At 41.8% G+C, this 144,179-nt stretch overlaps 4 protein-coding genes, 1 long non-coding RNA gene and 1 other non-coding gene across 13 annotated transcripts in view; 2 read left to right on the top strand and 4 right to left on the bottom strand.

Moving 5' to 3' along the window:
* Positions 1 to 32,632, bottom strand: part of LOC140685552 (uncharacterized) — a 40,286-nt gene extending 7,654 nt beyond the window's left edge. Inside the window, exons 1-4 of the long non-coding RNA XR_012058812.1 lie at positions 32,340 to 32,632; positions 25,595 to 25,681; positions 23,868 to 23,955; positions 1,369 to 1,516 (exon numbers count right to left, since the gene is read on the bottom strand). This is a non-coding gene — a long non-coding RNA (uncharacterized lncRNA). The remainder of the gene's footprint in view (positions 1 to 1,368; positions 1,517 to 23,867; positions 23,956 to 25,594; positions 25,682 to 32,339) is intronic.
* A 7,258-nt stretch (positions 32,633 to 39,890) lies between these two features.
* LOC102529767 (protein-lysine methyltransferase METTL21E-like) lies at positions 39,891 to 43,460 on the bottom strand. Its single transcript, XM_031684395.2, is given in 3 exon segments — positions 39,891 to 40,404; positions 42,554 to 42,671; positions 43,428 to 43,460. Coding segments are annotated over 3 exon segments (633 nt in total). The 3' UTR covers positions 39,891 to 39,922.
* A 17,072-nt stretch (positions 43,461 to 60,532) lies between these two features.
* On the bottom strand, positions 60,533 to 115,852 carry BIVM (basic, immunoglobulin-like variable motif containing). 5 transcript variants are annotated; one of them, XM_072976514.1, is made up of 24 exons: positions 114,607 to 114,919; positions 109,778 to 110,378; positions 106,676 to 106,802; positions 104,420 to 104,515; positions 104,022 to 104,126; positions 103,709 to 103,803; positions 96,541 to 96,673; positions 94,586 to 94,672; positions 93,069 to 93,165; positions 91,978 to 92,209; positions 82,044 to 82,219; positions 80,377 to 80,492; positions 79,811 to 79,897; positions 78,835 to 78,895; positions 76,562 to 76,705; positions 74,378 to 74,585; positions 72,948 to 74,042; positions 70,806 to 71,053; positions 70,329 to 70,448; positions 69,955 to 70,168; positions 68,184 to 68,328; positions 63,902 to 64,102; positions 62,879 to 62,963; positions 60,533 to 61,199 (listed from the first exon to the last, which is right to left on the bottom strand). In XM_072976514.1, the coding sequence occupies exons 2-24, from the start codon at positions 110,253 to 110,255 to the stop codon at positions 60,624 to 60,626; spliced, it is 4,926 nt and encodes a 1,641-aa protein (XP_072832615.1). In that variant the 5' UTR covers positions 110,256 to 110,378; positions 114,607 to 114,919; the 3' UTR covers positions 60,533 to 60,623. The 5 variants fall into 5 exon arrangements, with proteins under 5 accessions (XP_072832615.1, XP_072832611.1, XP_072832612.1 ...); XM_072976510.1 differs by lacking the exons at positions 91,978 to 92,209; positions 93,069 to 93,165; positions 94,586 to 94,672; ... (5 more) ...; positions 109,778 to 110,378; positions 114,607 to 114,919 and adding an exon at positions 87,143 to 87,694; XM_072976511.1 differs by lacking the exons at positions 91,978 to 92,209; positions 93,069 to 93,165; positions 94,586 to 94,672; ... (5 more) ...; positions 109,778 to 110,378; positions 114,607 to 114,919 and adding an exon at positions 87,139 to 87,693.
* Positions 98,539 to 98,610, bottom strand: TRNAT-CGU (transfer RNA threonine (anticodon CGU)). The gene has a single exon. It is a non-coding gene; the product is annotated as a tRNA-Thr (tRNA).
* Positions 115,853 to 116,222: 370 nt separating the features above from the next.
* On the top strand, positions 116,223 to 126,119 carry POGLUT2 (protein O-glucosyltransferase 2). Of its 3 annotated transcripts, none has more exons than XM_006208302.3 (10): positions 116,223 to 116,722; positions 118,193 to 118,398; positions 119,742 to 119,947; positions 120,129 to 120,206; positions 120,765 to 120,937; positions 121,060 to 121,297; positions 122,250 to 122,459; positions 123,134 to 123,223; positions 124,387 to 124,494; positions 125,880 to 126,119. In XM_006208302.3, the coding sequence occupies exons 1-10, from the start codon at positions 116,541 to 116,543 to the stop codon at positions 125,895 to 125,897; spliced, it is 1,509 nt and encodes a 502-aa protein (XP_006208364.1). In that variant the 5' UTR covers positions 116,223 to 116,540; the 3' UTR covers positions 125,898 to 126,119. The 3 variants fall into 3 exon arrangements, with proteins under 3 accessions (XP_006208364.1, XP_015098180.1, XP_031540254.1); XM_015242694.3 differs by having other exon boundaries at positions 116,235 to 116,722; positions 124,387 to 124,527; XM_031684394.2 differs by lacking the exon at positions 118,193 to 118,398 and having other exon boundaries at positions 116,589 to 116,722; positions 124,387 to 124,527.
* A 9,887-nt stretch (positions 126,120 to 136,006) lies between these two features.
* On the top strand, positions 136,007 to 142,723 carry TEX30 (testis expressed 30). 2 transcript variants are annotated; one of them, XM_072976509.1, is made up of 5 exons: positions 136,007 to 136,116; positions 139,849 to 140,079; positions 140,864 to 140,915; positions 141,388 to 141,593; positions 142,260 to 142,723. In XM_072976509.1, exons 2-5 carry the CDS (start codon positions 139,957 to 139,959, stop codon positions 142,431 to 142,433), a joined length of 555 nt encoding a protein of 184 aa, XP_072832610.1. In that variant the 5' UTR covers positions 136,007 to 136,116; positions 139,849 to 139,956; the 3' UTR covers positions 142,434 to 142,723. The 2 variants fall into 2 exon arrangements, with proteins under 2 accessions (XP_072832610.1, XP_006208365.1); XM_006208303.4 differs by lacking the exon at positions 136,007 to 136,116 and adding an exon at positions 139,289 to 139,366.
* Positions 142,724 to 144,179: the final 1,456 nt, after the last annotated feature.

Below are 144,179 nucleotides of genomic sequence, written 5' to 3'. Positions count from 1 at the left end.
TGCCAACCCTAATACCTTGGCCAAATTTCACCTTTGAGAAGGTACCTTGGTTAATTATTTAGTTGTTTTACTTTGAAAGTAGTATTCTTGCTTTAGGCTCAGATCATTTCCTCACAGCACTGTGAATAAATGTCCCCAGATTCCAGAAGATTTGGGTAGAGTTTCTATAAACAAAAAAATCTAAAAAATGATGACATCGGTTGAAGTTGCATTCAGATTTCACTATGAAAGCATGATAACAAGTTTTCCAGAAGGACACGGTTACCTTCTGGAACACTGCAAAACAGAACACGTTAACTAATGATTCAGAGTCCAAGTTCAATGCCCTCTGGGGACTCAACCCCTGGTCTGAGCATTCAGACAAAGGAAGAACAAGGGTTATTATATGAATACAGTGGTCCAGGCAACGTGGCCTGGGTTTGTCTTTCAGCCTCCTCTCTGAGTTTTGGTATAAAAATATAGGACTAAATAATCTGATCTCTCCACAAATTGAACACCCAGTATAAATTTCAACTGGAAAACCACTTGGAGCAATAAGCAGAGAGCATAGATTTTATATATCACTTATTATGCTAGATACTTTTCTAGATGTTTTATAAAAATTATCATTTTTAATCCCCATAGCAAGCCTTTTTTATCTTTGCATGAGAAAGTTGAGTTTCTGAGAATTTAAGTGACTTTGTCAAGGTCACCCAGAGAGGAAGTAATATAACTGAACATCTGTCTCCAGAGCCCATGGTCTTTCTACCAAGGCATTGCTACCTTCATGAATTTTAAGTTCAAAATGCTGATTTTATGTTTCTTAACCTCTAAACCTTACTCTCCTTTGTCTGTAAAATTGTAACATTCCCAAGGTCACACATGGCTGATGACTGGCCACGGCGGGATTTGAACACTGGGTTTATGTCTCTTTCCAATGTACCACCTTCAAAAGAAACCAAACAATTGGTCTTCCTCTGCCAATTCTTTTCCTCCTTCAGTGTCCTCCTTCTCAAAACTTGGGGACCATGTTGAAGACACATGTCTTCTCAGTGGTACACCTCCTGCACATCAAAAAGACCTGGCAATTCTACCCTGGAAATAAAACCCATCACTCCTCTCCACCTCCATCCCCAACCCTAGGACTAGTTGCTGTCATCTCCAGCTGAGACTAGGTGACTTCCCTCATCCACCCGATCCCTCCAGTAGAGTCAGAAGGACCTTCTGGAAATAGAAATCAGGCCGTTTTACCACAGTACGTAAAGCCCTTGGGCTACTTCCGATTTCAAGATGACCCCATCACTTCTCACATACTCTCCTCCACATGCTTCACTCACTCATTCTGTTCTTCAAGGGTGTGGAGTCCTTTTACACTCTGGGACTTCATACCTGCTACTCCTTCTGCCTGGAGCGCTCTCACTCTTCCATCATTCCACCTGTAGACTTGCCTCGCTGGAGATGGTTGCCTTGCTCGTCCACTCCCAGTTAAACTGGGTTCCCCCTCTCAGCTCCCTGTGTTAGTTAGGGCTGGGCAAAGCTGCAATAACAAAGAGATCCAAAGAAATGATGGCTAAAACAAGGTAGAAGTTCGCTTTCTCTGTCACTTAGCCCAACTCCATAAGGGAGATTCTGTCCTCCTCAAAGTGTGCTTCCCTCTTGGGCTCCGAGGCCACCATTTCCGGTCTCATCATCTTCCAGCAGGAAGGGGGAAAAGGGCCAAGGGAGTGGTTCCTTTTCAGGGCACTCCCCAGAAGAGGTAAAATTCAGTTCTGTTCAGATACTGTTGAGCAGAACTTAGGAATTTGGACAAGCTATAAGAGATAATAAATCTTTGGTTGTGTTCCCCTGAAGACTCAGGCATTCTATTATGAAAGGCAGGCAGAATGGACATTGGTGGGGGAAAAAAAGCAGCTTCTATACTTCCTTTTCACAAGACTTATTTCAATTAAGAATTACATATTTATTCGATTCATGATTTGTTCAATGTCTGTCTTCTCTTGGACCATAAGCTTGATAAGAGAGAAACATTCTAGCTGTTGGGAAATAACACAGTTCCTAGAATATATAAGATAAACCATAAATATTTCATAATTGACTGAGTAGACAAGAGTTCTTTAAGAATTGTGTCAACTATATGTCTATCTCCCTCTAAATATATATTTCTCTAAGTATATATTCCTAAATATATACTCTAAATATATATAGTTAGCATTCTGTAACCACAGGTCCAACCAACCACAGATTGAAAATATTCAAAAAGAAAAATAGTTCCAGAAAGTTCCAAAAAAGCAAAACTTGCTCTCCCAGCAATTATTAAGGTATTATTTACACTGTATATACAACTATTTGCATATCGTTTACATTGTATTAGGTATTATAAGTAATCTAGAAATGATTTAAAGGACACAAGAGGTTATATGCAAATACTATGCCACTTTATGTAAGGGACTTGAGCATCCGTGGATTTTGATATCCATAGGGGTCCTGGAACCAGTCTCCAGATTGGTCCCCAGTTATCAAGGGATGACTGTACCCTAAATATATATATACTCTCAATATGTATTCCCTGTAAGATAAAATACATACTCTGCATGTATGGATATGTGTGTGTCCATTGGCACTGCCAACTCCTGTGCTGTCTCTGGTTTTCAAGACCCATTTCTTCCTTAAACATCTTATCCGGAGCTTATAACCCTCCACCAACAGTGTTTTCTTCATTTAGTATTGCAGTTGTCACTGCTAATCCACTGCCCTTTGTTCTTAAAATTCTTCCTGCTTTGGTTTCCCCCTGTTAACCAATGTTACTTCTGACCTCCTAACCAAATAGGCTAGTCATCCTTCTTTCCATTCCTTGACCACAGTGAGGCTCTTCTCATTGATCCCAATTCCTTCTTTCATTCCACAACTACTTGAATATCTACTCTGTTTACTCTGCTGGTCACCAAAAATACAAAAATATATAACGTTATCTCATTTCCCTAAGAAATCTCAAAGTCTATTTGAGAGACAGACAAGAAGAATAATTCACATGCAATGGAACACGTGTTATCAAATAGATATGCTTAGAAAACTACGAGAACACATTTATTGAGCACCTGCTGTTATCTCATTGCATCTGATATTATCATCATCAGATCAGCTGAACTTTAAAGATAAGGAAACTGAGGCTTAGAGAGTTCTTACTTGCAAAGTAATTTGCCCGAAGTCACATTTTGGAAGTGAGAAAGTAGAACTGCCAATTCAAAATTACCTGATAAGGCCCTCACCCTTTTTCCCTTTGACAAGCTCTAAGGCAATTCTACTCTATACTCTGTTCTAATGCAAGTTCTTCTTGTATGATGGTTCCCAGTTCTGCCTCTTCTCCTTGTCCACAAGTGCCCAGCTCCAGCCAGGCCCCGAAAGCGTCCTCGATACTTGAGCGTAATGGCCTCCCAAATTCTCTGCCTCAGCGGAGGAACCTTGTCAGAACAGGAGGCCCTACTGGAGGGGAGGCAGAACAGAGAAAGAACGCCTGTGTTTGCAGGTGTGCCAGTTATATATTGCTGCAAACCACCCCATAACTTTATGGGTTAAAACAACAATGTATTATCATCTGTTGTGGTTCTGAGGGTTGACTGGCCTCAGCCGGGTGGTTCCTGCTGCATTCTAAGAGGCTAGGGAGAAAGTTTTAGGCTTCTTTTGATCTAGCCTTGTAATCCCCAGAATGTCACTTCTGCTCAATTCAGATAAATCCAAGTCAAAAACATCAGTCCAGATTCCAGGGGAGGCAAATTAGATTCTAGAAAACAAATGATGGTTACCAAAGGGGAAAGGGTGGAGAGGGACAAATTAGTGGCTGGGGATTAACAGACACACATTACTATATATAAAATAGATAAACAGCAAGGACCTACTGTATAGCACAGGGAACTATATTCAATTTCTTGTAATAACATATAATGGAAAATAACATGAAAAGAAAAATATATATATGTATATATGTATGAAAAGAATATGAAAAGAAAAATATATATATGTATGTATATGTATAACTGAATCACTTTTCTGTACACCTGAAACTAACATTGTAAATCAACTACACTTTAGTTTAAAAGAAATTAAAATTTAAAAAAAATAGACTCTACTTTTCCATGAAAGAAGTAGCAAAAACTCGGTGACCTTCTTAACCAGTCTCATGGGAAATAAGACTTGGGTCCAAATCCCAGCTTTGCCACCTACTAGCTGTGTGGCCTTAAGCCAGTAACTTAACCTCTCTGCAATAGTGTTCTTACCTGTAAAATATTGGAAAGAGTATCTCCCTGGGTTGCTGTGAGAGGCAAATGAAATCCAATGTGTGAAGTGCCATGTACCAGGCAAGTAGGTGCTCAGTACATGTCAGTATTCATTCCCCATCATGATCCACCCTCACTCCCAAGCAGGTGGCAAAATCATATCCAGAAACATTTGTTAAATGAATGATTGAAACTGTGCAATTCATAGAGCTTCCAAAGGAAACTTCCAGCACACTGTTCATCTTGTCACTCTCATGCTTAGGAATGCAGACAACCTTTCAATTGCTACACGGAGTAACCCAAAGTTCCTGGCTCGGCATTCAGGACTCTGGGACCTCCCACCCTCTGCCACCCTGTGACAGACCTCACAGCCCTCCTGCTAACGCAGAGCAACCCGACACATAGCAAGTGCTTACAGATACCCCTTGCTGGAACAGGAACCGACTGCAGGAGCCCCCAGTGGACAAAGTTACAGCAATCCGAGCAACTGAATGAATAAAGTAGTATTGGATTATAACCCAAGGTATAAAATAAATACTCATGCATCCATACAGACATAAATAAATAACTGAATAAATCAGTAAATGGGGGAGAAGAGACAAGTGCAAATATCTTGTGCAGAAGAATTTCAAATAATTTTTATAAATACTCCTCCCTCAAGAGGTAACTCCCCATTCTTTAACCCTGGGCTGCACCTAGTGACTTCCTTCCAAAGAATACAGTGCAGAGCTGGAGAAACCTGACAGTCACTGCCTCAGCCGGGCAACCAAGGCCAACATCAGTAGGCTGATGCTGTGGACTCTTGGTGTGATGTGGTGCTAACAGGACTTCACTTCTGTGCTCTTCCTCCCCAAATCCATCACCCCAGTCTAACCACGAGAGAAACATCACAACATCCTAACTGAGGAATGAGCACTTGACCACTACTCCTTAAAATTCTCAAGGTCATCAATAGCAAGGACAGCCTAAGAAACTGTCACAACCAAGAGGAGCCTAAAGACACATGACAACTAAATAGATGTGGCATCCTAGTGAGATCCTGGCCCAGGAAAAGGACATTAGGTTAAAAACTAAGGAAATCTGAATAAACTATGGCCTTGAGTCATAATAATGTATTAATATTGGCTCACTAATTGTAATTGCAACAAATGCATCATAGTGATTTCAGATGTTAACAACAGGAGAAACTGGGTGAAGAGTCAGGCTGTCCTCGACTTACCATGGGGTTATGTCCCAATAAACCCATCCTAAGTTGAAAATATTGTAAGTCAAAAATGTATTGAACACATCTAACTTACCAAACATCATAGCTTAGTCTAGCCCACCCTAAATGTGCTCAGAATACTTACATTAATGTAGAGGTGGGCATAACCAACCAACACAAAGCCTATTTCATAATAACGTGTTGAGTATCTCATATAATGTATTGAATACTGTACTGAAAGTGAAAAGCAGAATGGTTGCCTGGGCCCAGAGTGGCTGTAAGTGTATTGGTTGCTGACCCTTGTGATCGCGTGGCTGACTGGGAGCTGCGGCTCACTGTCTCCACCCAGCATCACAAGAGAGGATGCGACCACATGTCCCTAACCTGGAAAGACATCAAGATTCAAAATTCGAAGTACAATTTCTGCTGAATGCATATTGCTTTTGCACCATCGTAAAGTTGAAACATCGTTAAGTCAAGCCATTGTTGGATGGGGCTAATCTGTATAGTGAAAATCGCTATATTGTCTTTCCAATTTTGTATAAATCTAAAATTGTCCTAAAATCTAAGTTTCTATTGGGAGAAAAAAAAAAACTAGCCTTTGCTAAACACTGTCCTCCTTTCCACTGCACAGAAAAGACCGATGCCTTCTGCAGCCCTATCATAGTGGTCAAGGCAGGGGAGGCTCAGATCCTGGAAGTTCCTGTGTCTGAGCTGAGTTGGAGTGTGGGCTCCACAATCCAGAATCACATCTCCATCCTAATCCAGCCCACTTCCCCCCTGCATACCTTTTGTTCATGGCACAACCGTCTCCCAGTTCCCTAAGTTCAAGACTTCGGGGTCAGCCACTCACTTTTTTATCCCGTTTTCTAAGCCCCATTGCTTCTAACTCATAATTTTATCTCAAATCCAGGTGGTCAACTCAACACCATGGTCTTAGTTCAGGTCCTCAACACCCATCATCCACACCCCTTTATAATTCTCCCTACTCCCAGCCTCTCTCCAGTTTCAATCTGTCCTCCAAGGTCACCAGAGCTAGCTTCTCCAAACATATTTTTGACCATGCTAACCCTGCTTTAAAGTTTCCCACTCCTTTCAGACAGAATGCACACTTACTAGCACCTATAGATGGTTCTTTACCATCTGACCTCGGACCCCAACTCACATTTCCACTTTCCTTCCCCACCGCTCCCTCTGACACCCCTTACGCTGAAGTCACACCAGCTTGCCACTGCACTTCACGAATACATCCTGGACTGTCAGGGCTTCACGCCTCGGCAGGTCCCTGGAGCCTTGACAGGGGTGCTCATGTCATCCCCTCCCTACGATCCTTCACTCAGTGACCCCTCATTCCTCAAACCCCATGGCAGAGGTTACCTCTTCTCAAAGCTTTCTCTCACTCCCGCAGACAGTCCCCCTTCCAGCACAACCCATGTGTGATTAACCTGATTTCCACAAGAAGAATCTCGCATATGTGAGGACCACCTGCCACCACCTATGTCCTCCATGCCTCCTTTCCATGCTGGGTACCCAGTGAATGTGCACTGCATGCTTCCACTTGTCAACTCCCCACATCCCCTCTGGGCCACACGCCCAAGTCCTCTTGCCCCCACACCACCTCCGCCTCCCACCCCCATCAGAACCTTCTTTCCCAGGTGACCACGTCCCTGTTCGCTCAGCTGAGGGTCAGCCAGGACTGCCAACAGCAGGACTAGGAAAGAATTGGCACCTTGAGATTAGCCACAGACAGAAGCCCGGGAGGCAATCCAGCTGGTGACTGTCTCTCTTCTCCTGGTAAGGTAATTTCCCCACACCCCTGTTACATCCGGCCAGCTCAAGGTGGAGCAGCTGCAGCCCTCACGGGGACAGGGGAAACCATTTGCTTTTCCTAATAACTAGAGTATCCCAGCGCTTCCTCCCCGACTAGTCAGAGTTACAGATTCCAACAGAGAGCACAGGAGTGCCCCTGCCCAGTCCGGAGCCCACGAGCTCGTGTCCCACTAGCCTGCCTGACATGTCACAGTCTCTTCCTGGCCCTCGGAGTCGATGAAACACTCCCTCAAAGCAGGTCTGAAAAAGGAGTTATGAATGCCTAGAAACCAAATCCATAAGAGAGGAAATCATCAAATAAATTTCCTCAATCACACGGAAACTCAAACATGTTCACAAACATTGGTGCTCAAAAGTAAGTAAGCTTAAAAATTGGACCCCTGACCACTGACTACCAAGTGACTGTCAAAGCCTGCATGCACAGATTATTCCCCAAAGCTGTTTTTAGAGAAATCTATCTGTGATGACAGGAAAGCCTTTTCTTTGTTTTTATACAATTGGTCTAATAATTTGAATTATAAAGCACATGAGTTTTTTCCCTCTTGTTTTCTGTTGGTTTTACATATATATTATCTCTTCTCCTAAATAGCAATTCTTCTTATTCTTCAAAGCACATAAGGCCAACAACGGGGGATGGAGGGGTGGAGTTTGGCACGAAATTACCAGAGACCAGTACTTCCACTTGGGCCCCAGCTCTGCTGCATATCAGTAAAGTCCCTCCCTTGCTGAAAGGCGCTCAGTTTTTTCCACTGGGACCTAGACCTGTTCTCCGTGACCCTGATAACACTCATATAGTTCTGTCCCCAAAGTTGAAATTCAGTGAATGTTAAACGTTAGCATTGTTTTATGCTACAAGTTTCTTAAAGGTTTTAAATCAACTTTTATAATTAAGTATGCCAATGTCAAAGAGCATCATCTATATATCAATCAGGATCAAAATCAGAAATACTACAGCTGTTTATTTCAACAGGTTCTACATTGGATCATTAGGCAGCAGGAATGTAAAAAGTCGCCCTTTTTTTTTTTTTTTTTTGCTGTCATTCTCCAAACTGATATTTGCATCCGAGTTAGCAGCTGATAACAGAGAGATTATGAAAATTCTGGCTAAAATTAAAATGCCAAAACTGGGTCTTCTGGATAATGAGAAAGTGATTGCCTCTATTGCCGAAGAGGAAATGAAAACAACAATAGAGAAATTTGCAAGTAGCCAGCCTCCTGCGGTGATGAACCAATTGGAACAGGATAACGCTTTTGAGGGAGAATCAAGAGATCTGTTATGCAGGATTTATGAGGACTGTCCACTTAGGAGACCCATGAAAACCCCAATGCAGAGCCTTTGTTCCTGTAATCTGTCAAATTTACCAACATTGGTCCTGTTTGCTTAATTAACTGCACTAGAAGAAAAAGGGGAAAAAAAAGCCCTCCAGGTAGGAACTGAGCGAAATAATTCAGCTTGAGATGGGTAGTGGTTTCTTACCTGGCTGCTCTGACTGTACGTGCAAAATTTCTAATTTGCAAGTGGCAGCAAATAGATCTAGACCAACTTAGGAATGTGCACAGAAGCCTTTATCATGCGGAAGGGAGATATTTACAAAGGCTTTTAAACAGATTTCGTTTTCAAGAACTTTAGTAAACGAAATACAAAACCTGAGCCCCTTCGTGAGCGCATCAGTTAGTTACCAGGAAGCGTGCTTCGTTCTCCGTGGGAAGAAACGAGGGGTGTATAGGTGCCTCCTTGCTTCAGTTCAACTGTTGACAAAAGAAGTTTACGTTCAATTCAGTTGTGAAGTGATTCAAGGTAAAAGTTAAGTCATCCATCCTCGGTTCACAGTTACATGTTCATTCCACTTTTCAGATTACTTGTAAAACCTGGCCTCACCAAAGCCCCCGGCATCTGCAAGTAAACACTTAGAGAAAAGAAAAGCAAAGACAAAGAGCAACTTTCCTTAACAGCACTTTGCCAGCGGTAAAGAATAAAATCCAAATCTCTTCAGCTAGAGGGAACTTTCTTTGACAGATAGTATTCAGATAACCCTTAAAACCTCTGCAGTTGATCAGTTATCCATTCTCTTTGGTTGTTCTCAGACGACGGCCCCACACTCCCTCTGAGTGAAGGGAAAGAGAATATTTCGTGTTCTTTCAGTTGCTTCTGAAATTATTCTAGGAGACAACGCAGGCACACTGCCCGGCGTTCCCCTGAGAGGGACCTGGCTGTGGTGCCACCAGCGTCCCCCATTCCTCAGCACCTTGTGCTCTGCTTGACCTGAAAAGTCCTTGATGCCAGTGAATGACTCAGAGTGCAGGTTCTACTTAAGGCAAGATTTTCCAGACTGGAGAGCTTATTTGACTCAAAACATTTATTTCCTTTCCTGTTTGTACAATTACTAAGCCATGTTACTTCCCAATGAAGTAAAACGTAACAATAGCGTGTTAGACAGTCAGGAATTGGAACCCCCTGTGTTGACTGCAGCATTCGTTACAACAGCTAAGACACAGTAGCGACCTAAGTGTCCACTGATGGGTGAATGGATAAAGAAGATGTGGCATATATACGTATGTGCATATATTCCTATATAAGGGACGTGGAGGTACCGTAAGGGCATTATGCTAAATGAAGTAAGTCAGACAAAGACAAATACCATGTGATCTCACTTACATGTGGAATCTAAAAACAAACAAACCAGAGCTCACAGATACAGAGAACAGATTGGCAGTTGCCAGGGAATAGCGGCTGAGTGAAATGAGTAAACAGAGTCAAAAGTACAAACTTCTAGTTATAAAATAAATAAACATGATGACTATAGTTAATAATGTATATTTGGAAGTTGCTGAGAGTAGATCTTAAAAGTTCTCATCACAAGAAAAACAATTTATAATCATATGCAGTGACGGATGTTAACTAGACTTGTTGTGGTGAGCATTTTGCAATATACACATACATCAAATCATTGTGCTACGTGCCTGAAACGAATATGATGTGATGTGTCAATTATACCTCAATTTAAAAAGAGTCAGGAATTAGTAACCCTAGGTATACTGAAGGGAACTCATTGAAAGAATCTTTTAAAACATTAACAACTTTGTTATAATATGTATTTGATTTATAAACTGTTATTTAAAATTTTCTTATCCTCTCTTTGTGTGTGAAATTAATATCTCTACTTTTCAAATAGCAAAACCAGGCTAACAAAAGAAATATTGTAGATGTTTATGATTACAGGAATATATGGTTATTGCACTTTGCCAAAACTGTTGCACATTGCTGGAGAAGTCATAACAAGAAGCGAATTGCTGAGGAAGGTATTAACTATTTAGTATTTCCAGCCCATAAGGAAATACTAATATTACATATTCATGAGGGTATGATAGGTACATTTAGTATAAAATTAATATTCTCTCGGTGGAATGGTTGGGGTTTTTGTTTTCGCTTGTTTTTAGCATTTTGGCCAAGTTCCCATAAACACCGATGTCTTTCAAAGTTAGCACAGTTAGGTCCTTCTTGTGACATATCGGTGTTTGGAAGACTGCATTCCAGAACAATTTATTAGAGTTATGAGAGCTTTTTCAGTAGATTGGTTGGCCCATCTAAGATAGAGGATGCCAAGCACAGAATGGTAAGGAGGCATTGCTCAAGGGATGGCCAGCCTTCAGAAATTCTCTAGGGTTTCATTAGGGGAAGGGGCGAGACCTGGGCCCCACACTTACCACCCAGAATTATCAGACTCCAGGGCCTGTTGAGCCAATCCTCAAACCTAGATTCAGCCTAAAAGAACTCCAGTCAGGCTGCAAGTAGACACATGAGGGCCATGACGGAATGGGAAGCGTTTGGGGAGCGGGGGTGTGTGTGTGTATACACAGCATCCGTGCCTACACCCGCCAGAAGGTGGAAAGGGTCAGAAGAGGTGATGAGTGAGCTACATCTTGACAAGTGGCTCCGAGGAGATGTTATGAACAAGGAGGGACATGCACCCCATAAAGGGAAGCGAGTAGCTCGTAAAGGCACAGAGGTCTGAGGAAGCCGCTGAGTTAAGGGACAGGGAGATGTTCGCCGTGGCTGGATTGTAAGAGGAGGGGAGGTGTGGTGTCACATCAGTTTCTCCTGGGAGAGCGGGTGATTCTGGAGCAGGCCCTCCAGGACTGGCTCCAAGACACCAGCCAGGGCACATGACTGTTTAGCTTCCGGAAGGATAGCCCAGCAGGGGCAGAACAGCATAAAGTCAGCAGAGACTGTGGCCAAGGTTCCGGAGCAGACGGCCTGCCTCTCCCCCTTTCCAGCTTTGTGACCTGAAGCATTTTACTTACTCATCTGTAAAATGGGAATGGTCATAGTATCTACCTTAGGGTTACTATGAGGATTAAACGACTTAATTATTTGTAAGGCATTCTGCAAGCATCTGGCAAAGACTAAGCGTGACCCAAGTGCTTGGTAAACAAAACAGCGGTCGCAGCAGTGAGCGCATCAGCCCTTTATCAAGAGAACTCGCTCTGGATTCCAGGCTAGAAGAGAGTCGTGTTTTACAAAAGGACCCTGAAAGGACCCCTGAGGTCCCTTGAGTCCAGACTCTTAACTGAATAACTTGCTCAAGGAAGAATTCCAGTCTTGACCTGAGTACTAATTGAACGGAGCCTTGTGTAAGAAGTTATGGGGTCCAACTGAAAGGTGGGAAGTCCTGGGCTCCCCAGCAGAAACTGAATATGAGCCTCCCGGTTTGCTGTGGGAGACAGGCGAGGAGAAAGGCAGCAGATGGATGAGTCCCAGCAAAGCCAAGAGAAGAGCTTTTTCCCTCAGGGCTCCCTGATTATCCGTCTCCTCTCTGAAAAGCCATCATTCCTTTTTAAAGTTTCTTCAGAAAGAAATACAAGGTTATTGAGAACATTTCTAAATTCACAGAGCCCAGGTATTTTGGGGTAACTGTGTCATAATGACTGAGTTATGTGTCCAGATTGTATATAAAATCAATCGCTGTATATATATGAGCAAATGAAAAATGAATTACAATATTTCCTATAATTGCAGTGCCAATCTCCTAAAAGAATCATTACAAGTTTTAAAGGGACACTCCAGGTGCCACTTCATCTGCAACTTAAACCTGTATGGCAGGAAGGGCATTAGACATATAAAAGTGAGAGTTTATTTGCTAAATTCTTTATAGATTTATACTGCCAACTACCGTCCTCTACTCAAAATAATGAAAAGACAGTATACCAATGTCATCCTAATAAAACAGATGCCTATATATATGTATGTGACACAAAACATTGACTTGTAAATTCAATCTACTAATGAATAACTTGCCAGGACCAGCATCTATTAAAAATTAATTATTGTAGTTAACGATTTTAATATAAACTTGCTTTCAAATGTTTACAACTAAGAGACTTGCCATTGCTTTAAAATGCAAATTAATTTGAACGTCTCAGCATAGGCCTCCCCCACCACACCATCACCCTTCCCTAAATAAAATTTTACCTATAAAAAGAATAGGGGAGGAAAACCTGGATCAAAGATACCGTCTCTGCAACTTGGGCAGGATGGAAACCACGGCAGGCTACTACCTTTCTTTGTGATTTCCGGAAAAGAAACAAACGCATCCCCAAATGCTCCATTTAAGTCAATAATAAAGTTTCTTTTGGAAAAAAAAAAAGTAGAAGTTAGGAAAATTTTAAAAAGAATGCTTTCTGAAAGAGACTAACAAAAGCCTTCCGATGTCACGAACTATACTACCTCTCAACACAACTGCGTCCCTAGTGGGGACTTCTAAAAGGTTGAGTTTAAATTTTTTAGAAGTGTGTTTCATGTAAGCATCACCACATATGCCAAATGATCCATTAAGGACGCTCCATTATAGCTTAAAGAGTTTTGAGTTAAACACACAGGCTATCGTGGCCTAAGATGCTAAGAAAATACATGGCTCCATTTCCATTCAATGTAACTCTGCGGGAAAGCGTTATCCACAGAACATTTGCTGCGTTAAGGCAAGCACAGTGCCTTCAGAACGATGTTGAAGCTTCTGACCTCGCTAGACCAAAGGCCATCTGTCTTCAGGTTTTGGAAAATTAGTCAGTTCTCATGAGGGATCTGTGTACATAGACCGTGCATGCAATCATGCCTGGAGGTCCAAGTTAGACATTCGGGTTTTCTCGAGGACTTCCTACCACCAAGCCAAGCCACCCTCCCGACCCGCACCCACAAGGCCTACCCTCTTGCCTTGGGTCTTTCCCAGGCTGGCAATTTCGGAGTTTAAAGCATGGACTGTTTGGACTTATGTCCCAGTTCTCCTGCTCTCGTATGTGCCTCCCATGAGAGTCACGTGTCCTGAAAACACCTTTGAGACTGGATTACATAAGAAGTGTCTGACTATTTGGAGAGAAAACTGATAGAAGCGAGTCACTGAGAATGTCCTAGACCCAAGCTTGGCTGAGAATGTCCCGCCACCTGAGCCCCTGCAGCCCATTCAAAGTCAATGGTGCAAAAATATCCTCACTGGATCTTGAACAGATGCCGTGCTGAGGGAGGGGGACATTTGATACTTCAGAGGGCAAAGCAAAGGATGCGTGTCTTAAAGGTATTAGTTTCCTGGAGGCAGTTTAGATGGCTTATTTCTGGAAAGCAGGGTTCTCCCACATCATCCTTTATATTTCACTTTCTTCCCACTCATTCACTCTGGCCATCAGTCACCAAACTCAGTTAGGCATCATGAAAAAAGAGCCCAGCTGGGCAGGGAGAGGGCAGGGGAGGTGAGAGAGGCTGTAAGGGACAGATAGGACGGGAGCCTTGTCTTTAGCATCTTGCCTGACGGAGGCGTGAAGAAGGCATTCTACAGGATGAATACATCATAAAGATGGGAATTGCTGCGAGGCATCCAAGGAACAGTGAGCATGCCTCTCCCCTCGTGGAAGATCTGGGCTGGGGATCATGCAGGCGCTTGGAGCCAGAGAGTCAAGGTTCTTGAATGTCAGCCTCAGGCGGTAGGATTTATCACACAAGAATGAGAAGTCACTAAAGGCTTCTGAGATAATGAAAACCACATCTCAGGAAGGCTTATCTGATGATGTGCAGAAGAGATTCGGAAGGACAGGCTGGGTTGAGGAACACTAGACAACAGGAAGTATCAACAGGCCCTCAGCCAAACCTCTGCTTTAGCTCCATATGGTGACTAGGTCTCAGAGGGAGAAACCCAAGCAGGGGAGAAATGGAGAACTTCCCTCATCCAGTCTCACCCTCTCCCCACTCCCCAGGGCTACCCCACCCCATCCCCTAGAACAAGTGCCCTGGGAGAACCCCAAGTCCAGCTCTGAACATCCCCTCGCTTATTCACTGAGGATGCACAGCCAGATAAGCAGAAGCTTCCCTTTCAAGGGAACTGGACTCTGCTTAGCTGATAAGGACCCTTTAAGACCAGTAAGTCTCCACCTGGGATATAGCCAACTAAACATATCTGAACTGTCCTGGATAAAAGGCTCCTTATCAAAGCCACTAATCTCTCTGCATATTCTTCATGCTATGCCCAGCCAGACTGAAGTTTCTCCCACCTGCTTGTCAAGTTTTAGGGTCAGAAGGCCACCTAATGCCAGATCTCATTCCAAGCAGAGCTCACCTGACTCTCTTTCCAGCAAGACCAGCGCCGACCTCAGTTTGCTTGAACTGAACTTGTCTCTCAAGCACTGCCGGTCTCCAAGGGCCATGACAGCTCTGACTCACTTTCCCATAGGGACACCGTCAGCTAAGAAGGGTGCAGCCTTCCAGTCATAAGGCGAGAAGGTCTGACACATATTGGAAGGAAAAAGGCAGCATCAAACAAAGCACCCGGATTTCTCCTATCACATCATAGTGAACGGGCTGCGGTCAGATCACTCTAGAAGATACAACGTACAGATCATTCCCATGGGGTCTTGCCGAAGTCAGAATCGTGTCAACGGAGTTCAGTCCTAAAAGATCTCTGTAGCACTGGTGTTAGGTATAAGCCCCGGAAGCTCATAGTAATTGTGTGCACAGCACACAGAATGAGAAAGAGACTTCTTCGCCTTCCTTCTTTCAGAGAAGTAAATTGGGTCATTGAAGAAAAGCTCAGAACGCTGGCTCTCAAGAATCCTTCATCACAAAATTCTGGTTGACTCATTTCTTTCCTGTAATACAAATTCGGAATGTGAAATATTTACACTCTAAATGAAGATGAGAGAAGGCAAAAACCAGAAAAAGAATTGTAAGTGGAATGTAATAGATGGTAACTTAGGTACTGAGAGAATTTGTTCTGTTCAGGCACCTACATAAACTATTACAACATAAAAATAAGATTTCTGAGCAAACCCAACCAAAGTCCTGAAAATGCAGATGTGTCTGACAGTGAGACACAAGGATGCGTGAATGGACAGTCTGAGTTTGTTCTTTCACTAAACAGTATACCAGGAACTTATTAAAGTGTAAAGATATTGAGGGGATTTTTTTGAAACTTTTTTTCCAACAATAATGACAACATTTCTTGTGATAAGTGCAATACATGCAAAATGCTAAAGAGACATGCAAGACGAGTTCTTAATTCAGAAAACGGAGTCAGGTCAGTCTTCCAAGAGGTGGTGACTCCCAGGCTGCGATGCTGAGGATGAGTAGGAATTGATCAGGCACGTCAATGTCAAGTCAAGGTGAACGGGGCAGCAGGTGCAAAGGGCTCAGCACCGTGACCAGACATGGACCACATGGGGAACTGGAAATCGTTCCATGGGACCGAAGCGTAGTGGTCGAGGAAGGAAGTGGTAAGGGCTGGGTAGAGAACAAAGTGGGCAGGGGCCAGACCACCAAAGACTTTATGTGCCAGTGTTAAGGATCTTGGATTTTATCAGGAAGGCAGTGGGAAGCCTGGGCCCCTGGTTAAGTGAAGGCTGATCAAAGCATTCACAACCCTGGGATTGCACAGTAGGTGAAGGGTGAAGCAATTCTCCAAGATAAGGGGCATGTTGGCAGGAAAAAGTGAGCTTGAATTTGAAGTTTTTCTGTCAGTTATCCAAGCAGAAACTTCTTGGACTTTCTTAATGCTCAACTTCAAAAGCTTACATCCAAACATCTCGACAACTTTTGTGTCCAATTATGAAGTTATCATTCACAAAAATAATTTATTTGACTCTAAGGTATATAGTATTTCCCATGGATACCAACTTTGGGGAGACTGAGTCCTGTCGCCATATGACCTGTGGGAAGAGTACTTCCCATTGTTTCTGGGACATGTCCCTGGCCATATACACTTCTGGAATTTACTGAGAATCTCACTGTTTAGATTCCTCAACCCAGAAAAAAATCATTAATCCTACTGGTTTTCTGTTTTTTAAACAACTTCCTACCCAAGATACTTCTTTAATAGCCTTTAGTACAAAACATTGTCCAGAACTTTTGGAAAAGTCTGTTATTGTCCTCTCGCACCTAACCTCTCTCAAAATTCTCGAATAAATTATTCAAGATGCTTCTTGATGAAATCCAGGAAGGACAGTTTCCACAGAGCTTATGAAATACAGCCAAAATGGCTCTAAGTTTCCAGGACGGATGGTGACTCAATAGTAGTTTTGGCAGGGGGGTAGGAGGGAGAAGGCTTATATAAAACAAAGCAAGGTTTTAATCTAAGTGGAGCGTATAAATTGTCATTCTCCAAAAACCTTGCAGTAGTGACCCATGTTAATACTTTCAGAGAAGCCTTTCAAAACATTCCTGAGTCTTAAGCTCAAGGTCATGTTTGACCAGGATTAGCAAAGTGCCGTTCACCACGCACCTCTGTGCAAGTCGGGGGCGATGTGTGTGTCGGGCCACTTTCCCTCTCCAGGGCTGCCCCCTGACCTCGCACGTTAATGCAGCATCTTCCCTCCTTGTCCACCACTGCTCACCCCTCCTCGGCTCTCAACACAGCCTCCAGAGGGTCCTTTGAAATCACTGAGCCAAGTTAAATCCCTCCTCTGCTCAGAACCTCCAGTGACTCCTTCTGGAAGAAAACGCCTAAGTCCTCACTGTGGTCCGCAAGGCTCTACTGATCCGCCCCACGTAACCCCTCCACCTGCCCGCCAAGACTTTCCTCCCACCAGCTCACTTGGCTCCAGTTCCACTGTCTGCAATTCCAGTTCCTTCAAAACTCCCAGAACAGTCCTTCCCTAGGCCCGTCGCCCAGACTGTTCCCTCTGCCAGGAATGCTCTCGCCCCAGAACCCCCCTTGGCTCACTCACCCCACATCTCCCCTCAATGGTCACAGTCTCAGGGGGGCCTCTCCCAACCACTCCATTGAGAAGCATGCACCCCACTCCCACCCAGAACTCCCAGAGCCCCGACGGCGCTCCAGGCCTTTTATACACCTGCCATTTCAAACATGTATCATTCACGTACTGACTGTATTCACTGTTCACTATTGGTCTCCTAACACTGGAATGTAAACACAATGGGATGGCAGGGTTTTCTTCTAAAACAGAAGTTCTTCAGTTCTAATGCCTGGAACCAGGTCTGGCGCCTGACAGGCACTTACTAAATATTTGCTGAGAGAATGTGAATGAATAGTAAGTGAATCCTTTATTGCCCATAGTTTTCCTTTTGGATCTTACCCAGAAAGGAAAATATGAGGCCGGAGGAAGAACTGGTAGGGAGACTATGGGACTGTTTTCCAAAACTGAACAGAGAGAGCATATTGAGATTCCCGACCGAGCTGCATCAGGACCAGATCCCCGGGACCCCAAATCGTTCATTCTTCCTTGCAACCATGTTCAGAAATCTGTGTGTGAAGAGACTTTTAAGGATTACACACTTTACTGTTGATATTTACTCACACACACCTTGAAAAATTAAAACATGTATTAATTCCTTTGTGTGCTAAACACTCTGCTAGGAGCTGCAGGGGACATTTTTAAAGATAAAAAGACAGGGCTCTTGGCTTGAGGAGAACAAAATCTAGGTGGGAAGGCCGGAAAGTGATTACATCTGACTAGGGATGAGTTAAGAGTCATCCTTCCAGAGGAGAGATATTTGAGGCCAGTCTTGAGGACAAGAATGATTTTGGCAAGTGGAAAAAGAGAAGAGAACATTTCAAATAGAGAGAAGAGAAAGAATCAGGGCCGAGAAGCATAAAGGGGCAGGAAGGCACTTCAAAGTCGGCTCAGCCACCTGTCCGTGTTAGTTCCGACGGAGGTAAGTGACTTTGGAAAAGTACAGAGAAACGAACAAACGTAAGAGGTCCTATAAAGACTTCTACCTTTGGAACTTGAGTTTGTACAATCTGTGTTTCATTCTAGAGATATCAAAAATAGCATAGTATACAAGCGAGACAAGTCAGAGACAAATACTGCATGATACCACTTACATGTGAAACCTAAAAAGTAATACAAACGAATGCATATGCAAAACAGAAACTAATTCACAGACAGAGAAAACAACCTAGTGGTTACCAAGGGGAGATGGGATGGAGGGGGTCAAATTAGGGATGTGGGATTAAGAGATCCAAACTACTATGTATAAAATAGATAAGTGACAAGGAAATACTGTGCAGCACAGGGAATCAGAGCCATTATCTTGTAATAACTTGTGATGGAGTATAAGCTGCAAAAATACTGAATCACTGTGCTGCACCCCTGAAACTAAAATAACATTATAAATCAACTCTAATTTTTTTTTAATTAGGAATATTAGGGGCATTTTCTTTTTGGTTGGCTGTAGGAAAACTTAGTACCTGGGTGTCATTTGTTCCTAAACAAAAAGAATAAAATATTGGAAACTTCTCCTCCTTCTGCTATTTTGCCAAGTTACATATAACTCCTTAACTGACCTCATTGTCTCTACAGAGAAAAAGGGAGAACCACAAAGGAAGAGGAAATGAAGAAGAGAAATCTATTCATCGCTTGAAACACTTTTTCTACTACCCTCCCCTTCTCGCTCTACAGTGGTTCTTAATTTTTCTAGATTCTGGACTCTTTTGAGAACCAATGAAAGTTGTGGATCCTCTCCCCAGAAAATCACACACGTAGACTGTGGATCGAGGTTCAACCCAAAGAACAGAATCCTCGGGAATTGTAGTTTGTATTGTTCACCCATTACAGTATGGGAAGGCTCACCAGAAGGAGGAAAGGAGGTTAAAAAAAAATAGAAAAAGGGTGAATGGAAAACAGGCAGAAAAATGTCTGTGCACGTGTAAGACTATCCCACGGGCTCCCGGATCAAAACTTCCCTAAAACAACAAGCCCAGAGCAAGAGGTAAGACAGGGAACAGGGCACTCTGCATCAAGCACCAAAGTAAAACAGAACATAGCTTTTCTTTCATGTGACAAGCCGCCCTGCAAAGGCTGAACTGCAAAACCAACAGGAGACTTCAGGGCTGGGGGATACAATCATGTGACTTGATCTTCAATTTCCTCATCTGCAAAATGGGTATAAACTCCTGCCCTATCTACCTCCTGGCATGGCTGTGCAAGTCACAGAAGACAGCATATGTGGAAGAATCCATAAGCTGTCGCGTGCATACAAACGATGGCTAGTACTGTGATGTCTGGTCCAGGGTGTAGATCACCTTTAGGGAATCAACAGCTGCTTCTATCGCCCACTTGAAAGGAAAGGCTCTTAACTACTGAAGTGCTCCAATCAATTAATAGTTAGTCGTGTGTACTAAAATTAGCTGCTTCAACCTAAGTCTGCTAATAGTATCGGATTGATCAAGCAGCATTTCCACTAACAAATATCTATTAAACACAGGTGGATCAGCGATGCTATTATTGAACGAGTATACACGGAATGCCAGGTGCTCCAGAATATTTTTCAAAGGAACCAAACACAGGGAGCTGAAGTTCACTTTCCTACTAGAAATGCTCTTAAAACTCAAGAGGTCCCGCGGGAACAGACCACCTTCCCCTCTGCCCAGACTTCCTCCTCTCTCCTTTTCATTCTCACCATTCACAGCATCACTGACCCCAGGCTGGCTCTCATCACCTTCCACTCCGCGTACCCCGTCCTCCACATCCCGTATTCAGGAAAGCAGCAATTCCCATCACTCTAACGACCGGTTTCATCCTCTTGGTCCATCGATGCTGTTTTTGTCCAGACCGACTTCATCTCTTGAAGAAATACTGGCAGAATCATCCTAAATGTGAGCTCTTCATATCGGGAGCAGGTAAATGAGATCAAGTGTTTTAGCTGTGTTGGTCAAATCCACTCTAACCTCACCAGCTTTTCTTTTTGAATGATCTACCTGTTACCAACAGGAGTGTGCTACAAATCTCCCATCGTGATGGTGGGGTTTGTGCCTTTTGCCTTGTGATTTTTGTCAGTTTTTGCTTTTTAAATATAACCTGCTTTATTGCGTAATTTAAAAGTTTAGAGTTGTTGTATTCTTCTATTTCTTCCTGAATTAGTCCTTTTATCAAAATGTAATACAGTCATCCCTTGGTGTCCAGTATCTGAGGGAAATGGGTCCCAGGACCCCCGTGGATACCCAAATCCACTGATGCTCAAGTCTTTTACACAAAATGGTGCTGTATTTTCATATCACCTGGGCACCTCCTCCTGTATACTGTAAATCATCTCTAGATTACTTATAATACCCAATATAATGCAAATACTATGTAAATAGTCGCCAGTGTGCAGCAAACTCAAGCTTGACTTTATGGAACTTTCTGGAATTTTTTCCAAATATTTTCAATCGGAGGTTGGTTGAATCCACAGACGGCAAAGTGCACAGATACAGAGGGCCAGCTGTAACCCTCTCTAACCTTGACAGTGTTTTTTGCCTTAAGGCCCCTGTGGCTAGACTGGCTTTCTTTTGGTTAGTGCTTAGCTAGTATATCTTTCTCTACCGTGTAATTTCCAAATATTATGTCCTTATATTTCAGATATTTCTCTTGTAAATTACATACAGCTGGCTTGGTGTTTTTATTTTTGCCTTTCGATTGTAAGGGATTTTTGATCTATTCTGATCATCTCTGGACAAAAAGTGGGAAATTTAATGTAATTTTTGTGCTTATTTCTGCCATCTTACTGTATGCCTCCTTTTCATCTTTTTTCCTACGATTTTTTCTCCTTCCCTGCTTTCTTTTGGTTTCATCAAGGTGTATTTATTCCTTTTCTCTCCTCTATTTATTTGCAGGTTCTGTTTCTGTTCTTTGAATGCTTAGTGTTTTAGTATTTTGACAAGCTGTCCCTGCTTCTTGTTACACAAAATAGGGCAGTTAAGTTGGGATGATGGGAATGGTAGCTAGGAAAGTAAGAGGGTGGAGGTGAGGTACCCCACGTCCAAGCCTGGCCACTCACCCATGTGATGCTCCACTCTCCTCCCCTGTAGCGGTGTGGGCAGAAGCCACATGCTGAAGACAGGGGTGTCCCCAAACGGAAAAGGCCTGGGTTACTGAGTCATCACTTCAAAGACAATCACTTGAAGTCACAAGCAAGTCCAGGCAAATGGGACAATGACAGTAAAGGCCCTTAGGGAGCAGGCTTTGCTCTTTCAAAAAGCACAGAGGCTAGTGTGTCTCGAATGCAGCCAGATTAGGGGACGATGGTCTGGAACAAGGTCAGGGAAGTAGACATGGGCCATATCATGTAGGGTTTTGTAAACCAGGGAAAGGAATCTGGAGTTTACTCTACCCATGCTGGGAAGCCATTGGAGGGTTCTGAGCAAGAAAATGTCATCATCTAAGTTCCATATCCAGAAAAATCGCTCCGGCTGATCAATGCGTGGGATGGAGAACTGTTTGAGGAGATGCAGTGAAAACAAACGCTGGGCAGTCGCATCCTTTCTGCCTGATCTCCGGTCCGCCCTGTAAGTCCTGAGGCTCCACCACCACCTACCACCACCATCAGTGTCCACACACAAAGCTCTGGTCTCATATAGACATCTGGTGGCTAGCGTTGGAACTGAGAGATCCTGTAGCCTCTGAAAACACCCAGATCTTCACAGAAAATCCCCACCTCGCCAAAGTCTCCTAACTTCTCAAATCAAACTCTTTCCAGTCCTACATTTAAAAGCATCTGTTATTCAGTTTAGCTATTTTCTTTGCAAATATGAGAGCAGTAACATCTTTTACTATTTGTAAATAAAACAAAGTCTGGACTAGACTCTAATGTTATAATCTTATAAAGTTATCATCTTATTATTAAAATTTATTATTAATCATAATAGGTGTCATGGAAAAAATGAGTTATCAAGTTATTCCCTCCCCTGACAAATCACTGACGGACACTTCTAGAACATAACTAAGGGGTAAACAAGGTAATTTATGATGTTACTTTGCTAAAGAGGTTGGAAGACAATCTCCTGTATGTATTTTTAGTTCAGAATGTGGTCCTTGATGTGTAATCATAACATCTGGAACAGCTGGTATGTGCTGAAAGAAGTTCATGATATTTTTTTTCTTCGCTTAAGAAAGTAGCAATTTGAAAGATGAGGCTTTGTCTCAAATGGGAACACTATTTATAACTGGCAGTTGGCAATTGTTAAATCTAGCTCTGGCTAAAATATATATACATATATATGAAAAGAACTGCCTTTTCCAGCAGTGTAATGGTCAAATCAGAAAGCTCTCAACTTTCTCTTGGCTGATACAAAGCAGCTCCTTTTATGTTAATTTAAAAATAGGGCACCAAGGCCACCAATCCCCTTTGAGAGGGTTTTTCCACTTCCAGTAATATGGCTAATTGCAATGCTATAAGGAGACCTACTTCACCACGCTGATACTTTCTTGTCCATCACATTGAAAGATCTTAAAAGCAATGCTTACTCACTCAACTTTATTCAGGAAACTTTGACACATAATAGCAAGTCTGTTAAAAATTTATTTCCCTGGGCAGAAAGATCTGCTGCTCTGCTAGGCGGAGCTGAAGCAGTGAATTTTTACCCCAGACGTAATTAGATTGACTCTTACTTTGGGAATCCTGTTGGGTCTTCCCACATCAAAGTAAGATCTGGAAAAAGAAGTAGCAAAATTCCTTTCTGGGAAAATTAATTAAAGTGTGATTTTCAGTGTCTGTTCGTGGATTCTAATGAGACAGGTCTGTTGAAAACCACTGTGCTCTTGGTAATGATCTTCTTTCCCAGCCCAGCCTTACTGCTGCATTATCCCCAAGCACCTCCCCTCGTGGGCACGCTCGACATGAAGTGACTTAGGGGTCTCAGCCCTCTTCTTAGTGGAGACTTGCCATGGAATCCTTCACCACCATCGGCAGCAATTAGCGCTAATTGGTACCCTGGACGGCAGTCGGACGGAGAGGTCGGTGATGGAGAGTGCAGACAGCACGGATGACCCTTTCGCCTCTGGAAGGGAACTTACTGGTTCTGTGTGGAGCTGCCCTGTTCCTGCTACCTCTGCTGGGCCTGCGAGGCGGTGCAGGAGGAATTTATTCTCTGAGGCTGTCCAGCAGGAGGACTGGGGAAGGTCAGCTCACCGAGTGGGCAAAACAAAGCTGCTGAATTATGGCCACGAAATGGCCATAAATAGGTCTCCCCGTCTGCAGCCCGTATTACCTCACCTCTTCCTGCCTCTCGCTCTCACTGTAAGTTTCTTCCCATTATATTATAAATCCAGTCACAGCAAGTGCTCTGTCAGCACTTTTCTCTCCTCACCACAGAGCCCACATGGCTTACACTCAGGACTGTACATCCAGGTCACCCGGTGGCTGGGACGATGTGTCATCTGTCTTAGCTTTGCCTCTTCAGATATTCATCCTCCCTCCTACAGGAGACATGAGGGGGGATGGTGTGAAAATGAGGAAAATCAGCCCCATGCAAAACTTTCCCTTTGTAGAATATTAATTCTCCTAAGTGCCCTTGTGTTTGTCATCTTAACATCTTTACCATAGCTCCTTGAAGTCAGCAGTTTGAGAAATCCTTGAGAGAATTGTCAGGGAATAATTAATAATCCTCTCCTCTGCAACAAGGAGCCACCAGATGACTTGGCATCACTCACAAGACAACAGAAGGCAAAGGAATGTTGGCATCCTGCCACCTTATAAAACTTGCTCCTCCTTTTCACTTAACTCAAATGCCAGCACTTTCCTGAAGGCTGAGCAGAGGGGAATAGAGAAGGGAGTGGGCGTCTGATGAACAAAATCACAACAAATAAACTAGAGGACCAGCACGTGAGCCAGGGCCCTTCTGTCTCCCCCAAAAGAACAGTGCGTTTGAAACTCAACAAAAAAGATCCACTTTCCACTTTGTGGTGCCTAGAAAAGACTTCTTGTCTGAGTTTCTGAGCATTCGCTTGGAGAAAAGAACCAAGAAGTGATTGACCTGGAAATAATTCAGCCTTGCAGAGTTGCCTGAGCCCAGACGTTAGCCAAAGCCAAGAGGGACCTTTCAGAACCATTTATAACTAGATCAATATGTCAACCGGTCCTGCCCTCAGCTCTCTCAAGCTTTTGTTGGAATTGAAAGATTAGCCCAGAAACGAAACTGCCAGAAGAAACATGTAGGAGGCAGATTTGTTCTGCTTAGCTTCATTTCCCTCCCTCCAAGGACTCCAGGATGAAGTTAATGAGGTATCTGGCCGGACATCTTTTTATTCTCATTGACCGACAAAACACCTGACAATAGAAAGTGTTCAGCACCATTCATGATATGAAGGAACCGGTAAATACTGGATGGTCATTTGAAGGCCAATGAAGGAATAAACTTCACAGCCACTAACTGAGCTCATTCCATTCAGCCATACTGCTGCTCTTGGCTAAAGTCCAGAATTAAAGTGCCTAGAGCAAAATGAAAAATGTGTAACACTAGCTAGAGAGTAATTTTTTTATTTTATTCAGTCAACAAACATTTATCTTGACATTTAAGATGTGTCAGACGCTGTGCTAGGCACTCGGGCACAAAGATGAAAGGCGCAGAATCTGCCTCACTTAGAGTTCAGTTTCGTTGAGAGGGTAGAGAGAAGAAGGAAGAATGACAACGCAGTGTGAGAGAGCCTTCCCCGGCTACATCGGGAGGGGCCCAGGGAAGGGGGCTGCCAGCCCTGGGGAGTTGATAGGGAAGGGACATTTGCTGGGTCTTTGGAGAGTGAGCAGGAAGCCAAGATGAGAAAGGGGATGGGGTTCCAGGCTTAGAGGGTGGGCAGAAGAGCAAGGACTGGGCCGGGAGAGAGGACCACTGGGGAGGAGCAAGGGGTTGAGTGTCAAGTTCATAAGGGACACAAACAGGGTGGAGAGGGAAAGAGGCAGAAAAGGTGGAAAGGGGGGGGGAAGAAGAGTGATGGAGACTAAGAAAGCAAGGGCCCATGTGCTACCAAGAAACAAGCCGGGCTTGGTCCACAGGCACAAGGTACCACAAAGGAGAGACGTCGGGATCTACCTAAGCAGATCAGCTGGAGGACCACTTACCTGGCGAGTCAGTGCTTCCTCGTTCCCCGTTCACTTCCTGAGTGTCTTTCCGGGAGCTCTGAATGAATGAACGTTCGCAGAGATAGTCTGTTTATTTAAAAACAACACAGAAAGGAAAACAGGTTGAAGTAGAAAAAGTCAGGAAGGCAGTTTGTGGCTATTTTAAGGGCAACACTAAGGGGGTAAAACTGATAAGCCCTGATGACTGAACAATCCCCGAATTAAGAGCGACAACTGACTTGATGGTAACTACGCGGCTTCTAACACAGCAACACGATGCTGAAAACGCTTCTCGGAAGAAGGCTGGAACGTCTATATTTCAATCTAAAAACGAGGGACTTGGCTCTCAATACAGACTCAGAATTTTCATCACCATGTTGAACTATAACGTGCTTAAAAGCAGAGGCCAATGTCAGGCTTCCTGTTGGTGCCAGAAAATAGCAAGAAATACTTTAATCCTGACAAGTCTTACAGAGACCGACAAAAGTATTACCTCAAAACATTACAGTTTAGCAAAGATACTGGTTTTGTTTTCTGTGCCTGTGGTACGTGAAAAAGTAAAGGTGACATTTAGAAGTAAGGACGAGAATGCATTTCAGTGATAAAGCCCCATGTTCATTCATTCCTAACTTTCTGATGTTAAGAGCAGTCTCAATTTTGTCTCACCTGAGAAGGGCGTGCATTAGTAAAGTTAGAGTTCAAAAGCCTGTGAGACCACTCAAGGCCCAGAAACGGTGAACAGTGATGGAGAGGTGAACCAGCTCGGACGAATATGAGACAGACCATGGAAGGGGCTTGTCTGGGTCAGTGGCGGCCCCTCCCACGGCCTTGCAGATGTTTGCCTCCTTCAGCCCAAGCCTTCCTTCGGGGACCCAGCCCTGTGCATTATTCATTTTGCCTTCGGCACCCAGAGCACACACTTCCAAATACGCGGACAGATGGATGGACATAGCTATGCAAATAGCCCTTCCCCGTTGCGAAATGTACCTGAAAATCACATTTTCCCAAGCTTGCCCTCAGGCATTTTAAATACTCAAAACCAGGTAGTTTTTTCTATTTACACCGAAGTTAGCACGTACTCCGCTGTGTAGGAGTTTCACTCAACTCCAACAGGAGAAGGTTTTTGGTTTTTTTTTTTTTAAGTTATAAGCAACTTAAGTATTGTTTTGCACAATAAGGTATTTCATTTGGTTTTTAATCTGTATCAAAATGACACAATAAAATTATTACTACTTCCCATCTGGTTCTAGCTGAGGTTTTATTTTTTGCTCTTACCCTTTTATTTCTCTCACAATCCCAGGAAATTAAGGATGAAATGTGTATTAACAATGTTTATGTTACAGATAGAAGCACAGAGAAGTCAGAAAATATTTTAATAAGGTTCCCTAAGTCATTATCATTCATCCACGCTGTTCTTATGCAAAATCCTATATTCTTGTCTTGTTTTCCATGTAGTTTACTGAGGAACAGATACGTGTGGCTAAATCCCTGTTTGCAAAGAGAATCCTCACGTTTACTTTTGTTGACTCACATTCGTAACCCAAGTAAACTGAATTACTGAATTGTTTTACTAATACTCACAGGGAAGACTTCATTTTTCTTACTGTGTTTCTTGCTAATACCTGTCAGAATAACTAATCGAATTGACTTTTCATAATCTATTCTGCCTCTGCAAAGCCATGTTCTTTCTCCTCTTTGATTTACTATCTGAAACATACCAAAGATGACCTGAAGCTTTAGTGAATTTAAATCCCATATGAACTGTGTCAGCATGTGTATTTTGCCTTTACGCACAAGAAGAGCTTTTTCTGACGGCTTCTTTCATAGGAGGGGATGCGGCAAACCAAGCAGCCTGCAGAGCGCCCTCTAGTGAAAGGCCACGGCTGCAGTCTTCCGACTCGGTTATGCTCCGACGGGTTTAGGGATAAACAGCCTCCTCTTCCTGAATCCTGCACAAAACATCTTAAGACTAACTCCCAATGCAACAGATTTCTTGACAACTAATCACAGCGACCTGGTTGCATTGCTGATACTCTATTAAAATTCCAAGTCAGCTTATTAGTGTATGCATTTCTTCAGTGAATAAAAACAAGAAATTCGCATTAAAGCAGCAACAAAGCTGGAAACCAGCAAGATGATGAGGCGCTGAGACCTGGAAAACTCACCTTTAAGTTGCTATCAGAGGAACGAAAACCCCCAAATCTGGAGGTCATTCGAGGTAGCAACAACCTCTCTCCAATAAAAGACGAAAATGCCACATTTGCAGATATTGACCAAGACAAAAGAGTGAAGTTATGTTTTTTAAACATGTTCCATCTAAGAGGCCATTTTCATATGACAATTCCTTAGCATCATGAGAAATTTAAGTAAATGTAAGGTTTCACTCTGTGTGTGCCTGTTTCCATGAAAGACTGGAGAATACCAATGAGTATTTTTTTAAGTGAGAAGTATAATATTTCCTTTTTTTTTTTTGAGAAGTATAATATTTCTTACACCAATATTGTGGTTCATGTCTGTTTCCATAGGAAAAGGTAAACAGACCTAGGAAATTCAATGCAAATATAAAGAGGACTAAACGTGCCAACCCTAGTGATCAATATGGCTGTCTTTGGCTCTGTGCTGTTTTGAAATGATCAGGCTGCATTGAATGGTAAGTAGGATTTCTTTTCAAAGGGAAAGTTCCAAAGTAGATTTATTATCATGACTTCACTTGAGCGTCCTGAAGAAAACAGAAATAGTTTAAAGAAAATATTGAATGTGGCTTTCAAATTCCCTAAATGAATCAACATGTGGAGGAAAAATGTCTGATGTTGAATATGAAGGTCATATTCCTTCTTGACCCTTCAGCTAGGAGCCAAGTTCAGGCAGGTACTTATAATTTCCCAGCTCCTCCAGGTGGATGACCACTCCCTCTTACCTATTACTCAACCTAGCATAAGTTTAAGTAATTTCATAAGTTACTGAAAGGGAAACATTGGACTCTGACCTTGCAAAGTAAATAATTCTTCGAGTTTATAGAGCATAGGAATTTCCAGAGGAAATCCTCAGCCCCTCCCCCTGGGTGGACCCAGACATGCACAGCAATGCATTTCAGTCCTGTGTTTCCTACAGACCAACCAAAGTCAGATACCTAGAAGTAAGACACTTCTTGGTTCCTTCCATATCTATGAACTACGGCCACTGCCTGCATTCTGTTGTTACAGTGTCAAGTATGTTTAGAAAAAGTGTTCTGCATCTGGGTCAGACCAACTCTGCAGCACTGCCTCAAGTCTGAAGGCCACAACTTAAGAAGAGATACTGAGTAACTGGCGTACATCCAAGGAATGTGGTCAAGATTCTCAAAGTAATGTCAAATAGCGAAAGATTGAAAAAGAACCGGAGATGTCTAGTTTGAAAAACACAGACTGTCTTATATTTCTCTCATTGCCATTTTATAAAAAAAAGACTTATTTTGTGTATGTAAGGCTTATTTTTTTTTTGGATATAAAAGGCAAGTAGATTTCAGTTCCATATAAGAAAGTACTTTCTCATAATTAGAATATACTGCCTTGTCAGAGATACGGGTCCCTTCCCTGAAAGAATTCCCAGCCACCATCTGTTAGCAATACTTTAGAAGATGATTTCTGACTGAAATAAAAGCTTGGACTCCTAACCTCAAAGGCAGCTTGAAATTCCAGGTTCCTAATAGTCATTATATTTTGTTAGTTCTTTTTTAAAAATTTGCATGAGAATTCCGAATCATTTCTGGAGTCAATAATTTCTTCTAAAGCAGCTCAGTAAGACAAAGACACTTGATTTGATCCCAGTGAGTATGATTCCCATTACCCTCCAGATGGAGTAATAGATAAAATCCAGAAAGCATGGACATCAATGTTTGACTTAAGTTCAAATCTCTACTCCACATACAGAGGAAAGTGGGTGGGGAAAGGGAAGGACAAAAAGTTCAGTGTGTGCCATCTGTATACAAGTAAAGACACCTGACACATCTCTTTTTAAAATCTTTTTATTTTAATATAACTGTGGATTCATGTTCAGTCATAAGAAATAATATAAAGACATCTCTTGTAGCCTTTACACATTGCATACCTTTTTGTATAATGTTATTTTCTTATAATGTTAGGCATTGTTGGCAGATTTTTTTTCCCTCCATCCAATGTACTGATGCCAAAAGAGGAAATGGTAAATGTTGCTGAAACCACTGAGAACTTGGATCCCTTAAGACCTGTGAAGTCACCCTTGGTTTTTCCCTTTAGCCTGACACATCTCAGTCCCTGGTGAGTCTTCCTGTCTAGATAATGCCTGCCTTCTGCTTTGTGAAAAGCAGAGCCCTGTGTGCAGAGGCTGAACCTCTTGAATTCTTGGGAAATGGCAGTGTTGTGGCTCATTGAAAAAGAACACGGTTTTGTTGAATGTGGTAATATTCCAATTTCTGTTGATTAGATCAATTGATATTCCGGTGCAGAGGTGATGTAGTATGTTTTCTTTCCTCCAAAAACAATTAATCTGTATTGACTGAGTTCCGGGGGAAATATATCCTACGATATATCTGAGATTGGTCTCATCACAGTTGGAGGCTTTTGTGTGGAAAATTCTCTATTTAGCAATTACATGCAATGAGAAAACTTGGAATACATCAGTGATTCAGTAACTCAGAAGCCATGAAGAGTGCGATAAAAGCCAGAGTGTCAACCCCGGCCAGGATTTGTCATATACACCAAACCAGTACTTCCCCCCCAAATGGCTACTCAACAAAATCTTGTGAGAAGCTTTAAAAAATACAGATTTCTGCACCAAATGCACCCCGACCAACCCCTGAGGGTCAAGGCAGGGCCAGGGAAACAGTACTTTCTCTAAAGCTTCACAGGGGTTTGATGGACAGCCAGGGCTGAGGACTGCTGCTCTGAGTCAGCAGACTTCATGATGAGTGTGCACCCCTGTTAGGAAAGAGAAAATGAACATGTTCCCTCCACCCACATGTTCAGCATTTTCCAATTACTCTTATTTTTAAATCATTTTTTACAATGATAATGAGGAATTCCAGTTTTTCAAATTACTTCCTGGAAATTGTCTAGTTGGAAGTATCAGTATGCCAATTTCATGGACGACGGTGACTCTAACTCATCACAAATGTGAAAAAAGAAAAAATGCTATACCCCACTGCCGGAATAATTCAGTTGTGTTAAAAACTCTTATCAATGTCAACATCTTCTAGCGTATCTGGCAGGTGGTGAAGGTGGCTGGCAAGCGGGGTGCCTGCCCAGATACACATCTGCAGTGATGAAACCAAGAACTCGCTCACCCCAGGCCTGACAAACTCCTTTGCACCAGCACAAATCCCACCCCAAACGCTATCACTCTTTTTGTATATCAGGACTTTCCCTTTAAAGCCAATGTAAGGTTTAGGAGTCAAATCTCTGGTACTAAGAGCATCAACACATTTTTTAATTGAGCCCTTTCTAATATGGAGCTATTTCACACTGTAGCAGTAAAATTAAACACTGTCACTGTCTGTTCTTTAATAGCTTACAAGTATTTTATAGTCAAGCTAGGATTTCAAGAAATATCCCTTTAGTCTTTGACTGTGAAACAATCTGCATACAATTTTTTTTTACTCCCTCTTCACTTCATGGACTATTTATAACTATGCCTAAAGAGACAGACTCAAAATGAACATAAATTGTGCATAAACTTAAAAGAACATTAAGCTCAGGCAAAAAGGTTAGTCTGTATCATGCCACGCTGAATAAAATGGTTTTCTCAACAACTCAGAAAGGATGGAGCCTACAGGAATGTGTGTAGGGGGTTCATGGAAGGTCCCCTGGGGAGGAGTGTCCATTCAAGGAAGAGGGTGCACTTTAAGATGTGACTCATCAGATACAGAATAGAGGACATGGTGGAACAATCAGTAGGGGCCATACCTGTCACATGCCCAAAGGCCCTAGCCTCAAATTGATTAACCCCGAGGGTGAAGTGTGATGTATGACAGCCGCTGTGCTCAAAGTGCATCCGGGGCCAGGAGCATCAGCATCACCTGGAAAACCATTAGAAATGCAAATTCCCAGGCCCCACTTCAGATCTTCTGAATCAGAAGCTCTGGGTTTGAGGCCAAGCTGCTTGCGTTTAACAAGCTCTCCAGGTGATTCTGACGCGCACCCAGGTTTGAGGGCCGCTGTATTACAGGAGAAGATATGGGCAGATATTGTCTGTCCTCCGGCTGTTACGAATCAAAACCTCTCCCACCCACGCCCCCGCCTTGCGTGCTTTTCTCTCCTCGAGACCCCTCTCCCTTCTCTTACATCCTCTTCTCCCCTCCCCGCCCCCCGTACACAAACGTGCGCACGCGCCCCGCCGTGCCCCACTGCACACCTGTAGAGTAGTCAAAGAACTGGAAACCAGCCCTCATCTTCTGTTTTCGTGGAGAGTTTATTTCATTACGTGTGCACGGCGCTGAGGCAGGGGCGGAATTTCAACAATCCCCAGTGAAGGAGGACAGCACCACATATTTATCACATTATACTGTTGTGTATTTACCCCTTACCGCTTTTGAGGCATTTGCATATAATCTTTCATAATTCAGTTCACTTGTTTAAATCTTTTCTTTTCTTTTCACTTATTTACTCTGATGGGAAAGCTCATTTCACAGATCACTGGGGCCTCCCAGTGGCGATCTTTGGTAATCTCAGACTCGGGGTTTATTCCAGGAGCTTTGAGGGACCGGTATCCAAAGCCTTACTTAGCTCTTCACCTCGTTGGTGGAAGCGTAAGACAGAATCGGAGCAGGCTTTTCGTTTGGGCTGAAGTTTCCTCAGATGCTGACTTCGGCTTCCTGCGTTCTCAGGCTCCGCGTTGCGTCCGCTGCCCAGAGGGATGTCAGCCAGCGGGCTGGGTCTCTGCTGGTCCGTGTGAACACCAACCAGGAGTATGTGCGGTAAATAAAGGGCCTCTGGGGAGAAACTTACCCTGCCATTCCTTTTCCTCAGTAACCTTGAGGTTTTCCCCCTAGAGTTTCCACTCCCAGCATCCTGCCTTTGAAGTTGTGCCCCCCACCCCCACCCTGGGTGGCCACGTCCTGCCAGCAGCCTTGGCGACAGCGTTCTCCCTCCTCTCGGTTCTGGAACATTCCGTGTCCCGGCCCACGTCGCTCCCAGCGGCGACGGGCAGGGTCCTCAGAGCCGGGCGCCCCGACAGCTGCCCGGTCCTGACGTCCCCGGCCGCCCCGCCCGCATCGCCTTACATCCCGTCATTGGTCCAGGCCTCCCGCCAGGGCGTGAGGCTTACTCGGCCTATCGACCTCCCGGAACCGAGGTGACTGTCATCGGATGAACCTCGGGCTGACAGACACCAAAGGCCGTTTCCACTTGGCCAAGCACTTTGCTGCGGCGCCCCTGGTGTCCTCCCCGTCCCCCCGGCCCGGTCCCTGTGCCTCTGCGTGCGCTTCCGAAGGCCACGCTGCCTGAGTCAGGTCTGCCCTCGCCTTGAAAGGTTGCTGAAGGGTGGTTTCCGAGAACCCGAGTGCTCACATCACCCCACGGCTTAGGTCCGTGCTGATGCAGTGAGCGCCACCACCTAGCAACAGCCCTGTAAACACCAGCATCCCGGGCAGATCGGATGATGCTTTAAAGTTCAGCCCCGCCCCCTTGGCCTTTCCTGCTGAAAAGTCATCTGAGGGCATCCACTGGCTCCACTTCATTCTGCCTGAGCTGTTTCAAGATCACTGCAGAGCTTTAAATTAATCAATCTAACTTTTGTTCACTATTCCTTGCAAAGAAAAATGTTAAGTCTTTGCTGGGTGTGTACATACATTTATACACACTCACTGCGTGATCTATGAAAAGGCGTTCACAATGCAGGTGCACCTCCCATTTGTGCTCTGGAGGCCAATAAAGACAATATTCACTAAACTAGATTGCTCTGAATTAGCTAGAATAAACTCAAATTCAGGATTTTGTCTTGCAGGGCTCAGAGTGGAAAATGGACACAGGGTAGTACTTGAAAAGATCACGAGTTTTGGTGCCATAGAAACAGAGGCTCCCAACCGACAGGTGCGTGATCTCAGAGAAGCCGCTTTCTCTCACTGAGCCTCAGTTTCTTCGTGTGTAAAATGGACTAATACCTCTAGGGTATTAGAGGCATTCAGTGAGAAACTCTATGTGAAATATCTAAAACAGAGCCAAAAGCAGTGAGTATTCCATAAAAGGAGTTATTTCAGCAAGATTATTAGAAGCTACAATTTTTCCAGCCCAGAAAGGGCTCCATCTCCTTTCCCAGCTACAAGTTATTTCTCCAGGAAGCCCCTACTGACTGTGGAGCAAGTTCCCTGCTATCAGCACACTTGACACTGCTCTGGAAATGTGTCTACTTCCCTCACCATGCATTGACTTCGCTGCCTCTGCCCATTGACGTGGAACCTTGAAGCCTCCAAGAGGACTGGCCCATCTCCCTCACCCGCTGCATGTCTACAGCCCCTGCTTGGCAGACTGCGATTTCAATAAGCACTGAATGAATGAATGAATGAATGAATGAATGACAGCCATTAGATGACTTCCCAGAGAAGCAAAAATAAAATATCAGGAAAGTAAAAAGGTAGCTGCATTAGTTATTTTGCATTTATTATAGCTGCCTTTAAGCCTCTTTGAATTACTTCCCAAAAAATATGAAATCTGTTCCCAGTAGCTCCAGCACTTTGTGCCCCTCACCCCAAGAATGCTGCACATCCTTATTATATATTATATTCATTAGAATAATTGTATAACTAGTCTAATTATAATCTTATAATTATTTCTCAATTCCTCTTCTGACTTCATGATTATAAAATATGTTTATCATGTTTGACATCCTTCTAATTCTTAAAGTGACCATGTATTAATCCCAGAGATCCTAAGGAAAAAGGAAATCCTTGGTAGAAAAGTGTTAATAATTTGCTAGCTGCACACTGTACTTTTACCTCTGAACACCAGGTGGGTAAAGAACATTACTCATGTTTTTTAATCTAAGAATTTCTTACATTTTTATGGCCTGCTCTTTGGGCTTATTTATGATGGTTTGGGACAAAGAGACAACCTTTGTCATTATGATTTATACTCTTCCAACAAAGGAAACACAGAAAGAGATAAACCCAAATTAAATCATGGCAGTAGATAAGAAAACCCAAATTAAATCATGACACCAAAAAAAAAAAAAATCCAGTGAAGGTAAGTAATGCGCTGACTGATTATTTAAAATCAAAACAAAGAGGAGTATAGACAAGCACTATGGACAATGAAAAGATGGACATTTTCAAAACCTAAGCTACAAAATCTCGCACTTATACCAAATAAAAAACTTTCAGATGCCTTGCATCCATCCTATATTTGCAGCATTCTGAAATAATGCCCAGCCATTAGAATATTTTATATACCTTATTTTAATCCTACCTAGCTTGTGCTTTTGTTTAGAAAATGAAACTAAACTTGGTATGGTAAAGTGTTAGTGACTGGCGGCAGACAGCCAATATTTTCCTATCTTTTTTTCTACTAATGCCATGTATCAAAAAATTACCTGGACATCTGTTTTCATTTTTAGTGATGCTTTTAAATTTCTTGATGGTTGAGTGCCAATTCTAAAACTTGATTGGATTTCAAGGAAATACAATTGCCTTAGAAACAAAGAAATTGAGAGAATTGAGAGGGAAAACTTTTGCCTTCAAGCTTCCCAATGTAAACACTGTTGATGACAGAGGCCAAAGGTTGCTTCAGTAGAGCAGGTGGTCAATGGTGTATGCCCAGCCATCTAAATATGACACAGCTCACTCAACCCAACCCAACATGAATGGCCAGCCCAGGAACTCTGAATAAAAGGAGTTAATATGACCACAGGACTAACAGACGCTAACTAAAGCCACCTAAGACACAACTGTCCCATTACTATGACCACACAATCACACAGAACATTATCTTCGATTATATGTAGAACTGGAAGCAGAGGAAATACTGAAATTGGACTTGCAGGCAAATAGTCTAGCCTTAATTTCACATCACAAACTCAAAACTGTCAAAAAACCCTGGATGTGAGAGTCATTTGTGAACTATTTCCAGGCTCCGTAAAGAAGGCATAAAGAATTAGGTCCACACACAAACACACTTGCAAATATTTATGACTTTTTTTAATTTGGCTCTGCCTGTACCCCCTACATTTTGTGAAAGTAGTTACCTGCTGCATCCCCAAATTTGTTTATCATTACCTTATAGTTTGGTGGGGAAAACGCACATATTTGACGATTTTTTACTTCCTCCACATGCAGATTTCCACGAAAATTAAGTTGAAGTGCAGTTGAAAGAAGGGGCACAGTGTAGTTAGTTATCTTCTAAACTTATCAGGAAGCTTACTTATCTGACTTACTTAAGGTTCACTTTGATTCTTTTATTTCTAGAACCCAAGGTCCCCAGCTTGTTTTCAAAATTAGTACATGTAAATCTTTTCTTGCATCAAAATCCTACCCAATGGACATGTTTTACTTCCAAAGTTCATTCAGAAATTATTTATCTGGGAATACAGACTTGTGGTTACCAGTGGGGTGGAGGGTGGGAAGGGATAGACTGGGATTTCAAAATTGTAGAAGAGATAAACAAGATTACACTGTATAGCACAGGGAAATATACACAAAATGTTATGATAAATCACAGAGAAAAAAATGTGACAATGAGCGTGTATATGTCCATGAATGACTGAAAAATTGTGCTGAACACTGGAATTTGACACAACATTGTAAAATGATTATAAATCAATAAAAAATGTTAGAAAAAAAAGAAAAAAAAAGAAATTATTTATCTGGGAGGAAGGTATAGCTCAGTGATAGAGCGTTTGCTTAGCATGCATGAGAGCCTTGGTTCAATCCCCAGTACCTTCACTAAAATAAACAAATAAATAAACCTAATTACCTCCCCCCAGAACAAAAACAAACAATAAGAAAAATATTTTTTAAAAAATAACATGTAAACGCTAATGGTTACACACATGTAACACGTAAATTTTAAGCTGCAGAGTATCTCCAGCAAGTTGATATGTCTGCTGTGAAGCAAGATCTATTCTGTGATAACTGCTATTAAAATCTTAACAGTCAGTATGTTTATTCTATTAGAAACCCAGAAAGTTACTGCAAGAATTGGACCAAGGGTTTCAGTAGCATAGTTTAACTTGTCAAAAATATAAAAAGAAAGAAAGAAAAAATAAAAAGAAGGAGTAAAGGCAAAGCTCACAGTAAACTTCCCTGGATTAAAGTTACAAATCAGTTCCTAGCTATAAAAGAAAAGAAAAAGTCGACTCAAATTACATCTTTGGAATTACATTATTGTAAAATTGAATCTAGAAAAGTGCGGAGAAAATACAGCAAAGAGATGAAAGTAGACGAGCACACAGAGCGGAGCGGAGCAGGAGCGCGCACAGGGTGTGTGGGTGGGTGTTAAACTTTGCAAGCGAGCGCTACAAACAGAATAGAACAATGGGTATTGAACCGGGCATTTGACAGATCGACACTTCGACAAAGAGGAACTGGTAAGAACCATATGGTTGGTTCTGTCCTAACACAGTCTTTGAAAGAAGGACACTATCTATTCTACCTAAAAATGGGTTAGTAGTGATATTCAAACATTTCTGAGCAGAGGAGCCTTTTTTTTTTCCCTTAGCATCCCCGGATTTGTGCTGTTGCACCTAAAACACTCCTAGAAGCCCCTGGGGCGGCGTCTAGGAAACTTGAAACTCTAGTGACCAGGTCAAGACCCACTGAGGGAGTGAACTCTGTCAAAGATCCTAATGCAATCTGGGGAAGGTGGGCAGAACCTGGACAAGGCTCCGAGCTACAGCCCGTCTGATGTCAGCGCTGGCCAGCCGGCCCCGGGGCTCAGTCCTCCTTCCTTTTACTGTCCTGTCCGCGCTCCCCTTGCTCCCTGCCTGAGGCTTACAAACCAGGCTGCCGACGGCCCGCAGGGTCAGCCCTCCTCACGCTCACACCCAGCACGGCGAGCAGGTCGGTTGGGTCTGGCCTCCAGACTTGCCTAGAAGCAACCACTTCCCGCCGCGGCTGCAGGCCGCCATCCTCTCGTGCCCGGACGGCTGCTGCCGCCTGACCGCAGCCTCGCAGCGGGTCCCCCGGCCCTCCGCAGCGGTGCCCAGGGGACAGCACCCGGAGAGCGCCTCGCACGGGGCGCTGGCGGTTCACTCCCCGGCTCCAGACCTCGCAGCGAGGAAGCGCCTGGAGGGTGCTGCGCACGCGGCGGGCGCTGCCTCGATCCCCTCGCGATGACTCACTACCGCGCCCTGGAAGTGCTGCTGGCAGACGGCCCCGGCTGTCGGCGTCTTCAGGGATTGCCTCTCCCAGCATGCATCACCTCACCCAAGGTCACAGCCGGCCGGGCAGCCCACGTCCAGAGACTGAGCGACAAGGGCCATCAAGGCTCAGACAGCTCGCCCCGCCCTGGGCGACTCTGACAGGCACCTGGGTCCAGCCCCTTTCCACAGACCTGATCCCAATGATGTTCCTAAAACTGACCTGCCCACCGAATGCCGTCTCCAGGCCTGCTTCGGGAGAACCCAGCCTGCCACAGAGGTCCGATGTGATCCAGCCCCTCTGGACCCCTTATCTCCCCACTGTCCCCAGCTCGCCCTGCTCCGAGCTCACTGGCCTTTGCGGTTTCTCCCCAGGACCCGTGTGCTCCCGCTTTCAGGGCCTGGCCGGGCTGTTGCTTCTGCCTGGAACACGCTTCCCCAGCCCCCGGCACTGCTTCTTCCCTCACCTCCTTCCAGCTTCGCTGGAATGTCACCTTCTAAACGAGCCCACCCTGAGAACCCAGTGAAGGCAAGACACCAGAGGAAAAGATTTCAGGAGGACCAGCTCTCCTCTCTCCCTCATGTATTTGCTTACCCTTCCAGGTTACTGATTTTACTTGGAAGAAATGACTTCACTCATTTAGAGAAGACTTTGTACATTACTGCTTTAAACACACAAAAGCAGAGCAATGGTTAAAAACAAAAACAAAAGCACATGCTCTGGACTCAGACCTGGGCCTGCGGGCCTGTCACTTGGAAGCTGTGTGGCTTTGGGACAAGGGACTCCACCCCTGGCAGCCTCAGTTTCTTTACCTGTGCAGTGGGGATGATTACATAGACTCCCACAATGGTCATGAGGATTAATTGATTTTATGTACATAACAGGCTGTGGAAACCCTAAAGGGGTGTGTGAATACTGGGAGTTATTGGGAGATGACCCCAGGAGCTGCATATACCAAAAAACCCCCTGGGGGTACACCCGTATCCTGGCGCGCAGGTCAGGGTACAAGGAAATAATCTTTTCAGCTCCGCTCAGCTCTGAGTGGGCTGGGAACTTCCAGCAAAGCAGGAAGGACTGGGCTTAGGAGGGGAAGTGCCACCCCAAGGGCACAGAGCTGGCCTTCCGTCACTGAGAACCCTGAAGACTTACCAGCCAACACAGTCTCCTTACGTGGAACAAAAATCCTAATAGTTTGCTCTCCCCGCATTGACTTTAATTACTTCAGACTCTATTCTAACCTCTAAGGTCCTTGTGAAAAACAAAATCACACAGGATTTCGGATATCTAGGTCTATGCGTTCATCAGCAGAGCTTTGAACTTTAAAACCGGCCATATGCTAGTTTTCTGAGATTAGGGGCTGAAATCTTTTCATGTGTATTTTCAACCCAATGGCTTTATATCTATTTTTGTTTCTTGTGATGCAGAATAACTGTACTTGGTTTAAAAATAAAAACAACAACTCCTCCAAAATCCTTACTGTTTTGATGTTTCCTTCCGTCCACTTTTCATTTACTGGGGAGAAGCGTCCTTGCCCACAACCTCACATCTACAAGCGTGATTGATTTCAAAGGTTGTGCTGGAGGACTTCCCTGCCAAGCAGAGAGGACAGACCACCGAAAAGCTGGCACGAATGAAACCACAATAATCTCACCCTGACCATCACGTTCCATGTCTGCCTTTCCAGGTTTATTTGCAGAACCCATTTCTTTATTTCTGAAGAGAGAATTGCATAAGCTTATGTTTAAAATATTTTAGAGACGTCATGATTAAAAAACATCACTCTACAGTTATGCATTAACAGTATCAGTCAAGTGCACCAATTATTAAAATGATGATAATTACAAATGGTGCTCTAGAGAGAGACGGAAAGCAGACATTGTCCTAACCAATCAGCACACAGAATGGCTTTGCCGTCCTCCAGATCCACGTGCTGTACCTGGGAAGATCCCTGTCTAGGGTGATTGTATGTGTGTGTGTGTGTGTGTGTGTGTGTGTGTGTGTGTTCCCTTGGGAAAGTCAGTGCTACATCAGATTACCCAGGGTCTTTGTTCAAGTAATAATCTACTAGAAATTGCCTTCGCTTTGCCAGTTCTCCTGTGAGAATATCATGCATTCCTCCGATTTTTCCTCACAGCTTTATACAACTTAATATTCAGGCTGGGGAAACTGGAAATCTCCTCCAGGTCAAACAACTCCTTAAATCTATCTACAAATTTATTCTCCTTCTCCAACCTGAATTTCATGACCCAGAGGATGACAGTGGTTTCTTTGCACAGATGGTCAAAGGTAATGAGGAGTTCTTCCAGGAAAGGGTGCGCGTAGACAACGTCGGCCGCCAGGATGTAGTCGAAGTTGCTGGAAGACCTGGGGAAGTTCTTGTCTAAGGCGACGCCCCAGGAGAGCTCCTTAACCTGAGGCAAGTGCTTACATTTCATTTTGGTGTTTCGGGAAATATTATATTGCAGGTTTCCAAGTAACTCGGGTAAATCTGTGGCAGTCACGTGTGCCCCTGGGGAACAAAGGACAGTAGGAACTCTCGTGGGATAAGGTGAGGCAAGCAGGTTTCAAGGCACCACGCATTCTGCAATTCTGCACTATCGCCAGCCCCCAGGAAAAGACTGGTCAGTACACACAGGAGGGAAAGCCCTTCAAAGTAGTTGCTAAGGCAGCTTTATGCCTCCCCTTAAAAAAGCATTAGAGTCCCATGGTACTTTTGCCCTCAGTTGCATTTTTCTGTTCTCCTGGTTTTTTGTCTGTTTTGTTTTGTTATTGTTGCTGTTGTTATTTTCTATTTATCTACTTAAACAATCAACAGAAAGGGAAATAGAAAATATTTGGAACCCTCATGGGAAAGATCAGGTGTCACTGTTGAAAGGGGAACAGGCTCTTCCCTAGTCTGAGGCACGGGCACGTGAGACTGGGTGAGTGTCTACACCACGGGGCATCCTACGGTTGCACAGGGGAGGAGACGTTTCAGTGTCACTACCCTGAGAGCACCATGACGTCCACGTTCCTGCCCGTGTTCTCAGCTTGAACCCAGTGTAAGTGTGACTCTTCTCACCGAGAGATGTTTAAAAGCGAGCCGCGACACGCACAGGGTGCTCCCACAGCCGAAGGCCACAGGTGCAGGACAGAGGCTCAGAGGAAGAAGATGTAAACGATTTCCAAGTTAAAGATGAATACAGGCAGTAGGCATTTTTTGGAAATAAATCGGAAACCAATAACCAATAAAACTTGGTCCTTTACTTGAACTTTGAGCAGCAGTAGAGCCTGAAAACAATGTGGAAATGAATCTAGGGCTGGCTGATTCCGCAGCGTCAGGCAAGAGCAGACTCGGGCGAGGAACGGCGGAGAAGCCCAGCTCCGCCCAGACCAGTTTAGGACACACTCCTTGCCCATCATGGCAAGTTTCTCTGGCCATGATGGCATTTTCCGGAAAATACTAAAGTGGTGGAGAAATATGCGTATCCTTGGCAGAACCACAGAAATATGGATCTCCACATCCTAGGGTGGGTGGGTCTATCATTTTCCACAAATCTTTTTGAAATTCCAAGATAAGGAATGACCCCCTGCCCACAGTGAATATAAACTATCTGACTATTAAGATCTTTGTGTCCAGAGAGGTAAACGCCACCACTTTTGGAATATGACTTAGAAAGCTTCCATCTTTTGATATTTGTGTTGAGTCATACAAGCGGACCAAAAGGATCGATTCGTTTTAATGAAATGAACAACTTCCCAAAACATAAATTCTGCTCCTAGATCAGGAAGGCTTCAGGTATAAATCCAATAGTGCCTCTGACTCTGTCCATACTAAATGGAACAGTGACCTTTGAAAGCAGTATCAGGTTAGACTAATTTAAAAACACATATATTTGGGGAGGACTTCTAGGGGCCTGTATTTCTCCAGTGTTTAGAAAGTTGTAAATTGCTAAATGTTGAATTCCTCTCAAGTTTTTAGAGTGGCAGGTGTACATTTCTGAAGATGGATCTGGGTAGCGCACATCAGAGAAGGCAGCCAAATTGAGGCCGTGAAATAGACGACAACAACAAAGAGAGGCTGAACTGAAGCAGGCTCAGGCGTACACAGAGACCATCACACATTTAGCTGGAAGAGAAGATGCTGGTGGGAGAGCAAGGGATCACAAAAGAAGAACGGAAATGAACCGATAAAAATAAATTCAAGGGCAAATGCCTAAACTTAGAAGCGGACGTGATTTCTAACACTCTTCCTCTATTCTAACTGGTGCTTTTTCATAAAAGCATAGGACATCACAACCCAAGCGGAATATACAGCTACACGGGAACGCTGAAGTGGGGCTGGAGTTTAAACAGGGAGGATCAGAGTCCCAGGGGTCGGTTCTGCCCGTGCCTAGCACTCCGCAAGCCCTGCAGCGGCCAGGATGCTGGGTGCACCTCCCAGCTAGACGGCACTTGGGACCTACACCCTGTGAGAAGCATTAACACAGCTTCCCACAAAACTCTGAAAGAAACCAGTTAGGTGACTTTACAATTGGTAGAGTTTCTTGATGAAGCCCATTCAAACCACTGAGGGCTCAAAAATAGGCCCAGGGCATAGTACACTGGGTAGTAAAAGCAACCAAAGGTATTGGATCACCAAATTCTCTGACCCTTCCCAATCAGAAATGCCTACTTACCGAGTAGGCTCGCCACGATGGAGACCAGTCCTGTTCCAGCTCCAATTTCAATCACATTTTTGTCGACCATATTATATTGCTTTACGTTTGTTTCCAGAAAATAGCATAGAACAAGGGCCTGTGAAAATTCAAAAGAAGAAAAAAGTAGTGCTTGGTAACTGAATACAGAAAGTAAAATTAAAGTCTATTAGATAAACATCCCACGAGTGCGTATACAACATATGTATGTTGGCACACGTGAGTACACATGTGCATCCAAACACATCACTTCAGAAAATTATCAGCAGAAGTACATCCTGCGATAGGCTCAACATTTAGGATAGAGGGAGTCCTTGGGGATTGCTGGGGAGAAAAGAGAACTACGAATACAGAGTTCAGTTACTTAGGTTTGACTGCCTTCAAAGAAAGCTACTTCTAATAACGACAGTCACTTTAAAGACGTGTGTGTGTGGAACTGGGGCAGACAGCGGTAGGAAGCGGGTGTCTGCACCCTTCACGGGACACTTGACGAAGAAGAGGTGTCAGAGAATTCTGTGTGTTGAGACTAATACAGATTTCAATATAATTGTTTGATTCAAATGGAGGTAGTTATATGGAAAATAAAAATGTTTACTATTCTAAACTTTTGTGATTCATAATCACAAAAAAACTTAAGGTGTAAACAACATTCTTTATTAACCTTACAAGTCAGAAATAGAATTCATTGTGGAAGCATTTTCCTACTTTCGTGATTTCTGAACTTTAGAGTTGTTCGAAGAACACATAAAACGGAACTGTGGAACCTGTTTTCTCCTTCCAAATAGCATATAATGAATAATGAACAAAACTGGCTGAAAAATAATTGAGATGTAGCAGAATTTGCATGACATTATACCGATGGCCAAACAACAGCACCGTAACAATCCATGGCCTCCCTGATCCGGATCTCCTGACCAGCAAAGTGGAATCCCTCCCAGGAGGGGGCTGTTATAGAAGCTGGAACAAAACATCTTGCCATGATCTCTGCGACCACTTTCTTGTCATCACCTCCTCTGTTCTCTGAAAGGAACAGGAAAAGGCAGTGTTTGTGGTTGTGTTAGGAAAACCATGACAGAGGGAAGAACTTGGTGGAAAGGCTACATTTCTATTTTTTCTAAGTTAGTTTTGAATAGTCATTGGCTTCAGGTGCAATGTAATCGTAACATAAACTATTTGAAAATAATTCTTAACAGAAGCTAACATTTCATACATCAGAGCAGCTACATCTTTCTGATGATCCCTGAAGTTGAATTCACTACTAGTCATTTCTGCAATGCCATGTGAAACGAGTAATAATTGACACACTTTTTTAAAAGCAATGTATCTTAAAGGCTATCAATCTATTTACCTGCAACAAGAGAAAGACTGGTGACGGAATATAAGATTTCGACTGTTCTTCCGGCTACACAGTAGAATTCCAGTTATTTCAATAATGGAATAGTAAGTAGCATGTCCTTTATGGTCTGCCTTTATCCAGACAAAAGACAAATGATACCACCCAATAATATGCCCTTGTGCTATTTTATTATTACTTATTTTTATATTATTACTTGGGGGCGACTTATGGCATCTTACCATCCCCAATATCAAATAAGTTTCATAAGCAACATTAACTACCAATTAGGAGCACACACTTCACATGCCAGACCGAGTTAAATACACTATATATATTTCACATTATCTTTGCAGCAGTTTTGTGAGGCAGGCATTATTATTTTCACTTTTACAGATAACAAAACCAAGACTCAGAGAGCTTTACTAACTTGACCAAGCTCATGTAACTTGTAAATGAAGGAACCTAAATGTGAGCCCCTTTTCTTGTTCCAAAGCCCCCTCTCTGCACTATAAAAAAGCAATGATGTCATTTTTAAAAACCAATTGTCTCTACGAATTTACAAACTAGTTATAGAGCAAGAACGCATCTCTCTCGAAGCCTCCGTTTCCCTGTTTGTAAAATGTGAAAGGCAGAAGAACCTGCGTCAGAGAGTGTTGGGAGATTTACACGAGGTGATGTGTGTAAAGTGCTTAGCACTGTGTTACACAGAGTTCAATAAATTATTATTATTGTCATTGTAACTGTTATTGTATTGTGGTCATGAAACTAAATGATAAAACAAGACACCATATAATCAAAAGTATTGGATTGTGTGGCATTTGACTGAAAATCTTATAGTCACTCGTAGAAGCAGTGAGTACAATGGTGGCACCAGGGCAGGGGTGGGGGGAACGGGGAGATGTCGGTCAAAGGGCACAAAGTTTCAGTTACACAAGATGAGTAAGTTCTGGGGGTCTGATGTGCGGCACGCTGACTATGGTTAACAATAATGTGTAGTACCCTCAAAATTTGCTAAGAGAATAGATCTTCAGTGTTCTCTCAATAAAAAAAAAAATTAAAGAAAGAAAATGGTAGTATAGCACAGGGAATTATATTCAATATCTTGTAGTAACTTATGGTGAAAAGGAATATAAAAATGAATATATGTATGTTCCTATATGACTGAAGTATTGTGCTGTACACCAGAAATTGACACATTGCAAACTGACTATACTTCAATAAAAACATACTAAAAATAAAAAATAAAAAATAAGCCTTCCCTGAAATGACAAGAGAAAAAAAAAAGAGCTATGTGATGTGGGCTGCATGCATCTATGCATGGATATGACAAGGGAGAATAAATTGTAGATTATAGACATCACTGTGAACTAAGAAAGAAAAATGATTTCTCTAAAACGGGCTGGAGCTTAAAGATGAAGAGGCATCTCTGAACAGCCCCAGCTGGGGAACGACCCAGGAAATAGATGGCATTGTGTATTAGGACACTCTGGCACCCTTGCCCATGTCCTCCTCATTTTCTAGCCCCCTTACTAGCTTCTCCTTGCAAGAGAGAAGAAGCCGTCATCTGATTAGCAGCCTACCGTGTGGACTGGGCCGTGGTGTTTCCTAGTGGGAGGGGAGCTGTGCCTTACAAGCTCAGCCCTTGTGTCCCAATGCCTCTTCCCACCACGTTCATGAGGTTGGCTGAGCTGGGAAAGTCCTACCTCAGTGAGAACTTAGCCAATAAGAGCATCTAGGGCTGCAGCCCTTTATCTCTAGGTAGAACAGGATCACTGCTGACATCCAGATCATATCATGTTAAATGTCTGCCACTCTAAACGTGTCTTTCAAAATCTTGTACACACCTCATGGCTGAAATTACGTTCAGCAGTCCCAGCTTCACACTTGCTGGTTTGAAATATTTTTCAATGCAAGATATAGAAGGTGATATGCAAAAATGGAGAGAGACTCTATGCACTTAATGGGGTGGCTTAATACTATAAAAATGTCCTATGTACTCAGTATAATATCAAGCATACTTCCAGTTAGCTTTTCTGAGAAACTTATTATGCTCACTCCAAAACTTAAACGGAAAAGTAAACATTCATGAAGAGTCAACTTTGCAAAAAAAGAACAAGGGGTAGGGAGATATTTGCTTTATTAGGTATTTAAATGTCAAAGCCATAGTAACAAAAATAGTGTGGTACCGGTGTAAGAGAAGAATGGACCAATGGGCAAAGTAGGGGTCACAGAGGCAGACCTACATATGGAGAGGGGACGGGGCAGCTGGCACATTATCTGGAGAAAAATAAAACTGGATCTCTGTGTAATATCTTTTATAAAGATGGATTCCAGAAGGATCAAAGGCCAAAATATAAAAGGAAAAATAAATTTAACAGTAAATAGTATAGGGTGATATCTTTGTGAAATTGAGAAGAAAACCTTTTTAAAACCTGCAATACCCCAAAGTGATGAATATCCTTGTATTAGAAGTAAAGATTTCTATTCAGTGAAGAATATCATGGATGAAATTTAAAAATGAAAGATGAGGGAAGATATTCTACAATGTCTAAGACTGAAAAGGGACTAATATCTTGAATATGCAAGGTATCTGAGTAATCTCCAAATTAACAAGGAAAAAACCGCATCAAAAAATAAGCAAAGGATGTAAACTGGCAGGTTACAAAGAAGAAATCAAACAAGCCACAAAGCAACATGGAAATGTCCCAACTCAGATATAAACAAATTAAAACAACAAGGCATCCCTTACATTCATTAAACTGACAAAAATTAGAAAGCTGGATGGAGAGTGCTGAGCTCGTGGGGATGGCAGAACCTCAGATACCACTGGTGAGAATATAGAAGGCGGCAGTCATTCTGGAGAGCAATCTTATGATATTTTGTTAAATTAAATATACAACATCCTATAACCCATCAATCCTCCTCCCCGAAATTTTTACACAAGTCCTTAAGTGGGTATGTTTGAAAATACTTATCAAAGATACACATCAAACACACTAGAATGGTTGCCAGGGGGAAGTGGGAAAGGGAGTAGGAAATGAGTAAAAGAGGAATGAGTGAATGAACAAATGAATGAATAAGACAAAATACAGACAGATATACATCCAACCGCGGGGCCTTGCTGAGATGATGGGCGTGCACCACGACCTCATGGACATGATTAACTCACACTTCGGTCCTGAGCCAAAAATGAGAAAGTAAATAAACTAAAAACAAATAATGATATTTCCAAGAAATTTAGGGGAAGGACAAAAATTTCTCATTATGGTCTTCATGGAAGACAAGTTCCTCTTGGGAAATTTATTTCCCAAATCTTAAAAGTGGAAAAACCCTAACATTTTCCAACCTTGCTGTTATTCACACTTTTAAAACAGATATAATACTCCAAATAAAATGTCCTAGAATCCTAGAACATCAGATGGAAAACACCTTAGATGGCTTGTAGTATAAGCTTACACCTAATTTGGGAACCTCATGTTCATGTTCATGTTGGGTATAAAATAACAAGCCCAGCTTTCTCAACCTCTTTGAATAAGTCCAATGAGACTGAATGTGCTCCTTCACAAGGTGCCTGTTCTGCAATTATAAAATATGATTATTGACCAGAGGAAACCTTAATTCAAAAAGATACGGGCACCCCAATATTCATAGCAGCACTATTTACAATAACCAAGACATGGAAACAACCTAAATGGCCATCGACAGATGGCTGAATAAAGAAACTGTGGTATATTCATATAATGGAATACTACTCAGCCATGAAAAATAATAAAATAATGCCATCTGCAGCAACATGGGTGGACATGGAGATTGTCATTCTAAGTGAAGTAAGCCAGAAAGAGAAAGAAAAATACCATATGATATCACTTATACATGGGATCTAAAAAAAGGAAAAAGACAAACGAACTTATTTACGAAACAGAAACAGGCTCACTGATGTAGAAAACAAATTTATGGTTACCAAAGTGAAAAACTGGGTGGGAAGGGATAAATTGGGGGTTCGATATTTGCAGATACTACTATATATAAAACAGATCAAAAACAGGTTCATACTGTATAGCACAGGGAACTATCTTCAGTATCTAATAGTAACTTATGGTGAAAAAGAATATGAAAATGAACATATGTATGTTCATGTATGACTGAAGCATGATGCTGTACACTAGAAATTGATACATTGTAAACTGACTATACTTCAATAAAAAAAACACAAAGAAAATGTGATTATTAAAAATTCTTCCTAATGCTAAACTAAAATCTGACACCAGCAATTTTTTAATCTATTATTCCTAAAGGTCAGCTCAAAGATGAGCACCCTTTTATTATTAAAACATGTCCCAAAATTTTAGGGAAGGGGAAATATGCAAAGAAAAAAATTACAAGTCGAGTGCCAGTCTTAAAAATTCTCGGCTCAAGAGTAATCAATGGCCCCAGGCCACTTTCTAATTTCTCCAGGGCACTGAGGCAAGAACAGGAGTGAAATGGTCTTGAGTCCGTGAGTCCTGAGGGGAGATGTAGTTGCCAAACTGTCCTATAAGCTCCAATAACCTCATCCCCTAGTATCTGGGGAGTCCAGTGGCAAGATGGAGGTAGATTAAGTTTGCCCTTATTGGAAAGTTCCCTTAGGGCCACCATCGAGCAGGGACTGCCAGCCAAGATGATCTCCTGGCCTAAGTTCTGTGATCCCATTACAGAATCCTGCTTAGGATCCAGACAGAACCAAGCATTCTCCAAAGAGCTCTCATCTGACCGCACGCTTTACCACCCCTTCCCCCACCACCGCAAACACTGACCTTTGGCAGAGATGCAGAGAAAGCTAAGCGATGAAACACTGATATTCTTCAGCGAGTGTCACCTCTTCTAATATATTTCACTACATTTCTCCGTAAACAACGGCCTGCATTCACATTCAGGAAAAGCTCTAAGAACCAAATAATATTGGTAATATGTTGTATCTGAACTTTAACTTTCATTTCACTATATTCACTTGCTGTGCTAAGATGGGAGCGAGCGGGGCGGTGGAGGGGCAGCGTTTGCTGCGGGAGTTCTTTAGGGAAAAGCAGAGAACATTAATTGCTTCCTTGACCTTTAGCTGAATGTGCCCTCTTGGGTCTCCTTGCAAACTCCTTGTAAATGCAGCACTTCTTTGACAAGGCACCCAAGGTATCAGGGATTAATAGATGTTAGAGTACACTAAATCCCAGGAGCGTCTCCTAAAGTCCCACTCTTTGATATAAAAACTTTGCCAGTGAATATATCCTGCTGCCAAACTGACATCTCTGACTTTGCACTTTCCTTGAGAAGTTAGTTGACCAGATTAGTGCTGCTGTCCTAACAACTACGTGTAATGACAAATGACTCCTGTTTTTTCACTGTTTTTCTAAATAAATAAAGCTAGTCATTTTTTTTTACAGAATGACCATATCTTTACCTCTATAAAGAAGTGAGATTAAAAGTATGCATGTGAATATATTATATAATCAAAGATAACTCACATTTCCCAAAATAAAGGCTCTTCAAGGGGATTTCATGAAACAATAATAATCACTGTGAATTGCATACACACTCTAAGGACACAGCTCTATCCAGCACACGTGGCCATTCAGAATTATACACCGAGGATGACCACCTACCCTACAGAAAAAATTATCAGATTGAAGAAAATTTAATTGACAATGTTATATATTAATATAACACTATTTTCATACTTAATATTCTCTTTTGCATTTAAAGGCAACATGAATACCAGTCATTCCATAAGAAGTGGCACTCATAAAAAAATAGCATAGTCGATAGAAGGAAACCAAAATATACTGAAGTTGGCCCCTTGGAATAATTTGTCTAGACGTAACATGTAGGGCTTTAAAAGCAAATATACACACACAATTATTTCCATCTCACAAATTTGCTGTTTTTCAGCATTAACTTCTATTTAAAGATTTTGAGGTAACAGTTTTAATGGGTAGTTATTGATTTTAATGGTAGTTACTGATTTCAATCAAAAGACATGTGTAGCAACATCACCGCTCATTTCGAGGAGGATGACAAGAACCGCTGAACAGGAATCTGATAGGAAGAGCTGCACCACCACAGGGGCGTCCCTAAAGTCGCCTGTTGTCACAAAAGGGGGAAATCTGAGCTCCAAACATGACAGACAAAGAACGGGTCCCTCAGAGCACATGCCTTGTTAGTTGTTGACTGTGGAATTGAATCTTGAGAAGGTTAATGACTGAGTGGATATTCTTTGGTTCGGGGGTAAGATATGAAGAGCAATTTTCTCCAAAAATTAATAGCATGATCATACAATGGAATTCTAATTTACACTTCTGAAGAACAATTTTTCCACACATGTTCTCTCTAGCCACTTAGGCCCGAGTACAAATAGCTAAAACTGGGAAATGTTACACAAAATGTTGAATCTTGGCTTCCCTACATGAAAAGCAGAAAACTTGTGTTATCTATACCTTTAGATAAAAGCTATCTCCTATAATCTTAGGATATTATTTGATTAATGAATTTAATATTGAAATATAAATATTAAAACAGCTTGTAAATAAAACAATCAAGAAAGCATTACAATTATGTTGCTATCTTAGGCTTATCTATTTTAATACTTTATGATTCAAAAAAAAGCCTTAACATCATTTTCCTGCTATTAAATCTTTGCTGAGAGCGAATAAAATCTACCAGGTGCCCTTGATCTCCTGAGAATTAAGCACGTTTCAAGTATGAAGTAAAAATTAGCAAGATTCTGCCACATTATGATGATGATTTTCCTAAGAGGAAAATTCGACAGCAAATTGACTTTCAAGGCTGGATTGCAACAAGCCTTCAAAAATAAAGGTTCTCTCTACATTCTTCTCTTTTATACTTTTAAGGTCAGTAACAGCAATAATAAATGGAAGGGTCAGATCACAGAAATACACGAAAAGAAAAAAATTCTTTAATAACTCTGACAAGTGAATTTAAGCTTCCATCTGAGGGCTGTCATGAAAACCTGTCAGCGAAATTTAAAGTAAAAACCCTTCAGCGAAATGAAAGAGACTGTCATTCAACTGAATCATCTATTCAAAGATGAATGTCATGTGCTTCTTAGAAATACCTAGAGAATCTTTTTAAAAGATGTTAAAGATATTTCCAGATTAGTGAACGGTCACAGGCAAGCCTGAAAGCCAGGGTTCTGAAGGCCTCAGCGACGCCAAGGTCTCAGGCCCTTACACTGAGACTAATTCCTGGGAAATTTTCACAGATGTTTTTTAGTCTGGATGTTGGCTTAGTTTCACCAATACACTGAGGCTGTAACGTTGATCAAGTAGCCCAAATGATAACTCCATTTCTCGAAGGAAGAAAAGTCATTTTTTATGGAGACGGCTCAGGATATAAAAGGGAAAAAAAAAAAAGAAAAAAACAGAACACAATCTAGTTGTCCTCAAAGTCTGCTGTGGGGATCATAGTGGGGACAGACAATTTAACAAATGCCAATGAAGTGTGCTGAGCACAGTAAAAGAGTATTTTCTAAGCTGCTATGGGAAGCACACGGCCTGGCTGAGTCAGGAGAAGCATCTGGAGGAGGAGACGTGTGAGCTGATGCGGAGGAAGGTGTCAGGCAGGGAACCAGGCAAGGAAGGGAGGAAGCCAGGTCAGGGGAGAGGTGACATCCGCTGGCCGGAGGCAGGCCAGGGAGGACCTTGAAGCGGGGACAACACACCTGAAGACGCAGGTTGGGATCAGACCCGTGGGCCATGTCAACCTTTGTTCTACAAGGTGAGCAGGAGCCAGTAAAAACCGTCAGGATGGAACTGACACAGTCAAATTTGCTGTTTGAGGATTGACTTCCGGCAGCAGCCGCTGAGGCTGGATTGGAAGCGATTAGAAGTCTCCAGGGATAATCTACACAAAAGACACTCAGGAGTCTCCTGTGAGGCGGCCCCCTGGGTCTTGGGGCCACGGGTGAGTCTGGGGGCCCTTGAAGCAGAGGTAGAGCTCCCTTCAAGGGCGACAAGTGGCATGCAGCCTTGACATTCAGCCCTGAGTTTTGAAGACCTCCAAGGCAGATTGTTATATTTTAGAGTTCTTTTCATTCAATATGTGGAACGTATTAGTCTTATGTAGCAAATACTTATTCACGTTACTTTTTAAATGTGTAAAATGTGTTGATGAATGCTTCTCACATTAGCAATTATATGTGTTATAATACTCCAACCAGTATGTTGACGTATATTAACTCAGACTGCAGTCTGATGTTCCTTAAACAGCAACAGAAGGACTCAAATAAACTTTCTTCTTCCTATGATAAGGCAATGTTCTTATAAAAGCCGTAATCGCCATGAATCCAATTCTGTAAATATTTGTGAAGATCCTTGTGAAAGATTTTCATATGCGATCCCTAAGTCGTGCATTATACTTGGTCCTGGAAGGAGTCAACTGACTAGTGACCGGAAACCCATGATCACCCCTAATGAGCAAGGCTTCAGTCCAGCCATTAGGCCTCGGATGTAGCTAATTCACTCACTCCCTCAGGTGTAGAGTCCCAGGACACTGTGAACACAAAGACAGAGCCACATGTAAGTGCTCTGGTGGAGGCTTCACTAGTCAGCTCAGAAACAGACAGAAAGCTCCACGCCACCAGGGACTCAGGAAAGAATGACCTGGGCCTTGGTGACTCTCGGTCTGTGAGTCAAAGAAGAGAAGGCAGGACAGTCCATACATAGGTGCCGACGCGTGCAGAAGTCCACTGGCAAGAGACCTGACCAATTTTCCAATTTGGGAAACCCTGAGAACTCAAACAGAGGATAAGCGGGGGTCATAGCATGAGATAAAACACTTTATGTTGTACTTGAAGTCTTAATTTTATCCTATCGTAAACAATGTGGCATTGAAGAATTTTAAGCCGAAGGAGAATGTGATAAGATTTGAATTCCTGAAAACATCATACAGCTCTGGGAAAAGAACCAGAGGAGATAAAGAAAGAGAGCCAGCCCAGGGTGGGGCAGCCAGTCAGAAGGCAGTTAACAACCGTCAAGAGAAGAAGTATTAGACTTGATGCTGCAAACAGGGGGTGGGGAGCAGAGAAACAAATTAGGAGATAAAATCAGTGGGATGAGATGAGGAAGGGTGTAAGGAAAGGGGAAAGACTAGCGTGGCTCCGGGTTTCTGGGCAGCTGGAGAAAGGATGCTGCCATAAACTGAGATAGAAAATACCGGTGGAGGGGCCAATCTGCAAAGGAAAATGAGTTTTTACTGCATATTTATCAGTGGTGTGACACGCTGGCTGTGGAGGGAGGCTGCTCGGATGAAGAGAAGCTGCCGCAGGTCCCCTTTGGCACCCCAGAAGCCACGCTGCTCCTGGGGCTGCCTCCCAAGCCAGCCCATTCCCGTTCCAGAGGACGCTCGTCCCGAGGGCAGGTTTTGCTGGGTGACACTTTCTCATGGCTGTATTGCGGCCAGAGGCCCTTCCTACCTGACCTGTTCTCTCTCCTCCTTCCCAGGTGTCAGACCTGCATGGTGACCGGAAGGCTCTCCGTGCCTACTTCTGGTCCTTCCCTCTTTACCCTCCACAAGCATTTCCCCCCAGAAGTCTCTTGCATGTTTCATTCCATTCTGGCATCTGCTTCTTAAGGGAACCAAACCAACACGAGGCAGTATGAAGGGTGTCAAGTAAGTAGCTGGGGGGAGCACATTTAGGAGTCACTGTGCACGCGAATCGCTGAGCCTTGGGTTAGGATGTCCCTGCCAAGGCTGCAGACTTGAGGAGCACTTTCTGTTTTTTAACATGTAGCTACAGGTACTAACAGCTGGAGAGCAGCCATTGGCAAGAGTAGGCAACCTAAGATAGTTGGGATAGTTAATGTAGATGAGGTTCTAGACAGTTTAGAGAACAATGCAGCATTAGGAATCATAGACAGAGGAATTTTCAGCATCCACCATAGTCCTCACTTTAATCTGTGTGTAACTAATTGACATCCTGTAATTCTTGGATCTTCGGGCCAATGTTGAAATAGAAGAAATGTTGCTCATTCCTTTTAAAGCACAAGACGCTTCAGTAGAAAAGAGTTAGGACAGGAAGCCAGTATCCTTCAGTACTTGAGAACTGAGTGTTCTATCAGTGGAAGCCTTTCCAACGAAATGCCATCTGACTCTGTCCCAGTAGCACACACTTAATCCCCTTAGCACCGTGCCTGTGAAGGTATTTTTAAAGCTTCAGTTGGCTATACAGATGATAATGGGCTGTGTTTGTTCATGTTGTAAAATATTTTAATACTAGTTCTGTCTCCACCTTACCTTGAACTTCTTCCATATCCTTTGTAATTTGCCAAATTATCATACGCAGAGTTGAAACCAAGCATTGTTATTAATTGTAATGATAATGATGAATTTTATTCATAAACTGCAGAGAAATTGCATCTGCATTCCAATCATCTAAATGGCTGGATGCTCTAAGCGATTACGACTTTAAATGTTTAGATTTGCAAAAATCGCTACAGTAAAACCATTCCAGTTTAAGCCACGTAGCTGCCAACACTGGGCATACACCCAGCTCCCTTGGCCTAAAGATATGCTCACCTAGGTAGAGGCCACCTGGTATGCCTAAAAAGGGGGAAAAAAAAGAAAAAGAAAACAAGACTATAGTCCTTAGAAATTATCCACAGTGTGTAGATAAAGAAGAGAAAGAAGCCAAGATAATTAAATTTGCACTACAATTGTTCTACAAAAAACATGGTAATAATTCTGCTAGTCTATGTCAAGAACATATGTCTGCATTTCTTGTCTCAAGACAGTGGGGACAGTCGTGTTATGTAATCTATGCGAAGTCAGACTTGATATTTCGGATGATGTAAAAACAATGGGTTAATTCCAAACAACTCCACTGGTAGGAGAAGTCAGCCCTGAATTCCCCTTATGACAAGAAGTCAAATTACATTGTGTATCTGACTCTAATGAATACATCAGAGGGACCATAAATACAGAAATGTTTTGAATGTCTAAAATCATCTTTCATGGAAGCATTTGTAAAAATTTGTAGTTTTGCATAGAACTATTGTTATCTCTCTTGCAATCTTCCTTTCTGAAAAGAAATAACACAATCATGTATTCAGTGTCTAGTGCTTGGGGAAAAAATGTATTCCACTTTTGCAGATTGAAGAAACTCTAAATACCTAGCAAGTCTATGTATTTAACTTACTATCTGTCAAAATTATCTCTAATGTATCATCAGGACCATAGGTCTAGCAAAAGACATTAGAGATATTTACAGGTGAGCAAACAGGTCAAGATACAATATGCAACTGACAGCTCTCTTGAAGACCTTGGTGTATACTGCAAAGGCGAGCGTTTCTATCTTGCTGGTTGTTTGTCTTCTTAGATTCGGTCAAATTATATAAACAAAATAATTTACCTTTTTGAGCTTCTGCATCCATTAAGCGATGAACTAATGGATGGTTACATATTGATGTTTTCTTGATCATTCCTTGAAAACTAGGCAAAAATACATTAAAATATCAAATGATAATAATGAATTTAAAATGTGTTAAGCGCTTTCATATTTGCCTAGTAATAAAGCTTAGCATCAAATACAGTAGAGAAAATTATATCAAAGTATCTTATGAGTAAGTCATGATTTTAAAGAGCATCGAAACACAATCTGTCTAGCACAAACCGAAATCCACTCAGAAATGTTGAAAGCTCCTGGAGAAAGAACAACCCTCGGCAGGACCTCAGCTGTCACAGAGGAAGGCACTGTCTCCACACTGAGGAGTCGCAGAGCAGCCCGAACGCTTAGCAGTGATGAGCACATTGGGGGGAAGCTGGTTTCAATCAGTGTAATAAAAACCACTGCATTCATCTGAAACAAAGCTTCCTACATAACAACAGATTCAAAGCTCACTCGCTCTAACCCAGGAGTCTCTAGCAGGTACCTAAGGTCACATGGCGCAATCACAAGATGGTTTTTTGAATAACTTCTGTTTTTAAAACTCCATACCATCTCAGCAAACATATTTAAAATGGAAGACATTCAAGTATGTTCTGCCTCACAGAGTGTACCACGCGAATAAGCTTAAGCGAGCTGCAGCTCTAACTTCAGAAAACAAAGATTTATGTTCTTCATCTCCGTCTGGGGTCGTTTAATAATCACTGTACGACCGTGAATGTATATAGCACTCCTTTCTTCCAAGGCTCCCAAAACACTTTCCACAGCCACCTCATTTTTCTTTACAATATGCCTCAGCAAATTAGAAGACAAATTATTTCCCCTACAGTTTACAAACAAGGAAAGTCAAAGGTTAAATAAGGTCCCGGAGGTTGCAGGGCTAAGCAGCGGTGGTCACCCGCTCCGTCCCCAGTTTAGTTTCTCTTTCATTAAAGAAAGTGGTCTTATGACAGCACGTGCGGCCTGAGGGCCAGCGCTCACTACATGTTAAGTCTGGACGTACCTATATGTGCGAGTTAGCCGGGTTTCTCGGAGGTTAAAAAGTATCACCCACCACTTTTGCTTTGCTGATGACAGCTCTGCTGCTGCCTGCAAGTCGGGCACCAAAGCCCTGCGGCGCGCTACTGTACACACTGGCAGCCAGTCCTCCGGGGGTCAGGGTCCCGACAGCTGCAGCTTCAGGGCCTCTGGCTGTGCAGCAGGGCGGCTGGCACGGCCGTAAGTAAGGGGGCTGAAGACAGTGAGGAGGCAGGTTCCACGTAAGTGTCCTGTGAACAGAGCGAGAGCCAACAGGTGGGCACAAACCACGCCTGCAAGGGAGTGAAGACCCGTAAGGCAAAGCCATCCCAGGACGCGGCCAAGAGTTATTTGAGTCCACAGCTGTGACGTCCTTGCAACGGAGCCCACGTGCTTCTCATGTCACCTGTCTGGGTGTGTCCTGGACATCGTTTTTAGAATCAGACGACCACACCAGGGTGTTTGCATGCAGCAGTTCTGAGCACAGGAATTAAAATACCACCGTTCCTTTCTCTGTCTGGCTTGCTTCATTATGCTGTACACCAGAGACCGACACAACATTGGAAACTGGCTATACTTCAATAAAAATATATTTTTTTAAAATACCACCATTCCTTCCTCCTTGGGCTGGATAGGAAGGTGGAGGGTACACGTTGCCTGTGTACCTGCTCGTGTGCGTGGAGGGCTGCATCTCAGCGGATGAATAAATCTCCCTGGTCACTGAAAATAGCCTGAATAAGAAGTTATCGCAGGCAGTGAAATCAAGCAATATTGCAAAGTGAAATAAACCAAGCAATGTGGGTACCTCTTCTAAGAAACACTCCATGCACCATGATGTACACCACCAATGTACACAGACCATGATGAACAGAGGTCATGTTAACTTACCGGACAGGACACGCCTGCTTTTAGTCATTCCTGCAAGAATTAGCTTGTGATTTTAGGAATTTACTTAGTGTGTTTCCTGGCTTCCTCATTTATGAAACAGAGGTATAAAAGGTATACAACATACATTTGTGAGATGAATATGGTAGGTGCAAAATCCAAAACAATGAAAATAATTACTCATAGGCAGTTAATTCTGGGCAGAGGACATTCTCTCTTTTTGGGGTCTTTTTAAAACAAGAATAAAGAATCATTTGGTGAACAAAAATCACCTGTCTTTTCCCACGAGGTGTTTCAAAGAGCAAGAAACCTCAGTGCTGGATTTCTTAAGAGGCAGAATCTTCAAATCAATCATCTAAACCGACATGATGACAATGATTATTTCAGTTATACCGAACTGTTAAAAAAAAAAAGTACATAGAGATTTCTATCTCCAGCTATAAGTAGCTTATAGCAGACCCCCGCTTCTGAGTAGAAAAGCAGATTTTAAACACACATACACACACACCACCTGTTAGAAGGCATCAGACAGCTGCCAAGGCAGCCAAGAATTCCATGCTTTTGTTTATCATTGTTGTACAGAGGCTAGAAGCCAAAGAGAGGACACAAGAAGGGCACCGGCAGAGCTCCTGGCAACCTCACAGAACTAGAGACAACAGAACAGTGTTTGAGCTGGAAAGGCAGCCAGGACCTGGAGCCCAAGATCCCAGGAAGAAAGGACAGAGAAGGAAGCCTGACACTCAGCACTGACTTTTCACTTACGGTATCTATTCAGGAAGATGTTTAGGGCAAGACACTAATTTTCCAAGCAGAAAGTGGCTAAAAACGGAACAAACCTTAAAAGAGAAAAACACCCTGGCAGTCAGTTGGTATCCTTGGAAAACTACTTTTTAGGAATGGGGCAGGGCGGGGCGGGGGGGAACCAGGAGATGGAGTCTTAGAAAGACTGCAAACCAGCCTGATTGCGTTTGGTCCTAATTGAAGTAAGGTGACCTTCCCCTCTGCTGCCTGCCAGAATACCTTCTGGAATCCTCTCCAGAGGAAGAGGCACGACGTCTACAATTTTTTAAACGTAATGTCTGGCCTTCACGCAAAGCTTACCAGTCACACCAAGAAACAGACAATAGAAACAAGTCCGCAGGTGATCTGACACTGGCGTTGTTTGACACAGACTTTAAAGTAACCGTGATTAAGACAAAAAAACTGATGACAAGAATTACACCAAAGAACTGGAATCTGTAAAAATAGTCAAACAGAACTGAAAATACAATAAATGAAATAAGGAGCTCAATGTATAGGCTTAACAGCAAATGTAGACAAAGGTAATGAAAAGATTAAAAAGATGAAAGGTAATTCTATAGCAAAAGAGAATGGTCACCATCCTAAGTAAGTTACAGGTATCCCAACTTGCTTTAAATAACCATGAATTTGCTTCGCTGCTGTTTGTCTGAAACAGACAACCTATTTTGTAGGTAAAGCAGCACCCGGAACTTTGAATTAGAAAACTCGGGTTTAGGTCAGTGTCTTCCTACTGGTGAGTGAATTTGGTAAAGCCAGTTAACATCTCTAAAACTGTCTCTTCCCTTGTAGGGTATATCTAGGTAAAGAGGGGGGAAAAAGGGTATAATATCAAACTGTTCTGTAAACACTGTACTCATGGCATAAGCTACCAGTGGTTCTGAATGTCCATCTTTCTTTTCTTCCTGGGCACACAGCCCAGGTAGAGACTACATTTCTGAGTATTCCCAGTATGCTCTGAGGAATATGCTCAGTTCAGCTTAACAGGACGGGGGCAGAAGGGATTTTCCCAGTCACCCTTCACTTAAGACCTTCTGCTTGGCCAGCACTTTGGTTCTTTCCTCTTCCAGCAGCTTGCAACGCAGATGCAGCGGTGACCTGGTACAGGCCGTTCATGCACCACAGCAGCCTAGGGGATGCTGAACCTGGGACCCTGAATCTCTCAGGGTGCACACGCCTTAGCAGCTCACACTGGCCAGACCGCTGAGCAAGAGACAGGGTTCCGGCTAACACAGGCCATCGGATATGAACATCTCTTGGCTACAGCAGCTTCACCCCAGCTACTGCAGTGCAGAACAAATGTGAATTACCTACGAAAGACAACAAAATTAAATTTTAGCAAAACTACTGTTATTCTACCTACAAACACATATGCAGAAAACTCCCCATGGTGCACCTTTGAGAAATGAGAATAACATGAAACCCCCCCCCACCCAAAATGCTTCTGCTTTAAATGCCTCCAGAGAAAAGCAGCGTTAAAAAAGTGAGTGTATTTATGTGGAAGTCGACGTCAGAAGCTGCTGGAGAAGACTGAAGCAGAAGGCTTATTTTCAATTAGGAGGCATAAACAGCGAGCGGAGGAAAGCAGCAGTTGCAGTCCAAGAATTTGAGGAGGTGGGCTGGAGAGCAGGTAGTGAACGAGAACCTTAGAAAGCACCCCGTGAAGGATTGTTGGAAAGTGTTCATTTGTGTTTGGGTTTCTGCAGTGAAGATGTGCGTCTATTTGAAGGCTGAGGGAAGGAAATGAGTAGAGCTGAACTAGCAAAGAGGCCAGCAAAGCCACAGGCTCAGGAAGGGAGTACCTACAAGGCCTCAGAACCCGAGCTCAAAGTAACCGGTAAAACTATCCTCAGATTGATCTTCGCTCTCAGCACCCAGGACTTTGGGAGTTGTTTCCGCGAGGGGTCCAGCAGGGGCAGTGACAACTAAGCTTGGCTGAAGAAACATCTGCTAACGGTGAGCAGCCCCTGGAAGCCACGCCCACACTGGTTCCACTGCAGCCCTGAGCCTCCACATCCGCTTGCACAGAAGTCAGCTGGCGACAACTGAGCACTTTAAGAGCCAAACCTCACAGGACACAGGGTCAGTGCTGACAGGTGGAACCACACACCCCATGTAGGCTTCCTACTTGTTTTGCTCAAACCACAGAAAACACACTCTTCTGGTACCTGTGACAGTGAAGGTCTCCCCAACTAGTCTTTTGAGTGGACCCCGAGGGCAAGTGGGAAGTGGTGGGGGGCAGGCCTGTACGAGTCGGGGGCACCTGCCCACGTGGAGCGAGAACTAAGAATGACTTTCTTATCGACTGAGTGAGCATCATTCAACTGAAACCCTTTTTCCTCTTTTTAATGCTTTAATAACAGAAACATGGACAGAGCCTGTGACTACAAGGAAATAGTCAATGAAGAGGAAGACACTAGAAAAAATGTGACATGTGAAGAAATAATCGTCAAGTTTGGCGTCCGTATTTTTAAAAACCACACGGCGAATGCAGAGATGGTGCAAATACTTTTAATTCTATCGTTTCCTCACAACAAATTCATGACGAAATGTCAGGCTGTGGGCAGTTCCACAGGACACACGTGTGTTCAGCTTGTCCTCTTCCTTCCTCTCGTACTTCGGCGTTTCCTCCTCTTCTTCCCAAACACAGACCTGGCGGTGACCAGCACGCGCGGTGCCAGCTCTCCGTCGTCCTCACTGGAGCTGCTGGTGGTCCCAGGGGCCAGCCGGCCCGGGTCCCGCACCTCTGAAGGGCCGACTTCCGACTCCCCGGCTGCTGTGCCCCTGGGCGCATTCATCAAAGAGAAAGCTTCCCCGTCCTCACCTGAAGACGCATCAGATGACTGCGAGAGGTAGGCCTCCCCCAGAAACCCACCGCAGGGCTTGTCCCGTTTAGAACCCAGCAGCCTCTTTCTTTTGGGGCTGGATGCCTCTTTCCATCCACCTGCCGAGCTTCTCTTCGGGGTCCCCCCTTTCTCCCCATCAGGGGGCTCAGCCTCCCTCTCCAAGGCGACAGACAATGCTTCTATTTCACTGGCTGCTGCCTCTTGTTCTTTTCGCAGCATGCATGTCACAGCGCGGTTCAGCCTCTGGCTCTTAATGCCCTTGGCCTCTTGATGCTCCTGCTGAGCTAATCTAAAGAAAGAATCGATTCGGAGCTGCGTCTAAAAAAATGAAATAAGATAATGATAAATCAGATGAGTGAGTAAACTTTCTAAAGCAAATCAAAGAGTTCCACCTTGATTACTGGCATTGGGTGACTCTTTCAGAAAATACTAATTCATTCTCTTTCAAAAGCCACTCTCTCCTAAATGAATTACTGACAGTAAATTTTACTTTCGAGATCACACTTAAAACAGGACTTGCACCACTTCTGTTAACTGAGTCCTCTGTCCACAGATCAAAAGACACATCATCACACAACACCTTGAGGAGGCAACTTCACAGCATTATACATTAGGAGTCATGAGAAATATTCTTGATTTTTGTTCAGCACATCTACTTTCAGAAGAAATTCTTTAAAAACAGTTATATTTGGGGGACGGCATAGCTCAGTGGTACAGTATGTGCTTAGCATGCATGACGTCTTGGGTTCAATCCCTAGTACTTCTATTTAAAAAAAAAAAAAGTTACATGTTGGATAAGTTATAAGCCTGATGTTCATCACAGCATTATATATGAAAACCTGAGAATTCAAGGTCCACTAAGTGAACGGGACCCATTAAGTTAAATCTCTTTGATGAAATGTGATCTGTCCACTTCAAACAATGAAAGCTATGCAGTACACAGAAAAACCCTTAACGTTAACCAGTGACTGGGGGGGCAGTTATATCAAATTGCACTTATGTCTGGTAATAAATATATGTGGGAAGGAGGGGAAAAATAAAAGAAAATAAACCTCAATGTTAACATCTGTGTTAGAGGAAGCAAACAACAAGTAATTTTAATTCATTTTTTTTCACTTAATAATTTTGGGGAAGTAAACATATTAACTTCTACAATGAAAAGGGAAAAAGATGTTACAGCAAGATTTATCTGAAACTGAGAAGCAGTCAGTCACTAAGCCAACTGGTTTTCCCTGTCAGCTGGCGTTCAGCGCTTCCAGTACAGAAAACAATCAAACAAACAATAGGAAACTTCCTGGAAAGGTCGTCCGCCTCAGTTTTATATATTTACTTTTTTTCAAAATTAACCCAACCTAGTGGGAAAAGATTTAATTTAAATATAGACCTTACAGGATATGGTCTGAATTCTGCTGAGCTGTGTGCCTGCACGCGCGTCGTGTGGGCTGTCTCGGGGTGGGAGGAGGCTTCTGCGTGGACAGGTGCGTACTCATGGAGAAGCAAGACACAGTCACCTACACAGGGGAACTGAGGGCCGTACAGAGGCCTCTTTTCTCCTCAGAAATCTCTCCCATCGATACACCATGACTGAATTTGTACCTTGGATGATTCACGTATAGAATTAAAGAACATTAATACTTGAAGAGACTTAATGATCAGGATTGCTTTGGACTGGGCCCTTCTTAGACTTTTAAAAAAGGAAAATAGCCCTGAAAGGGTAAAATGTTTAACCATAAACACCTCAGTGTGCAAACCACTATTAGACTGTTTTCTTCAAAATCAAAATATGAAAGGATATCAAAGTCCAGCCCTAAGAGTGAAATTGGAGATTGAAGACAAAGTCCAGTTTTCCCATTTTCTGTTTTCCTCTGTTCTCTTCTCTAAAGCACAATCATTTAAAAATGTCTATCACGTGCCCTAACATAGAAGAGCCACTGGCCTCACAGCCTTCCTGCGTTTACTCTCTGGCCTGAACTTAGGCAAAGAGCTGCCAGGATTACCTGCTGGGCATTCAGTTGCTTTAACACTGGAAACAGAGATTCATCTGTCTTCGTCCTGTTCCAGCCAAAATACCGCTGACAAAACATGCAGGCAGTTAAGACTTATACATGTTTTTAGAGACATTTAAACAGGTAATAAATAAAAATGTCCAAAGAACCCATCCTTGATTCCATTCCCCATACCTTCAAAGCTTTTCATATTTATAAAGATTCAAATGATGAAAGAAAAACAAAAATTGATACATTGTAACTGACTATCTTTCAATAAAAATAAAAAATAGAAAAAATAAATAGAATAAAAAGAACAAAACTAATCAAATTTCCTGTTCTTTCAAAGTGAACAGTATCTGGTTGTAACTACTAGTGCTCTTCACTGCTTATTTCAAATAAGATCTCAATAAAAATAACTAAATAATGAAAACATGGAAGCAATCCAAGCCGCCCATCCACAGATAAATGGATGAGCAGAATGTGACACCACACACAATGGAATAGTATTCAGCCTTGAAAAGGAAGGAAATTCTGACACAGACTACAACTCGGACGAACCCTGAGGATATTACACTAAGTGGAATAAGCCAGTCACACAAAGTCCAATACTGTATGACTCCACTCCCATGAGGGCCTCCAACAGTCAAAATCATAGAGACAGACAGCAGAAAGGTGGTGGGCAGGGGCTGCAGGGAGGGGAATGGGGAGTTACCGTTTAATGGGTACAGAGTTTCCGTTTCACAAGATGAAAGGAGGTATGAGAATGGATGGTGGCGATGGTTACACAAAAGTGTGAACGTATTTAATAACCACTGAACAGTACCCTTAAAATGGTTAAGACGGTAAATTTTATGTTACGGGTATTTTACCACAAAAGAAAAAAATTAAGGAGAGGGAAAAAAGGAACTGAAAGGAGCATCTCAGATAATGCAATATTAAGGAAAAACTGATCCAAGTTCATGCTCCGTGAGTTTTAAATCGAAACACGCATTTGACTCAATGTTCCTCATGTTTTACGAAGTGAAAGGATATTCTCTAATCTTGTCAAGATCGGGCTTCCCCCACAGAAACGAGCCCTTGGAGTCATCAACCACAGGTCTGAGGTAAGCGTCCGCAACAGCTGGGTTAGGAAAGCCAGGTGTGAGCTGCAACTTGCGTAGCTTTTTTTTCACTTTGGTGTCGTAGGGATTAGGTCTTATCTTCTTGTTTTTTTGCGCTTCATGCCACCACTCTCTAGAATGCAAAGGAGACAAGTCTTCATGAAGCAGGGAGACCTTACAGTAGATGCATTGCAGATAAAGACCTACGTTTAAGGTTCAGAGATGTAAACTCAAGTCCCAGCTCCAAAACGAAGTCTGTGACTTACAGAATAACAATGTTATCTTTTTTGTGTGTTATTAACACAATCTGTAAGGATGGCAAACACAGACTGGAAGCTTACTCTGGGTGTGACACTGTGTTACCTGTTCTACACGCCCCATCATCACACGAGCACCTCCTACCACCGTCCTCATGTCACAGACAAGGAGACTGAACTCAAGCAGGAGTCACTCGCTCAAGATTTCACAGCTGGGATTGGTACGATCTCCCTCCAGAACCCACACTCGCAAAGAAGTCACAGCTCCCCTGGGTCTCTTTCCCAGTGGTCAAATGAAGTAATGCACCTTGAGTCAACTACAATAATGGACCCAGAATATTTAATAAAATAAAAATGCTAAAAAGGTGTTAGAATTTTAAACTGTGAAACAGAACTCCACAGCAAGTATGATCCCATTATTGGAGAAAATGCATATATGTGGAGAAAGAGAGGAAAAGTAAATAGGGACACTTAAAATAATAAAAAGTATGGACACCTATTATTTTACCGTGTGCTAGGCAATCTAAGTGAGGAGACAACTGCATTGTTTTTATGTTTCATTCATTTTTCAATTTTTCCACTGTGGGCACAAATCACTACAGTGGGTTAAAGATAGTCCCCTATTCTCAGACCCTCCTTCCAACAAGAAGTGTCCCCTCCCCTTGAGTTGGCTGGGCTTTTGGCTGAGGAAGTGACACTGTGCCAGGCCTTCAGAGACTGCAGTTTCCACTTCCTGTTTCTTAGAATATTAGCCGAGGAAGCAGCCGACATGCTGTGAGGAAGCTCCAGCTGGTGAAGAGGACCAGATGGAGAGGGTCCAAGTCCAAGGCCCCCGGGGGCAAAGCACGGGCTGCGTTCCAGCTGACAGCACCACTTGCCAGCCACGTGTGAGCCATCTCAAGTGGCCCCCCCAGCCCAGCTGCGATGCCCCCGACAGCTATGGAACCAGGCGAGACATCCCCACACAGCCTGATCAAACTGCGGAGTCTTGAGCACAATCTGTAACGGGGGCTGTCTGAAGTCACTGAGGTGTAAGGTAGTTTGTGGTGTGGCAACAGATAACCAGAAAAACCTAAACAACTTGGAAACAGGAATGGCAGAAGAGTTAAAAGCATAAATACAACCCTCACCAATCTATGCATTCAACAGAACCTTTAAAAAAACTACATTTCACCACTTCACATACTTAATTAGACTTAAGAACTGACTCACAAGACCTGCTCTCAGCCAGTGTGCCATCTCCCCAGTGCAGGAGCGCCATCTAGTGTTAGAACAGACTAACTGCAGTCTTCGTGCAGGATCAAAATGCCAAAGGGGAAAAAAAAGATCTACCTTCACCAGTTTTACAATATTGCTCAGAGTGCACTGGGAGAACACCTATAATTCTCCCCTACTCTCTTTTGAATTTTCTTCATTGAAATAGTCATCATAACTGCCAGCCTGGAATATCAGCACAATACACTGTCAGCTCCTCAAACGAAAAAGCTCACCCCTCCTTAAAGCAAGAGGCCCAGACACTTCACATAAAAAGGAAAGAGGGCATCTGCCAACCAGCTGGGGTGGGGGTGGGGGGGTGGCGGAGTCGGGGTGTGTGGATACACAACAGAGAGTGGCAGCAACTGTGGTAAAATTGAAGAATCTGTGCCCTGACCAAGCCAGTGGGGAGGAATTGCTGTTCTGTTTTTGGCCTCTTTGGAATTTTGGACTCAGTATCTTCAGCTTTTTAATTTCCTCCCAAGAAAATCCAAAATTTTCTGTGAAACCTGCCCCAATTGTGTGGGTAGCCAATTCAAAATTAAAAAAGAGCACACTGTATGGGCCAAACCAAACACAGCCGGGCTCCACTGAGGCTGCAGACCCGGAGGAGCTCTGCTTTACGGGGGAGGGACTGGCCGGGCCTGGTGAGAACACAGCAGGCCACACTCTGGGCTTCACTGCTCTTCCTCCGTCTTCCTGCTCGTTAACTGCACCATCCAACCCTGCAGAGCCCGGCAGGCTGGGGCAGAAACCGCCAGAGCTGTTTTAAGAGGTAACCACTCAAACAGCAACGAGCGACCAAAAACTGTTGAGGAAGAAAGAAAATGGCATAAACAGGCATGCGCTAGATCAGAACTGCAAACTGTCAAGAAACATGAAAAAAAATTTAATAACCAGGACACCAAATCAAAAAGTTAGAGGCCACTTTCACTTATCCTAAAATAATACTCAGGTAAGAACTCAAAGATACGGCTATGAAGTCACTCAGAGCAGTGTTCGTTTAGACCTTAAAAAAAACAGACATAATAATAGGCATTTGATTAAATTATTCAATCATGCTATATCAAAAGACTACAACGGAGTCATTAAAAACAGTGATGTAAGTCTATACACTGTTGATAATAGGCCCTGTTCTATCACCACATAAGTTACAAGTAACACAAAAGTATATAGCATCATCCCATTCTTGTAACAAACAGTAACAAACACACACTGATATGAGTATAGTTGTCTATACATGTGTGTGACTATATATAAAATGCATGAGTACCCTGCACGCAGAAAAGCCTAAAATTATATAACCAAAATGTTACCTGTAATCGTTCTAATTCATATTTTATCATTTTCTAGTACATATTTATTATTTGTATAAAAGTTATTTGTAACCTAATCACCTCCCTTACAACCCCCAAAAAACAACAAAAAACTCTTTTAGGGGAGGGGGCATATAACTTAAGTGGTAGAGCTCATGCTTAGCTAGGTCCTAGGTTCAGTCCTCAGCACCTCCTCTAAAAGTAAAATAAATAAATAAACCTAATTTTTAAAAAAAATTTTAAAAAATAAAAGTGATTTGTACTTTTGCAAGTTATTTATATATCATGACTTACAAGCAACCTAACAACTTACTTACAGTATATACGTTGCCTCAACAACAATAAAATTATGAAGAGAGATGGAGAGAGCATGAAATAAACACTGGTATGTGTGCTAAGGCTGGAGGACAGCAGTCACTCGATTTTGTATTTAAGTTTTAATTCTAACCACCGAATCTTCAGACCAGAACATCCCAGAATTTTTCAAACACAGGAGCTACAACTGTAGAGAACACTAAAGAATCATTAAATCAACAACTGCCAAACAGTATCTTATGACAAACTGATGACTAAAAGATGCCGTCACAACCTGGGAGCAGACTAAAAACCACTGAATTATGTACTTAAGAGTTAAATTTATGGTGTGTGAATTGTATTTTAATTTTTTTTTTTTTAAAAAGCCACCAAGGGGCAACCTTAAAAAAGAACTACTCTTGGGGAGTGGGTGTAACTCAGTGTAGAGTGCATGCTTAGCATACACAAGATCCTGAGTTCAATTCCCAGTATCTCTGTTATAAAAAAAAAAAGCTACTATATTAAGAAAAAATTAAAAAGTGTACTCCAAGCACAGCACCGCTCTGGGTCCTGCACCAAAGGCGACCCATCCCCCACCACTGAATCATCAGTCTGCACGCAGCGAGACGCCACTGGCACGTGTCCCCATGCCCTGCTCGGGCCGCTCTCCCTCAGAACACTCAGCACACAGAAGGACAGACACATGTACAAGCACAAGCCCCTTGGTGGACAGCCTGTGACTTAGTCATCTTCCCTATTCCAGCCTATCATGACATCTGGCACATAGTCACTACTCAGTAAACGCCTGAACGCATGGAATGGTAACTTCTACACCCCTGGGAAGCCCCACAGGACTGGCCATGCGCCCTTAAACTCGGAGAAGCCTGGCACCTTCAAAAACAATTGTCTCTGATTTTGTCAAACTCTAGACTCTAGAAAAGGGCAAACAAACTTGAGTAACCCCAACCAACACCTCCTCCTGGTTTCTCAAAGGACAATGATTTGTGACAGTTCATGACGTAAATCATAGTTCTGTTTAACCATTTATCTATATTCCAAGTACCTGAACTAAAGAAATTAAGAAAGAACTTACGAGAATTTTAGGAGGGGTTCCAGGCCGTGTCCAGGAAATTCATTGAGAATTTCCATAGCTGTAACACAACCCACAGTTGGTACTCCTTCTGTATAATCACTTCCAAGCAAATAGGCCAAATTTATTAATTTGTTCCGGTCCAATCCTGTAAGAGTAAGAGTATTACATATTTTAAAATTGGTATTTTATTAACATTTATGACATAACATTTATAAGCATCTTATTACGTAGCTAATATATATGCATACATATCCTTATCCAATGTTGAAAGACATTTCGCTTTTACTATTTGAAACAGATTCTTTTTTAAAAATAGCTCTGTTAGGATTTTTAAAGTTTCATCCATCCTCACAGCTTTAAATGCCATATAAACTCTGACCCCCAAATTCAGCTCTCTAACCTGGATCTCTCCTTGAACCACAGTCACTCATCCTCAACTGTTCCCTTAACTCTCCACTGGGATGTCAGACGGGCATCTCAGAAACAACACATCCAGACCTGGACCCCCACCTCTCCCTGCTCCACCGGCTCCTTCCTGAGTATCTCTCGTTAAAGTGAGTCTATTCTATCCTTGACTGCCCTCCTTCTCCCACATCACAGAGCAGCCCACCTGCAGGTCCTCTCCACAGCACACTTGGCCCCACTTGACTTCAGTCTCCTCCTTCCTCTCTGATGTGAACTCTTACTGTTCTCATTCACTCCTGCTGGCCTCTGGATCCGTTTCCTGGGCGGCCGTGACAAAGTACTCAGACTGAGGATTTATTTCCTCATAGTTCTGGAGGCTAGAAGTCTGAAATCAAGGTGCCACGGGGCTGGTTTCTCCTGAGCCTCTCTCCTTGGCTCACAGCTGACTGTCTCCCTGCTTCTTCCTTTTATGTCCTGATCTACTTTTCTTATAAGGACACCAGTCAGGCTGGATTGGGGTCCACCCTAATATCTCATTTAAAGATCCTCTCTTCAAGCACAGTCATACTCTGAGGTACTGGGAGTTAGGACTATAACATCTGGATTTTGAGGAGACACAAGTCAGCCCCTAACAGCCTCCATTCTTCCCTAGAACACATCAAGCAGGCTTCTGCCCCAGGGCCTTTGCACATGCCAGTCCATTTGTCTGACATGTTTCTCCACAAGGTATCCACAACACCTGCTTCCTCTCTCTTTAAGGCCCCAGCCCAAAAGGTACCTATTGTAAAGCCTTTCCTGACCACATGGGACATGCACTTCCTGTGACCACAGGTCACTGTCACCTCTCTTTTACTGCTTTATTTTTCTACATGGCCCATACCACTGTCAATTTATGATTCATGTATTTTTTATCACCTGTTTCTCTTACTAGACTGTTTTATTCCCTGCTGTTTCCCCATTCCCCATTGCCAAGAACAATGGGCACACAGGAATCACTCAGTATGTATTTGCTGATTGAATGGGAGGACAAAGGATCACTGCCAGAAACAACATGGGACCATGAGGCGTCTCCCCCCCGCCTCCCCTCTACACCGCCTTTGGTTTACTCTAGAGAGCTCAGGGAAGCAGAGTGTCACCAGGCCTGATAATTAAAAACTGCACAAGATGTCTAAACGGTACTAGGCTTTCAATTTCTTAGTTCTATGTTAAAAATCCCACTTTTCTACATAATCAAAAGATCATTTCTATGAAAACTTAAAATCTACCACTTCCATTAATGCATCAGATTAGTTTCTCAGGAAGAAAAAATTCGTAATACAAATTCTGAAGGGAAACTGCAGAAGGTAAGCATACTCGGAAGTCTTACCTAGTTGGTTGTGAAAGTCCACATACTGGTAGTATTCTACAAACTTGTTTTTATTAAAGAAGTTTTTATAGACATGCCGTGCTCCAAAGAGCCAAATATCACTGTCATCAGTGATTGTTCCAGAAGTCTGATCGGTCAGATCCAGGATGGCACACTGAGCCTCTGCTTCCATGGGAGCCTCGATGTAGGGGATGCCAAACAGGCGGAGAAGCTCCTGGAGGGTTACAGACACACGGTGACCCTGGGAGATGTGGTACTGGGCCTCGAGCCAGAAGCAGGAGCAGTGCTCAACCAGGTTGTTTAACACACATTCCCTGAGGAAGTCTGACTAAGTAAAGATCTCGGCAGGTGACGGCCCCAGCGGGTGCACCCACCTGGCTTTCCAGGAACATCTGGCCTGTCACGGTAGCGGCGATCCGCTCCTGCTGCTGCTTCTGAGATTTCAGTGAATTCTGCTGTGCTAAAAGGTCGCTCTCCAGGGTCTCCAGCTCCTCCTATAAAGTAGATTCATTTGTAGATAATTATGTTAATAACCCAGTTAAGCTCATGTGTTATTAAAAAAAAAAAAGCCTGTATTTTGTCCGACTGAAGTTACAACTAAGATTTTTCTCCTTATGAAGTTTTCCACTTGCGTTTCTCAGCAAGTCTGTGATATCCTTAGGGTTCCCTCACTAAGTCACACGGAAAGTGGACACTACCCCAGACAGCAACCTACACAGAAAAGGAGGCATCAGCAGGAACAAGGTGTGTGCAAACAGCTACTAAGTACTCGCCCGGTAACTCCTTAAAACTCAGAGCTACTTAACCCGGCTGCCTCAGCAATCAGTGAAAACACAACGCCGTGTTATTACCAGATCAATATCTTGCCATTCACTGGGGGCATCGTCTGCCTCTCTCGCAGTTTCTTCAAGTGGCTCGGGATCCATGGCCTCTCTCTCAGAGTGGTCTCTCAGGAGGCCCTCGGAGTCCCTGGGGGATTCTTCCCTCTCGGTTCCCACCAGCTCCTCTTCACCTTGTCCAGAGGGAGGTTTGGAAGCTTCGTGTAACTCAGCCTGAAGTTCATCGTCACTATTTACACTCCGCACTTCAATGAAACTTCCTGTACCAAAATAATAAGGTCACTTTACCTATAACTAAAACCTTAAAATCTCCTGAAATCATCAAGAGCTTTCCAAGGGGTCCTGAAAAATGTTCTACCCTAAAAAAACAAGAGGCTTGAATGCAATAGGAAACATGTAACTGTAGTATACTATTATTAAACTTTCAGTTAGATACACTGGCACTGTCTTTGAAATTAGAAACCCAGCTTTCAAAAATTTACATATTTGCTTTATACAAAAATGTTCTCTAAGTTAACTGGTATCGTTTTAAAATTCAGGAGGAGGGTATAGCTCAAGCAGTAGAGTGCATGCATGAGGTCCTGGGTTCAATCCCCCATACCACCACTAAAAAAAAATAATAATAATAAACAAATACACACACACACACATATATATAAATAAAATAAATTACCTCCCACAAATAAATAAATAAAAATTGGCCATGCTAAAAAAACAAAAAACAAAAAAGATGAGCTAAAAATTTTTTTTAAATAAAATTCAAAGAGATTATCAGGGTATACACAGTCATGGCAGTTGTTAAAAATATTATTATGCTGTTTCACTATGAACACAGCAAAGAATGAATAAAGCTGTGACTTAGTGGAAAGATCCTGCATGAGGACTCAGGAGAATCAGCTCTTCCTCTTCCACTTTCCTCCCCTCCTCTCTTGATGTCTTTTCTTTTCTTTAAAAAGTACTTACTGATTCCCTTCCTTCACTTCAGGTGGAGGCTGGGTCTGAGGTCACACTCAGGACATGGGACTCTTGGGGCCACGGGGTGGGGCCAAGGAGACAGCCCTCCTCCAAGGAGGAGGCCGGTGAGATGGAGAGATGGTTACAATAGAGAATGAGCAAATAAGTAAACACACTGAAGATGATGGAAGGCTCCTCACTGTTAGAAAGGGAAATATCAAAAAAGCAGAGTCTAAGCGGGGAGGGTATAGCTCAGTGGTAGAGTGCAGGCTTAGCATGCATGAGGGCCTGGGCTCAATCCCCAGTACCTCCTCCAAATATAAATAAATAAACCCATTTACTTTCCCCTCATTAAAAAAAAAAAAAGAAGGCAGAGTCTAGAATGAGGTCTGTGACGCTGGACTGGAACTGCAGCTACCAGGGTGAAACTTGTGGGTATACACAGGGCCCCACTCACAGGTGCCAGAGTTGGGATTCAAACCCCATCTGATGGCCCTAGAGCTGGAGCTTCTTGGTCTACCCGGCACTGCTCTCTCCCGTCTCCACACTCTGGTCACCTCTGCAGGGGAGCTGACATAAGAAGGTGGTGTCACCTTGCCACCCTCAGCTGGCAACGTCACATCAACTCACATTTTTTAGCCATTCTCCTCATGTCCACAATGACCACAAAGACACTACCGTGAGGGCTGACTCTGGGGTGAGAAAGAAATTTTAGCCAGTATGCAATTTTGCAAATATGAAATCTGCAAATAATAAGGAGCGATTGTGTGCATACATATAAATAGAAAATATACATGTGTACATACAGGGAGAGGCAGAGAGATATGATAAAGCCAGGGTGGTAAAATGCCAGCCACTGAGGTCCTGAAGGAAATACAGTGCTTTCAAATATTTCTTCAACTTCTTAAAATATGTAATTGTTTCAAAATAAAAAGTTAAAAAAAAATTAAAGGAAAACTCACCTTTACTTTCTCCAACTAAGGCACTCCCTCCCTTTAAAAACAATAAAAAGAGTAGCCAAACAGGAAAGGTCAAGATTCCATCACTAGCTGTGTGTCTTTGGGAAAGTCACTTTGCTTCTCTGGGTCTCCAGTTCATCACCTGAATGAAGTGGGAACTGGACTACACTAAAGGCTCTCTCGGTTCCTGCAGAAGTGAAATCCTACTTGTCTTTCTCTCTCAAAGAGCACAAGCACCTACCATCAGATTCACTTTCCTCAGAGTCGATTTCCGTTGGCTCCGTGGACTCTGGAACTGAAATTGAATCTCGGCCTGCAGATGCAACGGTCTCATGTTCTTGGATGGTTTTCGAGACATGTTCACACGCTTTGGCATTAACTGATTCTACATTTCCCAAGCTACTTATTGTCTCGAAAGGGACACTTAGCACGTTACTCGATTCTTGCAAACTGGCAGTGCCAACAACTTCACAAGTAGGAATTTTTTCACATTCTGCTCCATGGTCACGTGAAAGAACAGAGATATCAAATTTATCCTCAGGTGGAAGAATCTCTCGTTGTAACTCAAGCTCTCTGGTAAACGTTTCATTCCGTGATACAGAACTTGGAGTCACGGGAGGTGGTGGTGTTGGTTCTGCTCCACTCTGGAGCCCAGGGGCATCCCCAGGTGTCACCTCTACGCCTTCTAAAGGGACTAGATCCTTTCTGTCCTCTGGAGCCTCATTGCTCTTCTGAAAGGCTTCCTTCACCAGGTGAATGAATGACATTTGTTCTTGCGGGACGCCGTGGCCTTGAGGAAAGACAGTGCTCGGTACATGGGCTGGGTCTGCAGGCTCTTTCTCATCAGCAGCGCTGGTGACACGCTCCTCACTGTCTGGATGAGGCACTGTCGCCAGCAGCACTCCTTTCCCATCCCTCACTCTGGGCCCTTCATCACTTTCTTCATCAGAACTGCTTGAGAGCAGCCTTCTCGCTCCTGACCCTCGTGTCTGCCCATGGTTCCTGGCACACACTTGCACGTCTTCATCTTCATCATCATCCAGAGCTTTCTGAATAGCCAGGAGGGTCTGCGGTGACACCGAGCCTTCGGGCGCAGGGGCGGGCAGGCTCTTCCCGCCCGGCTGCCTCTGCTCCTCACTCTCTTCTGTGCTGCCTCCCAGCATAGCATCCTGCACGGCCAGGGAGGTTCCTGGAGAAGGAGGGAAAGGTTCGGGCTCTTTCTTTGGCTTCAGTTTTCCACATGGATATGACGTCACATCAGAAGACCTGCTGGGCACATCACTACAAGAAGGAAGAGATGCTGAATCCTCTTCTGCGACCTTCTTAGCTTGAATACCTAGAGAAAAATTAAAACATTCTCACCATGTAGTTTCACAGAGTGATAGCAGGCTTCTAGTGAGATGAACAAGAGCATAGGGGTTCTTCTAAATGAAGTTACACATTTCCATTTAATCATAACTAAGAGTGAATCCGTTAACTGATTTTAAAGTGAGTTGGTACAATACTAGTTAATACATTAATGGCCTGTGTACATTATTATTACACTAATAATAAATAATCATAGTTAATAAATTAATAGGACTTCATATTATCTAGGGGTGGTAGTTTATAGAATTGAGAGACAACATATTTTTGGTTTTTAACCATCAAGTACGTGATGGTATCTGATACCTTTTATCAAGATGTAATGTGAAGTGTCTTCAGAGACCACCCTCCTTGACTCTACCTCCTTCAGAAAGCCTCCTTCATCTTCATATTGCCTTTGGATTTGTCCTGAATGTTGTTGATTCATTTCCTTTTGGACATTTTCTATGTGTTGGTTTAGATAGTTTTTTTTAAGCAAGCCTTTGAGCTGGTACTGCGAAAAGTCATTGGACTCCTAAAGCAAAAGAAATAGATGTTTTTACATTAAATACAGATAATGTTCCCATATTTCCATCCCTTTCCCCCAGTGCAGATAAAGGACAACTGACTTTTTTTCATTGGTGGCATTTTCATACTAGGAAAGTAAAAGTTGTATAGTAGGGAAAAGCTATGATTGCGTTGTTAAAGAACAATCCTTCAAACAAAAAGAACTGGGCAGAAGAAAGGAAATCATGGATACTGTTAATGACTTAATCACTTACTCAAAAAACATTTATTGAGTGTGTAATGCATGCCAGGCACTGTGACATTCTGATTATGACCTAAGAGATAGACAATCTTTTAGAACTCAAGTGCCCAGCACAGCCCCTGGTCCATAAAGGACACACAGAAAGTCACTGCAACCAGTTATTAACCTGATTTATAAAGCACTTCCTAAGTAAGGCATCCTTCTAAGTGTTTTTATACATGTTACCCCATTTTATTCTAAACCACCGATGAGACAGATGTGATCATGTCCATTCTACAACCGAAGAAACTGAGACTGAAATAGCTTAAGTAAGCTCTCCAGAGCCTCACGGCTCGTTAAGCGGTAGATCTGGGGTCAAAAGCAGGTTGCTGAGCCTTATACTAAACTGCCTCTATTACTATTACAATTATTACTCTTTTTAATTACCAACATTACTATTATCAACATTGCATTTGCCCAATGTACAGACAGGACAAAGGTCCAGCTTGTATGACTCAGAACTCCCCTCAGCCGCCAGGATGACAGAGCCAGGAGCTGTGCACCCTGCCACCCTGGCCCCCCAGTCCCAGAGGCTCTGTGGTGGCAGAAAGAGAATCAAGTGGAGCACATCTTCAGGGACCGTCTCTCTCTCTCCCATCCCTCCCACTGTTGTTTATTTAATCCAAATCCTACTTCCTCAAAGACCAGCCAGAGACCCTTTCATGCTCAAGAAATAAAATGCCTGATTGACAGACTGAGCCCAGATTTTCCCCCTGAAATGAAAATAAATTTTCTTCTGTCTTTTATATATTACTTCTGTACACCTTAGCATTTTCCTACGTTCACGTTCTTTGTGGAAAAGCAGAAAGGGGCGATGGGGAAATCAGCTCCTGCCTTTTTCATATATTTGGTATCAATTTAAGAAATGTTCAAAAGTCTGTAGAAAAAACATCCACTCGTTAGGAATAGTAACGCTGCAAGATTTATATTCTGTCCTACAGTGAGTTAAGGGAGAAAGATACCAGAAAGAATAGGCTGTACGAGCAGGAAGGAAAACAAAACTCATTCACCAACGAGAGGCAGCGATCCGTGGTGCAGCACTACCAGGAGACAGGCTCGACACTACCCAGCTCCACAGACCACCTCTCTCCAGGGTTCCGTGGCTGTGAAGCCACCACCACATGCTCCAGGTTGAGGAATTTACCACCAAACTCCCTATTACCATTGTCCAGAAGGAGGAAGAGGGAAGATGGAGATCCAACTGCATTTCTAGGGCTGCAGAGGAAGAGATTCTGCAGTTTCACGTCAGAACAAACTTCTCCGCTGTGATTAGGTTCTTATTACTGTTAATTCTACAACGTACACTATGGGTCAACATAACCTCTATGAACTACCTAAGAATTGGCCCACTAAGCGTACACTGGGCACTTAGTGTGTGAAAGATACTGAACTGAGTGCTGAAAAGACAGAGGTGAGCGAGGATGCTAAGAATATGCAGAGACACTCCAGGTGCTATGAGAACACAGAGCAGGAGGCAAGACCTGGTCTTGGGTGGAAAGCCAAGAAAGGCCTCTTTCAAAAAGTATATAAAAGTTCAAACTCATAAATATATGATGCTTCATAGGATCTCTGAGATACACAAATGCTGTTTCCTGGAAACGGATGTCGTATCAACTACGCTTATCAATTTTCTCCTTTTTTCTCATGAAAAATTTTGCTGAAGCTCTTAATTCTAAGCATGAATGTGCTGTTGTATATTTCACCTCTGGCATTGCTTCAAATAATGTTCTTCTTCGCTTGGTAAATTCTTTCATATCAGTCAAGATTTCATGCTTTATTTCAGGCGGCAGGCTGCTGAAGTCTTCAGACTCAATATCTACTGCATGAGGGTTACGGAAGAACTCTTCCTGTGAGGAGTAAAACCCAACACCATGAAGTTCACACTTTATACACTGAATTCTATTCACCATGATAGATATTTTTTGTGCTTATAACCAGAGTCTTCCATGATCTGCAATAGGCTAACCACATTATCTGCAGTAGACATCAAAGTGAGTAAGCAGATTAGGGAACATATCCATTCACTCATCCATTCATTCAAAACAAAAAATACCTAACAGGCATCTCTAATGTGCTAGGCTCTGTTTGAGGTGCCAAGGTGCCAAGCCACATACGGTCCCTACTCTTAGGTGTAGAGAAAGACATATGATAAACAAATAAATGAACATGATGATGATGAGAAAACAAAGCAGGTTGACCTGACATGACAGTTGATTAGAAGAAAAGGAAGAGAAAAACATTTATTTGATAGAAAACACCCTACTAAATATAATGACCTGTGAGCAGGGACATGAAAGACATCAAAAACCTGCTCAGGGACAGAGCATCCCAGGCTGCAGGAAAGGCAAATGCAAAGGCCCCGGGGCAGAGATGAGCCTTGTGAATCTGAACAATATTTATTATCCCCTCAATTAAATGAGCTTTGTTTTGCACCTAAAATCGAAAGTGAAATTAAAAGTGAGAAATTCCACAGACCTGGAAAGTGTAAAATCTTTCTAAATTTCAACTAATTAGCAAAATATTTATAAAACTCTTCATTAGTAAAGAGAATAAAATAAAATAATGTGCCTCCCTGTATGTATGTGTGTTGTGTGTGTGCATAAAGCAGCGAGCGCTTAGGACAGCCAGTCATATTGTCAGGGCTTCCCGTGCTTTCCCTCAGTAATGCTCCCATCACCCCTCCAAGGAAGGCATCAATGTTACTTTTGTTTAAAAATAAGGAAATAAAGCCTTGGAGAAGTTAAATTGTCTAAGATCTCACAACCAGTGAGCAGGAGCCTGGAACTAACTGCAGGTCCTTCTGACCACACGGTCCATGGTCTTCTCCCAAGATCACTCTCACTTCTGCATTAATAATGCAGGACCTCCCTGAGTTGAAGAATCTTGCAGTTTTAGCTCAAAAGTCTTCTATCAGATGTACCAGAATAATATGAACACACAAGAAATAGTGAGCTTGGGAATCAAAGAAAGTTACCCACTATTCTGAGAAACTTGGGAAAATTTTCAAAAACTTAAATCTATAGTACAACTTCAATTTGTAAAAATGTTATTCATTAAAATAAGTGTGGTGGTGGTTTTGAAGCATGTCCACAGGTTGTCTGACCCTCTTCTTGTCTAGTTCCCCTCCCATTAAGTAGGGGCTGGCCTAAACCAGCTGCTGATGGAAGAATGTAGTGGAAGGGAGGCTACACCATCCCCAAAGCTGGCCGGAAAAGGCAGCCCGGGTCCTGGGGGCACTTCCTCATAGGCCGCCCGCCCTGGGAACACATTGCCAAGCTGTGCAAGACCTCAGGCCACATGGAGAGGCCACAGACAGGTGTCCTGGCTGACAGCCAGTGTCAGTCACCGGGCACGTGGGTAAGGAGGCTTCTGAGGAGACTTCGACCCCAGCTAGTCGGACTGCATCTGCCTGGGAGATGCTGAGAGGGAAGTGCCTCTCTGAGCTCATCAACCCCCAGAACAGTGAGAGAGAACGATGATAGAAGACCACTGTCACACCTGTGAGTTACACAGCAGTAGGTTAACTACAGCACATGCACAAACATGCATCTTTGTGTATATATACGTATCCATGCACCCTTGATAGATACACACTCACCCAAACACACACACAGGTACTCAACTATTTAGGGGTAGGTGGGGTACTAACATACAGCAAAATGTTAACGGAAGTTATTAATAGGTAATATGCTTTCCATATTTTTTATACAAGCATTTATATGTATTTATTGGTTACAAAAGAAAGGTGGCTTATTTTGGGTATCTAGATATGCATAATTCCATATATACATGTATGAACATATGTGTATTTTATACACACACACATATGCATACATACATAAACACACAATAAAGAAGGCATCTGTCTTTCTTATCAAGAATGTTCATAAATTCATACTATCTCATTAAAATTATTCATTTTCATGTTCTTCATTTCAAACAGAATAACTCCTGAACTCAAAAACTATTTCCATACCTGCAATGCTTGTTTTTGATTCATTCTTTCTTGCCATTCTTTTTCATCTTCCTCTTCTGAACTGAAAGTCAAGCATACAAATATACACTTACAGCATCTATGATTTAACGACTACTCACAAAAATATTTCTTGAGCACAAGGCGCTGCTAGTTACAGAAGCCACAACGGTGAACAAGCTGGCAAGGGGTGCGCCGTCACTGGCCGCATTACGGTGGGGACACTTGTAGGTGAAAAGTCACAGTATGACCTAATACCTTCCATCGCAAGGGCAGAGCAGGTTGCCAGAGGTGCGATAAAGAGTCACCCCACCCCAATCTGGGGGGTCATGCAAGCTCTCTGAAATCTCCTGCAACTGCATTGCTTGGAGAAGCATGTGATTAAGGGGTTGAAGTTCTGTCCTGAAGAAATGAGAAGCTAGGGAGTATTTTAAGAAGGAAATGACAATATCAGGTTTGAGTTTGAACAGATTCAACACTTACAAAACAGGGAATGGGCTTGGCAGGGAGGGGCTCCTGCAAAAGGGTAAGATCAGAGACAGAGAAAGAAGTGTGGGAGCCAGGATGGTAACCTCGACACCAGATGACGGTGGCAGTGGAGATGCAAAAGCTGCTTGGCATCACAGGAGCCCCTGGAAACAGAATGGGGGCAGGTGGGGGGACAGAGGCAAACTGGCCCTCCCCTGCACTTCGACCAGAGAAGCTGCTGACACTTAACAGCCAGCTGCAGGAAGAGCAGCCAGCGAGGTTCCCACGCAGCAGGACAGTGCGGGCGCTGTGTTCAGCTGGGAACTGCAGAGTGCCCACTGGATTTAGCAAAGACGATTTAGCAATTTCGTCTTTAAAAATAATCTAAACAGTGTCAAGAATGCTTATTTCAGATGCATTAATTCCCACATGCCTTATCATGTAGGCAAAACATAAAGGTTTATGTCTGTCTGAATACAGCAGTAACATTTTAAAGAGTTAAAACATTTACCTGTCTTTCTCTTTCTCCTGTAAAGGTGGCAAAGCATAGATGTCGTCATCTCTCTGAACTTGAGTAAGACTGGGGAGTGCTTCCTCCCTGAAAAGGACACTGAGCCTTAAACAGATGACAGGAAGTAGTATTTTGAGAGTCAGTAACACCCCCCAATTAACCACACAGACCCTGCAGAGGAGAGAAGGGGGCACATGGGGGCGACAGGTTCCACCCCACTGGCTGCCCAAGCCGCTGCTGTGGCAAGAAGCATACAGGCAGCCTCGAGAAACAGGGGACCTGGTGCTGCCTCTCAGGGTCCGGCAGGAAGAAGAGCCGTTAATGTCAGGTGTGCATGCAGGGCAACCCTGCGGCTTTCCTTCTCGCTGTCAAAGCTGATTCTCAAGGAGCAGAGAATTTTCACCACTTCTGTTTCCCAGACCAAAAGGAGATCCCACTGATTCCTCTCATTTCACCCTCTATTTTCTACTTGCGATTAAAACTGGGGAAAGGGAGCCCTGAGAATCCAATGTAAACATAAAAGATGTTTAAATTCATCTTTGAAATGAATGTAATTCCCCTCTTGCCTTTTGCTTTTTAAGGCAGTTTTGATGACTTGTCTTTTCAAGAATGTTTTCAGAAGCTTCTCTGTAGTTTTTTTGGAGTCAGTGGATGCCAAGTCCTTCCTATGCCTCCTCTTAGCCTATGAAAAGAAAAGATACAGGATTTTACTTCAAGGTATTAGTATATCAGAAACATATACAGTGTGAAAATACAGTGTCTGAGGGTTTTTTCCCCATGGAATTTGGTTTGTCTGAGTTTTCAGACTCTGGCTGTTTCAGTATTTTCCAATTGCCATATGAGTGAATGTCTTCAGGTTTCTGCTGTGTAAAGGACACCCAGAGTTTCCAACCATTACTGAATGGATTGACTATTACACTATATTAGTTTACTTTCAGTTATTTTTAAATGTCCTTTAATGTCCCCAAGAAGCCTAAAACTTAATGATATATAATTAAGTAAATGCTTCTCAAAATGGATTATTACACCACTGTCATGCCAAAACCAATTTCCAATGTTAGTTTTTATAGAAATACATTACTTATATGTAATCCACATTCAAGACTATGTCATAAGAAATCCTAAAATTTATAGAAATACCTTGTAAGAAATGTCCAAACAGGGAAAAATGGAATAGTCTCCATACTTATGGTTGAATATAAATATTCTCTATACCAAAACATTCTTTTCCTTTCTTTTTTTTAATTGTGATGTAATTGACATATAGCATCATGTAAGTTTAAGGCAGACAGCGTGTTGATCTGATACATTTAGATATTGCAGTGTGATCACTACAGTAAGGCTAGCTAGTACCTCTATCCTGGGGTGGGAGAACCAGAAAGATATTAAACAGTACAAAGTTGCAACTACGAGATAGTAAGTTCTGAAGTTCTTTCCCTTTCTGATCCTTCCAAAGAGTACCTGATATAGAGTATGCCTTGGATAATTAAAAACTGCATCTGAATAGTCTAGACCTTTCACTGAGGCCACAAATGTTCCCAAGCATTTACAAATCCTTACTTTTGCCCTGTGTCCTCAGTTCAACAGTATCTGTCTGATACAGTGATAAGGTGATGAGCTGACCTTTTCAACATATAAAAGTCCTATATTTAAACGGTGCTGTCATTGGGGGCACACACGATTAGTCCAAAGCACAACATTGTTCCAACATTGTTTTAAATGACTTTCAGAATAAGGAAATTCATTCTCATTCTTTTACACCCTGTCCAATTTCCTTCCTTAATCTACTTTAATCACATTTGGTGCCATTAAAGCATTGCTCACTCCTGACATCCAATTCACCTTTAAAAGAAGGCTCACTGTCTCAGAGGGTGCGCCAGCTCTGCTCAGGGAGGTGTTTCCCTATGATGCTCTGAGCAACAGCAATGTGGCGAGAGCAGCTGGAGAACAGCTAAGGAGACACTCTGAAGGGAAAACTCCCGACTGTAACATTAGTAGTTTTATTACGACTTAAATTTTATCATTGCACCCATAATACACTTTCAGAAACAAACACTTTTTTTAAAAAGAAAAAGCGTCTATTGGCTCAAGATAGTTTTTTTAAAGTTGAATTAAATTGAATATATGTCAAATTAAGTCTTGGTTTCCAAAATTCTCAGGAGAAAGTTTAAATTTTACATGAACTTTTCTTTCTTTCTAAGAATGCAGAAAGAAAAACACAGATAACTCTCACCAGAGTCTGTTTCTTTAATAGTGGAGCGTCCCCATCAAACACAAAAATAGGACGAATTCGAAAAAATAAGAGTTTGCAGAGCCGATGAAACAAAGTGAGAAGATGAGCATTTTCTATTGAGTTCCCATGGCGATCCCGGACTCCTTTAAGTGCTTGGTTTAACCAAATGCTAATATCTAGAAGAATAGTTAATGGAAAACATTTTGCAATTCTTCCCTCATCTTCACAATTTCAAATTCCTAATGCCTGATATCAACCAAACATTGAAACTGAGCCCTCATCACAACTCACTTGAAACCGAAAAATGTTGAGCCCTGATGGAATCTGCCTAAAATCAGGTAAGTTTATGTGAAACCATTACCACTATTTACATCCTGAATTTTAAAATCTTACAGAGATATATAGGTCATTTAAAAAGTCTAACTGCAAAGAACTGCTTCTTTAAAAAAAAAAAAACCAGCAAACAAAAAACTACCAACCTGTATGGAATTTTAGTAAATTAACACAACTCTTTTGGAGAACAATTTGGCAATTCATAGCAAAAAACTTAAAAACTTGCATTCTATTTTACATAAGAATTCCAATTCTAGACATTTATCCTCAGGAAATCATCACAGACTTACAATACGAGTTACTTATAAGAATGTTTGTTAATAATACTGAAAATATGAAGAATCACTTAAAAGTCTTCTAACAGATCTTTTTTAATGAAATTATACTGATTTGCTGGAACCCAAGGATCCCTTAAAAATGGAAATTGCAGAAGCACCTAAGGAAGACGGTCACAAATTATTAAAGGAAGCAAAACAGGTTACAAAAGTATGGAAAGTATAATTCTATTTTGTAACATATGCAGTATGTTAAATAGTAAAAAACAAAGCTCAGACATCGAAATATTAAGGGGAGTGATCTTCTGCTGTGATTACAACAGATTTACATTTTCTTCTTGGCATTTTCTTATACTTTAAAGCTTTACTAAAGAACACTTATTGGGGGAGAGTATAGCTCAAGTGATAGAGTGCATGCTTAGCATGCATGAGGTCGTGGGTTCAATCCCTGGTACCTCCTCCAAAAATAAATAAATAAATCTAATTACCCCCCAAAAAATATTTTAAAAGAACACTTTTTAACAGGTTATTTTCTCTTTGCTCTTAAGAGAGGGGCACAGCAGTCTGCTGGTTTCTCTGCTCTCCGTCTCTCTGCCAGCTCCTCTGACCCACCGTTTAGGTGTTGACTTTGGCAGTGACCACTCTCAGGCCCTCTCCTTTCCTCCCATCTGCACTGGCTACCAGGCTACTGCAGCCCCCACAATGTCTCTGTAGTGAAGACCCTTGGAAAGCTTCCCACTGCCTGTAGGATGATATCCAAAACGTCTTCCCACCACCTAAGAATCCCTGAATGATCTGCCCTCTGCTCCCTTCTCCTGTCTCATGTCAAGCCACTGGGCTTCCCTCAAACCCTGGAAACCACTAAGCTCATTCCTGCCTCCAGGGTCTTCCCACAGGCTCCTTCCCAGCCTGAATCAGTTCTTCCATCTCTCAGCCTAGTGACCTCCTACTCTTACGTCTCGGTCTACAGGTCACTCCCTCAGCCGAGATTAAGACCTCCAATTATACACTCCTATTCAAAAACATCTTGCCTATTATGTGGCAGAAATATTTCTCTGCACGGGGGATACAGCACTGAATAAAACAAAGTGTCTCCCCTAATGGAGTTTACAATCTAGTCAGGGGAAAATCCAGACTCTGAGCTCCATGACTTGTCTAAACCATACTGTTGTGCACTGCTCTCCCTCATCCAGAGCACAGAGGAGACAACAAAGGTCTGCTATCAAATGAGCTGAACAGTTCCATATTTAAATGAATGCACATTACCTAACTTACCATAAAAAATTAGGCCCATCAACAATTAATGTAATAAACATTACATAACAAAATAACTAGTGGAAAGCAAGCTATTCTTATATTCATTCCTACATTTGAGTACTACTTCATGTCAGGGATTTCCAAGATCCTAGGGATAACAATGAACAATACAGCCATGAACAAAACAGATACGGTCCTTATCCCTAAGAAACTTGCATTCTAGTGGGGAAGACAATGAAAATCAAGTAATAGATGTATTTGTTAGGTTGTTGGTAAGTGCCAAGAAAAAAATACAGCAGAGTAAAAGAACCAAAGTGTGACTGGAGGGTCAATGGCTTTTTAGTTAGGGAAGGCTACGTGAAGAGGTAACAAGACTAAATGAGTGAATAAGAGGAGCGAGGAAGTAAACAGTGAGGTGGGAGGGAGAGCAGATGCAAATGCCCTGGGACAGAAGCGGACTTCCATTCAAGGACACTGTGGCAGGTGCATGTCAAGAAGAGCAATAGGAGGAAGTGACGTGTGTGTGTAGTCACTGAAGGTTTCTTGAATGTGACTGAAGGATCACCCGAGTGGATATGTGAGGAATAAACTAGAAGGAAACCAGTTTTAAAACTAGTTGCAATAACCCCAGTGAAAGCAGAATGCAGTAGTGAGGTTGATGAGATGTGGTCAGATAAAGGTCCCATCTTGGAAGCAGGATTTGGTGTTGGCTTAGCTCTGTATTGTACTGGGTATACAATTCTAATCGGCTTGTTTCTGGTTGCTACACTGTTGTATTGCACGGAGTAAGTTTCTAGTTGGCCTCTTGCTTTAAATTTTATAATTAATGAGAAAATCTAACTTCAGATCAAGAACTGGATATGAAGTTTCTAAAACACAGATTGCTAAACATAGGTATGCCTGAAAATTTACATCATAGAGACAGAGATGGGTCTTTTTTAAATTAATCACACATAGTGCCAATTGTCAGCCAGCACTGAGATTTCCAGCTTGAAATTCTTAAAGGAGAAATACATAGAATTAGGCAAGCTGAAAATATTTGCATAATTTGATTTGTCTAATTTCAGTAAGTTTATTAAAGGACAACAATAAATTCATCCCAGGGCTGGAAAAGTTAAATCTGAAGTAAAGTCAAAAACCATTTTACAGATAAGATCCAGAGGGCAAATGACATTTTGAAAAAAACCTAAATTACTTTAGTGCTGTTAGGCAACGTAAAATTTAACTAACCCCTATTAGTATGCACAGACTAAAGAAAGTGTAACATTTTGCAAATAAACTTAAATGCATTTTACAAATATTAAGGCCCATAAGAGACAAAAGTTTAACTATTAATTCTTTATTATTTGACACAAACATTTAGACTGTATAAACAAACAAGACATTCAGCTAGAAATGGCAAGATGACCAAATAATTTATTTTAGGGATCCAAGAGTAAAGTATGAAACTAGTTGTCATGGATAATTTCTTCATTAATAAAACCAAAAAATCTGAATATATTTCAGATATTTGAACTGAAATTCCCATGAAAACAAAACAAAGCAAAATCAATTATAGAATAGCAACCAAATATACTCCTTTTACATAAATATATACACATATACCTACACACATATATAAGAGGTAACCATCATAACTGGAGTATCTTTAACAGTCTTCTTTAAATGATCCATTCTTTCAGAAAAACCTAATAACCCCATGAAAATGACTTTATGTCCCATAAGGACTTCTGAGTCATCTGAAAATAGACAATCTAAATTAAATGCTTTATCTTTCTTTATTTTGGACAACTTCCTAAAAAATTCGAATGCTTAAGTTCACTTGTCATCTCAATTATCTTACAAATTATTAATTCTTCACATGGGCTGCAACATAAAATGATCTAAGTTTTTGCTAAAGTTTTAAGGTTTCCTGACGCTGAAGGCTGTGTTTCCATTCACGTACAGTTCTACGAAGAAAATCTTCAGAAAGCAGTGATTTGAGGAACCCCCAGAGGGCAGCAATAACACATGTGCTTTGAAAAAAAAAAAAAAAAACCAACCTTTCTCATAAGGCACCTGGCATAAAACTTTTAAGCCAAAATTCATTGCGAATGTATTTCAATTCCTCATGTTCCAAAAACTATAATCATCATTATTATCCTCTTCATCATATTACTTTATTTAAAAAATTATCAATATTCTGTTGTGTATAAGTTGTCTCCTTACTAAAATCAATAGCTCCTTTTGCTGAATCCACACATACTCTGACAACGCATTTACGACCTGAGAGCAATTATTTACTGGACACTTCTCCCAGAGCATGGGCTCCTAGGCTTATACGTTCCCACTTAAGAAACTGGTGTAAGGTACTACCAGCTTCTGGAATAGAACAGACCAAGGGAGGGAGGAAGGAAGGCCAGAAGGGAGGAAGGAAGGGGAAAACAGGAAAAAAGTAAGTGAAAGAAAATGAAGAATGCTTAACGAACAAAAAGATCAAAATTTCAGAAACAGCTTTCACGTGTTTTGGTAATGAAGAAAACATTTAATTCTAAAGACACAAATAAAACCAGCCAAACATGCACACAAACAAGTCCTTAAAATATCCACCATAGAGGCTGGAAGGAAAATAAGTCACTGTGTACCTTCTGAAATCTTTTCAGTGTCGTACCATATGAATTTCCTACTACAAAACTCACAAGAAATAATAAGAGTTACTTTTTTTTTTCCTTTTTTAAGAAAAGGTCAAACACTTGTGCACAGTTTTCTTCCTCTAACAAACAAATGGAGCAAGACTCAAATCAGCAGGGAAAACTCCTGGCAGGAAGTCTACTTCGTTTTCCCCACGCTCACCTTCCAGCCGGGATAATACTTTTAGGATTTACGGTATTAACAGTGCCAGGGACTATTCTAAACTTTTTATTTAAACAGTCCCTTTATTCCTCATACTAAGCCTGTGGGTAGACTATTACTACCTCCACTTTCCACATGAGAGGACTAACGCGCATAGACAGCGGTAAATCACGGCCCCTAAGTTATAAAACCAAGACTCAAATCCGGAGCGGCGGGACGGCAAAGCCGCGGGAAAGCAGACACTTCGAAAGGAAACGTCTTGATGGAAATTCTATGGCTACCCCCCTCGAGTGAGACCGTCATCCTACCAACGCCCACTCTGCGCCCACTGCAGAACTGAGAGCAAAATCCTGGCGCCAATCGCTGCAGCCCAGGCACCCACGCCGCGTAAAGGATACCCACGGCCAGGATCTTCCCTTCCAGCGTTTCCGGGTTGACCTGCCGCCCGGAGCACTCCAGCAGCTTCCAAAGCCCCTGGACCCCCATCAGGCATGTGTGTCCCCGGAGTGCAACTCGGGGGCGGAGTCGCGGGAGGCCTTTCACTCCGAGTCTTCCACACTCGGCTGCACCACCGCCCCGGACCCGGGGAAGAGCTGCCCCCGCTCCGGCTCAGGAAAGACGGAAAACAATAAAAAGTCCTCCGCTTTCCAGGGAAAACCGGCACCAGCGAAAACCGCACTTCCCACAAGCTGACGCTGCCTCGCGGAAGAAAGACAGGGCCAGAGAATGGCCGGCGGCGGGGAGAAGGAACAGGTCCTCGTCTCGCCCAGAGTTGTGGCCCAAACGTTTGCGCTCTTAACGGACGACCGAGTGACGAGCGAGATAAACAGCCAGAAGATTTCCCTTCGACAAGCCCTGTCCCCTCGAATGGGTGCGTAAACTCTCGAGAAATGAGGCCTCTCGGCTTCTGTCTAATGCGACTTGCAGGGCGGAAGTCCCGACTCGCCGCGCTGACGTATATCCGCTGCGCCGTTGCACTCCGGAAGTGAGGGGCGGTTCAGCCGCAGTGCTTGTATCGTGCGGAGCTTCTTCCACGCTGGCGTCCTGTCGCGGTTTAACGTCGGCACCACCCCAAAGCGTCAGCCTGCAGAGGTTACGGTTTTCTAGGTGCTTTTCCGGTATCAGTTTCTTCCCACAGAACTGCCAGTTGTAAAAACTGTTAATACTAAGTATTGTTTTTACACGTGAGGCGACAGTAGAAAGGTGGACGCTTTCGTGGTTATTTCTTAACGCACAAGTTTTCATTTGTCCGATAACTTGTAGTAACTAAGTAGTAACAGTAGTAATATAGTAAACTATATTTAAAGGGTTAAGTAAAATCTTAACCCTTTAAATATAGTTTAGTTTTCTCTGGCATCTAAAATTTAGGATTCCACGGCTTATAAGTCAGAAATGCCAAGAAGCTGATTGCCAGAGTAGCTCGGACCCTCAGGCTAGGATTCAAATCCAGACCGCCCCACAGTATGGTGTTTAGCGTAGTTCGAAACACATTTGTTCAGAAGTTCTGTTCCTTCATCTGTAAACTGGGCAGGCATAAAACCAAACTTGCACATTGTTTTAAGCAAAAGTTAGAGGTACTTTATGCAAAGTACTTACCACTAGTAGAAAACGATAGCCATATCATACATACTGGTGCAGGCTGGAACTATTTAAACTATATTCAAGATCAGTGAAAAGGTTTTTAAAAATCAGTTTTTAGCAAAAACTATTTTCATGCCCAAACAGATGGTTCCCAGGGACCAAGTTTACTTGACCTAGTCACAACTAATTTTCTGCCAGGGTTAATCCTGACAAAGTACTTATTTGCACTACGTCCATGTGTAAAGTAATCCCCAGAACTGTTTCTAAATATATCTTGTGGGAATTATTTTAATTGCCTATTTATTTTTTGTCTCCCCCCAACACAGTATACTGTAAACTTATTGAAACCAGAAACTATTTTGTTGAGTGTGTGTATACCTCACCCCTGATATTTAGCAGGAATTCTATATATGTATTTCCTAAATAACCAGTTTCAGCATCGGGTCTAAAATTCTGCAGTGCATCTTGCACCTGCTGAAAGAGAACTTCTTCACAGGTCAGGCAGTTGTTAGTTTAGATCCTACCTGAGCCATGTAATAACCCGGTGTTATGGGCTGAATTGTCCTTACAAGAAGAGGAAATTTGGATAACCAGACACTAAGGAGGTGTGCATAGGGAAAAAGTCATGTGAAGACACAGGAAGAAGGCAGCCTTCCATAAGCCAAGGAGAAAGGTACAGGAGAAACCAAATCTGTCCACACCTTGATCTTGGGCTTCTAGCCTCTGGAACCACAAGAAAATAAACGTCTGTTGTTTAAACCATCCAGTCTTGTATTTTATTATGGCAGCTCTAGCAAACCGAGACACTCTATGATCGAAGCAGGTTTCTTCACCAGTGAGTCTGAATAAAATGGAGATACCACTTCTTTTTGTGGTGGTTCTGAGATCAGTGATTTAATGTGAAACACCTAGTGGGTAATGGTGCTCTAATTAGTTTGTGGAGTGAATGACTGAGGAGGAGAACGCTATGGGTAAAAGTGAAATACAGGATGTGATGGATTGTACAGCACCTTGCCTGAGCCGTACAGCACCTTGCCTGAGCCCCTCTGGTGTCCGGGAGAAGACAAGTCAGGAATTACTACACTTGCTGCACCAGCTTGGCCAAATGATGGGGCATACTAGCAGGAAAACTGACAGTTTCAGGATTTGACCTAAATGAACATTTTTTACTACCTGAGAGCTGGGTAAAAACCAATAGCCAGTATGAGCATTTGAGTACTATAAGTGCTTTTAAAACCAGAGTAACATTTCTTGAATACAAAATTCTTTTGAAGGGACAGCAACTAAGTGTATATTTGATTTACAAGGAATTGTTTCCTTTAGTTGCTGTTTCAAGGGCTAACAAGATTCTGACAGTAAAATACACATCTTTGAGGGTAATAATAATAGCAACCACTTAAATAGCAATTTCAGTCTACCAAGTACTGTTCTCAACACATTATAAGCATTAACTTATTCTTGAAAACAATTTATAAAATCAATACTATTATCCCTATTTTACCAATGAGGAAATATACACAGGAAAAATAATCTTAACTTGCCCAAGGTGATACAGCTAATTAGAGGAGAGCCAGTAGTATGAACTTTTGTTGCTTCTGTGGGAACTCCAAAGCAAAACTGACCAGGAAATTAAATATACAGGAATGTTACTAATCTTGAAAGAGAAATGTGCACTAACTTGCTTACAGATTCTGAAAGAGCAGTCTCTGTAAACCTTTTAATAACTGCTAAACTTGTAAGGCAAGTTATTAAGTGATCATATATATTAAGACTTTCATACAAGTTGAGTATGGCCAATAAGTAGTGTATATAAACACATCCTCTTTTCCTAGATGTCATGGTATTCTTTGCTTTATGTTGCATTCATCTCATTTCTTCTTGGCTCTTCCTACTAGCCTCTTCCCTGAAGTATTTGGCTGAACTATATGAAATTGCTGATCCTCAACCATGTTTGACCTACAGAAATGACAATTTCATTTGGTTCAAGCTAATGTAACAATTAAGTTTTCTATTTCCTGTTATAAAGTCTTACAGAAATCTAAAATTATAGACATCATGCATATTGTCTCAGTGAATATAAAAGTCAGATACAAAATGCTACTTCAAACAGAATTATAAGGATACTCCCTTCCTAAAACAAAGGTTCAAAACATTCACATGATTAAAAGTAGAAAACAAAACTTTATTGATGAAAACTTCTTAAAAGTTCCAGTATGAAGTAACAAAAATCAACAACCTACAAATCTCCTTTCAGTCCTTTGCAGTTCAAGCAAAATATTCTCTTCAGAAAAAAACGACCATTTCATAATATATATCCCCTTCTGTAGGCTAGGCATGTCTGAGTGGATAAATGGATACAAAATTCAAAAGAGAAGAAAATGAAAATATTTAAAAAATAAAAATCTGAACCCTCTCCTTGAGGTGTATTGCAATATGGTTACCAACATATTCAGCACCTTGTAATAATCAAGTTACTGATTTGAGTCCTGGAACAGCCCCTGAAATGGAAGAACAAGAGATCCCAGTTGTTGGTGAGTCACAGGTTGGCAGCAGAAGAAAAATTGATAGCAACTAGAGAGAAGCTCAAATACATGAAATCCACACTATCTGAACTATTTAACACTCACTTCCAACAGCTAATGGTCTATATGGTTTAAAAAGGAAAGAGCTCAGACTCTGGAATATGGCTAGTTGCCCTCTTGAGTGATGTGGCCTTCCTAACGCAACCTGAATGCTGTTATCAACATCTGACTCCAAACTGAGGGACCAGTCAAATATCAGAAGATCTCATTTCAGAGGTTACCTTGGGTATAAAAATTTCAGATGCCACTTATTCTTTTACTCTATCCCTAAAACAAGGTTTATTGTAGACTTACAGAAGTCTTCCAAGACCTAAAGTTCTTGTCAGTATTTGACAGTAACATACCAAGTCACGAAACTCAAGAATACCTGGATCGATGCACTAAGTCACCCACCAATAGAAAAGATCGGTGTCTTGACTCTTTTCTCTTTTGCTTCCTTGTTGAGAATCCTGAGAACGTCCATCAGGAAACAAAGGAGGCAGGCAAGATACTGCTACAAGTAAAGGAATTTCTAGACTCACTGGATCATTTTAAATGAGCTTTGACCATGAGAGAAAAGTAGAAATCAACAGCCCCACTTTTTTTTAAAAGGCAGATAGTTAGTACCTTACATCTTGAGCTTAGGAATAAAACCCCCTGCAACAAACATCTAGGGATCAAGTCATAAGAAATCACTTCATGCTTAAGTATTCCCAATCGTGATGCTATTGAGTGAAATTAAGTTTGATTTGTTTATATGTAATTTTAATGGACTTTGTGAAATTGTCCAGAATGTTTATATACTCAACTTTAAAAGGACAACAACAAAAAAAAATCTGTGCTTATCTGCTTACATATCGGAAATCACCCATCATAATCATATACACGCTTATTTACTGGAGAACTACAAGGTTATGTTTTATACCACAAGATCTGTTCCTATTTCATATAGACTTAAAATCTGGTACTGCCTTCATGCAGTCCTGTGTAGACCAGCTGAGTGTGAAACACAAGTTGTTGGTACCCAGCATGGTCAGTCATTTCCATCGTAATCACTGTAACCGTGGTAGCCACTGTTCCTTCTCTCATGGATACTGGACATCTTTTTCCACGTTGAGTCTTGATGGAAGTTAGCACTGAAAGACCGGCCCATACGCCCCTGGTGCTTCTTGGAGATATTGTCCTCACTCTCAGATTTGGCAATTCCCTGGGCATGTGCTGGAGGTTGCGATTCTTGTCTAATGGTTCCAAATGGAAAGTTCCAAAGGCCAAATCTTTGCCAATTAAGTCTCTGGAATGCTATGATGCAATGCAAATTTCCCCCAACCTGAGAAGAAAAAAAAAATGTTGGGTTAAGAAAAATGATAGGAAATTAATTATACTAATATGTGGGTTCCTACAAATTCCCTTGTTTTTCCCTCTTCGCCTGCCTCTAAACAGTACTTATCCTTTCAGACATCATCAGATCACATTATCCAGCATCTTTGCTGACCAGCTGCCTCTGCAAAAGTATAACAATGCTCACAGGAGCCAAACACCCTTCCCCCCACCTGCCTCTCTGTCACTCACACACACTACACCCTCCCAAGCTTCCCAATCCAAACACCAAGACCATTCCTCCTCCTCTCCCTCCTAGACATTCTCCATGTGTGAGAGAGGTGATATCAACGCAACGTGTGATCCGTCCACAGAACCTACCTTTCCCTGAGAACTGCCCCCAGCAGCCTTGCTTGTACACCTGGCTTTGCCCCATGGCCACAGTTAATTTTCCTTGGGAGTGAACACCCCTGCCAATCTGGGCCAAGACTACAGAACTGGGCTGGAGGCAGGCCAGTCTCAGACTAGACTGCTCCCCTGGAAGGGAGACCTAAGTTGAAAGACAATGATCTTCAGGAAGAGAACAGCCAGACAAAGAGAGAGACAAGAACAACACAGCTCCCAAGAATGGGACAGACTGGCTCCTCGGCCCCTGCTGACAATCTCCTACCTGGTACCAGTCCCTTATGATCCAGGCCAGACTCCGTGAACCTTCCTTTAAAGAGACCCCTGTGTCCTTAACATAATTTTCACTTTTCTGTCTACAGTTGTCTGAACTGGGTTTCTGTTATTTACCACGTAGAGTGCTGACTAAAATAACTGCACCGTGGCCAGCTGAGAAATACTTTCAAAAACAATGGTGTTCTTACCTTCTTTGTTTTTCGATACTGCAGCCCCCTCTCCAAGTGTCGGATGTCTAGATATTCTGGATTTTGAGTGTTTAGATCAGTAACGATATCTGCCCATCTATAGTTAAGAAGGAAGGATAAAGCATAATTTTAAGTTCAAAATACCACTGTAATTTGCAGCAACATGGATGCTCCTGGAAAATGTCATTCTAAGTGAAGTAAGCCAGAAAGAGAAAGAAAAATACCATATGAGATCGCTCATATGTGGAATCTAAAAAACAAAAACAAAAACAAACAAACAAACAAAAACAAAGTGTAAATACAGGACAGAAATAGACTCATAGACAGAGAATACAGACTTGTGGTCGCCAGGGGGGTGGAGGGTGGGAAGGGATAGACTGGGATTTCAAAATTGTAGAATAGATAAACAAGATTACACTGGATAGCACAGGGAAATATACACAAAATGTTACGATAAATCACAGAGAAAAAAATGTGGCAATGAGTGTGTATATGTCCATGAATGACTGAAAAATTGTGCTGAACACTGGAATTTGACACAACATTGTAAAATGATTATAAATCAATAAAAAATGTTTAAAAAAATTAATGCTAACAGACACTGCTAGAAACAAACAAAAAACACCACTGTAATGGAACTTTTCATGTGAGCAGTTTGCTACAGTACTACCATGCAATAATTCTTGTATCACAGGATTATTCCATGTACTAAGCTTTAATAAATTGTTTTTAAGACAATTCTGTTTATCCAACTATTGCCAACATTAAAAATGGTTACTCTCCATGTGAAATAATATATATCAACCTGTTAGATGACATCCTGCAGGCTAATGTAGAAACATTCCATATTCCGTTTTTGATTGGAGCCAAGTACATTTTCAAAAGACTTATAAATCAATATGCCTTTACTCAAAACAACATGAATAATTGTGTAGAAAATCCAATGCAGTTACAAATTGCTTTGTACTGCAACGCTGTTCCTAGAACTAATAAGTGAATCTGGTAAAGGTGCAAGATTTAAGGCCTATATAGAAAAATCCATTGTATTTTTGTATACTCCCAGAAAATAATTGGGAAATGAAGTGTTTTAAAAACCAATTTACAGGGACAATATGCAATATCTTGTAATAACCCATAATGGAAAATAATCTGAAAAATATATATATATAATGAATCACTTTGCTATACATCTGAAATAACACAATATTGTACATCAACTACACTTCAGGGTTAAAAAGTCAATTTACAATAGCATAAAGAAACACACTCAGGGAAAATTTTTAACAAAATACATATAAAACTGCTAAAAAACACAAAACATTGCTGAGAGAAATTAAAGCTCTAGTCAAGTGGAGATACAGTCTACGTTCACAGATGGGAAGATTCCATATTGTTAAGATGTAATTCTCCCAAAACTAAGCAATGGATTCTATGGATTCTATCCTAATCAAAATCCCCACAGGCTTTTTAGCAAAAATTGGAAAAAAAAAAAAAAAAAGGTGGGGGAATTAACATACCTTTTACAGTGAATGGCAGGATGTTTTCTACTTGATTCTCCAATTAAGATCCAGTATTCTACTTCTTGTGGTGAGAGGGGACCCCTGCTAAAAATAAAATACATTCACAGTAAGCTTCATAAAGTCATTCACTCCCTTGACAATACTATTTCAGTTATATATTCATAAAAGATAGACTGAGGTTTATGCAAAGACAGCATTCATTTACACTAGAGTAGATACTGGAGTTCACACTTGAGCGAATATGTGACAGTCATTAAAGAGAAAGCATAAATATAATTTAAGTCTTGACCCCCATTATGAAATATAGAACAAAAAAGTTGAAATATACCACATCTCAGCGTCTTGGGGGGAAAAAACACCCTAGTATGCTACCACAAGAAGTCCTTAACTGTACTTCTTTCACTATACTTTCAAAAAGTTCCAAAAGGCCTCCTAGGTGGGAGGGCATAGCTCAGTGGTACAGCATGTGCTTAGCAGGCACAAGGTCCTGGGTTCAATCCTCAGTACCTCCATTAAAAAAATAAATAAATCTAATTACCTCCCCCCACAAAAAAAAAGAAAAAAAATTGTAAAAGGCATCCTAAAAACAGAACCCCAAAGCAGCAGTATACCTGTGGAACTTTTAAACATACTGATGCCCTAAACCCACCCCCTGGAAATTCTAATTCTAGTAGGTCTGGAATAGAGCACAACGGGGGTGGGCGGAGGGGGATTTACGCAGCTGTAAAAGCATCTCAGGTGGTCTTTAGGTGCAGGCAGAAGTGTGGAGCCCTCCTCTAAAGGATACAAAGGAGGAGTACCTACTTTTTCATGTTTTACATTTGATAGATGTCTGGAGTAAGGTGAAACTGCAGGATGAAACTATAGAAAAAGCCACAATAAGCCTCCCTGCCAGAGAGATGAACAGAAGATTTCGGAATCTGGAGAGACTGCATAGTTTTCCTCTTGCTCCTCATTCACAAAAATACAATGTCCAGCTTCCCGGTTCTCCCGGATCGCTGCCCCCACCCAGAGGCCACCTTGGCCTCCAGCCTCAAAGAACCCATCTAACCCCAGACGACCAAGTCATGTTCTCCTCGCCTGACCTTCAGCCCTCACTGAGAAAGCAGCGCTGCTTCCTCCTCAATTACCAGCGCCACCCGCCCAGGCTGAACAAGCCAGACCCAGCTGGGTGAGGATAACCGTGCCTCCCAACCCTTCCATGCAAAGTGCCCATCGCTTCTGTTTCCAACATTCCCACATAGGACACTTCTCTGCTTTTAACTGTCCTGGCATTATCTCAACCCAAGGAAGAAAACTTGCTAAGGAGGGAAAAAAGTATTAAAATTCAGTCTCCTTCTCTTATTTATTGGCCTGTCTCTTTTAAAAAGATACAAGTTTACTTGCATGTAAACATAGTTAATAAAATAGAAACTCAGGATCAAGCAAAGAAAGAAACATACAAAGCCATAAGGGTAATATCGTTTCTGACATTAGAAATAAAAATTGGCTCTGGGCTTCCTTGTAGCCAGGACAGAAGGGGGATCCTGATAAATTCCATGTTATTCGCCATGAGACAGGAAATCCTTTTTAACGTACTCAGCTGCAACAATATTCTCGACACTAAGATTCCATAATACATTTTCCCTAGGGGATGGTGGATGAGGACACTGAGATGTGATGTGTCAAGTCCTTTGCAACCATTTTATAATAAACATAAAGTGATCTTTCAAGTGACATTCTCTTGGCATGACCCTGAACAACAGTATCTACGTGGAGAATGTAAAAGCACAACTAACCAAACACAATTCTGCAAAAGATGAAGCATAAATGTTTAAAAGAAGAGTCTTAATTTGACGTAAGGAAAGCAAATCACCAAGTCTTCCAATTCCTACAAAGCAAAATATTTCTTGAACGTTTTCTACAACGTGTTATCCTGGCGAAGCACCCACATAAAACACAGAAATGCTTACCTGAATGCTTTATTAGCTTTAACAGGGGTTGCTTCAAAGCCAATTGGACAAAAGTAATGATTTTGACAATGGTAGATATAAGCTAGCGATTCATCTTTCAATCCGTGAGTTAACTTCGACAGGGCCCCTGATGCTACAAAAAAACAAAAACAAACCAACTGAGCGACCATTAAAGCACTGTCTGTGCTTTACACAAACTAGTGAAGGACTCGAAGACAGAAAAGACATTACTTGAAACACATGGACATTGCTTGGGGGAGGGTATGAAATGCTACTGACAGATTAAAAAAAATTAATGGATTTCAGTTTTACCCTTTAGATTGAAATTCCGATAAACTGAACAGCAAACTAAATAACTGAAATATGTCCTTGCTTACCAGAACCTTCAAATAACACACGTGCTTGTCTAAAAAATTTAATTACCATATAAAACCTAATATCTAGTGTATGCAGCAATGGTCTCAACTTCTCTGATTGTGTATGTCTGTCATTAGAAATTTCTAAGTGAGCATGCCAATTATAAGCATATTTGTTTATAAACTATGTACATATACTAATGTACTAATATGTCTTTATAAACGATGCACAAAAAGTAGGACTTTTAAATTAGATTAAAATATAGACAGTCTAGTATGTTCTTTCCATCCCACAGTGGTCATCTTTGCTTGTCTGCCATAAAACGGACATCCCAGTTTGAAGGCCACTTGAGGTATACGGATCAATATAAACTCCAAACAAGTTCCAAAAATGGAAACTTTCCCCCACTAAAACACACTTCCATCTTTTCTACAAAAGTCATGCAAACCAGAGGAACAGCTTTCACAAGCCAAGCGACAAGAACATCCCCAGAGAGGGGCTGCAGTACCACGGCATCCCCTTATAATCACTTCTCCTTGTGTATTTCCATGGCTGGATGTATTAGTTTTACCATTTAGACTGAAATAAATTATGAAATAATTTCAAAAATATTACCCTAAGAAACAAGTTTTTACCAGTACTCAGTCCTCAAAGCCATTAACTGAGGTTTCATTAACTTGCATCTCCGGGAAGAAACTAAATTATTCATGAACAAATCGCCCATTAAAACTGGAAATCCTAAAAATGGTTGAAGTAGATGAAAGCTTACAGGTTATGGTTTTTCTGATTGACTTTCTGGCCACTGAAATAGCTGAAGACCAAGAACAGCAGGTCAATGGCTGTAGCAGAGCCAAGGAGGCGGGACCCCATCCCCACGCCAACCCTGCAGACACACGCAATTTGTGAGTTTCATGGAGACAGCAGCATTTCTGTCTTCGGCTCTTTCCTCAAGGCTTCACCTGGGCCTTCCCCACAGATTTTTACCTCCTAGCATACCGCCAGAGCATACCCGCACACAATGCAATCTTTTCTCCTAAAATCTTTATTTCATAATGGTAAACAGTCTTTCTGCTGTGTTGGATTGAGATCCCCTGACCAATTCAAAACTGACACCCAAGGAGGGCAGCTCTAAGTAAAGCATTGTAAGAACTAAAATTCAGAAGATGGTCAATATTTCATTTCCATAATTGAACTTGATGGCAGATATGTTCCAGGATAGCAGGCAAATGTAAACAGACAGATTTAGACTCATAAATTCAACGAATACTAAAGATGTTTATACACATAACTGGTTTAGGAGGAAGTCTTGAAATCTTTTTAGACTTGTGAAAATACTAAACAAAAGCCCAAATAAATAAAATGTTTAATGAACTTCTACTGTAATCTTTTAATGGAAATTAAGTATTTCACACTTTTCCTCCTTTCTTAAGTCAACTATTATATAATACAAGACAGCTGATACTTCTTTACTGTGATTATGAACAGTACTCACTTCCATGTCCTCGAGTATATTCAGGGGCAAATGAGACAGGTGTGAAAGTTTGCTCTCATTAATATTCATGTCATTTTGTCAAATGTATAAATACTCTTTGACCAAGGGCATGAGGTGGTTTTGCTCTTTTTAAATTTTTTTTTTTTTAATGGAGGTACTGGGGATTGAACCCAGGACCTTGTGCATACGAAGCATGCGCTCTACCACTGAGCTATACCCTCATCACCCGAGGTGCTTTTCCTTCTATGGAGTAATGATCAAGCTACTCAGAAACGTTTTCCTTCTTACTTCAAGGTTCATAACAACATTCGGATGGATTTAGATTAGGAATCAGTAAACTTTTTCTTAAAGGGCCAGTTAGTACATGTTCAAGGTTGTGGGTCATGGGCCATATGCTTACTACTCAACTCAGCAACCACAGCGTGAAAGCAGCCGTAAGCAATGTGTAAGCAAAGGCGTACGTCTGAGTGCCGATAAAACTTTACTTACAAAATGGGGCTGCCAGCTTACCAGCTGTTATTTGCCAAGTACTAATTTAAATCAGTAATTTTCAAACTTATCTGGACATGGAACCCTTTCTGCAAGGGAAGTTTACACGGCCGGTCAGTCCATAAAAAGGATCAAAGCAGAGTCACTGTGGCCAAAAAGGGGATAGGGAGTCGAGGTGTCCGCCCCCTCCTGAACAAACCCCTAGGCACTGCCACAGAATTCCACTCAACTGAGCACAGTTTGAAAAATCACCGAATCCCCCATCAGTGGAAGACTAAGCTCTTGATAATGACATTGGACAGCACCTCTTCAGAAAGGCTACAGGAGTAGTTCTCAAATTTGAGCACAAAGGGCTTGTTAAATAGCAGATTGCTAGTACCTACATCCTCAGTGACTGGCCCAGCAGGTCTCAGGTGGGGCCCAAGAATTTGCATGTCTAACAAGCTACCAGGTGATGCTGTTACTCATCTAGGGGCCATACTTTGAAAGCCACTGGTCTAAGGTTAAGAGGACATTTTCATCGAACTCAATTCAGAAAGCAATTTATGAGCACCTGCTAACTCTAGCAGGAACTGCAGGGAAGCAAAGACAGGAAATGCATGGTGCATCAAGCTGCCCTCGTGGGGAAGATAAAACAAGTACCTCCAATACAGGTGGAGTAAGACAGTGTCACAAAAAGGGATGGAATTCCACAGAGAGAGAGTACATAGGTTTGAGGAATCAAGGAGCGGGTGGCATCAGAGACAGAACTTAATAAACTGGCAGGATTTCAACAATCTGGACAGAGGAAAGAGCGTAAGGAGAAAACAGACTCACTGGAGGAGAGGGATACACTCAAGGAACAGCACACAGTCCCGTTTAGAATACAGGGTACCATGGTTAGTGTGGAGAGGCCTACCGGAGGGCACCCCCCGAATTTCAGGATAAGGTCAGAAAAAGATCACCCTCTGAAACAAAAGACAGTAAATACAGTATTTAATACATTAAAAGAGTCATCCAAGAAAGGGATTCTATTTAGGAGAAGGCATATCAATGTGTTACAGATGGAACTAAATTAGAACGATGTTCCATCTAGACCAGAGTAGATCTAAAAATCTGAAACGTAAGTGACAAAGCAACCATTACCAAATGCAGAGCCACGACCTGTATGGTGTAGAGAAAGCAGAACAAAACTACTGGGATTAGCTGGCCTGGCTGTACCGTGAAGAGCAACACATGTCCTCAGCGGCCAACGAGAGAATTCTGGTGCCTTTGATATTGTATTTCTCACTCTAAGTTAATATATCAACACTCTGATATTCTTTGAGCTAGTTTAGTATGAGTTTAAGCTTGTTAAGTCTGATCACCTAGAGAAGAACTATAGAGAACTCAAGAACTTATCATAATGTATTTTTATACCTTCAAAGACAAGAACCAGAGTCTGCAATCCCACAACATAATCATCCTGCCGGGCTCTTACTCCCCTGACATCTTTTAAATACACCTGATACATGGAGGGCAGCAGTGAAGGCCCACTCTGTACTGGCTTGGAACGATGCTAAGGAGTTTATGCTTTAAGCAAGCACTAGAGAGCTCCCAAAGTCAAAAGGGGTATATTAGCACCGCACGCCAAAAAGATTTTTCTGGCCTTGTGCCTAATATGACTTGGAGAAAACCAGAGGATGAGGAAAACAGGATATTAACACACAGTCCACCCAAGACTCACTAAGACACTGGAGTTAGCTGGTAGCAATGGCTCCGGGGGAGGACATACACGAGGTATGCCAGGACAGGGCAGTGGAAACTATTCTCTGTTGAGCAAATAGAAGTTACAAAACCAACCAGAAGAATACAAATTAAATACATGGGGGAGGGTCTAGCTCAGTGGTAGAGAGCATGCTTAGCATGCAGGAGGTCCTGGGTTCAATCCCCAGTACTTCCCCTAAAAATAAATAAATAAACAAACAAACGAACAAACCTAATTACCCCCCCCAATTTTTTTCAAATGAAATACATTTCAAGCTAGCTATTAAAAACAAATGAATCTAACAAGATTAAACTGCGTAGTACAGGGAAATAAATACAAGGTCTTATGGTAGCTCACAGAGAAAAATATGTCTCAATGAATATATATATACGTTCACGTATGACTGAAAAATTGTGCTCTACACTGGAATTTGATACAACATTGTAAAATGATTATAAATCAATACAAAATTTTAAAAAAATGAATCTAGACATCCCTGGCACAAATGTTGGCAGCTTGACCAAGGGCTCAGACATTGAGTGATGTCTAAGGGAACCAACAGTTTGAAGTTACCTGAATAATACAATAGAAAGTGAGTAATGAAAAGTGAATCAACAGTTTGAAGCGAATGTAGACAACTTCTGGCACAAACTTTTACTATGAAGCTCTAAAAAAATTACTTCAACTCATATTAATAGTCAAATCAGCTCATTTTACCAAAATCCCTGAATTTCATTTTGATTTCATGAGTGGGCTCAGTTTGCATTCACTGAAGTCCCACTAGAAATAAGTCCACCAGCACCAGGGAATTATGAAATCAAAGAAGTCTAATTCCCCAGGAAAGTATAAAGTTTTGTGGAAAACAAGCCCAATAGCCCATAAAAATAATCTAAACCAAAAAAAGAGACAAAGTATTTTTTAAATGCACAGCAAGAACTGGCAATGGTTCTCACTACTGAATATCCCAGATACATGAGAAAAGTCCATCTCTGCAACCATTTCTTCCACAATGAGAGGGAACAGAAAAGACTTCTGTTTGACCTATGTACCACTCCTCCCTCTGAATACAGTCAGAAGTCCCAGGGTCACATGTGCAAGGTCAGGGGACATCACACAGAATCAAAACACTACTGAGGGCAGTCCCTATCGGTCAAGGAGCTGGGCAGACACATTAAAAAGATGCAACATAATATCAGGCTGCACAGGCCAAATGCCAAACCACAGATGCAAACAATCAGTACTACAAGAATTAAGAGGAATCCGAGCATCAGAGATAAGGCAGGGCCCAAGAGGGAGCACTGACTACTGAAGAGGAAGATAAGAATATTCCAAGAGGGAGGCAGATCAATCATCCTTCAGGAAATACACAGACAAAGAGACAGTGAGGAGTCACATATTGTAACAGGGAAAATGAAAACAGGAATAAAACTGGGGAAATACAGTATTAAAATTTATTTGAAGAAATTACAGCAACCATTCCTCTCCTCCTCCCTAAAAAAAAGGGGGGAAGAGGCAGGGAATAGGTTGTTTATCCTATTCCTCAAATGAAAAAGACTGATGTATGTTGGAAAGTACAGCCTTCCTTAGTTTTTAATTGCCTGATCAATTATTGAGAAAGGTGTGTTGACAGCCTCACTGGAAAGAAGAAAAACAATTACTGACACACCATTTAAAGCTGCCCTTTCCACAGAGACAGGCCCCCTGCAAGCGCACAGAATTCAGTCAGTAAGAATAAAGCTAACACTTATGGAGTCCTTCCTCTGTGTCAAGCAAGGAGCTAAGTGTAGTACAAGTATGTCTCCTTTTATCTTCACAGTGACCCTATGGGGTGGGTAAAAATACGGAGAAAGGTCTATGCTAGACTTAGTAAGCGAGTGTCTAAGTGCCTTGTTCAAGGTCACAAAACCAGTATGTGCGAAACCAACATGTGAACTCCAAGCTTGCCTGACTCATCACCAACTTGATACACATGGTAAAGGGCAACAGAAACACACCCACTCTATGCACAGTCTTTGCTCTTAGTAAACCATATACCCTCTACTGACAAAGACTCTCTGCTTGACCAAACCTCAACTGGGCATCTCTGAGTCCCTTCCCAACTAGCCTTCCATCTTGGACTTCTTGCTGAGTCCAGTTTTAGCAAGAATCCTGCTGAAGACAGTTTAGAGAGAATCCCCTACCCCTGATATCTGATTAAGGTCCTCGTCCTTCACCCTCGATGTCTAAGCCCTTGGCCTGCCTGTTACAAGAATCCTGTGCAAACACTTTAGCAAGAACCCCCTTACCCTTGATGTCTCCTATTAATAATTTTCCATCCACTGAACCCCTCACTCTGCTAGTTGGCTATAAATTCCCAACCATCTTTGTTGTATTTGGGTTGAGCCTGATCTCCCCCTCATATCCAGTACCCCATTACAACAGTCTTGAATAAAGTCTTCCTTACCTTTTAACAAGTGTCAGAATAAAATTTTCTTTAACACTGTATTATAGATTTCTGACTGTAATGTCAAAAGATTATTGTGAAATTTTAAAAGTGGAAATTGCCAAATAATGCAAATTATTTAACCAGCATGTAACCAAAACAATCCTTAGGATCAACTCCATTACTCTTTGTTATAACCAAGACGAATCTACAATAGAACTTTGTCTCTTTCACAGTCCATTGTCCTATTGTTATACGTTATTTTCCAGGTCCAACGTCCAGTATTCTAAAATCCCTGCATTCCCTTTCGGGAAGAACTGCAAATTCCATGCTGCTTCTTGGAAGAGTTTTAGTAGCAGGCAAGTTCATACACGCAGGTGAACACACCCACACGCACACAGCTCCCGAGACCCAAACAATACAATGTGTTAAGGCAGTGTTTATGACATGCCTTGAAGGTTTAAAAGTTCTACATGCAAAGATGAGAAGAGCTAAAAATACTTAACAGTATATGGAAAAGTACCTTACATACTACTATTATTTATTATGATTTCCCCTTAGACAAAGAGTGATAGACTGTGTTCAGGGTTTACATCAGGTCCTATGAATCAAAACCAGTCTTTGAGATGGATCTTAAGGCGTGTACGTGTGTGTGTGTGTATAAATCTATCTGTTTACCTACCAGTTTCTCCAGCTGTTTTGTTCTTCCCATGAGGCTTATATAGAACATACGAGCATCCTTTTACGTGGAAGTGGTCATTAATTTGTCTAAACCACCTGAAAATAACAAGGAGATTTGCTCACAGCAACAGTTCCCTAACAAAGAAGGCACTATTTCAATTCCAGAAAAATTCAGGCAGAGCCCACGTCTGGCATATCTACCAGCGCTTGGGTCCAAACAGCTGGACACGCGGTTTCCTATCAATGCACATCTACTGCATTATTCTTTTGCAGAACTAGAAATAAGGTATGGCTTCTAAGTGAGGGCTTTGTACCTCATAAGTGTTGTATTTCCGGTGAAAGGGCCGAACCTAATATCTTCAAATGGGGGTTGAAAGCCCAAAATATGCAAAGCTTCCTCTTGGGTGACAGCTGGAAGACTGCAAAAGAAACACTGTCTTTCATTCACAATTCCAGTCACATGCAGATATGACCCGTCTCCCTGCTACTATGGCTGTTTGACCTGCAAACAATTTTAGTCATATTTTTAATTTTTATTTTATCAGAAAGAATCTATGCATATATTTTAGTTAAAAGGCTATAACAAAACACAGCAGTTTTTTTTCCCCCCAGTTAATGAAAAATCTCTTATTCTTTAAAATCTTCCATTATAGAAAAAGCAACACCAAATAAACTTTGGAGTTTAGGGATTCCAATCAATGAACATACTTACTTTCCAGCTCCCATTGTGCTGTATAAGAAATTCCAGCAAGAAATTAATGAGGAGATACCACAAGACGTCTTATACTGTGGTCGGCTTATGCAGTACCTGAGAAAACAAAAGACTGTTTTCTTCACTTGAATGAACACAAAATATGCATATAGAAATAAAGCACTCATGGTAACTGAGAGGGTTAACATAATGAAAACTTTGATCATGTAAATCAAATTCATTTAAAGTATTTTTATTAGTAGTATACTTACTACATTACATACTATTAGTGTATTTAGTACGTTTAAAGTATATTTATTAAACACATGATAAATGTCTAACAGCAATAATCATGCATTTTAAAAAAGATGATTAAGTATGACTAACTACAAGTTAAAGTAGATGTTACCTAAACCAATGGAAAAAAATTAAAGACAGACAAATCTAGATACCAACGACTAAAATTGCAAGGTAAGTGTCTAGATGAGCTACGTATATGATTATCTGCAACTTCAGTTGTAGGAGTTCTTTATATATTCTGCATAATGAGCCTTTATCTGATGTATGATCTGCAAATGTTTTCCCCCACTTCATAGGCTGCCTTTTCACTTTGTTGATTGTTTTCTCTAATGCACCAAGTGTTTGAGTTTGACATGGCCCCCTTTGTCTATGTTTGCTTTTGTTACCTGTGCTTTTGGTGTCATACTCTAGAAATCACTGCAAAATCCAATGCCATGAAGCTTTTCCCCTATGTGTTCTTCTAGGAGTTTTAAAGTTTTAGGTCTTACATATATGTCTTTAATCTTTTTTGAGTCAACTTTTGTGTATGATGTGAAGTTAGGGTCCAACTTCATTCTTTTGCATGAGAATATCCACTTTTCCCAGCACCATTTTCTGAAGACTGTCTTTTTCCCCATCCTGTGGTGTTGGCACACTTGCAGGAGATGATTTGCCTGTTTACGTGATTTTTTATTTCTGAGTTCTGTTCTGTTCCATTGGTCTACATGTCTGTCTTTATGCCAGTACCACACTGTCTTGGTTACTGTAGCTTTGTAATATGTTTTGAAATCAGGACGTGTGTGGCCTGTGTTTCCCCTTTTGCAGTCACCACCTTCCCTGCAATTCACTGCCAACCTACTGGACACGTTGCTAGCATCCATTCAAAGACCCTTAGACCCTTATCCTCTCAGATTTCCTCTCTTAAGACCCCAGTCCTCAGAGAAGCCTTCTGGTGACCACTGCCTCTCCTGATGTTGGTTATTCATTCACACCTCCACTCATGCTGGGTGTCAATTTATCTGACAAATTTCCTGAGATATTTTACATTCTCCCCTCTTCTCAACAAAGACGGTGTTTTGTTTATCTCTGTATTCTCAGCCCACAGCAGAGGGTCCACTATTTATTAAATAAGTGAAAACATCTAATATTTCTAAAACCTCACACAAAAGAACTTGTAAAACCTCAAACCATAGATTAGTAATACTTAAAAACTATCATGAATTAAATTTTTTTTCTTTAGAAAAGGAACTATATCTTAAGGTAACCAAAAAGTCCCAGTTGGTAAGTGAAAGATCTTCTTAAAAGAATGCCAGTTCATAAAGGCAGAAGAAAGGATGGGATTCCAAACTATCACCATTTTATAACAGGATTCAGGCTGGGGTCATCAGTGAGTTTGGCTTAAACCACAGGTGAAAGACTGATGCAGACTTGGACGTTAGCCTGATGCCACTGTCACCCCATTGATTACTTGATGATTGTCGAGGAAAAACACAACTTGACAATGTTGGCTAAAGCTGTCACCACCCTAATCCAGTAATCACTCTTGAGATCTCTAAGATCAGACGACCAGACACAATATAGCTTCTGATGAGATGCAGTATGAAGGACATGGGGCCACCTAGGCAGTATTCTTGCCGAAACCGCTCACCCAGAATCTAACCAAGCTTCTAACTTTCAGTTTATATGTACTGAGGTTATACGAATAAAGCAAACAACTAGCAGAAAAAAAACCAGACCAATCAGGGGACAGTCGAGTGGAGACGGTTCCAGTTTAAAAGAGATGTTGGGGCCACAGAAAGCAAACACAGTACATGGTTCGTCGTGCGTCCTGCTTTGCACAACCAAGTGTGAAGACATTTCCAAAAAACTCTGGCAAATCTTAATTTAGCCTGGAAATCAGATACTCAGGAAATGTTGTTAACTTCACTAGGTATGACAGTGGTATTGTGGTTAAGCAAAAAAAAAAATTAAAATAAAAAGTCGATTTTTAGAGATTACCATCGCCTGAGGTCTAATACTTTCCGCTGCTTAATATCCTCAAGAGGAGAATACTGAGGCCATTCCCTTTGATGTCTTCCTTTCTTATCTGAAGTTTTTTTCTTAGAAGTTTGTTTCTTTACATTCCCTAAAACACAAGAGTATAAAATGAAGTAAGATGAAGTAAGCTTCCAAGGCAATACATCTAAGTAGGCAACAAAATTTAAAAGTAACTGCCGCTCGGTCTAAAAATGGTATTTGCAAACATACTGAAGAAATACACGTATCTGCAAGAATACCCTCCCCTGCCTTAAAGAGAGAGAGAATAAAAGCAAATTTAAACAACCATGAATGCCCTCTCCAATCTGGCTCTTGTATTCCAATTCCTGAACTAGTCACTTAGCTGGTAAAAGAATCAGTCACAAAACGTTTAGCCACCTCTAGAAAATCGAATTACCAACAGTAAAATACTTAACCAGACCACTTTCCAGAAAATGAATCCTTTCTATAAAACAATAAAACCACATTAATGAAACCCTGTTGAGAAAGTAAAAGCAGTAGATCCAATAATCCGATGACGTGATGTTTAAAAATATCTCCAGGCCGACAGAGACTGCAAAGTGGATTAAGAAGGATGCACACAAGTACATTATTAAAATGCAACTTTAAAAAAAAAATGCAACTTTAGCACCAGGAGCCAGAATGGAAAACAAAGTCTCCGTTCAGTGTGAGTATGAACCTATGTACGTATGTCTACATACATGTGTGTACACACACACATTCTCCAAAAGACACATAAGACAATTAACAGTGGTTACCTCTTAGGGGACAGGAAATTGAGAACCAGAAAAAACAGAGACAAAAGTGAAAACACTAGTCAGAAGAAAGCTGGAATAGCTATACCAACTGGTAACTAATATCAAACAAAGTAGCTTTCAGAAAAGAAATATTGCCAGGAATAATGAGGGATGCTCCATAATGATAAAAAGGTTAATTCATCAAGAAGAAATAAAAAGCATAAATGTATACACACCTAACAACAGGGCTTCAAATTACATGAAACAAAAAGCAACACAAATAGATTTGTAGATAGTAATTAATGTATATAAAATAGATAAACAACAAGTTCATACTGTGTAGCACAGGGTACTATATTTAATATCTTGTGGTAACCTATGGTGAAAAAGAATATGAAAACAAATCTATGTATGTTCATGTATGATGGAAGCATTGCGCTGTACACCAGAAATTGACACAACATTGTAAACTGACTATACTTCAATAAAAATATATTGAAAAGACAAAAAAAAATCAACACAATTAAATGGAGAAAAGACAAGTCCATAATCATAGTTGGAGACTTTCAGCACCTTATTTTCAGCAGTTGATGGAACAAGACAAAAATTAGGTAGAGACACAGAAGATGTGAGCAACATTTTTATATGCTTTGACCCCGTAAATAACTATAAAACACTACACCCCACAATTCCAGAATGCGCCTTCTTTTCAAGTGCATGTTGAACATTCAGCAATGGAGACCATGTGCTGGCTCATGAAACAAGTCTCAGTACATTTAAAAAGACTGAGGTCATAGGTCCTCTGTCCACAGTGGAATTAAATTAGAAATCAATACTTAGAAAAACCCTAAATACCTGGAAATTACATAGCATACTTCTAAATAATGCATGTCTCAAAGAAGAAATCACAAGGGAATTAGAAAATACATCAAATTCAATGATAATAAAAATAAAGTGTATTAAAATTGTGGACTGAAGTTAACACAGTACTCAGTGAGCAATTTAGAGCATTTAACACTTATAGTAAAAAAATCCTGAATCAAGAGGTTAGAACATGAAGAACAAAGTAAACCCAAAGTAGGTAGAAGGAACAAAATGATAAAGAGTATATATCAATGAAATGGAAAACAGACAATTGAGAAAATTAGCAAAGCTAAAAGCTGGTTGTTTGCAAAGACAAATAAAACTGATAAAACCCCAGCTAGGAAAAAAAAAAGAACATAAATCACCAGCATCAGGTATGAAAAAGTATTTATCACTAAACACCCTCCACGCGTTAATAAAGGGAACTGTTAGAAACAACTTTCTGTCAACGCCTTGACAACGTAGATGAAATGGACAAAGTAAACTTTGACAGAATTGATGAGAGTCAAGGCAACTCCATAATCATAGAGATTTTTAATACCCCTCTGAAAACCCCTCAGAAAACAGAAGAGAATACTTCCCAACATGTTTTAGGAAATCTGTATAGACACTGCGAAAAAAAATTATAGACCAATCGCCCATAAAAAGAGACACAAAGTGAATAACCCCCGACACCCCAAGAATTACATATTTACATAATATTCCATGAAACAAGTCGATTTTGCACATAAGTGAGTAGACGGATGGAGGTTTTACAAAATGATCAGACAAGACTAGCAGTGAAGTGCAAACCCCACTTCTGCCTCTTACTAGCAGTGCAAATTTACCCAAGCAACTTATGCCTCAATTTCTTCAGCTATAAAGACAATAGTACCTACCTCACAAAATCTCTGTGAGTTCAAAAGGAAGACATAGAGAGCATTAGTGCCTGTTCCAGAATCACCACATTGCAATTGTGAAGGTTATACCCTGCACCCTCTTAAATTGCACACAACCTACTCAGCGGTACCTGGAGAACTTGCTGACTGTTTGAAATTTTTAACAACAGAGAAGCCTAAATGTTATAGAGTCGAAAAGAAAACCAGATGTGTAACTGGGAAAAATGAATTCACATCCCTGCAAAACTATGAAATAGTAGTATGTTACTCTAGCCACCTCATTAACCATTTCTAAGATACCGCAAACTTAACTGTAATACTTGCATTTTACAGCATTCTTAGATTTTTTTCAAAGCTCTCTAAAAGCAAGGGTTATGTTTGAAGTTTCCAGTGGCAACACATTAATGTACTAAATGTCCTATGTCCAATATTATTTTTTTTTAACTACAGTAACAAACAACATGGTAGTGATGTCCCTTGCTTGGTATTATGAAAAGAAAATACGTTGAACAGCAAGTTCTAACAAGTTACACTGCTGGTCCTCTCCTTACTTTCACACGTGAACGCCATGGCTCCTTCCTTACCTGATTTGTGTTTCAAATTCGTGGTCACCCCATCAAATTCAGATTTATCAATTTCCCACGCGAGAGGTAGCTTGCCCAGGCTGTTGGATAAGTTTTCCAAGCTATTTTCTTCACTGTAGATGATTTCCGATGTACTGGTTGGGAGACTCGTGTATCTGGAGGAATTATTTCCCACAGATAAAGAGATACTATCAGGGAGGCAAGAAGGGCGGGTTGGATTGGGAGTTTTATAGATTGAGGTGGCCTGGTTGAGAAAGGCATAGTCTGAACAGATGGCATAGATTTTCTCCCGGGTGTGGGTCACTGGACAGCTCCACGGATAATGACCATCTCCTCTGGGACCCAAGCGTTCTCCTGAGGCACGAGGGCAGAAGGACTGGACGCCACCTTGCAGATTCTCTTCAGGAGACCTTCTCTCAGATTTGTGCTCACCATTTCCAGAATCGTTTGCCCTTTCTGTTTCTGCAACGTTAGGCATTGAAGGCAACAATGGAAGTTCTGTTATGAGGAAGAAGCTGCCACTCGTTCTATTTCTTGAAAAACAACTGTGGCGGTTGTTCACAGCGTTCTACAAAACACGTGAGAGCTGTCAAATGGGCTCCTAAGAAAAGAGGGAGGAGAAGGAAAGATCAACAACCCACCAGACGCTCCAAAAGCCCTAAAAAATATTTCCAGGGTTTCCATATATGCCTCATTCAACAAATATTTCATTTTACAACTTCTATACCCCTAAGTCATGATCACTGACCCCCTGCTTTATGGAAAATTATTTTAAAATGATGCTTTAGGATAACAAAAAAGACAAATAACTCATTTTTAAAACGGGCAAAATATTTGAGTAGCCACTTCTCCAAAGACAGTGTAGAAATGATCAATAAGCACATAAAAAAGATGTTCAGCATCAAAAGCTATCATGGAAATGAACATCAAAAACACAAAAAGATACACCTCATGTACACCAGGACAGCTCTCATCAAAAAGACAGATAATAACAAAGATTGTAGAGGACGTGGAGAAATTGAAACCCTCATACACTGCTGGTGGAAATGCAAAATGGTTCAGTGACTCTGGAAAACAGTTCCTTAAACGTTATACATGGAGTTACCATAGGATCCAGTAATTTCACTCCTAGGAATATACCTAAGAGAAATGAAGACATATGTCCACACAAATGTTCCTAGCAGCATTACTCATAAAAGCTAAAAAAATGGAAACAACCCAACGTCCACCAATTGATGACAGGATAAATAAAAGGTAGTATATCCATACAATGGATTATCACTGGGCAATAAAAAGAAACAAAATACTGATGCAAGTTACAACATGGGTGAACCGTAAAAGCATTATTCTAGGCGAAGGAAGTCAGTCACAAAGGATCAGAAGGGTTGAATTCCATTTATATGAAATGTTCAGAATAAGTGAATCTGTAGTGACAAAAATGAGACCAGTGATCACCTAGGGCTGGGAGGCAGAAGCAGGCTGGCTTCTTTTTGGAGTAATGAAAATACTCTGTAACTGACTGTGATGATGAAAGCACAACTCTGTGAATATACTAAAAGCCACTAAATTATACACTTTAAATAGGAGAATTGTATGGTGCGTGAATTATATCTCAAGAAAGCTGTGCATTCATCCCCACAATTGACTATACCTAGCAGTAATAAACTTCTGACCAGCCTCAGGAAAAAGTGAGTTTCTAGTATACACTGATTTCCTTTGCAAAAGAAAACGAAGAAAAGTTTAATGGCAACAGAGGGCATTCGAGGAAGATGAAGAATTACACAGAAGGAAGACCTTGGAGAATCAAACCCCCGCACGTGGCACAGAGGTGCCCGGCCAGGTGAGCTGGCCTCAGGGCTCTCGCAACAGAGCAGCACTTAAGAGATCAAACCCACCCTGGCTGACCAGTTTGACTTTTCCAAGTGAATCTCTCTGCCTGTTCGCTCACTGAAAAAATTAGAAACGAGAATAATTTTCACAGGTGACAGGAAAACGACTACATAAAACCTATCATTCAAATACTGAATGACAAAAACCTATGAGAGAGGCGATGAGAAATACCAGAAGGTGGCTCCCCCAGGGGCCCTGGCTACCCTCAGTCCGGGAGGAGAAACCAGGAGAGGTACCTCCTGTCCTTTGGGTCATGTATGGAACAGAGCTCCAGACAAGGAGGGCTCCACAAGTCCCAGAAAAGATTTCCTTTTCATTTTTAAAGAATGCTTTTCTCTATTCAAACCCTCAGGTGGTGATTTTGCAGTACTTTGGCAGAAGGTATAGTTCTCCGCAGGAGGAGGGCTGATTTGGCAAGAGCTTCACCACCCAAGGTGGACCCCACAGTGGGCTCACTTGGGAAAGTTTCCTTTTCTTTTTGGCCTGGAAATGCTAGGAGCAGGGAGAGGGGTCTCTGGACAGGAAGCTTCTATGCTTTGTCCTTCCTCCTCACCTCTGGTGTGGTAGTGACCGTCCAGGAAGATTCAGAGAGGAGCTCCATACTGGAGGTTGTACAGGCCAGACTCTGGGCTTTTCCGAGGAGTCCGTAGCTAGAGGGAGGTCTTATTTCTGGCCTGGGGTGTCTTGTGGGTGGCTGTAGGGTGGGGCACGACAGCACAGGGTCCGGGAAGGGGCAGTGAACAAAGGGTACTGGAGTTAGTCTGGTGGGAGGGAGACAGAAATGTTCCAGGCCCTGCCCTGTTTATCTCTTCATCTCAAGCTTAGTTTCCACTTTTGATGGTGTCCTTCCTCAGATTAAATGGAATTTGGCATGTGGGACCAGCTCTCTGCACGGCAGCATTGGGGGTTTTGAAGGATGCTAATTTGGAACATATATAGGAGAATATTCCTCCCTGAAACACGGGGAAAGGGAAATCACTACATTTGTGTATAAAAGGTAGGGCTGAGTGTCCTGGATGCTAGAGACAAGAAAGAACATAGTAATTGATTAATAAAAAGTTTAACAAGTTTTGTTTGTGTGTGTTTGGGGTTTGTTTGCTTTTAAAGAACGGTCACTATACCTCCCCCCACACCAAAAAAATTATAAATAAATAAATAAAGGTCACTAAATGAGAATGATCTCTTTGGTTGCACTTCTACCAAAAAAAAAAAAAAAAAAGCTCATCAACCAAAGGGCATGTTTTTATGTCGATTTTCAATTAAAGCCAAGAGCAAACTTGGAGCTGTACAAAAACTTTCTCATCTGAACCACTGTTTATAGAAATTTCTCTTAAAAGTGTATGTAATATTTATAAATTTTATCACCTAAGTAAAACAAATTACAGAACAATATTGCAAAATACCAAAAGCCAAACACAGAAAAGGAAAACTATCCAAATCCCATGACCCAAACACTACTGATGCTTATTTCCTTTCCTTATTATCTGTCTGATCCATGTGCCTTCTCCCCACAGCACTGGGGGCTCCAGGAGGCCAAGAGCACTGGTCTTACTGCGTCCTCGGGGCTTCTTAAAAGGGACGAAGCACAAGTCATTACTGATTACAGAATCATTGCAGACGCCCATGACTGCATTATGTTGTAATCACAGCCTCAGGAGATGCCGAGGTACAGAGGGGCAGTTTGTCCCTCCACTAAATGGCCTGCAAATCCCATCGTTTGGTCACATCTTGCACCTCCTTTTGTCCCCATTTTTATAAACCACTTCCAATCCCATTCGCACTCCTAGCTCCTCACCCACTCCTGTGAGTTGACATTTCTAACCTGACTTGCGGGTGGAAAGTAAACTTCATACATATATATGATTGTATAACTTTCCTGCCTAAAACCCTCTGATCCTGGGACAAAGAGCCAACTCCTTGCCTGGCCCTGATCTCTCTCTTAACCTGCACCTCACTCTCCTCTCCCCATTGACTACCTTTCCGTTCTCTGAATACGGCCTCCTCCCACTTTCCTTCCTTTATTTAGTGAATCCCCATTATCCTTCAGACCAGCTCAAATGTCACTTTCAGGGGGACGCTTTCTCTGCTCTTCCAACTAGGCCAGGTCACCCTCTACAAACTCAGCACCTTTCCTTCACAAGTCTTACCAGGGTGCATCTCTACATTATGCGTGTGTGAGAGATAAATGTCTGCCTCCTCTAAGCCTGGTTTTCCTGCCTACTGTATCCCCAGGGCCCAGGATTTGCAGAAGTCTGTCTCATCAACAAATATTTTTAAGTACCCGCATCATGCCAGGCATTATTGTAGGACCAGGATTAAGAGCCTAGATTCCAGGAGGGCTTCCCAGGAGTGGCCTTACATCAAGAGCTGGAGTTTTAGACAAGGGGACTCTTTTTCTCCTCCCTGGTTCTCATCTGTGCCAGTAAGTGAGGCGACGCTATATTAAGATTTACTAGTAAGAATGACTGCAGGATCTAAGGCTCAATTTAATAATTTACTCATAATATCGTATCAAAAGTAACATAAAAAAAAATTAACATAAGTCTTGGTTAACTGTGCGCAGCTTTAAGTGTCCCGCTGGAGTAACGATTTTTAAGTCACTGGAATGAACTGTTCCCGTAAAACATCTGTAAGGCCAATATTCATGGCCTAGGTTGCATTCTTCTCTGGTTATATTTTAAACCCTTACTTTTAAGCATCAAGTTTGCTTAGAGAACGAAACATCTTAAAAAGTCTCTTCAGTAAAACCTTCCACTATTGACAACTATTAAGATCTACATTCTGCACGGAAGGCCGCTGAGCCGCAAGGACAGGTAAGGACTTACTAAGAATGGAGTATGTCCCGGAGGGCCAGACGGGCTAAGCCCCACCGGGTCTGACCTCGGTCCTTCCCCGCCAGACCCCTCCCCGCGCCCTCCAGGCCCCTTCCTCGGGCAGACCTGAGCCCCTTCCCAGGCAGGGGCGCCGGCCTACGAAGGATCCCGGGGTCCTCCCGCGCACCGGCCGGCGTCGAGCCCAGGCTCCGGGGCAGGCGAGCGGCGTCCCCACCGCCCTCCTCGGCGAAGCTCGCGGCGCCGCGGGCTCGGAGGCCGCCGGGACCCAGGCCGCAGTCGCGCAGGCCGGTCCCCGCCGCGCTCGGCCGCGGTGTGCGGAGGCGGCGCCGGCGGAGAGGAAGGAGCGCGGCGGCGCCCCCTGTCCGCGCCGCTCGGCGGTCCCCGGCCCGCGCGCCCACCCGAGTACCGCGCGTCCCCGCGTCCCTGTAGTAGATCCTCCCGGCCCCTCCTCCCGCCCGGAGGAAAGCCGGAGTTCGCGGGGAGAGCGAGCCGGCGGAGGCCGGCGTGCGGCCGCCTCCAACTCGCCCGAGGGCCCGGGAACGCCCCCGATTCAAGCTGTTGAAGGCACGATTTTGAAACCATTACTAATGACAATTGCCAAAAAGGAAACAGTCGAGAAACGCCCCCTTGCCTCCTTCTCCCCGCCAGGCCTGATGTGGCTGGCGGTGCCACCCGCCCATCAGAGTTTTAGAGGCAGCTGGCAAGGTCGAGAGAAGGAGGGAAAGGGAGCAGGGGGCTCCAAGTACGATCGTGACCCGTCCTGTGACCGCACTGGCCCCGGGGGAGCGCGCAGGGGCGAGGGGACGGCCGCCACGCGCTCTGGGGCCAGGCCCTGCCGAGCGTGCCGTGGACACTGGCACCGGGCGAGAGCCACCGGTATCCGCGCCCAGCCCCCTCCCCCCCGCCCCGAATCGGGCTTTGTTCCCGAGACGACTCGTCCCTTCTCTCCCTAGCGCTTCCCTCCACCATGCGGCCCAGCTCTTCACCCCACTTTTCCCCGGGAGGATGGGCACCCACGCAGTGGCATCCGTTCGGAAGCCACCGGGCTCCGGAGAGGCCAGGGCCCACAGCCGCGCAGGCGGCGTTGGCGGCGCGGAGAGCAGGCTGAGGCTGTAGGCCGGGCCCAAGGCTCCCCAGTGCCGGGCGGAGGGCCCATCGCTCAGGGCGCACTGCCGCTGGCCGCCACCTCGGCCCCTGCCCACAGCTCGGTGTACCTCTGGCCTGTCTGGTGGGGTCGGGTTGCTGCTGCCACGGCGGAGCCCGGCACCGATTCGAAATCACAGCTTCGAGCGCGCGGCCCGCGACACGCCTCCGGTTACCCTGGGGCTGGCGTCTCTCGTCCCATCGGAGCGCGCGGGGACAGTGCCCTGACAGCTGTGCCGGGCAACCGATCGTCAGATATCATTGATAACACCTCCCTTTCATCGTGTTTTATACCTGCCCTCTGCACGAGTGGAGGATATGGTGACAGTTTTTTTTTTTTAATCTCAGCTGTGCCCCTCTATCGGGCATCTACTATTTATTTGTCCCCTGACCGGAAAGTAAATAAAAGAGTGAGAGATGATAAAGCCTGCGGAATTTCCGCTAGTCCTGGCGCGAACTACACGTCCCAGGAAGCCCTGGCGCCCGGACGCGTCTCCACCCCGCCATCCACTTGGAGAAGGCTTTACTCAGCCCGGGCCGACGCGCGGGCCAATCCCCTCGCCCTGCACCTTGGGCTGGAAGCTGAGGCGGATTCGCCCCCCAATGATGCTCCAGTTACAGAAGCAGCGTAAGTTTGTCATTGTCCAGAGGAAGAGGAGCAACGTGGTTCTTGCCCATTTCAGCAGAACTGCTGGCATCCTTCGGCTAGACCAGCCAGAGCTCCGGTTGTGATTTTTCTGGGGAGACCCACGCTGCAGTCCAGACCAGCAAAGGACCCCTCTTGGAGCCGCGTCTGCAGCTGCGATCGGCCGACGTGCCCCTGCCCAAGCCGCGGCTGGCTCCGTCCACCTCTTACCCTTCATTTATCCGTGGATCATTTTGAATCCATCTTGTAAATGTTTAGCATTTTGCTGCTTTACTGCTTCTTTCTGGGGACAGTTCCAGCCTTGGCCGAGACCGGCGGAGAGGGGCGACTGAGCCCGGAGAGAAGCGAAATATGGGGACCGGGGCTGAAAGCAGCGGTCGTCCTTCCCGCGCGCTATTTCTATATTCAGGCGGTGGACACATCAGGAAATAAGTAAGTCGAGAAATGGCTCGCCGACTATTTGGGGATGCGGTTCAAACTTACTGTTTCTTCCCTCAAGTATTATCCACCCAAGAACTCATTTCTAAATAGCAGTTTAAAATCCAGGACATTTGGATGCTATTCACATCTGATTTTAACAGTCTTACCCCGTTCCAGTCCATTTTTCTCTGTAGCTTTCGAAATAATTTTGAATAAGCTTTTCTCCTGGCTGTTTTGATAGGGATTCCCACATGGCTGGAACAAACCCCTGCACTTTGCTGGAAGTACTTTCTGAGTCCTTCTGCATAAACTGTTATAAGGATTTAAACCCACTTGTTAGAAACTGGTTGGTTTCAGCTTTCTCTGGTGCTGCCCTCTGTTTTTAGGTAGACATGCAGGTAAGCTGCTTTGAAACTGTAATAGAGAACTACAGCACTATTTGCAACTTTATAGTTGAGAGGGAAAATATCAAAATGTGAATCCCTTGTGTGTTTGTTACAACTTTATGTCATTCCATGGAATTCAACAATTAAAATTATACTTAAAAATTTTTATAGCATTCACGTACTTCTGAAATGACTACCTTTTTTGTGTGTGTGTGGATGCTGACTACGTATATTTGGCAGGCAAAAAAATCTTAGGAATGTTTTCCAAAGCAAAGAAAAGGAAGGTTATAAATTTTTGTCACTTGGCTATAAATAGTGCAATGGGAGAAACTAAATACCATCTTAATCTTAACACCAAGAGCACTCACTCAAAAGAAAAAACTTTTTTACAGCATCACTTACATGATATACCACCTCGTAGCTTTTGCCCATGGCTGAGCATGATTTACAATACTGATTTCTTAACGAATCACTGAGAATGATTTGTCAGAAAATCATTATCTTTAGAGGCAGTATTTGATCACAAATTTCCAGATGTGATGGGCATGAAGTAAGTAGTAGTTTGATGAGACTGTGTTTATATATGAAATGCGTAAGTGTAAGTATGTTCTGTTTACATAGATTAGTAGTCTTAACATATTCCCTTGCAATTTTCTTTTTTTCTATATATATTTACATATATATATATAGTTTTTTAATTGAAGTATAGTCAGTTTACAGTGTGTCAACTTCTGGTGTACAGCATAATGCTTCAGTCATATAGGAACATAAATATATTCATTTTCATATTTTTTCGCCATAAATTACTACAAGATATTGAATGTATTACCCTGTGCTATACAGTATGAACTTGTTGTTCTTTGCAATTTTCTAATGAAACTGTTTTATATTATCTTGGCCATTGTCATCCTCTTCTTTTTAATTTTTTTAATGTCTGTTCTGTCATATTCATTCTGGTACTAAAAGCATAAGGACAGAGAAGCAAACATGTTAGGGGAGGATGTGGGAGAGAAGATTAAGGTTCACAGACTGGAGAACATAATCTTTGTACGTTTGTTAAAATAATCTTTATATCTTACTGTTCTTCCCATCACAGATTCACATCTTCTCCGGGTGAAAAGGTGTTCCAGATTAAAATCTCAGCACCAGATGAGCAATTCACTAGAGTTGGAGTCCAGGTTTTAGACCGAAAAGATGGGTCCTTCATAGTAAGATACAGGATGTATGCAAGCTACAAAAATCTGAAGATAGAAGTAAAATTCCAAGGCCAACATGTAGCCAAATCTCCATATATTTTGAAAGGTCATTTGGAACATAATTTTAAAACAACAGTATTTGAATACAATAATGAATGTCTTTCAATCAATAAAAACAAGTTAGCATGCTATTTTTCTCACTGAAAAAAAAAATGCACATCTCCTACTTGAATGGAGAGTCCTGGTAAAAGAGAGAAATGCAAGATTTGAATGGAAATTATAATTGGCTAAAGAGGAAAGAACATATTGATAGAGAATTTGCTCCTTGAAGACACAACATTAGCAAGAAGAATCCAGCCATATACACACGGTCATAGATGGCTCGCTCTTAATTAGAGATGTGTGATTTAAGTAACCAACAAATGTTATTGAAATTTGATCAGTCACTTCAGAAAGAGAGAGAGTGGAAGTTGACTGGTTTTTTGTCTTCGTTTCACTACCAGTTTTCCCAAGAAATCCTCTGATGTGTTCTGACAGAGGATGAGAGTACAGCTTTCTTACCTAGAGCCGTATCATTTCCTCTCAGTGGAGACGGCACCCTCAAATACTAGAAAAGCAGTGTTTGTACAGACACACACATCTTCCTTGTCCGCGTGCCGCAAGAAAGGCAAATGTTTCTCAAAAAATGTCTAGATGTCTTTCCCACACTCCACCAGGACCACCTCGTACCATATAACCTGCTGAACCTTAAAAAGGTATCCCAGTGTCTACTACTGCCTGGGTCAGGTGACAATCTGAGAATTAGAAGAATAAATGACAATAAAATGTCAATTCAGATTCTGTTAGTATTATATTATATTAGTATTATTTCTGTAAATGTAATTCATTATAATATTAGTGAATGAGTGTTTTGCAGATTACTTCTTTATAATTCTTCACAAAAATAGCAAACACAGGAAGGAGGCTTTACCTGTATTGACTGTATTACCCATTGAGAAGAGTACCTTAGACACTTTAAGAACTTGATTGTATCATAGACCATTGAAATACTAATTTCTTATCATTTTTGTCTTTCATTAAAACACTTACTCCTCCTTTTTTATGTTTTACCAATGTTTGGTTATTCTTAAGTACACAGAAGATAAAGAATAATGGACTCTGGTAGCCACTGAGAGCAGAAAAGTAGTACCATTGGCTTTCTTTTGAACTTGTACCAAGAGGGCCTGACTGTGAAAATACCCTAGGACTTAACTGTAAAGCGCAGTCAGAACAGACTTGTTAGCGATACCACAGTGTAATAAAAATATTTTTCTTTTTAAAATATTTTTCCCATCAAAACGCCCTTCCCATCTAGGCAAAATGTGTGAAGTCCTATTATGGGTATTTGTTACATGTTTCAAATGCCGAGTGAAGTTAATACTGTATATTTTGTTCCTCGTGTGTCATTAGGGCCGGTTTACCATGAGAATTGTGACTGTCCTTTGGAAGACAGTGCAGCCTGGCTTCGGGAGATGAACTGCCCGGAAACCATTACTCAGATTCAGAGAGATCTGGCACATTTCCCCACCGTTGATCCAGAAAAGATTGCAGCAGAAATCCCGAAAAGATTTGGACAAAGACAGAGTTTATGTCATTATACCTTGAAGGATAACAAGGTACAGTTCATGATCGAGGTTTGCTTGTTTGTCTTAGTGATTTTGGCTTTGACCACTTGACTACAACCAGATATGTAGTTTTATTAAAACATCACTCTGCGGATCACTGAGATCAGCTTTATCTCAGTGAAGTCAGCCAGTTCTCTTAGACTAACAGAATAAACATTCTATTCTCTTCCAGGTTTATATCAAGACTCATGGTGAACATGTAGGTTTTAGAATTTTCATGGATGCCATACTACTTTCTTTGACTAGAAAAGTAAGTATTTCTTTTCTATTCTCGCCTATGTATAATGGACAGTCTAAGCCCAGGTTCTACAATATAATTTTTAAAAATAAAAATAAGAGAAATTTCAGGGGGGTTCTGTTCTGGAGCCTGAAGTACCGTGATAGTCTTCTGAGGTTTTATGTCATGTAGGACACCTGTGTTAGTCTCCTAGGAATGCTGTGACAAAGCATGTGAACTGAGTGGCTCAAAACAACAGAAAGTTGTTCTCTCACAATTCTGGAGGCTAGAAGTCCAAAATCAGGGTGTCAGCAGGGCCATGCTCCCTCTAAAACCTGTAGCGGGGAGTCCTCTCTAGGCTCTTCTAGTTTCTGGGGGTGTCAGCAATCCTTGGGGTTCCTCAGTTTGCAGGTGCACCACTCCACTCTCTCTGCCACCACGTGGCATCATCCCTGGGTATCTTCACATCTTCCGTTCTTCTGTGGCCACGAAAGGCCGTGTGCTCGAGCCAGCCTTTCCCAGCTCACTGATAAATAGAAGGAATTATCCGATTGAAGAAATGTGAATCAGCCCTTGGCTTTCTTTTCCCAGGTGAAGATGCCAGATGTGGAGTTTTTTGTTAACTTAGGAGACTGGCCTTTGGAAAAAAAGAAATCCAGTTCACACATCCATCCCATCTTTTCCTGGTGTGGCTCCACGGATTCCAAGGATATCGTGATGCCTACCTACGACCTGACTGACTCCGTTCTAGAAACCATGGGCCGGTGAGAGACCCGGGTCGAAGAGACCCAGAGCCTTGGTTTCCTTTCCTTGGTGAGTTCTTTCCCAGTGACCTTTGCGACGTGATGATGCGGGGGAAGAATCTGTTGCACTTTCTGTCTTCCAGAGTGAGTTTGGATATGATGTCTGTGCAAGCTAACACGGGGCCTCCCTGGGAAAGCAAAAACGCCACAGCTGTCTGGAGAGGGCGAGACAGCCGAAAGGAGAGACTTGAGCTGGTGAAACTGAGCAGAAAACACCCGGAACTTATAGATGCTGCTTTCACCAACTTTTTCTTCTTTAAACATGACGAAAGCCTGTATGGGCCCCTTGTGAAGCACATTTCATTCTTTGATTTCTTCAAGGTATGATATCATCTGTGGCAAATCCTTTCTGTTTTTCCAAATACCTTCATTTTGGGGAGGGAAATCGAGGCCTGTAAATTACAAGGAGTGGGAGAGGTGAGCGCAAAATGTAGTGAACTTCAAGGCACGGGGCCCCGGACACTGTTTGGATAACCTGGGTTATGCTCAGTTTCTAGACCTGACATTAAATACGCATCAAGGGAGTTTGGGACCTGGGTAGAGCTCTGATTTGTCCCCCAGCCGACCCTCAAGAGTAGCACATTTTGGCTCCAGATCCTTTTTTGTTAATAAATACATACAAGTGATTTTACAAATATTTCTCCCCAGAGCAATAGCATCACAATGGTCTAAAGAAGAAATATAAACCAGGTGTCTCTTATCAGTTTTCTTTTGGTTTCCATTTGCATGGAATGTCTTTTTCCATCCCCTTACTTTCAGCTAGCTCTGAAGTAGGTCTCTTGTAGACAGCATATATATGGGTCTTGTTTTTGTATCCATTCAGCCAGTCTGTGTCTTTTGGTTGGAGAATTTAATCCATTTACATTTAAGGTAATTATTGATAAGTATGTTCTTATTGCCATTTTGTTAATTGTTTGGGGTTTATTTTTGTAGGCTTTTTTTTTTTAACTGACTATACTTCAATAAAAAAAGAAAAATCTGTCTTCCCTTAGGTTGTAGCCTTAGGACAACAATTTTATAATTTTATTGGCTGCTCCAGCCTTAGCCTCATGGCCCCTTTGTGAAATTTGGGAGAACATCAATATACGCCTTTAGGTGCAGGTGTGCATATTGGATGCAGTAACACTCATCAACTGGTGGAGGCCAAGGGCAAAATCTGGCCGGTTTGTATCTGAGGATAGTGAGGCTTTATGTGTGGAAAGAAGACGAGAATAAAGAGAGTGGAAAAAGAGAAATTTAGTGAAGGCTCTTATCCGATATTGCTGTTTTGCAGCATAAGTATCAGATAAATGTGGACGGCACTGTCGCCGCATACCGCCTGCCATATCTGCTGGTGGGCGACAGTGTCGTCCTGAAGCAGGACTCCATCTACTATGAACACTTTTATAATGAGCTGCAGCCCTGGAAACACTACATTCCGGTTAAAAGCAACCTGAGCGACCTCCTAGAAAAACTTCAATGGGCAAAAGATCACGATGAGGAGGTAAGGTCAGTCTCTTTGTAGCCCAATATCATGGGTTCATTTTCAAGGTCCTGTGCCTGGGGAGCATTCAGGATGCTTAGATGTAGACCCTCACCTGTAAATGGGAAGCCACCTCTCCATGGACAGCACAGTTCCCTTCAGGGTGAACACAGGTGTTGTGACTTGGTTAACTGTCCACCATGCACATGAAACTAAAAGCTAAACCTTGGCCTTGATCATGCTGTCTTCTAGACAGTTTGCCCTGAGCCTCTAGCACTGCTTCACTCTACTCACAGTGTGAAAATTAAGATGGCCAATATGGCAGGAGGAAAACTGACTGTGCAATGGATTAAAATGAGGGATTCATGAAATAAGATGAAAATTGTTAAGCAGTGCATTAAGCTTCATCTTGAATTTACAAAGTTATTGTTACTTCATTTAATGTTTACCTTTTCTTTCCAAGAGAAGCTAATTCCAGAAGATCCAATATGACTTCTCAGACTTTCAAAACTTCTCAGAAACATCCCTTTAATTGGAACAAACATATTCTGTTAAATGTTCCCTTTATCACGTAAGACCCCAAAGATATTTTCCCCACTATTTTCCCACTAAAATGTACTCTGAAGATCAGTTAGCATGTGTCCACATGGGGAAAAGTATGTTTCATGAAAGGGATATTATTTTTGTTCCCATAGGCAAAGAAGATAGCAAAAACAGGACAAGAATTTGCAAGAAATAATCTCATGGGTGATGATATATTCTGCTATTATTTTAAACTTTTCCAGGTCAGTATTTTCTAAGAAAGTAGACATACAACTTGTAATGGTCAGTTCTGTTAATAGCAAGGAATATTTCACTTAATTTCTAAAAGTGAATGAATTAAAGAGGTACGTGTATACCTCTGTAGGCAAAATCAGGGACAAATATCAAATAATAATGAAAATAATAGGAAACCAAAGATCAGCTAATGGAGAATGCTACAGCATTGAGAGAAAAGTATCACTGTTAGGAGCATATAGTATGTGGTGAGGAAATTGGCGTCTGACCCTCCAAAGGTACTGTGCACGGATCTGTATTTCCTCTTTGCACAACTTTGCTGCTGCCTCACCACTTCCTTGTCTAAACAGTGCGAAGCATGTTTGGACTGGTTGTACTGACCCCAAATGAGCCATGACTTTTCTTGGAAAATATTTTCATGCATTTAAGGATTGTAATCAAAGCATATCTGACAATTTGAAAAGTTCTTTAAAAAAAATGCTCTGGGAAACAGGTACTTTGCAAATAATAGTGCTAGATCTAAGTTAAGATTTTTTTTTTAATTTCAGAATTGAAAATATTAAGCCCCCAGTCTTAGACACTGCTACAGAACAAAATTGGTCTTTTTCTGGTCTGCACTGGCCCCTCCCCCTTTATAACCTTTCCTAGGGGATGTGGAAATGTGTAGACTGATGGAGCCAGGGGGGTTTACTATCTGAATTCCTAAAGACCCACAAGGTAGAGTTCATTCATTCAACTCAAGTATAAGCATAAGCACCTGGCCTGGAGCCCGGCACAGAGCAAACACATGAGGAACGAAGGTGCAGCTGAGGCTGTACAAGACGTGGTGGGTCCAGCAGGCATGGTCAGTCCTCAGATTCTCAGTCTAGGGAAGATAGTGAGCACAGTTATTTTCACTACATGGCAGAAGGTGGAAAAACACACACACACACACACAAAACCATACAAGTCATATAAATGAAGGATGGAATAAGCAGTGGTCTGTTACACTAGGCAGCCCGTGCCCGGAGGACAGCGGCTTCTCAGAAGCTCTGTGGGGTGCTTAAGTAGGGAGGACCTTGCCCATCACAACTTGACACGTGAGTGAAATGGACCGCATTCGAGCAAACTCCAGCGTATCGAACTTGCTAAGCGTTATATCAGACATGCTTTTGTACTGTTGCCGACACAGGAATATGCCAGTTTACAAGTGAGTGAGCCCCAAATCCGAGAGGGCATGAAGAGAGTGGAACCACAGACTGAAGATGACCTCTTTCCTTGTACGTGCCACAGGAAGAAGGTAACCAGAGCTGACCTTCTGACCCACGTCAGAGTAAGAACTGACAGTGATCTAAGTCCTTATTCCTTAACTCATTCAGTCAGGCAACAACTATCCGAATTCCTCTTGGCGCCTCCAAGCAATTCGTTCTACCAGATTCAGATATAATAGATCCCAAAGAGGCAAAAGACGGGCGCTAAGATGCAGTGAACTGATAACACACGGGGCTCCCAGCAAAGCGGAGGGAAGCCTGTTTTATTGTGAGAATTCAGATCAGATTGAATAATTACAGTTTGTGAAGTATTTTCACACGTGTCATCTCATAGCCTCATCTCCCTGTAAGAGAGCTTCTGCCAAATTCATCATCCCAATTTAGAAATGAAAAAATATATAACCATGATTACTCATGTGAACAGATTATTCATTTGAAAGCAGTCTCTGTTGCTACCACCACATACTGATTTCCTTTGTAAGCGGCAGATTCACGTATGGACTTGCTAGGCTGAAGAGGACCTTAGCAGAGGTCACTCAGTAAATGCCTTCATTTTACAGTTAAGAAAACCGAGCCCAAAGAAGACTTTAGCTCAGAATCCTCTATCTGGATTATAGCAAAACAAGGACCCAAAACCAGTGTATCATTCTCAAATTGTGTGCATAGTAGTGTAGAAAGACAGTGTGGCAGGGGAGGGTTGTTTTGATTATAGTTGTTTTTTGCTTAAAGGAATATATGTTGTATAAAATTATGTATATATTCATATATGTAATATGCTGGCTTGACATTATCCCAAGCAACCTCGTCAGATCTCAGAACAGACAAACTCAAAACGGTGACTTTGAACCCAAAGATGATAGTTATTACATCTGCCTCTCAAGGGGGTTTAAAAGGAACAAGGTGACTCCTAGTCCCTGTGGTGTGATGGAACCAACTTTTATGGGCTCACTGATTGTGAAATTTAGGAATTTTGCACAGCAGTTAAGTGTTGGTAGCTTGGGATCCACCTGGTGGGAGTATTTACACCATGACAACAGCACATGATACGAATCAGCTTTGTTTTGTTTCATTTTGTTCTGGTTTGTTGGAGGACTGCTCTGCCGCTAACTGGCCCTCAAGCAGTGCACCATCAGCGCGAACCCCTCTCAGCGCTGTCGGACCATAAAATCAGTTAAAGCCAGTGACGAAGCAGAAACTGCCAGAAATGAAAGGGACCCCCATCAGGTTCCCCATCAATGTGACTTACCCTTGGGTGATTCCAGGAATAGTCCCAGGTCCTAAAAGCCTCTAGCAGTAACTTGGCTATTTTTTTCCTTCTTTGATCTTTAAGGGAAAACAATTAAGAAACTAATGTAAGTCATCTAGACTCATAGAAGACTTCTTGATGTTTCTAAATATTATTTCTTAATTGCAGACCAAAGATGAACTCTAATGGGCAAAATACCTTCCTTTCAAATAATGGTGCTCTGAAGACTCTTCTTAACTGAAAAGAAGAAGAATGTCTTTTAAATATTAATTCCATGGACAATGTAAAATCTGCTATGTGATTGCTTGGATTATAAAGATATGTTCCTTCTTATTATGCAGTATTCCCGTGACTGTCCTTTGAAGCACGTTTTTAGAATTTTATAATAAAATCACTTTTATTTTAAAAGCCTGTGTTGTGCTAGTCATTAGCTGTGTTTGGACCATGGAGCAGTAAAAAGAGAGGGTGTCTGGATCCTGGACTCAGTGCGAACAAAGCATCACAGAAGCCGCCACCTACCCAGACACGTGGTTCACATGACAAAGCACTAAACCTCTGTCTTGTTTACACTATTGTTTTGGATAATCGGTCACTCACAGCCAACCCTAATTCTAATGATTCTGACAAGGCCTTTCATAACCTGCCCTCTGCCTTTTTTTTTTTTTTAATTGAAATGCAGTCAATTTACAATGTTGTGTTTGTTTCTGGTGTACAGTGTAGTGATTCAGTTATACACATATATTCCTTTCCATGTTCTTTCTCAATATAGGTTATTACAAGATACTGAATATAGTTCCCTGTGCTATATAGTAGGACCTTTTTGTTTATCTGTTTTATGTGTAGTAGTCACTATCTGCAAATCTCGAACTCCCAGTTTATCCCTCCACACCTCCTTTCCCTCCTGGTATCCATAAGTTTGTTTTCTATGTCTGTGAGTCCGCTTCTGTTTCCCCAGATCTTTAATCAAATCCCTCACCGCTTCCTAATATGTACCCTCTAGTCCAGCAAAACCAGTCCTTTAGTGCTGCTTCAGTGTTTTGTTCCTTACCTTCCTTGTAGATGCTTTCCCTTGGTCTGGAATGCCATGACCCTCTTCGTCTGGCTTAGATATGCTTCAGTGCTCGTTTCAGGAGTCATGCCCCTGAGTCCTCTCGTCTGTACACTCGTATCATTGTATTTACCATGCTGTGTGGTCGTGATCCAAATCATTATTTTTCTCCCTGACCAGGTTTTAAGCAACTATACACTCTTCTGTTTAAAAAAGTGCCTGCAACTAGAAAGACTCAATAAGTAGTGAATGGATGAATGAATAACTGAATGAAAAATTACCCTGGAATGTGATTAAGGGGATTAAGCAGAAACTAGAAATCCTAACACTGAACCATAACGTATGTCCCCACAAATTCGTTTCCTAGTAGTTTCCCTTCCACCTGTCTTCCAGTTAGGTCATCTGTTATAAATTTTTCAAATTGTGGAATGTATCATATATACAAAAGGCTATAAAACATATGCAGCTTAAAAATAATTCTAAGAATACACCCATGTAACTACTGACAAAGATTCTTTGCTTGGCAAATTTTAATCAGAATCCTGAACCTTCTAGTTCCTTCTGTGCACTTCCATTTAAAGTCTAGTTTCAGTAAGAACCCTGCTAAGTCTGTGTAGCAAGAATCCCCCATCTGCCATATCTGATCACTCTCATCATCTAATCTGGTTCCTGGTCCTCCTCTGTCCCCCCAGGTGACGTCTGATCCCTCCAGCACGTCTTCAGTAAGAATCCTTTTAGGTCAGATTAGCCAGACTCCCCCCACCCCCGCAACCCTGGATGTTTCCTCTTAGTAATTTCCCATCCACTGCCCCCCACCCTGCTCCTCAGCTATAAATTCCCACTTGGCTCTGCTATATTCAGAACTGAGCAGGTTCTGTCCTGAGATCCCTTCTCCCCTTTTGCAATAGTCCTGAATAACATCTGTCTTTACCACTTTGACTACTGTCCAGGTCTGGTTTTGCTTTGACACTACCAGCTGGGTTCAGAAATAGAACACTGCTGCTTCCCTGGGAATGCCTCGTGTGTCTCACCTGCTCCCAGTTGGCCATTGTTGTGGTGGCTGTGATCATCTTTTCCTTGCCCTTATGTATCATTATTATTATTATTGTTTTAAAAAGAGGTACTGGGGATTGAACCCAGGACCTCTTCATGCTAAGCATGGGCTCTACTGCTGAGCTATACCTCCCCCTACCTTGCCCTTATTTAGAGTTTTACCACCTACCTATACTTCCCTAAGCAACACAGTTTAATTTTGCCTTGTTTTAAAATTTATATAAATGGATTTTTGCTGCTATTACTTGCCTGTTGGTGCGTATAGTGCCAGTACATTCATTTGTACATGGAGACAGTATTACATTGTACAAAGAGGATCACTGTTTTGCACATTCTACTGAAGATGGACATTTAGGTTGCTTCTGTTTTTCTGGTAATCCTATTCTTATTTATGTTTCTTGGCCACATTTTCTTAGGAGTGGAATTATTGCGTTGTAAAGTGTGTACCTCTGCAATTTTACTAGATAATGTCAAACAACTTTTCAACTTGATTGTCACAATTTACACTCTCCCAGTGATGTTCAAGATTTCCTGTTGCTTTGCTTCCTTGCTAATGCTTGATATTATCAGACTTTTAAATTTTTGCTGATCTTTTATTCTTTAATTTTTTGCTAATCTGATTGGTGTGGAATGACAACTCTTGTTTTAATATTTATTTCTCTGATTACTAATGAAGCTGACCATATTTTCATATCGTTATGAGCCACTTGTGTTGCTTTTCCTATAAATTTTTATTGATTGATTTACTTACTTTGGCTCATTTTCCTACTAAATTGTTTGGCTTCCTAGTGGATTCATAAAAGTATATTTTGGAGCTAGTACTTTGTTGATTATATCCGCAGCATACCTCCTAGTTCATGGCGTGTCTTTAATTCTCACTGCAGTGTCTTTTAATATTCAAAGACCATGATTTTAATGTATAGGGCTATATCAATCTTTTTCTTAAATGGCTGGTGTGCTTTATATCTTGTTTAAGAAATCTTTCCCGATCCCCAGGTCACTAAGTCAGTCTTCTATGTTATCTTCTATATGAGTTCCCTAGGGCTGCCTCAGCGAATTATCACAAACCTGGTAACTTGACATGGAAGAAATTTATTCTCTCCTAGTTCTGAAGACCAGAAGTCTACGGCCAAGGTGTCGGCAGGGTTGGTGCCTCCTGGACTCTCTCTCCCCTTGCCTCTCTCCCAGCTTCCGGTGGCTGCTGGCAATCCTTGGTATTCCTTGGCTTGTAGACACCTCCGTCCAATCTTTGCCTCCATCTTCACACGGTCTTTCCCTCTGAGTGTCTCTGTATCGCCTCCTTTTCTGTCTTTTATAAAGACATTTGTCCTTGGATTTAGGGCTCACTCTAAATCCAAGATGATCTCATCTTGAGAGTTTTAATTATATTATATAAAGACCCTATTTCTAAGTAGACAGGTTAGGACTTTGACAAATCTTTGGGGGGCTACTATTCGCCCACTATATTTAAAAACGTTCCTTTTGAAACTAGGAACAACATATGAATTCCCACATCACACACTGCTGTTCTGCCTAGTGCTGGGAGTCTGAGCTGGCACAGTCAACCCAGAAAAGAGGTAGGAAGTTGAAGGATTGAAAAATAATAAATAAAACTGTCATTAAAAGCAGGTGATAGGCTACAGTACACGGAAAATCTTAATGAATCTACAGATAAGTTGTTGGAATTAACAAGAAAAGGTGGCATTTGCTAAATACAAAACTATTAAATGCAGTTGTATTTTAATGTACCAGCCAGCAACAGAAAAAATAAAAATAAAAATGTTTATTTCAAGATAGCATTCACAGTAGCTTTGAAAGCTATGAAGTAATTGTTTGAGGAATTAATTCTAGCAAAAATGGACAAGATCTTTATACAGAAAGTTAGGCAACTTTTAAAAAAGTAATTCAATTGAAAAATATCACATGTTCACGCATTGGCAAACTCAGTATTAAAGATGTCAACTTTCCCCCACGTAGTATATAGAGTCAATGGCCTGTCGACCAAAATATGCCCTGCCCCACTTTATGAACTTTTCCTAAGAAATGTATTCACCTGCAAAGTCCAAGAAATATTAAACACTCTGAAGAAAGGACGAATTGTGAGCTTTCCCACTATATAGCAAGAATGTTTACAATGCTACAGAATTTCAGACCATGTGATACTAGTGGCAGGAAAGGGAAAAACAGAACCATACCACATAGTGATGCATAAACAGGCTGGAAACTTATCTGCAACCCGGGACTGCAGAGAGTTGGAGAAAGGTTGCACATTTTAGTGAGTGGAGCTGGGACAATGTGTATTAATGATTCCAATTCCAGTGCGTGGTTGTTCTCCCCACACCGTCAAGCAATTCACTCACACCAGTCAGGTGTGCAACAATTCAACTCAATTCTGACACCATCTACTCGGGGATAGGACCAGATTCCTCAGGTTAAGGGCTCAGTCCATAAGACTGGCCTTCACTTCAGATGCCAATCACAAGTCCAGGTTGTCACCTGTGCTTCTGACCGACTGGCTATAAATCATAGCTTCCCACAACCCCCTCCATGGGTCCAATTAATTTGCTGGAGCAACTCACAGGACCCAGGAAGCCAGGTTCCTCAGTAGACTACCAGTTTATTACAAAGGACAGTGAAGAACGGTAATCAGCAGCCTGGTAAAGAGATGCTCAAAACAGGTTCCCAAACAAAGGGGCTTCTGTCCTCGTGGAGTTTGGGGCAGGGCTTGGTGATTTGTGGAAGTATCTGCTTCACCAACTTGAAAACGCTTCAAACCCCATCTTTTTGGGTTTTATGGTGGCTTTATTACATAGGCCTGATTGATCAAATCATTGGCCACTGTTGATAGAATTAACCTCTAGCCTCTTTCCCTCTCCTGGAGGGGGATGGGGAGACACTAAAAGTTCTGCTCCTATAATCACAAGGTTGTTTTTGTTGACAACCAGCCCTTATCCTTTGGTACTTTTCAAAATCCAACGTATTAACATAGCAATAGTCTCCTTTATTGCTCTTTCACTTCAGAAATTCCAAAGGTTTCAGGAGCTCTATACCAGAAATGGGACAAAGGAAGACAAAATATGTATTTCTTATTATAAATCATAATATCGTACGTATCCGTATATGGAAGAAAAACAGTAAGATCCCCAGCACACAATAAATCCAAAGATCAATTCGAGGAGGATTAGTGACAAAAGGCAAAACATACCATTTGTCATCAGCAAAGAGGCTGTCTCTGTGCTGTATTAGCAGTATATGTCTACTGGCAGCTGCAGTGACTGAAGAATTATTAGTTCCTTCACTTTATGGCAATGATAAATTAAGTCTTACAACATATTACCCAAAAAATGCCAACTCGAGAAGTTTCTCAACATGGGTTTCTCATTGTACAAATCTTTTTAAATTCACCCTGAGAAGATGGCCATTCCAATCCATCACAGTGGCACTGCCACAAATGGCCCGCGTGTTCCCTAGACCTCAAATGACACATGAGCATAGCAGGAATTCCTCTGTCCAATGCTGCCTCTTGTAAAAATAAGTAAAAAGTAGGTGCTGACAGGATGGCGATCATGGTATATCCCTCCTTGTCTTATAAATCTTTTGTTACTATTTTTTTTTTTTGCAGGGGAAGGTAACTAGGTTTTGCTGTTTTGGGGGGGTTCTTTTTTAGAGGAGGCACTGGGGATTGGAGCCAGGACCTCCTGCATGCTGAGCATGCACTCTACCACTGAGCTATGCTCTTCCCCCCATAAATCTTTTGTTTAAATTAATAGAGTTGAGATTCCAACAAGGAATTCAGAATGACTGACTTAGATTCTGGAACTTGGAGTGTGTGACCTGTTGATGGATGATTAACTTGACAGGTCTTGTCTGTCTGTGTCTTTCAAAGTCTGGTTTAGAGAATGAGACTTTCAGTCTGAACACTTGAAGTAGGGTATGAGTAATTGAATTGAAAGCATCATATGCTCATACAAATGTCCATAAACTTTTCCCTCTCCAAAAAAATTTCTCTGTAACAATTTTTCGTATCATGGCTCTCTTTCCATAATTTTACACTACATTTTTTTAAGAAGAAAATGTTGGGTGTGAAGAGAGGATGTGGCTGCACAGGTGTAGTGTGAGGGATGCCTGTGATTCTAGGTTAGTCCTATATCTTCATTATAAAGGTGGTTACATAGCTATACACATGTGATAAAGCTACATGGAACTACACACACGCAGATATGAATGCAGGTATGGCTGATGAAATCTGAATAAGCTCTGTGAATTGTACAATGTCAAACTCCTGGTTTGATACTATTCTAGAGGTGTGCAAGACGTTACCTTTGGGGATACTGAATGCAAAGTATAAAGAATCTCCCTGTGCAGACTCTTGGTAACTTCCCATGAATATATAATTATTTCAAAATGAAATTTTATTTCTCATAAAATTTCAAAAGTAATATAGGCTCACAATAACAAAAAAATCAACTTCTTCCAATCCCTATCTTCTCAATAGAACCACTGTTATAAAAGTAGATTTACAGACATTTTTGGATCCATAAACTTGTAGGTTAGAGCCATAATTCATCTTCTCCATCCTTTCTACTACATAAGAAGGATTATTTCTAATTTTCAGCTCTCTCAAAAAGAAGGCTGCCTGCTGCGAACACTGTGGATAACTTAAAATTTTTATCGATAAAGCAAAACAGAAAGAGACTATATAAACTAGACTCCCATTACTAGGGTCTTCAAATCTCATGTACCTATATATTCAACAACACCGGATAATATTTATCTTTTACACTTTTGTCTATTTGGATACAAACATTGTTTTCAAAATATTTCCCTGATTACTTGTGAAACCGAGTATCTTTTTTTCTTGTCTTTGACTTTTCCATGATGTCAAATTTTCCTTTTTAAAAATTTTTACTTACTGATTTGTTTCAATTCTTTATGTATTATGAACTTCAACCTCTTGCTGTTATGTTTGTTTCAAATGCTGTCTCCCAATCTCTTTGGTCCTTTGACTTTGCCCACAGTGCCTAAATCAGCAAAGGATTGAATCTAAAAATATATGTACATACATGTGTGTATATGTATAACTGAATTGCTTTGCTGTACACCTGAAACTAACATTGTAAATCAACTACACATCAATAAAGAATAAAATTTTACCAAGTCCATTGATTTCAATGTTAATCTCATCCAACAACACTCATAGAAAATCCAGAGTAATGTTTGATCACGTATCTGGGTCCCTTGGCCCAACCAAGTTCAAACATAAAATTAACCATCACAAATAGAATTTATTCAACAAGTATTTATTAAGCACTTAATATGTGCCAGGCATGGTATTAGGTTCTAGAGATACAGCCATGAACAGTCACTATCTCTTCTGAAAGAAGACTGAAGTAAACAAGGGAAAAATAAATTAATAAGCAGGACAATTATGGATTGATAAATAAAAAATTATTACAAAGAGAAAGTGGGGTGGGTGGGTGGCTGCTTTAGACTGGATGATCAAAGATGCTACTGATTTTTCACTGTTAAGCAAAATGTTTATTACGGTTTATGATAAACAACCACTATTAAAATATTTCCAAATACTAACTTATAAAGAAGGAAGGGCATTAAAATTTTATTAAATGCTTTTTGGGCATCTATTTAAATGTTCGTGTTTTATTTCGATTTGCTTTTGTTACATTTATCCATAATGAATTACATTAATAGTATTTTAACTTTGAAACATCATAAAAACTATGTATTATTGTGTATTATTGCTTTAATCTAGGGATGGATTACTTGTGCTAGTATTGGGCCAGATCTGGCCCACTGCTTGTTTCGGTACAGCCTGCAAGCTAAGAATAATTTTAACATTTTTAAAGGGTTAAAAAAATCAAAAGAACAATATTTTATGACATGTTTCAATATGAAATTCAAATTTGGGTGTCCAAAAATACTTTTGTATTAGTTTCCTATTGCTGTTGTGACAAATTGCCACAAATTTAGTGCTTTAAAACAACAGAGATTGATTCCTGTAGAGTTACGGGGGTTAGAGCCTAAAATCAGTGTTTTGGAGATACTGTTAAGGTTTTGGTTGGTAGGGCTGGCTCCTTCCTGAGGCTCTGAGGGCACAACGCCTTTTCTGGTTTCTAGAGAAGCATTTCTTACATTTCTTGTTTTGTGGTTCCTTGCTTCATGTTCCCATGCAGCAACTTAGCATCTTCAAATCTCTCACTGTTTCTGTCATCACTCTGTGTTTTGTCTCTCTGAATGTTACAGCAGTGTTATTCATAGTAGTCAAACAGTGGAAACAATCCAAATACCCATCAACTGGTGGTTGTTTTAATCCATAAAGTTCAATACTAAAACAAAGTCAGCAACAAAAAGAAATCAGTTATAAGAAGGAACAAAGTACTATTACATGCTACAACATGGATAAATCTTGAAAATATTATTCTAAGTGAAAGAAGTCAGATATAAAAGACAACATATTGTATGAAATGCCTAGAAAAGGCAAATCTATAGACAGAAAGTAGACTAGTGGTTGCCTGGGGTTAAGGGTAGAGGGAAATGTGTACAGGTTTCTTTTTGGGGTGATGGAAATGTTCTTAAATCATGGTGATAGTTGCAAATGGTTATGAACTTACTGAAAACCATTGGATTGTACTCTTAAAGTGAATGGATTTTATAGCATGTAAATAAAGTTATGTTTAAAAGCACAGGGTGGTGAGGATATAGCTCAGTGGTAGAGCACCTGCTCAGCATATGTGAGGTCCTGGGTTCAATCCCCAGTCCCATCATCAAAGGATAAATAAACATAGCCAGAAAATTAGGAGTCAAGTAAAGAAATGTTAATTGAGACTTTGCAGTTAAGGAAAGTGCTTTTTGAGATAAATGACGATGAGTGGTTTTGTGGATTTTATTTTTATTTTCTCCCAAGTGCTGTGACAGAAAAGAGGGTCGTTACCAACTGCGCCGGGCTTGGGGAAGAGTCATTTATTCAAGATGTATTGATTTGCCAGGAATAATTCCAGACACGGGAGAATCAAGATAAAATAATGACAATACAGACTCCAGTCTTCATGGGGAGTTTACAGTCCAGGAAGCAGATAGACAAGTTCATGTATGTTAAGTGACCAGGGTAGGACAGAAAGTGTGGGTGAGGTGATTAGGGAAGGCCTCACTGAGAAAATGACAGGTGGGTGAAGACCCCAAATTTATGCACCGCTGGCTACTGGGATCTTTCCTAGAAAACGGAACAACCAGGCAAAAGCCCTATAGTGATGTAACCCAGTAGGACCCTAGGGGGCCTTCCCGGGACAGACCCCCTCCCCATACTCTGCGCTGGAGCTCCTCTCTGAATTACTCCGGTAGTATTTCCTGGGTTTTTCAGATGCTAAAAAACACCATCAAATGGAAGAAGTTAACTATTTGACGATCATGTGCACATAGCCCCCAGACCTTCTGGTGCCTACGGATTGATCACCATCAACCAGAGAATTGTGCACAGCTGGTCACATATCCTGGGCTCACATAGCACAGCCCTTTCCTCAGCTGGCCTTTAAGGATGCTCAGCTGAAACCCTTCAGGGAGTTGGGGGTGGGGGGTTAGGCACAAGCCACCGGTTCTTCTCCTCGCCCAGCAGTAAACCTTTTTCTGCTCTAAACTCTTGACACTTCTATATTTATTTTTTTCCCTCGCTGTGACCTGGGGCACAGGAACTTGGGTTAGGTAACAGTGAGGGCTAGTCTGGCCGGTTTGGGTGTGAGGACTGCAAACATCTGGCCGCTGCGCCGATAAATAGCGAAGAGGTGTGCGGGTAAGGGTTGGAGCAAGAGACCATTCAGCCGACTGCTTCAGTAACCAGGCAAACACCGTGGTGAGGCTCGGGCGGGTGAAGTCTAAGTGTAAGAAGCGGTTGGATTCTGCATGTATTTGCAATCGGATGGCTGGACTGATAGTGGGGTGTGTGAAAAAGAGAACAGAGTTGGCCCCACATTCTTCGGCCTGAGCAACTGCTGGGATGGCGTGGCTGGGACGGGGAAGTCCTGAGTGGAGAAAATGTGGACGAGGTAACCACCCGGCCGCTGGCCGTTGGGGAGCAGAGAGTCGCGGCCGCTCCACCGCCAGCAGCGGCGGGAAAACTCCCGCCCCCAGCGTGCCCCGCGCGCCGCCCGCGCGCCTGGGGGCGGGGCCTGCGCGCGCAAGCGCCGTAGCGGAACGCGCTGGCGGGTGCGGCGAGGCGGTCCCTTCGAGTGTGGTAGTTCGCTCCCTGAAGGGAGTGAGGGCAGTTAGGTTCTTCGGGCCACTTCCCCTTCCCCGGTAAGTGCGGCGGCGCTCGGCGCCGCCAGATTGGGGACGGCTTCCGAGGACCCCGGAGGGCTTCCCGTGGCCCCACCGGGGGCGTTTCGGGCTCGCGGCCGTCGCCCCTCAGGGGCTGTTGGGCGGCTCCGTGAGGCGTTTGGCGTCCGTTCGGTGCCCGCGGGCGGCGGCCGCTGGGGCTTCGTCTTCCCAGCCGGTCGGGAGGCGGAGTGAGAGGACGGCGTGGGTGGGGAGAGAAGAGCGGGGCCGGCCTGGGTCCCGCGAGCCCGGCAGCGGCGGCCAGTTCGGAGCAGCCTCCGAGCTCTGAGGGTCTCCCGGGCCCTGGCGACGGCCACCGCACAGCCCGGGGCGGGCCGAATAGGACGACCCTCAGGTGTCTTTGGGTCCCAAACTCCGGGAAACGCCTCCAGTTCCTACTCTTGTCCCCCTGGGCGTTTGTTGGCTCGGCCAGATTACCGACCCCCGAGAGACTTGAACTCTTAACCGTTTGCCTTTGCGCCGCGATTTCCAACGTTCTGCCCAGACGTGGCGGATAACGTACAAGCGTTTTTCCAGTTGGAGGTGGCGGTGGCGGCACCTGAGCCTTCAGCATCAGTTATGATCGCTGTTGCATCCTGAGTATGAGCAGTAGGCACATACAGCAGTCTTGTAAACGCTCGCGGTGTGGGCACACAACTCCCTACGATCCAGAGTATTGATTCATCATCTCAGCCTCTCTGAGGTTGGTGGCGTTTGCTGCCTTCGCCGTTGAACACATTGAGGCTGAGCCGCGCTTCCAGCCGTGCCCTTTCTGAATCCAAAGATTATGACCTAGACTGTCCAGATCAGGCTGCGGTGGGATTATACCCTGGGACTGTTTCACTGTTACCAAGTAGTCCAGAACGTTTTCACCGATTGTGAAGGACAGACTGTTCATCGTGAAATCTGGAAGGGAGTAGAGTTTTCCTGGGGAAAAAAAAATCACAAGTTGCTGAGAAACAGTAGAGTAAGATAGTGGATTGAATACATGTATCTAATTTTTTCCCTTCTGAAACCTCACTAAAATTACAATCGGGGTTTGTAAAAAGACACAGACCCACAAAGATGGGGAAATTGGAAAGGAAACAATAGCACTAAAATATGGGGCCCCAGAAAGCTTAATTTTAAACCAGCAGCAGGGAATACTGTGGAACAATGCTATATAAACCACAGAATCTTAAGAATGCAGAAACCAGGAGCACCAGACACTTTGGGAACTGGTGATGAAATTAATGGTGTTAAGGATGGATGTAGAGGACTCAAAAGACTACTTTTAGGTGAAATCTGTTTGAGAAGTAATTAGGTATCTAGATCTCATTCGCCATTTCACACTTTTGTGTTACTGCTTCTTTCCCATTAGAAGACTGGAGGCTATTCTCTCGAGAACATAAAACAGGATTTTTGAAGCAGGGGACCCCCAGGCACAGTTAATTACGGGGCTACATTTAGGTAAACAGGGACAATGGAAGTCTGAAGTCCATCATGCTCCTCTAACTCAAACCCCAGAACTTTTGCAGCCAGTCTAATACCCTACAGGCTCAAAGAAAGAGAGTTCTACATACACATATACTTAAAGGAAAGATATACACAGTAAGTTGGTCATAGTGGTTGCTTCTGGGAAGGGAAAGGAACTTTGTGGCTGGGGAAAAGAATGTAAGATTTAACTATACACTTTTTTTCTTTTAAAATTTACCATGTGCATATATTACCTATTCAAAAATGAAATGTATTCCACAAAAAATAATTGCAAATGAATACACCCTTGATACATCAATTCCTTCCCTTGACAAATCAGTTCCTTCCCCAGGAATTTATCTTAGCGATACGTCTACACACATGTGAAAGTAATACTAAGTATAGTGCCACTCATTGCAATATTGTTTTAGCAAAAGATTGGAAATCTCTATGTTCATTAATAGATGGTTGGTGAAATAAGTTATGTACAACCCTTCCTTGGCATATTCTGCAGCCATAAAAAACAATGAAAGAAGCTCATTGTATAAAGAAAAGAGTAATTACCAAAATATATATTGGATGTGGGGGCAGATAAGGTTCAGAAAAATACATCACCAGTTTATAAAAAGAGAAAGGTGTGTATATATATGTAAATAAATTATCTGAGAGAGGCAGAATTGGGTAATATTGGTTGACTTTGGAGAGGGGATCTGGGTGGTAAGGCTTAAGTGGAATGAGGGAGAGACTTTTCTACTGTTATTGTTGGTATCTGTTATCTGTTCAGTGAGTGAATTAGTAAATGTTAATGGGAAAAGAGATGAATAATGGAGATCTTGATGTTGATAATATGCTGCTGAACAGTAAAAGATCTCTTAGAGTAGAAAGAAATGCTGCATAACAACCCTGAAGTCTCAGTGGCTCACAACATGTCATCCTCTTGGTTCTTTAGGTCAACATTTCATAATTCTTCAGTGGTTTAGATGTTGGCTGGACTAGGCTGGACTCCAGACTTTAGTGTTGGGTTCAGATCTGTTCCATGTGTTCCATTCAGGGACCCAGCCTGAAAAAGCAAAAATACCTGGAGCCTGTCTTTTTCATGGCTGAGGGCGAGAGTTCAAAAGTGCTTCTGGAAATTTGCCAGGCCTCAGCTCAGAAGTGGCACATTGAAACTTAAATTCTTTTGGTTAAAGCAAGTCACGTAGCCAAGCCCAAAGGCAATAGGGTGGAGATGTACACTGCCTGCTGTGGAATGTTCTGCAAAGTCACGTGACAAAGGGTGTGGATGTAAACTTCCATTGTAAGGTGGGAGGAAGAGTTGGGCATGACAAAGGACATGGGTTAATAGAAAGATGCTGTGAAATTTAAGTTGAAGGTAGTTGTTTGAGAATAAAAATGCTTAGGAAATAAAATATATGTCAAGATACAGCATTCTACTTTGACACTAATTTTCTTAAGGCATCCACGTTAAAGTATCACATTGGCTTTCCCTTAAATAACATCTGCCAGCCCCACATCTGGCCCTATAACCAATTCTGAATGACCATAGGAATGAAAATAATTAAGTAATGGACATGTAAAGACACCAGTTCTTAGAGGATTAGTTCTAAATGTGTTTGCTTTAGCTACTGAATGTGTTCATTCATAGTTCTTTTAAAATATCTATGTCTGCCTACCCACCTTTCACAACAGAATCTTCTTTTCAGGGAGATGTCCTTTGCTTCTCAGATGTAATGCACTTTAAGTTTGTTATTCAACAGTGAAAATGAGTCATACGGAGGTAATACATATTTTCATCTGTTCCGCATTTTCAGGGTTCCTTCTTTTTTTTTTTTTTTTTTTGAAGTCATATGGCTCCATAGTAATTTGTTTTCAACTTGTACTGTGAGAGACAGTATAGCATTAGTGGTTAAGAGTAAGGACTTTGGAGTAGACTGTCTGAGTATAGATCCTAGCTAGTGGATATATAACCTTGGGCACATTATGTAACATACTGTGCTTTTCAGTGTTCTCATTTATAAAGTGGAGATAATAACAGTACTTGCAGGTGTAATAGGAAGGTTAAATTAATTAATACATATAAAGCAGTTATAATAGTACCTGACACACAATAAGTACTTCTTAAATATTAGCTACTGTTAATATCATTGCTTTTTATTCGGAGGCTATGACTTGAATCATGGGTCTCTCAGAACAAATATATTCATATGTCTGAATAAGCAAGGAAGTAATTTTTTATCCCTTTATTCTCTTGAATTTCAGGTTAAACTAAAAATACCTTTTGGAAATAGATTACTAGATGCTGTTTGTTTGGTACCTAACAAGAGCTTAACATATGGAATAATTCTTACACATGGAGCATCAGGAGATATGAATCTTCCTCATTTGATGTCACTGGCATCCCATCTTGCATCTCATGGGTTTTTTTGCCTGAGATTTACCTGTAAAGGCCTTAATATTGTACATAGAATTAAGGCATATAAATCAGTTTTGGTAAGAAAATTTCTTTATATTTACTTATGAAAGAATTCTGTTTTTAAAATTCTTAATAAATATAAGACATATTTTATTAGCAGTCACTTGGTTTAATTTAAAAATCTTTTAATGAGTTTTCTTAGAAACTCACCAGTGTATGAAGGCTGTGTAGTGGTCAGATTTCTCTTTTTTGCCATCGGTTAGTTTCTATGGAGATAGGCTCTCACATCATAAATGTTCCTCCATGATACTGCCAAGGAATCTATTTATGATGTAATTTTCTTACTGAAATTATACAACTTTAGGATATAGTTCTGGATTATTTTGCTCCTATACAATGAATGTACAAATAGCATGGCTTTTTTGTATGTTATTTAGAAAGTGTAAAATCTCCGGATAAAACAAGTCTGATATATCTTTTAATCCAAATTGTTTTAAGCTTGCTAAGTTTTTCAGAGCCTTAAGTTAGATGTCAGTAGTATTATTAACTTTTATATTAGTTGGAAGCTTTTACTGGCTTTTTCCCCATAATTTTAAAAATATTTTTAAAATATTTTAGTACTTGAATTTTTTTAGGCTGTGTTTTTTTGGTATGTATTTGCCTGTATTACCTAATACATGATTTGATAGTGAAGATATGACCAGGAGAGCACAGAATTGGTTACCTCTTTAAAGAATTCCTTAAGATTTCATGGTTGGCTTTGCAAAGATTTTCATTTCAGTAATGATGACAAATAATGTATTGGTTTTCCATTGGAACATTTTGTAAGAGAATTGATAATTTTTTGGTCAATTTTTCTAGAATTACCTAAAGACCTCAGGAGAATACAGACTTGCAGGTGTTTTCCTTGGAGGTAAGTTGCAACACTTGTGAAAACTTGTTTCAAAATTAATGACAGGAAATGACTTAAGGATTTTTTGTTTTGGTAAGTCACTCCCATGTATAACATCAAGGCGCTTTAATATTTAAAGTAAATTTAAATCTCATATATACTGTAACCCAAAGATGTTTCCATTTATTTATATCCCTGAATCACCTTCTTTCAAATGATTCCTTCACAAGGATTGTCTTCACCTGTTGAAGTATTTTTCAGAAAAGTAATTTTTAAAAATTTGGCTTAGGATCAGGTTTTACCTCTTCACATGGCTGTTGGTGTCCATTATGGGTATTGCAGCTTGTTAATTGCCACCTTTTGTAGTTAAGTATTTGTTGATATGCAACATGTTATGAAATAGTAAATGAAATCTGATTTGCCACATCATAATCACCACTACTTTATGTGAATGTTTATATTTCAAACTGAATTTAATTTTAATTGATTTTAGGTCGTTCAATGGGGTCAAGAGCAGCTGCTTCTGTGATGTGTCATATTGAGCCAGATGATGCTGATGATTTTGTTCGAGGTCTCATTTGTATTTCCTATCCACTGCACCACCCAAAGCAGCAGCATAAACTTAGAGATGAAGATCTCTTTCGTATAAAAGATCCTGTACTGTTTGTGTCAGGCTCAGCAGATGAAATGTGTGAAAAGGTGAATTATAACTTGGTGTTTCTGTGAATGAGAGAAAAAGAAAGAAAGAGAGGAACATCTCAGGACCCAGATATTACCTTCAGTGTTTAGTCTCTTTAAAAAGATGCTGATTTTACTAATGCTAGTTTTGTGCTTTACACTGTTGCTTTGGAGAACCTGAAAATGTAAGCATACTGACAAAATTCATCTCCTTATGGAGTCGGTAAATGGATTAACTCTTATTTAGAAAACGAAGGATTAATACCTGAATCTTGTGAATTTGGGATTAGTAGACTGTACATTTGGTTTATCTTTTCAACATCTAAGCAGATTCTTCAATTTGTTATTAAATTGACTTGAGAAAAATAACTTGTACATATTATTAAATATTAGTGTATTTCTCAATCATATAATTTTGGGGGGGGAATATTTTTAGAAGAATTTTTTTGCTCCAATTAATAACTTTATTATAAATAATGAATGCTTGATCTATTCTGTGGCATTATTGTATCTGAGAGATGTGGACTGTCACTTCTGTGGACATTTCCTTGCATATTCCATTGCCTCAAAAATTATCTGTAGCATAGGTATTTAGTGCTTGGATACCAGTATAGGCGGGTGGGAGAGAGATCTTTATTAAACACCAATAGAGCCTTAGTCTAGTATCCTCTTCTTTTTTTCCTTTAGAACTTGTTGGAGAAAGTGGCACAGAAAATGCAAGCTCCTAATAAAATCCACTGGATTGAGAAGGCAAATCATTCCATGGCAGTGAAAGGACGGTCAACAAATGATGTTTTCAGAGAAATAAATACACAGATTTTGTTTTGGATCCAGGAAATCACTGAAAGGGACAAGAAATAATTGTCTTTAGTTAAAAACCATGTTATTTTTAATACATATAGTTAATTTGTTCAAGAATAGATATCTCTCAGCATTATGAGATATATTTCAGACTAATGTTCTTTAATGTTCCCGTTTTTAAAACATATTTTAATTGTGAAAGTAATGTCCTTTACAAAGTGTCTTTTGAAAGCACTGTTATAGTTGTATAGAGATGATGTACAAATATTGAAGGTGGTCTAAATATAATTTATTTTCATTAATATAGTTAATGTTTGAAAAATTAAACTTTGAATTTTGTTACAACAGAACTTTTGTCTTACTCCTGTGCACCTGAGAAAGTACTCTTAATTTTTCAGAGCAGTGTCATCTTTAAAAAAGGAAAACAGCACTTACTATATAGTAAGTTAAGTCAGTTTTATAGAATGTACACATCTACTCACCTAATCTTTTAATAAATCTCAACTAAGGGATAGGATAACATTTTCATATAATGGGAACCCTGAACATTGTTTTTAGAATGAAGTAACTTTCATTCAAGAAATATTTACTGAAGGCCTGTTACAGCAAAAGCCTCACTAGAAAATAATTGGAGTTTCATAATGTGGGGGAAGTTGATTAATTACCTCCGATTAAGGAGAGAATGAAAAATAAGGACTAAGTGGTGGGACTAACATCTATGCTGTATCTTGGCAGAGCGAGGGCACTTAATTTTGCCTTGAGAAGTTCAGATGTCACTTGTACGGGACTAGATGGTAATGAGTTATATATTAAACTATGTTTCTGTATTCCCTGTTAAGGACACAAAAATGAGATGAGGCTGATGCTGTATTTCTAAGTTTGTAGGAGCAGAGGATTTCTATACTAAGAAAGTATAGAAATTCTATACTCCTTTTCCTGGCTCCTCTACTGCCCTAATGTTAGGCCCTTCAGACAGTCAAGGTGGCCTGGGAGGCTGACAGATTTTTGAGGTCCCTCGTTCCTCCTGCCCTGGTGAAGCCACGGTGTTTTTGTTAATATTTCTAAGTAATGCATAAAGAACAAAAACCTAGGTAGCAAATCTAAACCATGTATTTTACAGAATGAAATCATGTACAACTACATAATCAAAACTTCCATATCACGCAGTGTATACTACTTTTTGACTACATTTCTTGAACAAGGCCTAAATTTTAAAAAATAGTATATAATTAATCAATACTTACCATTTGAAATTTTAAAACAAGACTGATCAAAATATTAAAAACAAAAATCCAGAACTGACAAATAAGAGTCCTGATCTATTAAGTGTAAATCAGTTGAGAAATATTAATATTGTAAACCAGAAGTGAAACCAATGGGAAAAAGGAAAATACAGGGGAAGACTTACTATAAAGCAGACTATAATGTACAAGTACAGTGAAGAAATAGATCTGAAAGCTTAGTAACCAGGCTATATAGCTATAATATTCAAGTTTGCAAATTAAGCTGTTTGTAATGTGGATGACCAAAGATACTACTACAAGTATAGGGATAAATGGAAGGTCATTTAAAGTTGATTTTTTTCCCCTCAGTTATCAAGAAACTGTTCCTGATTGATGAAATAGCTTATTTGAGAACTGTATACTTAGCCATGAGTGGGGAACATTTAATTCCGAAAATAAGGTATGAGTGCTATGTCTAAGGTCAAAATAGACACTTGTGAAAAGGGCCCATCTCTTCTGCACAGAATTGACACGTCTTGCAAGGGGAAATGTGCAATGCCAAGTCTGAGGTACGGCCAAAGAT

This window comes from Vicugna pacos, chromosome 14 (genome assembly GCF_048564905.1).
Source record: "Vicugna pacos chromosome 14, VicPac4, whole genome shotgun sequence".
NCBI lineage: Eukaryota > Metazoa > Chordata > Mammalia > Artiodactyla > Camelidae > Vicugna > Vicugna pacos.
This window is presented reverse-complemented; position numbering and strand designations above follow the sequence as displayed.

Bases quoted from the DNA above. Each gene is read 5' to 3' on its own strand.
- BIVM (XM_072976514.1), bottom strand. From the start codon at position 110,255: ATGCCTAACGTTGCAGAAACAGAAAGGGCAAACGATTCTGGAAATGGT. The intron at 106,803-109,777 runs GTAAGGAAGGAG...CTTGTGTTTTAG, and splicing joins GAATTTGAAACACAAATCAG to GGAATGTAAAGAAACAAACT. The intron at 92,210-93,068 runs GTAAGAACACCA...TTTTCTTCTCAG, and splicing joins AGTATCGAAAAACAAAGAAG to GTTGGGGGAAATTTGCATTG.
- POGLUT2 (XM_015242694.3), top strand. From the start codon at position 116,541: ATGTTTAGCATTTTGCTGCTTTACTGCTTCTTTCTGGGGACAGTTCCA. The intron at 119,948-120,128 runs GTACAGTTCATG...ATTCTCTTCCAG, and splicing joins ATACCTTGAAGGATAACAAG to GTTTATATCAAGACTCATGG. The intron at 121,298-122,249 runs GTATGATATCAT...GCTGTTTTGCAG, and splicing joins CATTCTTTGATTTCTTCAAG to CATAAGTATCAGATAAATGT.
- TEX30 (XM_006208303.4), top strand. The intron at 140,080-140,863 runs GTAAGAAAATTT...CAATTTTTCTAG, and splicing joins AGGCATATAAATCAGTTTTG to AATTACCTAAAGACCTCAGG. The intron at 141,594-142,259 runs GTGAATTATAAC...TTTTTCCTTTAG, and splicing joins CAGATGAAATGTGTGAAAAG to AACTTGTTGGAGAAAGTGGC.